This window comes from Aptenodytes patagonicus, chromosome W (assembly GCF_965638725.1).
Source record: "Aptenodytes patagonicus chromosome W, bAptPat1.pri.cur, whole genome shotgun sequence".
In the NCBI taxonomy this organism is placed as follows: Eukaryota; Metazoa; Chordata; class Aves; order Sphenisciformes; family Spheniscidae; genus Aptenodytes; species Aptenodytes patagonicus.
Window position 1 is genome coordinate 48,032,860 of NC_134981.1, and position 144,179 is coordinate 48,177,038.

At 45.3% G+C, this 144,179-nt stretch overlaps 1 protein-coding gene across 1 annotated transcript; it reads right to left on the reverse strand.

Annotated features, from left to right (window-relative positions):
* Nucleotides 1-13,801: 13,801 nt before the first annotated feature.
* On the reverse strand, nucleotides 13,802-119,009 carry LOC143172029 (UV excision repair protein RAD23 homolog B-like). Its single transcript, XM_076361249.1, has 10 exons — nucleotides 118,830-119,009; nucleotides 89,447-89,528; nucleotides 87,750-87,829; nucleotides 78,795-79,054; nucleotides 53,567-53,622; nucleotides 37,919-38,046; nucleotides 27,644-27,764; nucleotides 22,341-22,468; nucleotides 21,742-21,933; nucleotides 13,802-16,839 (listed from the first exon to the last, which is right to left on the reverse strand). The coding sequence occupies exons 1-10, from the start codon at nucleotides 118,893-118,895 to the stop codon at nucleotides 16,726-16,728; spliced, it is 1,227 nt and encodes a 408-aa protein (XP_076217364.1). The 5' UTR covers nucleotides 118,896-119,009; the 3' UTR covers nucleotides 13,802-16,725.
* Nucleotides 119,010-144,179: the final 25,170 nt, after the last annotated feature.

Sequence of the window (144,179 nt, forward strand, 5' to 3'; positions counted from 1 at the left end):
AAACCCACCAGTGGGGCAGCAAGAATGAAGGTATCCACCTGACCATGCACACCAACCTTACCTTTTGCTTAAGTGTTAGTAGTCCGTATTCAGGAATCTGGACTTGGGTTGGAGAGACTAAAACTTGCGTTATAGATGGGGACATTGCCCTACAATATGATCATGATACCACTGAAGGACCTATTAAGTTTGTCCTTTTACACAATTGCACACATGTAACAATATCAGAGAAACCCAAAAAGGGATGGCAATGCCTGCTGGAAATGAAGCTGTTGGGATTTATTATGGGAGTTTGTGTGCCAATTAACCGTTGAGGTCATGGTTCATGTGCCACAGTGGGCAGTATGCAATTTGACATTTCCCTGATTCCCACTACCACTACTACACCACCAGTAATAGTTGCCCAAGGATTTCCTGAAAGATTTGCAGTTTTTACTTCTGAAGTATGTGAATTTTACTTCAAGATTCGCTGGGACAATGTTAATATTAGTAAAGTTTACCCAAATTGCTCACAATGGACAATACCTATATATAATCAATGGCTTAAGTCTCACTGGAAAATCCGCACAGCTAGAGATCTTTCAACAGGATTGGGAACTGCTGGCTTGGGCACAGGAGTGTTAAATTCTATGGACTTGGAGATGGTTAATAATAAAATGTCCAGGCTAGGACAATTAGTACAAAAAAGTACAGTGCTGTGTTTTGGATTTAGGATGAGAACAAAGTTGATAACACACCGATGTTTCAGTTGTTGCTAGGTAATGCTTACACTAGCCAAGGACTTCTTGGTTTCCCATGCTCTACCGACTGAGAAGGCTGGAGGTGCACAAGAAGCTGGGAGGGGGCACAGCCAAACTGGCCAAAGGGACATTCCATACCATGTGACGTCATGCTCAGTACATAAACTGGGGAAAGCTGGCCGGGGGGGCCGCTGCTCGGGGACTGGCTGGGCCTCGGTCAGCGGGTGGTGAGCAATTGTACTGTGCATCACTTGCTTTGTGTATTGTTATTATTATCATATTATTATTATCATTTTATTTCAATTATTAAACTGTCTTTATCTCAGCCCACGAGTTTTTCTCACTTGTGCTCTTCTAATTCTCTCCCCCATCCCACTGGGGTCAGAGGGGAGTGAGCGAGCAGCTGTGTGGTGCTCAGTTGCCAACTGAGGTTAAACCACGACACTTATGAAAATGGTATAGACCCAATCTCCAAGCTGGAGGGTATAAAACATCAGCTTACCCCAAAAAGCTTTTAAAGCTGATCCAACAGCAGCTGGACTGCTGAGGCTTTCATGCTTCACGGTGTGATACAGGGGACGCCTGCACCGTGACGGAGGAGGAAGGATGAGCACTCTCACCGTCAGCTAGGTAACTGATTCTTTTCTTTTGCTCATAGGTGCACGATATTAAGAGTTACGGGTTATAAGTTATGAAACCTTATGACTTGAGTGGTGAATAAGTGAATTCACGTGATGGACTAGTCTGGGCAAAAGGGGATTGAGCCCCTGTTTGTCATGTTTGTTTATTATATTTCTTAACGAGCTCATGAAATAAAGTTTAAATCACAGAGTACGTTGTCCTGTAAATTTGAGAGATCCGAATGGACCTTGACACACCCCAGTGATTGGAAGTTAAAGACTCCCCACTCGTTCCAGTAGCTGGCACCGCAAGCCAAATGCACCCACACCCTCAGTCAGACTCCAGTAGCTGGCATCAATTTTCACCCACACACATACAGGTCTCACCAGTACCTGCCACTTAGTCCTTGCAGCAAACATACACACGGGATAGAGAGTGAGAATACACAAAGAGAGAGTTAAGAAAAGATTTAATAAGAAGATATAAGAAGACAGGACAGACTGTGGTGATCAGGTGCAGGGCTCAGGCAAGTGTATTGACTGGCCTTGTTTTACATGCGACTGGCCCCTTTTATACCCCTTTCTGTCTATTCTCCTCTTTGTTCCTTCCTGCTCCCCTTTTCCCCTGCGTGTCCCTTCATGGGTTTGTATAGTTCTATGGATTCCCTCACCCCTCCCAGTCCGGGATGCCCCCTGGTTTGCAATCTTATCAGTTGCAAAGTCCAGGTTGATCTTCCTGGAAGTGGCACCTGTGGTTTCTTGGTAGACCATCAATGTGTGACTGGTGAGGTTTGTTTCTTGTCATTGTCTCCATGTTTGTTTTGACAGGTCTGTGTCTCTGTGTATTTTGTTTCTGGTTTCCCCCCTTTTCCCTTGGTTTCCTAATTGACAAGGTCCTTGATCAGATAACCTTGCTGGAATAAACATTCTCACACTCGCACACCTTCATCAATTATTGTGACTGACCAGGTTTGGTTCTCATCACTGCCTCCCTTATCATTTTTCGGCCAGGTTTGTGTCCCTGGATGTTCTTGTTTATGGCTTCCTGCTTTTCTTATTTTCCCTTGCTGCATTGAAAAAGATCCTTGACCAGATACCCTTAAAGGAACAGACACTCTCCTTCCACGTACCCTTACAACCTCGTGTGTCAGGATCAGAGGAGAGGCCAGGAGAGGTGACATTGTGGTGGGGGTTTGTTACAGACCAGTCAAGCAGGGTGAAGAAGTGGATGAAGCCTTCTTTATGCTGAAGCCTTCTTTATGTTAATGAAAATGTTTAACATCATCATTAATGATCTGGATGATGGGCAGAGTGCACCCTCAGCAAGCTTACTGATGGCACAAAACTGAGAGGAATGGCTGATACGTCAGAGGGTTGCACTGTCATTCAGAGGGACCTCGACAGGCTGGAGAAATGGGCAAAGAGGAACCTCATGCAGTTCAACAAAGGGAAATGCCATGTCCTGCACCTGGGAAGGTCTAACCCCATGAAGCAGTACATGCTGGGGCCCGACAGTCTAGAAATCAGCTTCGCAGCAAAGGACGTGGGGGTCCTGGTGGACACCAAGATGAACAATGCACACTCGTAGCAAATAAGGCAAATGGTATCCTGGGCTGCATTAGGAAGAGTGTTGCCAGCAGGTTGAGGGAGGTAATCCTTCTCCTCTACTCAGCACTGGTGAGGCCACACCTGGAGTACCATATCCAGTTCTGGGCTCCCCAGTACAAGAGAGAGGGACATACTGGAGAGAGTCCAATGAAGGGCCACAAAGATGATTAAGGTACTGGAGCATCTCTCATATGAGGAAAGGCTGAGAGAGCTGGGACTGTTTAGCCTGGAGAAGAGAAAGCTCAGGGGGATCTTATCAATTAGTATAAATACATGATGGGAGGGAATGAAAAAGAGGGATCCAGACTCTTCAGTGGTGTTCAGTGACAGGACAAGAGGCAATGGGCACAAATTGAAACACAGGGAGTTCCATCTGAACATAAGAAAACATTTTTTTATTGTGGGGGTTGTTGAACACTGGAACAGGTTGCCCAGAAAGGCTGTGGAGTGTCCATCCATGAAGATATTCAAAACATGTCTGACACAGTCCTGGGAAACCTGCTCTAGCTGACCCTGCTTGACTGTTGGGGTTGGGCTACGTGATCTCAAGGGGCCCCTTGCAATCTCAACCTCCATGATTCTGTGATTCTTTGAATAAAATCAGGGAAGTGTAAGGGTTTTTGTCGTGGCTTAACCTCAGTTGTCAACTGAGCACCACACAGCCGCTCGCTCACTCTCCCCCTGCCCCGGTGGGATGGGGGAAAGAATCGGAAGAGTAAAAGTAAGAAAACTCATGGGTTGAGATAAAAACAGTTTAATAATTGAAATAAAGTAAAATAAAATAAAATACTACTACTACTACTAATAGTAATAATAATAAGAAGAATAGACAAAGCAAGTGATGCACAATGCAATTGCTCACCACCCGCCGACTGATGCCCAGCCAGTCCCCGAGCAGCGGTCCCCCCGGCCAGCTTTCCCCCAGTTTATGTACTGAGCATGACATCACATGGTATGGAATGTCCCTTTGGCCAGTTTGGGTCAGCTGTCCTGGCTATGCCCCCTCCCAGCTTCTTGTGCACCTCCAGCCTTCTCAGTCGGTAGAGCATGGGAAGCTGAAAAGTCCTTGACTAGTGTAAGCACTATTTAGCAACAACTGAAACATCGGTGTGTTATCAACATTGTTCTCCTCCTAAATCCAAAACACAGCCCTGTACCAGCTCCTAGGAAGGAAATTAACTCTATCCCAGCTGAAACCAGGACAGTTTTAGACCCTGGTTCTTACTGGGGACTTTAACCTCCCTGACGTGTTGGAAGGGCAACATGGCAGGATACAAGCAGTCAAGAAGATATATGGAGGGTGTTGGGGAAAACTTCTTGATACAAGGACTGGATAGGCCAACTAGGAATGGCATACAGCTGGATCTGCTATTAACAAAAACAGAACTGGCTGCGGATGTGGTAATTAATGGAAGCTTTGGCTGTAGTGACCATGAAAAAGTGGAATTCAAGATGTTGACAGGAGTGAGGAAGGAAAGGAGCAGAGTACAGACTGGATTTCAGGTGAGGAGATTTCAGGTACTCAATGCATCTACCTCAGTAGCAGAAGCCCTGACCCTACTGGGGTCACATGTCCCAGTTGCCTTGGAAGTCCCTCCCCTCTTCTTGTCATGTGATTTCTTTATTTCACCATTTTCCACTGGTGGGACGGGTGTCACCACTTTCTAAAACGTCATACCCCGTGTGTTCACAGACTGCACTGTGTTTGGCTAGCTTGACTAGCTGTTCCTTACAGCTACATTACCTGGAAAATGGCAGAACAAGAAGTCCTTTCCCATTACATACACAAGGGCTGCCATTTTGTTTCAGCTGTGTATTGGGTTTATATGGCAAGGTTTTGGTAGTGGGCAAGCTGTGGGGGGGGTGTGTCAGTGAGAAGATACCAGAAGCTGACCCAAGATGGACACAGCCACTTCGAGTCGACTCAGCAACCAACCCACTGCAAGCCACAGCTAAGCCAATCAGTGAAGCTGGTGGTGCCTCTGTGAAAACATATTTAAGAAAGGGCAAAATCATAGAATCATAGAAAGGTTTGGGTTGGAAGGGACCTTTAAAGACCATCTAGTCCAACCCCCCTGCAATGAGCAGGGACATCTTTCACAAGATCAGGTTGCTCAGAGTCCCATCCAACCTGACCTTGAACACTTCCAATGATGGGGCATCCAAAACTTCTCTGGGCAACCTGTTCCAGTGTCTCACCACCCTCACTGTAAAAATTTCTTCCTTATGTCCAATCTAAACCTACCCTCTTTCACTTTAAAACCATTAACCCTTGTCCTGTCATTACAGGCCTTGGTAAAAAGTCCCTCTCCATCTTTCTTAGTCCCTTTATATAATGAAAGGCCGCAATAAGGTCTCCCTAGAGACTTCTCTTCTCCAGGCTGAACAACCCCAACTCTCTCAGCCTTTCTTCATAGGAGAGGTGTTCCATCCCCCTGATCATTTTTGTGGCCCTCCTCTGGACCCGCTCCAACAGGTCCGTGTCTTTCTTGTACTACTGGGCCCCAGAGCTGGACGTAGTACTCCAGATGGGGTCTCACCAGAGCGGAGTAGAGAGGCAGAATCACCTCCCTCGACCTGCTGGCCACGCTTCTTTTGATGCAGCCCAGGATACGATTGGCCTTCTGGGCTGCGAGCGCACATTGCCGGGTCATGTTGAGCTTCTCATCAACCAACACCCCCAAGTCCTCTGCAGGGCTGCTCTCAATCCATTCATCGCCCAGTCTGTACTGATATTGAGGATTGCCCCGACCCAGGTGCAGGACCTTGCACTTGGCCTTGTTGAACATTATGAGGTTTGCACGGGCCCATTCCTGTGACCAGTACCCCCTACTCCCAACCTCTGGTAATGTGGTTAGCATAACTAACGCCATTTTATGAGGCAAGCAGCCATTCTCTCTGACCGAGCAGGTCACGTATTCGTTCCCCTTCCCTCATTATCAGGCCCTGAAGGTCCTGTGAACCAAGTAGACAAACCAAACAGATTTCTTCTTCCCCTCCCTACCAGCCTCAAGATTCCTGGGCGTCAGGCCGATTACTCCCCTCCTTACCAGCCTTGAAGGTCCCAGGCACCCGGCCAACCAGGTGTTGTTGATGACCCTGTCACAGAACAGGGAAGCGTAACGGCACACAGAGCACTGTCTATAAAATCAAGCAGTTACAAGTCCTAAGGGGGGAACTTGGACTGGAACTGCTGCTGGACAGCGAGACCTGTGACCCCCTAGTGGCCAGGGACACCTCCACCGTCGTCTGCTTCCTCCGAGGACTGAGTGACTTGTATTCTTTTATATGGTTTTCGAGTCTAGATTATGATTGTTATATTGATACAGAAAACCATGTATTAAGATCCGACCTGATTTGCAGAGGGTCCAGGTGATTAGAAATCATAAGTTAAGTTGTATTATAAATTCTGTATTATGCTACTTATAAACTGTACTATGTTGATTCTGCTTGTAGAAATCCTGTGCCATTCTAATCTTAAATTCTGTGCTATACTAATCATAAAATCCTGTTAAGAAAATAAAGCTTTAATTGTAACTATGATTTAGTGCCATCATCATTCTGCCAAGGATCCCTAAAAGAACCTGTGTGTCCCCTTAGTGTCAGGTGACAATTCCTCAACCTTGTCAAGGTCCCTTTGGATAGCATCCCTTCCCTCTAGCGAATCAACTGCACCACTCAGCTTGGTGTCATCTGCAAACTTGCTGAGGGTGCGCTCAGTCCCACTATGTCACTGAAGAAGACATTAAATAGTATTGGTCCCAGTATGGACCCTTGAGGGACACCACTCATTAGTGGTTTCTACTTAGACATTGAGCCATTGACTGTAACTCTTTGGACATGGCCATCCAGCCAGTTCTTTATCCATCTAACAGTCCATTCCTCAAACCCATATCTCTCCAATTTAGAGGTAAGAACCTATTACCTCTTATGGGAGACCATATCAAATGCCTTACAGAAGACCAGGTGGATGACATTCATAGCCCTTCCCATGTCCACTGATGCAGTCACTCCATCACAGAAGGCCACTAGGTTGATCAGGCAAGACTTGCCCTTGGTGAAGCCATGCTGGCTGTCTCGAATCACCACCCTGTCTTCCGTATGTTTCAACATGTCTTCCAGGAGGATCTCCTCCATGATCTTACCCATCACGAAGGTGAGGCTGACTTGTTGGTAGTTCCCAGGGTCCTCCTTTTTACCCTTTTAAAAAATGGGTGTGATGTTTCCCTTTTCTCCAGTCACTGCGGACTTTGCCTGATTGCCATGACTTTTCAAATATGATGGGGAGAGGCTTGGCAACTACAAAATGCTGCATAGGCAGTGAGGATTGAGGAAAAAAGTGTGAAAAACAAGCCCACGAACACCAAGGTCAGTAAAGAAGGAGGGGGAGGTACTCCAGGCACCGGAGCAGAGATTCCCCTGCAGCCTGTGGAAGAGACCACGGTGGAGCAGGTAATTCCTTGCAGCCCGTGGAAAGAACCACACTGGACCAAGTTCATATTGCCGCCGCTGCACCGTTGTGGTAGTGATTGGCACCTCTTGGTCTTTGACCTTCAGCAACCCCACAACAGAGGGGTCCTCCGAGAGACCAGGCAAGGTGGACAGCTGTTTAATTTCTTCCGTCTCCAAGGCAGCTATACCAAAAGCCCACCGGTACCCTTTTGGGTCCTTGAAATACCCTCTCCTGAGGTAGTCTATGCCAAGGATGCACGGAGCCTCTGGGCCAGTCACAATGGGGTGCTTTTGCCCCTCATTCCCAGTTAGGCTTACCTCAGCCTCCAACACAGACAGCAGATGGGTTCTGCCCCTATATATCTTGATGGCATTAGGGTACACTGTTGTTTTTCCAGTTTCTAATTTGTTTCAGTGAGCAGAACTACCAGACATCTGAGCTAAGAAACCTATGCCTCCACCCAATTAAGACAACTGCATAGGGATAAGAGACATTTGTTACTGTTACTACTAAGGAAAAAAGTTGCAGCCTGACTTCAACCACTTTTTGGGCAGTGGAACTTCTATATAAGAAAATAATGGTACAAGTATTCCATCACTAAAGATTAGAATATACAGAAAACCTGTTTTCATCTTTCCCAGCACTCTGAGCTACTTGTTTTGTGGTTTTTTTTTTTTTCCTCTCAATAAACCAAGACACCCAAGGAGAAACTACGTAAGACCAGGAACAACAACAATCTTTTGGACATTTGTAAAATTCACTTTCCTTGTCCCATGTGGTCTGTGAATACAATGTGACAGCCAAGCACAGAGCATTGCTTTCAGTTGGAAGGAACAATATGACAAGCTTCCACCTTCTTCACCTACAAGCCATAATCATGCAGATGACATCTTACCACCAGGCTATCTCATTTACATAAATCCAATAGACTCAAATGCTTGGATTCTTATAAGGCATTTTAAAGACACCACAGTGAATCTTCAGCAGTGCAACAATCAATGGGAAACACTCACAGCACTGGAGTGTCTTAAATTTAAGTATAAACATACAAAAGATGCTAGATCCCTTACTATGCACTATAAGAGGTCCTACTAATCCTATTTTTCTTACCACACTGGCCTCCACCAAGACATTTGTCTCCCATATTTCTCTTTCCTTCTAGGTGTCATGAAAAATGACTTTCAGTTGGTGGTCCATGAGGAGACAGTGGGCAGAAGTTAATAATTCAACTAACCTCTACTAATTCATGTCCATGAGAAATTCATGTCATGAGAAAAATAAGATGGGAGATATCTTGATCCTTTTTTTGTACATTTTTGACCACAAGGAACTTGCTCTTATTGACTTTGATTAAGGAAGATCCATCAGCACTGATTTGGAAACACTTTCCCTTTTCTTCCCTCATATTATATTTCATAAACTCATTAAAAATGCCACTTTCCTTCTCTGCTGTCTGATGCAATGAAAACAGGATTCCAGCCTCACTTTGCATTACTGTGCTCAGAAATCTGCCTCCTCCCAGAAAAGGCTACAGTCATATCATAGAATCATAGAATCATACAATAGTTTGGGTTGGAAGGGACCTCTAAAGGTCATCTAGTCCAACCCCCCTGCCGTGGGCAGGGACATCTTCAACTAAATCAGGTTGCTCAGAGCCCCCTCCAACCTGACCTGGAATGTTTCCAGGGATGGGGCATCCACCACCTCTCTGGGCAACCTGTGCCAGTGTTTCACCACCCTCAGCGTAAAGAAATTTCTTCCTTATATCTGGTCTAAATCTACCCCCCTTTAGTTTAAAGCCATTCCCCCTTGTCCTGTCGCAACAGGCCCTGCTAAAAAGTCTGCCGCCATCTTTTTTATAAGCCCCCTTTAAGTACTGATAGGCTGCAATAAGGTCTCCCCAGAGCCTCTCTTCTCCAGGCTGAACAACCCCAACTCTCTCAGCCTTTCTTCATAGGAGAGGTGTTCCATCCCCCTGATCATTTTCGTGGCCCTCTTCTGGACCCGCTCCAACAGGTCCGTGTCTTTCTTATGCTGAGGGCCCCAGAGCTGGACACATTACTCCAGGTGGGGTCTCACCCAGGGAAGGAGCCAGTGACTGTTCCTTCTCGCACATATACCTGTCTTTCAACTAGCTTCCCCTTTAAGCAGTGTGGGACAGAAAAAGTTGTCTCTTCAACCAAGTTTGTAAAGAAACATGTTTTCCAACCACTGATTGACTGAACTGAGCTGAAAATGTACTTCTGAACTGAACCCAGGAACACAATGCAACCCAGACTGCTAGCAGCAGCAGCATACAAAGTTACCATTAAAAGGCATTTGCCATCTTCTCCCACAGATGGAGATGTCAAACATATATCCACAACAGTAACATCTCTCCACTCTGCTATCTTGCAAGTGAGCAAAATCATTATTCTGGTTCAACGTACAGTGAGGGTGTTTCAGGAATGATGATTTATCTTTGATACAGTGACCTAGGTATGAACACCACGCATTTAGTTCAACTACATTGTACTGGGCATAATTGGCAGGGTTTTGGTAGTGGGTGGGGCTGCAGGAGTGATCTGTGTAGGAGGAGGTCATTTTGCATTATTAATCCCACATTGCCACAGGGAAAATCAACGTTACGCCTAATTAGTAAACTGGTACAAATAAAATAGCAGTAGTATAACTATAAAATGCACTGTCTAGGTGAATCACTCATTCCCCTTACCTCAAACAAAGGAGGTAAATTCACAGAGGCCCAAAGAGCAGTTCAGGTCATAACAAGGTGATTTGCAGTTGGGAAAAAACCCAAACATTTGGCTTTATTTCAACTCACTTTTTAAGCAGGACCATCTTGGTAGAGTTAAGTCACCTAGACTATATCTTGGCATAGATCAGGAGAGAACAGGCAGCAACTCTGGTTTGTCCTTGTGACTTCTTTGTAGCCTCCTTGTCAATGACAGCTTCAGAAGCAATATGATGAAGATCCTGATAGATGAAGAGCTAACGGGTGAAAAAGAAACCCACTCCTTGGCCTTTTAAGGGGCTTCCTTAATCTAAATGCCAATTCTGTTCCCAGCTTCTTTCAGTTTAATGCATACATGCAGAGTTTCCCCTAAACTCTCACTCACTAGCTGACTCCCCATTCAGAGCAATTAATCCAACCCGAGAGGGCAAACAGAACTGTCTGCCTGGTGACATAAACATTTGCTTACCTCTAGTCTATTATATCTAAAATCCTTCACAGACAAAACAAATTCTAAGGCTGTTGCTGCCTGCCCTTAGGTGCACTCAGTATTTGCATTAATGCTCCTAGCCATACTATAACAGGATATGAGGACACCTCCTATTTTGCAAGCTAAAGATGATTTGCATACCAGTTCTCCAGTCAGAGCTGCATAGGCAGATAAAACACAAAGCCTTCATAACCTATAGTGGTTGTAAAACTAGGTTTTCAAGCAACAAAAATATATCGCAGATATTGTTTTGTAAGTGTATGTTGAGAAATACAGAATGATTAGTGGAGGTAACAAGACTTCAGGTTTAATTGCTGACTTACTCTGGCAAGAATCAAGACAGTAAAAGCTTATTTTCCTTGCAAATCATGTATTCTATTGCTGTGGTTTAACCTCAGTCAGCAACTGAGTACAGCCCCACATATCCCCTCGCTCACTCCTTCCCCCCCCACCTCCCTGGTGGGATGGGGGAGAGAATTGGAAGAGCACAAGTGAGAAAAACTCGTGGGTTGAGATAAAAAACAGTTTAATAATTGAAATAAAATAATAATAGCAATAATAATAATGTAATAATAATAATAATAAATACACAAAGCAAGTGATGCACAGTGCAATTGCTCACCACCCGCCGACCGATGCCCAGCCAGTCCCCGAGCAGCGGCCCCCCCGGCCAGCTTTCCCCAGTTTATGTACTGAGCATGACGTCACATGGTATGGAATGTCCCTTTGGCCAGTTTGGCTGTGCCCCCTCCCAGCTTCTTGTGCACCTCCAGCCTTCTCAGTCGGTAGAGCATGGGAAGCTGAAAAGTCCTTGGCTAGTGTAAGCATTACCTAGCAACAACTAAAACATCGGTGTGTTATCAACTTTGTTCTCATCCTAAATCCAAAACACAGCATTGTACCAGCTACTAGGAAGGAAATTAACTCTATCCCTGCTGAAACCAGGACATCTATGAGCATTTTTTCCCAAGAGACAAATAAATATTGCACTGTCACTTGACAAATAGGAGCAAGGCAGCATCAGCTGCAGCCTACAATAGCTTCCAAATGTCAGCATTGGCATCTGATTGTGTTACCATGTGGTAACTTCACAGGTAAATCATTTATGCATGTCTTTGATCAAGAATGGAAGAAGCCTACTTCTGTCAATATTTTAGTAAGGACAGAACATTTTCTATATTGTTATGAAACCATAAAATAGATTTTACTTAAAAAAATGTTTTCTAAAAGTTAATGTGATTAACTTAGAGTTGAACACCTTATCAGCTTCCCAAACAAAAAGAAAAGAGAAAAACCATAACTGAACACAAAGATGAATTTTCCTTTCCCAGCTTATCATTTACATTGAATTACAAGCAATTTTCAGATGCAGAAACTCCATAGTTGGCTTGTTTTTTGCACATAGACAGAGTCAGGCTTGAGGGAAACCAGTAGAAAATTTTAAAACACTAACACACCTGTCCCCAAAATCTCAGCTAGAATAAGTCAAGACTTCCACTGAAACCAATGTTATAGACCAGCTTACATGAGTTGAATAAAATTGAGAGGCACAAAACCAAGTTCTCAGTAGGGCATATTCTTGAAGTAAGCATTCAGGTTGGTGCTTCAAAATTATAGTTAATATTTTGGCTTGGTATGCTGTTACCCCACATTCCTAAAAACATACTCTCTTGTGGGTAGTAAGGGTACAGTATATCAATCCAATCTCTTGGGTTTTGGCTAGATTCATGAGAGGATTTTGGATTAGGGATAAGGTTAAACTACAGTGTTTAAAATAAAACAACATAAAGGACCTAGGAATAAACAAAGCATAGAATTGATGCAACTTTCAGAATAGGATGTTTTACCCACTGAAAAGGTCATAATGAATAGCATGAGAGAAGAAAGAAGAATTTTAAGTAGTTTTCATCTATTTCAATATGAAGACACCTGAAGGTTTTCCAACATAAGTGATAATCCTAATATAACAAAATTTAAGAGAAAAAAGCACTTGCTTTTCTTAGCTACTGTTCACAGATTCTTTAGCAAGTAGCGCCCAAGCCCCTGAAGAGCTGTTGCAAACAAGTTGAAGAACAATTACCTATTCAGACACTTCCTGTTCCTAGGGCAATAGCTGGTAAGGAACAGGGAGCATCATACCTAAGTGTGGTGGGTTGACCTTGGCCAGCAGCCAGTCCCTCACCCAGCCGCTTTTGACTCCACCTCCTCACCAGAACGGGGGGGGGGAGGGGAATAAGATGAAAAAACTTGTGGGTCAAGATAAAGACAGGGAGATATCTTACCAATTACCGTCAGGGGCAAAACAGACCCGAGTTTGGGAAAATTAATTTAATTTATTGCCAATCAAAATAGATTTGGATAGTGGGAAAAAAAGACAAAAAGATTAAAACAACACATTCCGCACAATCCCCTTTTTTTCCCAGGCTCAACTTCACTCTTTCATTCCTGACTCCTCTACCTTCCCAGCCCCTACCTGCCCCAAGCGGTGCAGGGAGGGATGGGGGATTGTGGTCAGTTCAGAAGTTTTTCTCTGCCGCTCCTTCCTCCTCACACTTTTCCCCTGCTCCAGCGTGGGTCCTCTCCACAGGCTGCAGTTCCTGTCAGGAAAATCTGCTCCAGCGTGGGTTCTCCGTGGGCTGCAATTCCTTCAGGAAATATCAAACTGCTCTGGCATGGTGTCTTCCACGGGCTGCAGGGGAATACCTGCTCCACGAAGCACCTCCTTCCCATTCTTCTTCTCTGACCTTAGTGTTTGCACTGCTGTTTCTTCAGTCTTTCCGCCCCCCCCCCCCGTTTGTCTAGCATTTTCTGCCCTTTTTAAAATACGTTTTCACAGAGGCACCACAAACTTCATGGATTGGCTCAGTTTTGGCCTGTGATGGAACTATTGCCGAGCCATCTGGAAACGGCTGTGTCCAGCAGAGGGCATCCCCTGATGTCTTCTCAGAGAGTCCACCCCTGCATCACCACCCCGCCCACTACCAAAACCTTGCCACATACACCCAATACACTAAGCAACTTGTTTAGGTCATGCTAAAGCTACTTGTGCTTTTTTCCCCCCCAAAAAAATTCTGCAAAGATAAAATTAGGTAGTGTTCAATCAAAAAGTATTTATAATGAGAAAAACACTTTAGGATCACAACTGAAGGAATCACAATATTCACAGCCATTCTTGCTTTATTCTCCATCCTTTCAAGGGAGGATTGATTACTTTTAAGAGCAAACAATTTGATTTGTACAGAGGATTCCCACAAACCAAAAGCTTTTCTTTCAGTTAGGTACGAGCAATGTAGTAAAGGACGCTCAGATCAAATTAGCATTTTTCAATTATCTGGAAGATATTCTTTTTACAGTTAATTATTAGCCCCTTTTTGCCTGCAGAATGTTACATCATTAATCTATATCTTGCAATACCATAAATATATCAAATTCCTGCTTAGTTGTTAATCTAAAATGTATTGTCTGGCAATTTTTAATATAACTTCTGTAGAATGCAAGAATCGTGAAAGTGTTACTTTGTTTTTAGCAGCATCATATAGCTTGTACTGATAAACATTTAGATATTTTGCACCTATGAATTTTTTAAGAATACCATTTAATGATTAAAATACAAAATATCTAAAGACCATCACAGATGCTTAAGGCTACAGAGGAACCATCAAAGGCTCTATTATGTCTGTTACTTTATTCATTTTTTTAAAAAATTAAGGCCAGCCAATGAAAAAATGAAATACGGAGAAAGATGTTTCACTCTTTCTCCATCCCTACCCTGTTTTCTGAGCTACATGACTTGTTCTTTGAGCATAAGTAGCAGGTAAATCTACTTCTACATATTCCATGCAGAAAATCATTCTACGGTTCACGATTGTACAACTATGAATATTAATAATTTTCTTAATTATTCTAGAGCTAAGTCAAAGTTGTTTTTACAGACAAAAAATAATGGCTTCATTTACATGGACAAGACAAGGAAGTTCACTGGAATATGACAGCATAAGCTCAAAACATTCCCAAGCTGCGTTCAGGAAGCATTGTACAAAAGACTCTTAGGAGAGACTGGAATTTGTTTTTGTCCCCCACACTACAGAGACAATTTTGTCAATCAGTATAAAGTCAAAATATACCAAAAGAAACAATAGCTAAATTATCTGTTCATTATACAAAATAAATAACAGCAAGGCACCAAGAAGTAATGCTCAGAGCTCTACAGTTAGAGATTATTTTTAATAGAAAGAAAAGTAGGTGTGCATAATCCTCTGGGATGCAGTAACTTCTCTCCCTTACAATGTAATTTAACCACATAATGTCCTTATTGAAGATAACTCTCTGGAACATTACCATCTATTCAAGAATAATATAATGCCAAGAGCTTCAGAGTGGGCCTGTGTTCCCAACAATGAAAAAAATTAAAGTTTAAGGTATTACAAATATTAGACACCTGGGTTCTGAGATGCTTCCAGCTGTATTTGTTGGACTAAGTTTAACAGAAAAGTAGGAAAGTAAAATTTGACTTGATAATAGAGTCTCACTAGAAGTTAAAAAGAAAACTTACATTTCCTTTACTGACAATAAAAATCAGTTCACATGAGTGAATGCATTAAAGCCAAACATGCAATAGTTGTTTTCAGAAAAATCTTTGCTGGAAAAGAACATTCAAATAAAAACTAATTAGATAGCTATCATTTTTCCCAAAAATAAGAGATGCAAAGAAAATAAGTTTTCCTTTATGTATGCAGCTTCTAAAACCATGCTAGAAGGGGGTCTCACTTAATGTTTGAGAAATTTTTAAACAGTAATGGACTTTCATTTGAAGGAATTTAGCTTTTTAACCCAGTATTAAAGATGAAATAGTGGGTTTGTTGCACTAATTTTATATATCTGAAGCAGCAAAAGTACCACCTATATTATAACATTTACTTGCTCAGATTTTGCCCAGGTGGCCAAGGCGGCCAATGGCATCCTGGCCTGTATCAGAAATAGTGTGGCCAGCAGGAGTAGGGAAGTGATCGTGCCCCTCTACTCGGCACTGGTGAGGCCCCACCTCGAATACTGTGTTCAGTTTTGGGCCCCTCGCTACAAGAAAGACATTGAGTTGCTGGAGCGTGTCCAGAGAAGGGCAACGAAGCTGGTGGAGGGTCTGGAGAACAAGTCTCATGAGGAGCGGCTGAGGGAACTAGGGTTGTTTAGTCTGGAGAAAAGGAGGCTGAGGGGAGACCTCATCGCTCTCTACAACTACCTGAAAGGAGGTTGTAGCGAGGTGGGTGTCAGTCTCTTCTCCCAAGTAACTAGTGATAGGACGAGAGGAAACGGCCTCAAGTTGCGCCAGGGGAGGTTTAGATTGGATATTAGGAAGAATTTCTTCACCGAAAGGGTTGTCAAGCATTGGAACAGGCTGCCCAGGGAAGTGGTTGAGTCACCATCCCTGGAGGTATTTAAAAGACGTGTAGACGTGGCACTTAGGGACATGGTTTAGTGGTGGACTTGGCAGTGTTAGGTTTACGGTTGGACTCGATGATCTTAGAGGTCGTTTCCAACCTTAATGATTCTATGATTCTATGATTTTTTAAATTTCACAAAGCCATTATCCATTGTTGCCATGAAACACAGACTGTAGACTGTAGGTACCAAAAGTTATCTTCAATACCAATGTTAAGTAAAAATAAACAGAAACAAAAACAAAACCTCCCCCTCTCTAAGCAAATGCCCCCCCCAAGCAATAAAACAACAAAAAAACACAACAAACCCCACGCCATCTCAACCATGAAGCAGAGCGTTACACTAATTTTCTGAAACTAGTACAGCAAGAGTGAAAACCCAGAAAACAGTTAACCTACAGTTTACAGAAGGAACTAAATATCTGCAGAAGCTGATTTTTTACTGTATGTTATTTTAAACTGTGTGATTTGCAGTATTTGCCAAGTTAAAGCAGACATGCTTGTATTTTTCCTTGCTTCATTTCTTATAACCCCCCTCCCAACCATACAACAAATACTGTGGATAGGAGCCCAACTATCCCAGACAATCCAGCAAACAACATTATTGTAATGCAGTGGCAGAAAATATGAGATTAAAGTCTCTCCTTGTCAATCTTCATCAAAGTTCTGTTGTAGAAGAAAGTTGGCAGCCAAGTTTTCATTCTTCTCACAAGCAAAATATGCTTGTATGACAAGTCCTTCAGGAAACCCTAAAGCCTTTAGCTGAAGAAGAGAAACACATTTAGAAAATACAGTTCATATATTAAGATTCCTTGTGTGTTTAATATCCCAGGCTACCACTTGAGATAAAATGTTTGTTTCTACAAATTAAAACAAAATCAGTCTTCAGCAAATAAAGAATAACAAGAAGGAATAGCCTAGTAACCACAGCAAAGTTTTCATTTGAAAAAGTGACTTGAATTAGTGTAGCAAAGCATTTAACAGCACTTTGCTTTCACTGTTGCACTAAATTAGTAAAACAGACCTGTATCACAGCAACATTACAAAATAAACGCTTTGCACTGCTGCAGATAAAGTTAACCTGAAACAAAGCACATTTTGAACTATGGAACTATGTAATAGTTCAGTATCTTTAAGAGAAGGGGCCTAGAGCAGCAACTTCCAATCTCCCATTTGCAAATCACTGGAAGGTAGCCAGAACACCACATTAAGCCATACTTTTAACTGCTCCAAAGGGTTTTCATTTTCAGAAGTTTGACAACAAAGGCACAGCCATGAGAAATAAACTGATAATAGCCCAGTGTTCAGAAGTGTGGAGCCGACAGTGTGCCCAGGTGGCCAAGAAGGCCAACAGCATCCTGGCTTGTACCAGAAATAGTGTGGCCAGCAGGAGTAGGGAAGTGATCGTGCCCCTGTACTCGGCACTGGTGAGGCTGCACCTTGAATACTGTGTTCAGTTTTGGGCCCCTCACTACAAGCAAGACATTGAGGTGCTGGAGCGTGTCCAGAGAAGGGCAACGAAGCTGGTGAAGGGTCTGGAGAACAAGTCTTATGAGGAGCGGCTGAGGGAACTGGGCTTGTTTAGCCTGGAGAAAAGGAGGCTGAGGGGAGACCTCATCGCTCTCTACAACTACCTGAAAGGAGGTTTTAGTGAGGTGGGTGTCGGTCTCTTCTCCCAGGTAACAAGTGATAGGATGAGAGGAAATGGCCTCAAGTTGCGCCAGGGGAGGTTTAGATTGGATATTAGGAAGAATTTCTTCACTGAAAGGGTTATGAAGCACTGGAACAGGCTGCCCAGGGAAGTGGTTGAGTCACCATCCCTGGAGGTATTTAAAAGATGTGTAGACGTGGCACTTAGGGACATGGTTTAGTGGTGGACTTGGCAGTGTTAGGTTAACGTTTGGACGTGATGATCTTAAGGATCTTTTCCAGTCTAAATGATTCTATGATTCTATGATTCTGTGACTAATGTCCTCTGGCATTATAACAATGGAAAAGTCAGAGTATCAGAAAAGGGCTTGTTACTGTGCCAAGTGCACACTAAACCCATTTCACTAAACTCATTTTCATCTTTGTTTTAGCCAAATGAAAGCCAGTAAAGTGTCTTTTTCTCAAGATTTCCTTAGAAAAGCTCAGAGCACCTGCAAAGTACTATGTATATACCAGATCAACTCTGTGAGAGACTAGATCTGACTATCCCTTATCAACCATTATGAGATTTAGTCTCACACTTCCAAACAGCACATGCATATCAGTAGTAGCATCATGTAGAGCACTCAAGTTTTGAGATGGACTTCTGAGGAAGGGGTAAGCATACTGTACTCCTTGTGGGGCTTTGGAACAGATTAATCCTATAGCAGCTGTCAAATATTATACCATAAACCTAAAAATTATTAACAAGCTATCTGTGCTAGGTTATGTGATAAGAGCTCCTCTGCACACCCACAAAGGAGCTCAGAGAGACAAAGGCAGGAGGGAGAGCCCAAATAATACCCTTCCCAGCTCCATCACAGGAGCCATCAGCCCATCTGCACAAGCCCAGAGGAGCACAGGGGCCCACAATGGCAGGTGGGAATGTAAATTACAGACACCAGAGGAAGAAACACCTTGTCCTTGCCCCTCACAGGGCTGTCCCAGCAGAGCCATCAGCCCCAGTGTCCAGATGTGAAACACATCAAAATAACCCATCAGGAGAATCACCTTTCGGACTAAGGGGGTTGCTGCCTAGAGGTGTGGGACACATTATGTGTGTAAGGGTATGTGGAAGGAGAGAGTCTGCTCCTTTAAGGGTATTTGGTCAAGGGCCTTCTTCAACACAAAAAAGAATAATAAGAAAAGGAGGAAGCCATAAACAAGAACATCCAGGGACACAAACCTGGCTGACAAATGATAAGGGAGGCAGTGATGAGAACCAAACCTGGTCAGTCACAATAATTGATGAAGATGTGTGAGTGTGAGAATGTTTATTCCAGCAAGGTTATCTGATCAAGGACCTTGTCAATTAGGAAACCAAGGGAAAAGGGGGGAAACCAGAAACAAAATACACAGAGACACAGACCTGTCAAAACAAACATGGAGACAATGACAAGAAACAAACCTCTCCAGTCACACTAATTGATGGGCTACCAAGAAACCACAGGTGCCACTTCCAGGAAGATCAACCTGGACTTTGCAACTAATAAGATTGTAAACCAGGGGCAATCCTGGACTGGGAGGGATGAGGGAATCCATAGAACTATAGAAATTCATGAAGGGACGTGTAGGGAAAAGGGAGAGCAGGGAGGAACAAAGGGGGGGGTAGACAGAAAGGGGTATAAAAGGGGCTGGTCATGTGTAAAACGGGGCCAGTCAATACACTTGCCTGAGCCCTGCACCTGATCACCACAGTCTGTCCTGTCTTCTTATATCTTCTTATTAATTCTTTTCTTAACTCTCTTTGTGTATTCTCACTCTCTATCCCATGTGTATGTGTGCTGCAAGGACTAAGTGGCAGGTACTGGTGAGACCTATATGTGTGTGAGTGGAATCTGGTGCCAGCTACTGGAGTCACACCGGGGGTGTGGGCACCCTGCAGCCTGTGGTGTCAGCTACTGGAGCAAGCGAGGGTCCTAGCATCAGTAGTTGGAAGGATCATAGCTCTCTGGACCTAGGGATGGTCCTACAGACTTTGTACCCGGAGTATCAGGTACTGGGGGGACCGGAGTGAGTGGACTGAATGCCAGCTACAGGAGTCAGACCAGGGGTATAGGCACCCCTGGACTGTGGTGCCAGCTACTGGAGCGAGTGGGGGTCTTTAACCTCCAGCCGTTAGGGCAGGAATGGCATGTGTCCTGAAAACTAGCTACTGGGAGGGACTGGCGTGAATGAGGCAAGTGAGGGGCTCAGTGCCAGCAGCTGGAGCAGGACCATGGGTCACAGCCTGTGTGCCTGGTGCCGGCTGCTTATGGGGTATGAGTGTCTGTATCTTCCCCAAACCATGGGGGAGGGGGTGTATTCACTAGCAAACTTTAAGCTGGAGTAGCTGGTGAGTAGAGGGACCTCAGGTTTGGGCCGGGATATCAGGCGGGCAAGGGTCCATGTTGATATCTGGGGGAACTGATGAATGTGGGGTGCCTGTGGGATGAGAGAGAGAGAGAGTTTGCTAGCAACCATCAAGCTGGACTAGCCAGCAAGTTGGGGACCAGTGAAGTGGGTAAGAGGGCCTGAGTTCTGGGCAGGGGTACCAGATAGACAGAGGGGGCCATTTTGGTACTCGGGGGATCCATGAATGTGCATGTGCTTATGAATCTAGTGTCATGTGTGTGCTTTCACTAGTGAACTTCTATCTCTACCAGCCGAAGAGGAGGAAGGGGACTTGGCTGTCTGTGCTTATGTTTCATGAGAGTCCTATATGTAAGTGCTGTTGAAGGCAGCACCTCGTCTGTGGCAGTCTGTGTGACTGGCCATGTCAGTGTCCTCTGTGTGTGTCTGTGTCTCTGGGATATGTGCTCAGCTTTGCTACTGGTTGAACCTACAAATGGGAAAGCGGCAGCTGCATCCCTCAGCCTAGGCAGAGACCCTGGGTCCCCAGGCACATGTAGCTGGGCTCCAGCGGCCAGGCAGGAGGTAGTCCTGGGCCAGAGCTGCTGGAGGAGGCAGCCACGCTCTTAACATCCCTTAACAATGTGATGCAGGGGTAACGCAGTATGGGACTGCACAGGATTTATTATGGGATGTGTAGGGGAGGAACCAAATGAGGGAAAAGGGAGGGGTTTAGGTGATTTAGGAGGTACAAGACTGAGAAAATAGAGGGGTAAGGGGATAAAAAGGGTCAGTTGGGTGTAAATAGTTTGCTGGTCAGTACACTTGTCTGGCTATGCACTGCACCTGATCAGTGCAGTCTGTCCTATCTTCTTATTAAATTCCTTTCTAATTCTTTCCTGGGTGAGGGCTCTCTATTCTCTGTGTGTGAGTGTGTAGGGGGTGTGTGTGAGTGTCAGCACCTAGAGTCAGACCATGAGTTGGAGAGCCCATGTGTCTGTGGTGCCAGAAACGGGCGAGTGCGGGTGTGCAAATGAGTGTGTGATTGCTAGCAAAGATCAAGCCAGACTAGTCAGTGACTAGGTGAAGTGGCCTGGGAGCAAGGGGGTAAGTGGGTCTCTAAGGGACAACTCTGGGTGTGAGAGTGCCTGTGTATCTCTAAGGGAGAAGCACAGGAAGGGGTCAGCTATTGGGACTTGGGAAGTCCTGGCCAGCCCAGTTGCTGGAAGGATCCACCTTGTACATATGTGTATGTATGTATATATATATATATTCTCACTAGTGGACCTCTATCATGCTCAGCCAGAGAGGGGAGCAAGATGAGGCCATTGGTGCTGTCTGTGTTTGTGTGAGTGCTCTGAGCATCTGTCTGTGATCTGTGTGGCTGGCCATGTATAGATGTGGTGTATATGTGTGCTCTGTGTGTGTGTGCCTACTGGGAATACATCTTCAGCCTCGCTACTTACTGATTGGACCTGGGGGCACGAAGCGGCAGCAGCCTCGCCTCTCAGGCTGTTAGTTCTGGCATGATATATTTTCCTCTAACAATCTGAACATAGCTTTATACATGGTATGTCTTAATCATGCGCAAACCTTGGAGTCAAGGGTAGCAGCCATATAACATTTCAAAGGAGAAAGGCTCACCCTTTCTATAGCTTCTTTTTCCTGAGGTGTTACTTGAATGTAGTTCATGTGACCATTTCCAGCTTCTGATACTCCTTCAGTATCACTGCCACCACCACCACCGCCACTGCCTCCTCCTTCTCCACCTTGACTGGACTCTTGAACTGGCTCATTCAACATTTGAATAAAATGCTCCTGGTGTTGGCTGATTTGCTGTGGTGCATGGGAGAACAAAAGTAAGTAATGCACTGAAGTAATGTTTAGTTCCAACAATAGACAACTAACAGTTTTAATGTTTGGTAAATTCAGTAGTCAAGAAAACAAGTTAAAAGCATTTAGAGAAGAGTGATTAAATCTAGCTAACTAGAAGAAATACAGTTTCACAGTTAAGTCCAGTTGCAGTGACTGTCCCTCTTCCTGATGCCTTCTACACCTGTCATAAAGGCATTCAGACATCATTTTTAATGTAATAGAAACCATATTCTGTACAGTGGCAGCTACTGAAAAGACAATAGCATGCTGCAAACTGCTGCTAACGTTATCTTAGTTAACATCAACATCTCCTTTTTTTCTGAAGTCACACCAATGTTAACATTATTCTATGCTACTTAAAAAGTCACCTGCAATAGCTGAGGGTTTTCCCGTCCTATCTGTTGTAGCAATGCTGGCAACAGGGAAGGATTTTGCTGAATAATTTGTCTCATCTGCTGAAACTGAGGCTGATTTCGTAAAAAATCAAGTGGATGTCCTGAAAAGCAGAGATGTATATTTTTAAAAAACAAGTTAACAATTTTTTTATGAAATAAACTACTATATATATAAAAGTAAAGTACAGCATTTCTAGTATCAAGTTATAATGCAAAGATACATGATTTCATTTGAAGAAGTTTAAATTCTCATTTAAATGTATTGCAAAATTCCTTTCAAACTAACTTAGATTTTCCAAATACTGTCAAAACAACCTCCTCATTGACAAACTAAGAAGTGGATTTCATGTCAGGGCCCTATGTGCATCAATTGATCTTAATGGCCCTGACCAGCCTCACCTGGGACCCACACCCCTTGCCTAAAGCCTAGTAGGTCCATTTATGTTCAGACTTGAGCTGTCAGTCCTTGTCTGAGCTATGCTGTAAATAGATGTCCTGGTTTCGGCAGGGATAGAGTTAATTTCCTTCCTAGTAGCTGGTACAGTGCTGTGTTTTGGATTTAGGATGAGAACAAAGTTGATAACGCACCCATGTTTCAGTTGTTGCTAGGTAGTGCTTACACTAGCCAAGGACGACTTAGTTTCCCATGCTCTACCGAGTGAGAAGGCTGGAGGTGCACAAGAAGCTGGGAGGGGGCACAGCCAAACTGGCCAAAGGGACATTCCATACCATGGGACGTCATGCTCAGTACATAAACTGGGGAAAGCTGGCCGGGGGGGCCGCTGCTCGGGGACTGGCTGGGCATCGGTCGGCGGGTGGTGAGCAATTGCACTGTGCATCACTTGCTTTGTGTATTATTATTATTATCATCATATTATTATTATCATTTTATTTCAATTATTAAACTGTTTTTATCTCAACCCACGAGTTTTTCTCACTTGTGCTCTTCCAATTCTCTCCCCCATCCCACCAGGGGTGGGGGGAGTGAGCGAGCGGCTGTGTGGTGCTCAGTTGCCGACTGAGGTTAAACCACGACAATAGGCCTGCCTCATGCTGTAAATAGGCCTGCCTCTAAGTAACCCTGACTTCCTGGCTAGACCCTCCATAGGAATGGGTAGACTATAACCACCCCAATATCTGCTGGAAGGGCAATATGGCTGGGAAGAAGCAATACAGGAAGTTTTTTTTAATGTATTGAAGACGATTTCTTGATGCAGATGACTGATGAACAGACTAGGGGATATGCTCTGCTGGACCTTCTATTCACGAACAAGGAAGAACTGGTGGATGAGATGAAGGTCAAGGGTGGTTCTGGCTGCAGTGACCATGAGACTATCTAGTTTTAGATCCTAAGAGGAGTGAGCAAGATAAACAGCAAAATTATAATCCTGGACTTCAGGAGCTAAATGCTGGCATCTTCAGGGACCTGCTTTGTAGAATCCCATGGGGAAACTGCACTAGAGGGCAAAGGAACACAGGACAGCTGGCTGATTGTCGTGGTTTAACCTTAGTCGGCAACTGAGCACCACCCAGCCGCTCGCTCACTCCCCCCACCCGGTGGGATGGGGGAGAGAATTGGAAGAGCACAAGTGAGAAAAACTCGTGGGTTGAGATAAAAAGAGTTTAATAATTGAAATAAAATGATAATAATAATAATAATAATAATAATATGATAATAAAAATAATATGATGATAATAATAATACATAAAGCAAGTGATGCACAGTACAATTGCTCACCACCCGCCGACCGATGCCCAGCCAGTCCCCGAGCAGCGGCCCCCCCGGCCAGCTTTCCCCAGTTTATGTACTGAGCATGACGTCCCATGGTATGGAATGTCCCTTTGGCCAGTTTGGCTGTGCCCCCTCCCAGCTTCTTGTGCACCTCCAGCCTGCTCAGTCGGTAGAGCATGGGAAACTAAAAAAGTCCTTGGCTAGTGTAAGCACTACCTAGCAACAACTAAAACATCGGTGCGTTATCAACTTTGTTCTGGTCCTAAATCCAAAACACAGCACTGTACCAGCTACTAGGAAGGAAATTAACTCTATCCCTGCCAAAACCAGGACACTGATCTTCAAGGACAGTCTCCTCAGAGCATAAGAACGGTCCATTCCAATGTGCAGACAGTTGAACAAGTGAGGCAGGACACCATGGATGAACATAGAGTTCCTGACTGAGCTCAAACACAAAAAGGATACACACAAAAGGTGGAAGCAGGGACAGGCTACTTGGGAGGAATACAAAGATATTGTCCACACATGTATGAATGGAGTCAGGAAAGCCAAAGCTCAGCTGGAGTTGAAACCAGCAAGGGAGGTGAAGGGCAACAAGAAAGGTTTCTACAAAGACATTGGCAGCAAAAGGAAGGCTAAAGAGAGTGTATGCCCATCGCTCAGTGGGGCAGGGGACCTAGTGACAAAGAAAATGGAAAAGGCTGAGGTACTCAATGCCGCCTTTGCCTCAGTTTTCACTGAGAAGGCTTGTCCTCAGGCCTCCCAGGTCCCTGAGCCTCCTAGCAGAGTCTAGGGGAGTGAAGCGTTACCCACAGTAGAGGAAGAAAGAGTTAAGGATTGCTTAACCCACTTAGACATGCACAAGACCATGCGACCAGATGGGATGCATCTGAGAGTGTTAAAGGAGCTGGCTGATATCATTGCAAGGCTGCAATCATCTTTGAAAGGTCATGGCAATCAGGAGAGGATCCTGATGACTGGAAGAAGGCAAATGTCACACCCATCTTCCAGAAGGGCAAGAAATAGGATCTAGGGAACTGCAGGCTGGTCAGCCTCACTTCAGTCCCTGGGAAGGTTATGGAGCAAATCCTCTTAGGAGCCCTTTTTAAACACACGAAGGAAAAGAAGGTGACTGGGAACAGCCAACATGGGTTTCACAAGGGCAAATCATGCCTGACCAACCTCATTGTTTTCTATGATGAGGTGACTGGTGCTGTGGACAGGGGGAGGGCAGTGAATATTGCATACCTTGACTTTAGCAAGTCCTTTGACACAGTCCCCCATAGTCTTCTAATCACCAACTTGGTGGGATATGGGATGGACAAATGGACAATAGGGTGGGTGGACTGCTGGACTCACAAGACTTGTGATGCAAAATCCAGCTGGGGGCCAGCGGCATCCCTCAGGGATTGATACTGAGACCAATACTGTTTAATATCTTCATTACTGACCTGGATGATAGGACATAATGCACTCTCAGCAAGTTTGCAGATGACATCAAATGGGGGGGGGGGGTTTGCAATCAGTATGCTGGAAGGCAGGGCTGCTGTTCAGAGGCAACTGGAGAACTGGGCTGGCAGGAACCTCATCCAGTTCAACAAGAGCAAGTGCAATATCTTGCATCTGGGATGAATAACATCATGCAAAAGGGCAGGCCAGAGGCCAACTGGCTAAGAAGCAGCTATGCAGAAAAGGATCTGAGGGTCCTTGTGTACAGGTTGAACAGGAGTTGGCAGCACACCCTTGCATCAAAGGCGGCCAACTGCATCCTGGGCTGTATTAGCAAGAGTGTAGCCAGCAGGTCCAGGGAAGTGATCCTTCATCCCTATTCAGCACTTGTGAGACTGCATCTGGAGTAACGTGACCAGTTTTGGGGCTCCTCAGTACAAGAAGGATATTGACATACTGGGGTGAGCCCAACCACCAAGCTGGTCAGGGGCCTGGAGCACATGATATATGAGGAGAGGCTGAAAGAACTGGGCCTGTTTAGCCTGGAAAAGAGAAGGCTCAAGGGAAACCTTGTTGCTCTCTAGAACTACCTGATTAGAGAACACAAAGAAGATGGAGCCAGACTCTTCTTGGAGGTGCACAGTGATAGGATGAGAGGCAACAGGCACAAGTTGGAACTATCCAATTAGATGGGGGGGGGGATTACCATGAGGATGGTCAAATATTGGAAGAGGTTGCCCAGAGAGGTTGTGGAATATCCACCCTTGGAGGTGTTCAATACTTGACTGGACATGGCCCTGAGCAACCTGATCTAATTAGACCTGTTTTGAGCAGGGGGTTGGGACTAGATGACCTCTGAAGGTTCCTTCCAACCTAAATTATGATTCTATGACCTTAGACCTGACTCACTACCTTCCATTTGTCTGATGATCACTGGACTGTCAAGAGAACCTTTGACTACCACCAAGCCAGCTCTGCTCAGCTACTGTGGGACTGTGCTATGCTAGTGAAGGCACTGTCTGCCTGTGCTGGGGTCATCCTCAGCCTCCCATCTTGCCTTCCCTCATGGAGCAGCCCCCATCTTACTACTCTAACATTTGATAGCTTAAGTAGTCTCACATGGAAGTGGTCAAAACACCTGCACTGGTGAAAAAAGAGCTTTCTTCCTCACACTGACTCAAAGAATACTTTATAACAAAGTTAGTGTTGTTTCTTCTTCTCACCCAGCTTTCTCAGAAGATCTCATAGGGCTCTGTCCTTGATTCCCTGCACTTTACCCAGAGATGAGGAATGAATAGTAATGTCATCTGGAAACATACATCCATCTTTAGAACTCTGTTGTTGGTATATCTTCTGCGTTAGATCAATATGTCTCTCTCAATTCAGTCTTGGCCCCTAACATTTCTTAGTTGATTTGAAAACATCTTAAATTAAGGGCATTTTCTGCTGTGTTGAAATACCCCATACACTACTTAGGGAATACATCAAACACTCTAGTCTCTGTCAGGCTTTAAGTCTTGGCAATTCTTTCCGATGTACATTCAGTAAGGTTTTTCCTAACTATGCATCATTCTTCATGTATTACTTTTTTCTTTCTTAAACTAAATTCTCTGGGGGCAGGCACTATTCCCCTCTGAGATGCACTGCAGAGTGGTGTCTGAATGGATCCCTCAGGCACTATACCTGATTGTATTTATCACATACTTTCCCCATCCCCCCAAATGATCACTGCATTAGTATAGTCACACTCAGCAAGTCACACACTGAGCCATAACAGTAAGAAACCAGGGCTCAGGGGGGAGCCGGCCCAGAGGTATTAACCAAAACCATCCTTGTGTGGTTCTAAGTTTAACCTGATATACTGGATCACAGAAGCAGTGCAGGATCACAGCAACATTAGGAATTCGATGTAGCATTAAAGATACACCCACAAAAGTAATTTCTTCAGACAAGACAACACTTTTTATTTTACTGCTCTTATCTGATTCACTTAAATCAGTTCACAACCATTGGGTGAACCAATTTAAAGTCACTGAAGCACAGAATCCTTAGGTGCATATGTTTATCAGCTCCTCTCAAACACAAAGTCTCTTACCTCCTGAAGAACTAGCAGTCATTGTAGATGCTGCTGCTGTCACCACTGCTGAAGACTGAGAAATACCAGTGCTTCCTGCGTGAGGAGGATCAGCCAAAGCCTGATTAGCTCCAGGGATACCCTAGAGCAACAAATCACATCATTACTTACAGTATGCTCAAAAATATTTATTTTACTGCGCATACTGTTTAATTCACAGAATAAAACTTAATGCTTTCACTGTGGATATAAAGCACACAGCCTAGGAAACAAGCAGAAAAAATTAGAACTCCTCGTACAGTCACAAAACTACAACATTGTTGAAATAAGTGAGACATGGTGGAACAGCTCACACTACTGGAGTGCTGGGATGGATACAAGCTCTTCAAGAAAGACAGGAAGGAAAGGGGGACGGTCCCTCTATGTGAAGGAGGATTGAATTTATGGAGCTCTTGTATGGGGCAGATGAGAGCCTAGTTGAGAGCATGCGGCTCAGGATCAGAGAACAAGCTAGTGTTGTGGTTTAACCCAGCAGGCAGCTAAACACCACACAGCTGTTCGCTCACTCCCCCCACACCCCAGTGGGATGGGGGAGAGAATTGGAAAAAAAAAAAAAAAAGTAAAATTCGTGGGTTGAGATAAAGACAGTTTAATAGGACAGAAAAGGAAGGGAAAATAATAAGAATAATAAAAGAATATACAAAATAAGTGATGCACAATGCAATTGCTCACCATCCGCCGACCGATGCCCAGCCAGTCCCCGAGCAGCGGTCACCCCTCCCCCAGCCAACTCCCCCCAGTTTATATACTGAGCATGATGTCATATGGTATGGAATACCGCTTTGGCCAGTTTGGGTCAGCTGTCCTGGCTGTGCCCCCCTCCCAACTTCTTGCTGGCAGGGCATAAGAGGCTGAAAAGTCCTTGACTAGTGTAAGCACTACTTAGCAACAACTAAAACATTGGTGTGTTATCAACATTATTCTCATCCTAAATCCAAAACACAGCACTGTACCAGCTACTAGGAAGAAAATTAACTCTATCCCAGCCAAAACCAGGACAACTAGTAAGGGTTAACATCATGGTGAGAGTTTGTTACAGACCACCCCATAAAGGTGAGGAAGTGGATGAAGCACAAACCCTAGTTCTCATGGAGGACTTCAACCTCCCTAACATCTGCTAGAAGGGCAACATGGTAGGACATGACCAGTCAAGATTTCTGTCAGGAATAACTTCTTGGTAGAAGTACTGGATGGGCCAGTCAGCAGTGATGCACAGTGGAATCTGCTGTTTGTGAACAAGGAGGAACTGGTTGGGGATGCAATAATCACTGGCAGTCTTGGCTGTAGTGATGATGAAACAGTGGAATTCAAGACCCCAAGGGAAATGAGGGAAGCAGGTAGCAAGAGTACAGACCCTGGTCTTCAGGAGAGCAGACTTCAGCTTATTCAGGAAACTGGTAGGTGGGATCCCATGGGGTGCAGCTCTGAAAGGTAAAGGAGCTCAGAAAAGTTGACAGGCCTTTAAGGACAGCATCCTCCAAGTGCAAGGACAGTTCATCCTGATACTCAGAGGAAAAAATAAAATGTAGATCTATCAAGAGATGGGCTTGGCTAAGCAGGGAAATCATGGCAAAGCTCCAATGCAAGATGGCAGTACACAGGAGGTAGAAGCAGGGACAGGCTACAAAGGACAAATTTAGAAACATTGCCCAGGGATGTAGGGATGGCATTAGGAAAGCCAAAGCTCAACTGGAGTTGACGCTTGCAAGGAACACCAAAGGCAACAAGGCTTTTACTGCTACATTACTAGTAAAAGGCTGAACAAGGAAAACGTGGGCCTATGAGCAGGTGATTTAGTGACAGCGGACACAGTTAAGGCTGAGGTACTCGATGCCTTCTTTGCTTCATGCTTCACCAACAAGCTCTCCCAGGCCTCTGTACTTAGTGAAAGGGTTCAAGGATGTCAACTGCCAGCAGTGGATGAGGATCGAGTCAGAGATTACTTGTGAGGACTCAACCTATACAAGTCCATGGGACCCAAAAGGCTGCATCCAAGGGTGCTGAGAAAACTGGCTGATGTCCTTGCAAGGCCACTCTCCATCATCTTTGAAAAGTCAGGGAGATCTCCAATAACTGGACAAAGGCAAATGTTGCACCATCTTCAAAAAAGGCCAAAAGAACAATCCAGGCAATAATAGGTCAGTGAGCATCACTTTGGTCCCTGGGAAAATCATGGAGATAGTCCCTTTGGAAGCCATTTCTGGGCAGATGAAGGAGGTGGTGATTTGGAACAGTCAGCATTGATTTACCAAGGGTAAATCATACCTGACTAACCCGATTGCCTTCTATGATAAAATAACTGGATTTGTGGACAAGGGAAGAGGAGTGGATGTCATTTACCTTGACTTCAACAAGGTTTTCAACACTGTCTCCCACAGTATTCTTGTATCCAAGTCAGGACATTATGATCTGGATGGGTGGACAACCAGATAGTTTAAAAAAATCTGCTTGTATGGCTGGGTTCAAAGGGTAGTGGTTAATGGGTCATACTCTACCTGGAGGCCAGTAACAAGCGGAGTACCACAGGGGTCTATCCTGGGACCTGTCCTGATTAACATTGTTATTAACGACCTGAAAGAGGCAACAGAGTGCACTCTCATCAAGTTTGCACAAATTTGGGGGTTGCAGTTAATGTGCTCAAGGGCAGAGCTGCTATCCTAAAGGGATCCAGGCAGGCTGAAGGAACGGGCCAACAGGAACCACATGAAATTCAGTAAAGACAACTGCCAAGGAAGGAAGAGCCCCTTGTAACGATACAGGCTGGGGACTGACTGGCTGGGGAGCAGCTCCGCTAAAAAGGCCCTGGGGGTCCTGGTAGACAGAAAGCTGACCATGAGCCAGCAGTGTGCCCTGGCACAAAGGTGGCTAACAGCATCCTGGCCTGTATTAACAGGAGCATAACCAGCAAATCAAGGGAAGTGATTATCCCCTTAACTCCGCACTTGTTAGACCACATCTAGAATACTGCGTATAGTGTTGGCTCCCCCAGGACAAGACAGACTCAAGCTCTCAATTAGCTTTGAAAGGTCATGGCAATCGGGGGAAGTTCCTGAGGACTGGAAGAAAGCAAATGTCACTTCTGTCTTCAAGAAGGGCAAGAAGGAGGAGCCAGGGAACTACAAGCCGGTCAGCCTCACCTCGATCCCTGGGAAGGTGATGGAGCAGCTAATCCTGGAAACCATTTCCAGGCACATGAAGAAAATCATCAGGAGTAGTCAGCATGGTTTCACCAAAGGAAAATTGTGCTCAGCTAACCTGATAGCCTTCTACAATGAGGCAAATGGCTTAGTGGATGAGGGGAAGAACAGTAGATGTTGTTTACCTTGACTTTAGTAAGGCTTTTGATGCTATTCCTGATAACATTTTCATAGACAAGCTGACTAGATAAGTGAGGTGGATTGGAACCTGGCTGAACTGCTGGCCTCAAAGGGTTGTGATCAGTGGCAAGAGGTCTAGCTGGAGGCCAGTCACTAGTAGTGTACCCCAGGGGTCAATACTGGGGACATTCCAATACTGGGGACCCAGATGATGGGACAGAATGCACCATCAGCAAGTTTGCTGATGATCCAAAATTGGGAGGAGTGGTTGATACACCAGACGGGTGTGCTGCTATTCGGAGCTCAACAGGCTGCAGAAATGGGCTGACAGGAAACTCATTAAGTTCAACAAAGGGAAGTGCCAAGTCCTGCATCTAGAGAGGAATAACCCCATGCACCAGTACATGCTGGAGGCTGACCAACTGTAAAGCAGCTTTGCAGAGAAGGACCTGGGGGCCCTGGAAGACACCAAGTTGTACATGAGCCAGCGACATGCCCTGGCTGCAAAGACAGCCAACAGTATCCTGGGCTGCATTAGGAAGAGCATTGCCAGCAGGTTGAGAGAGGTGATCCTTCCCCTCTACTCAGCACATCTGGAGTGCTGTCTCCAGTTCTGGGCTCTGCAGGACAAGAGAGACATAGACTTACTGGAGCAAGTTCAGCAAAGGGTCACAAAGATGATGAAGGGACTGGAGCATCTCTCCTATGAGGAAAGGCTGAGAGAGCTGGGATTTTTTAGCCTGGAGAAGAGAAGGCTCAGGGAGGATCTTATCAATGTGTATAAATACCTGAAGGGAGAGTGCAAAGAGGACAGAGCCAGGCTTTTTTCAGTGGTGTCCACTGACAGGACAAGAGGCAATAGGCGCAAATTGAAACACAGAAAATTCCACCTGAATAGAAGAAAAAACTTTTTCACTGTGAGGGTTGTCAAACACTGGAACAGGTTGATCAGAGATATTGTGTCTCTATCCTTGGAGATACTCAAAACCCAAGTGGACAGAGTCCTGGGCAACCTGCTCTAGTTGACTCTGCTTTGAGCAGGAGGGCTTGGACTACACAATCTCCAGAGGTACCTTCCAACCTCAACTATTCTGTGATATCTAGTTTGTACTAGCTAGGTAGCATCTCCCAATGTGTGAGTTTGCATTGAAGTACATTTTACTACACAGAAAAAGAAAAACTTACTTTGACTCATGTACTAATGTATTTGACATGAGAATGTTCAAATAAATACAACATTATAATTTTGTTATAGTGAGGTAAATGCAAATGAAGTTATATTAAGCCAACGGAAGCACAGTACATAGAGCTTATGGTGAGGTTATGGACACCATATGGCTGATTGAAGAATACATAAGTTAGCTGGCTGGAAGATAAAGAGATGTAAGAAAATGGCTCTTTGAATCTTCTTCCTCTAGATAGGGTGTGATGCCCATCATTCAGCATGTTTCTTCCATATCAGGGTTGAAAATATGAAAAAGCCTCTGTTTTCAGGATTTGGATAATTTTAAAAATACATAAAAATGATGTAAAAACTTAATTTTGTTTAGTTTTCCTTGTGCAAACTTCTCTGTATCTCACTTTGTGCCCTGCCCCCCCCCCCAGCAAGTAGGCTAGAGCTGGCAAGAGGCTGGGAGGGGACACAGCTGGGACAGCTGACCCCAACTGACCAAGTGTCCTGGGATATTCCATACCATATGATGTCATGCTCAGGAATAAAAAAAAGGGGGGGGAGGCATTTGTCTTCCAAGGTAGCCATTGCTCATAAACTGGCTGGGCATCAGTCTGCTTGTGAGAGGCAGTGAGTGATTTCCTTTGCATCATTTGTGGTTGTTTTTTTTTTTCCCCTCCTTCCTTCGCTTATTAAACTGTCTTTATTTCAACCCATGAGTTTTCTCTCTTTTGCTCTTCTTATTCTCTCCCCCCATCCTACTGTGGGGGAAGCGAGCAAGTGACTGTGTGGGTGTATAGCTTAGTTGCTGGCCAGGGTCAACCCACCACAGGGAACTACTTAATCACTGGGGGAAGAGGGGAGAAAAGGGAACCAGATAGTTTTAACATAACTAAACAATGAAGACCTTTGATAAATTCAGTATAGAATTTACTGGCAGTTAATACAGATTAGAACTGCTGCTATAGTATGTTCTACACATGATACATATATTACTGTAACCTAACAGAAAAGACAAATACAAAGCTACTGTATCGAGATTACATCTAAACAGGGAAAACTGTATAATGCTCCAGGCAAGACTTATCTCAGAGTTTAGAAGCATACCAGGATATAACACACCTAAAACTTTAAGCCCATATTTAGGTCAGAGATACAAGTGCACGTTTTCCCTGTCACTCTCCCTGTTAGCATTTTATCTGGCTTGATCCACCTACTAAACTTCCCTCCACCCAAGTTTAAAAAAAAAAAAAAAAAGCGTTGTTAGTGATGTAATCTTGTGGTAGCTCTGTCTTGCTACCAGCTTACAGAACAGCTATATAAACACTTTTTCTCATGAAATCGTATTTTTGGGGGAGTAAGTACAATGTATAGGTTCTGGTTAATCTCATATAACTGCTGGTTGACTTCACTTATTCAGTCTCATTTGTCAGAGCAATCTTCATCCAGACCAGACAACAAAGGTTTGTTAAACCTTAATGCTTTCCTCTTGAACAGGTTCGAGACAATCTAAGGAACCTGACACATGAACCATGCACAAGTCCATGGGACCTGATGAGATGCATCCGAGGGTCCTGAGGGAACTGGCAGATGAAGTTGTTAAGCCACTATCCATCATATTTGAAAAGTCGTGGCAGACTGGTGAAGTTCCCACTGATTGGAAAAGGGGAAACATAACCCCCATTTTTAAAAAGGGAAAAAAGGAAGACCTGGGGAACTACAGGCCAGTCAGTCTCACCTCTGTGCCCGGCAAGATCATGGAGCAGATCCTCCTGGAAACTATGCTAAGGCACATGGAAAATAAGGAGGTGATTGGTGACAGCCAACATGGCTTCACTAAGGGCAAATCGTGCCTGACAAATTTGGTGGCCTTCTACGACGGGGTTACAGCACTGGTGGATAAGGGAAGAGCGACTGACGTCATCTACCTGGTCTTGTGCAAAGCATTTGACACTGTCCCGCACAACATCCTTGTCTCTAAATTGGAGAGACATGGATTTGACGGGTGGACCACTCGGTGGATAAGGAATTGGCTGGATGGTCACACTCAAAGAGTTGTGGTCACCGGCTCGATGTCCGGGTGGAGACCAGTGACAAGTGGTGTCCCTCAGGGGTCCGTATTGAGACCAGTATTATTTAACATCTTTGTCAGGGACATGGACAGTGGGATTGAGTGCACCCTCAGCAAGTTTGCGGATGACACCAAGCTGAGTGGTGTGGTTGATACTCTAGAGGGAAGGGATGCCATCCAGAGGGACCGTGACAGGCTGGAAAGGTGGGCCCGTGCGAACCTCATGAAGTTCAACAAGGCCTGCACCTGGGTCGGGGCAATCCCAAATGTGGATACAGGCTGGGCAATGAGTGGATTGAGAGCAGCCCTGCAGAGAAGGACTTTGGGGTACTGGTGGATGAAAAACTGAGTATGAGCTGGCAATGTGCGCTGAAACTGAAAGAGGGTAGATTTAGATTAGATATTAGGAAGAAATTCTTTACTGTGAGGGTGGTGAGACACTGGAACAGGCTGCCCAGAGAGGTGGTAGATGCCCCATCCCTGGAAGTGTTCAAGGTCAGGTTGGACGGGGCTCTGAGCAACCTGGTCTAGTGGAAGATGTCCCTGCCCATGGCAGGGGGGTTGGAACTAGAGGATCTTTAAGGTCCCTTCCAACCCAAACCATTCTATGATTCTATGAACTAGACTCTTCAAATCTACTTACTGAATACATTTTCCATTGGTTTAAAACCTGCAAGGTTAATGGTCCTGAAAATTTGTATTTTGTAAACAACAAGCACAGTGACTCAACATTGTAACTATTTACAAAAAATTTTACTACTAAAAAGGTAGTTTCATAACTGGAGTTTGAGGTCATGGTTTTCATATCAATCTACTGGAAAGTCAATCTGCATATATCATTAATCTACTCCCCCTGCAAAATAATCACTTTCAAGAATTTAAATCAAGTTCAGATTCGGAAAAAGAAAAAACACATAAAGAAGTGTGTGGGAAAATAACGGAAGATTGGCGAAGAGGATTTTAAACACGCTCAAGTGACTTGCAGCTGGGGTGTAAAAAAATACATATATCATTCTAATTGTTGTCTATCCTTGTGTGTGTGACAAGTAGAACATCTGTGTTCAGATAATGTAGGCCTGTGATAGACTTAGAGGCACCCTATCGAACATGCTTGAGATTCCTGCCCTGCTGCGGGAAAGATCAAAGCACAGTGGTAAACTACGCCTGCGTGAATCCCTGAAAAACAGGTGCAAACAGCAGGTTCAGCGTTCCTCTAGCAAGGACCGAGCTCCGCGGTGCCTGCGTCCTCGCTTGTCTGCCTCTGCCTGGGTGCTGCTTCGGGGATCCCCTGGTTGGAGAGGTAACGAAAATCAATTTACTCTTTGCATTTCAGCAGTGGTTTTGTGGTTGTTCCTGTGCCCTGCCTGTGCTGACTCACACAAAGTGGTATACTAGAATTAACTTGAGCATAACCAAAACTAGACACACTGGAAAAACTGATTAAACAACAAGCATCTGTGCATTTGAATTCCTAGATCTATTCTCCCAAGGTTACAATTAGCTTAGCAGATTAAGAAATACAATGCAGGAATATAATGCAGGAGAGAAAAAAAGGCAAAGTTTTAGATACAAAACCAACTAACAAGATTCCTACTGATCTGCAGCTGTTGAAGATTATCTTAAGTTTTACTGAATCTTTCTATATTTTGTGTTTGTTTGTGAAATAAGCAACTATAAGAACATCTTGATTTAAGAAGTTAGCCTCTATGTTAACGTTATGTATGGGTTGCTGTGCTACTTGTTATCTGAGGCTGTGTTGCTTGAAATCCCTATTCTCTGGACCATGTTAGCCTTAGTCCTTATTCTCTGGACCATAACCAGAGCCCCTAGGTTCTATTGTATATAGGATGAGTCATTTGACAACCTGGCAAGGTAGATATCTAGCTGGCCAACTTGGCAACAAAACCTACTTTTAAGGTATCCTGAAGTGAACTGTCTTCATTATAATATTAAAAGACATACCCACAGGTCAAGAAGACCCTTGCCCAGGTGAAGACCCTTCCCCCGCGCAAGCGTAGTAACAGAAGAGAATGACACATCTGATATTATAATTATATGTAAATCACTAACCAATCATTGTAACTGGGAGTGTACTACCTTATAATTTTTGTGTATAAATGTAACAGTGATCTAGCCATAGGTGTGCTTAATTTGTGGAAATTCCACCTTGCACCCGGTGCCGCAATAAAGAATGCCTGCTTTCTAAAACTCCAAATTGAGTCTTAGAGAGTTCATCATCTGCCGACTTATGGTAACATAGCCATTCTTCGTTTCCTTTCAAGCAAAGAAAGTTCATTTTAGGCTTAAGAATATACTTTCCAATGAGAAGTTGTTTCTTGCCCAGATGACTTAATTAAAAACAATATTTAAATTAACAGCAATAAAAAAAAAACCCTCAAATCTTGCTGTCCAAAGAGTATATTAATGAGAACACTGAAAATGATCAGTAATAAAGATTAACTATAAGGTTAAAAATGCCCTTACAGATACTACTATAAAAATGCAGTGACTACTGTCACAAAGGTCACAAATTTTAATTAAGAATCATTCTTTGAGCTGTCTATAGACAGTTACAGCATATTATTCAGACTGGTCATACTTTCTTTGTTGACTTGTACGATTATGTATATAACCAAAGCAAAAAAAAGTGATAGAAGCAGCTAAGGATGAATTTAGTATTTCCTCTAATAAAACATTAGGATCCTCAAAAATCCCTACCCCAGGTCTTCCAGGTGCCCTGCTTATAGCTACTGTTCCCTTGTGAACTTCTCTTCCTCTTACAGATCATAGAATCATAGAATCATTGAGGTTGGAAAAGACCTCTAAGATCATCGAGTCCAACCGTCAACCCAACACCACCATGCCCACTAAACCATGTCCCTAAGCGCCTCATCTACACGTCTTTTAAATACCTCCAGGGATGGGGACTCAACCACTTCCCTGGGCAGCCTGTTCCAATGTTTCACCACTCTTTCAGTAAAGAAATTTTTCCTCACGTCCAATCTAAACCTCCCCTGGTGCAACTTGAGGCCGTTTCCTCTCGTCCTATCACTAGTTACTTGGGAGAAGAGACCAACACCCACCTCGCTACAACCTCCTTTCAGGTAGTTGTAGAGAGCGATGAGGTCTCCCCTCAGCCTCCTTTTCTCCAGGCTAAACAGTCCCAGTTCCCTCAGCCGCTCCTCATAAGACTTCTTCTCCAGACCCTTCACCAGCCTCGTTGCCCTTCTCTGGACACGCTCCAGCACCTCAACGTCCTTCTTGTAGTGAGGGGCCCAAAACTGAACACAGTAGTCGAGGTGGGGCCTCACCAGTGCCGAGTACAGGGGCACGATCACTTCCCTACTCCTGCTGGCCACACTATTTCTGATACAGGCCAGGATGCCATTGGCCTTCTTGGGCACACTGCCGGCACACTGTTGGCTCATGTTCAGCCGGCTGTCGACCAGCACCCCCAGGTCCTTTTCCGCTGGGCAGCTTTCCAGCCACTCTTCCCCAAGCCTGTAGCGCTGCATGGGGTTGTTGTGGCCAAAGTGCAGGACCTGGCACTTGGCCTTGTTGAACCTCATACAGTTGGCCTCGGCATAATGTTCAAAATATCAACTAATTCAAAGTCAAAATTCCTCTTATATTAGGAAAAAAGTGAAAGAAAAGTGTAGATAAAACAAGCTGCTCACCATTAAGAGGTATTCCACTGCTCTGTCAGGATTGTTGAAGCTGGCTCTCAGTGCTGCAATTACTTGCTCATGTTCATAACCCATTGACATGATCTCACTCACCATATTCTCATAGGACTGACCTGTCACTAGAAGATCACCATTTTACAGGAGAGAAAGAACACAAATTTTAATTGACAAATGCCATTTTTACTCTAAATTTGAAGCATTCACTCAAGAGTAAAAGAAAACAGTTCATATTAAACTTGCCATGGTTCTGCTAATTTAGTTTCAAGTTTATTTAGAGCTTTCACTATACATACAATTGGAAGGGTAGAGGTACCAGGGACAGAAGACAATGCAGCCTTCTATCAAAGAAAGAACATTTGTGAAACTCTATATATTAATAATTGAAATAATTTTCATCTAAGATCAAGGGCATACTCACTGCTAATCAATTCCTGACAAAAACAAGCCTCCTGCAGCGTAAAGTTGGACATTAGGCCCTCAAGACAGAAATCTGAGTGTCAAATTGCCATCAGCCATTGTGGTTTTTCAAATAAAGACTTAACACCATAGTTAGAATGATGACCAACGATAAGCGAGAACTGTGGAAGTAGAAATGCTAAGGCCTGAGTAGGCCTCTTGATCGAACTCTCACCCTGCCTCCTGAAACAATAATCACTGTGTAACCTTCATGATAAATTAGTCCCTGTGCTAAAGAAGAGTTCACATCAGCAGAGTCCATTTCTCTGCTGCTCTGTGTTCTCTCCTATAGCTATAGTAATAAACTGCTTCTGTTCTGACCTGATCTAAATTGTATTCTGGTTATTTCTGTGACAGAATTTGGTGCCATGACTCGGATTCACATATCCTGCTTTACCTGGGAGGACCGCAGACTGCTCCCTGCCGAAACCCCTTGGCACCATTCAGAAAGGTACAGGACCTTTTGAAATCCCTACTGGGGCTTCGGCCAAGGGTTGTCTGTAGGCTCCTGTGGCATGCTGAGACTGCTGAATCCGAACTTCTGATAAAGGTTAGTTCAGAATCAAATTGCCAGCTAAAAGAGGAAAGAACAATCACAATTCGGTAAAATTTAGGAGAGGTAGGTCAGGAAAAGTCTGGGTTGGTTTCTGGTATCAATATGGTATGAGTGAACCTGTGCAAATGGTGATTATTGAGAGCTAGGCATTGAGTTCTGCTGCCACTTAGGGGCAGACCCTTGGGGTATCCATCAGCCACCCAGGCTGCCCGCTGGGAAGGGGCAACTAGCCCTAGCAGTTAAAGATGGTGTGAGCTCTCGGTGTGACTGACCCCATTAACCCTTCCCTGTCTCTGGGTCCAGTATGAGCCTCCTTTGGTTCTGTTGTTGACGACCCTGACCTCAACCAGTATAGTGGACTCAGGCTAGGCTTTGTGACCAGGAGGACCCCTTGGGTGTCTTGTCTCCTTCCATTTGGTCTCTGGTTCTAGATAGTCACCTTGGGGGTGAAAACCTCAGCTGATCACTTTCAGAGGATTAAGTCAAAGCTCTGTCTTCTCAGGGACGCCTGAACCTCTTTGCTTATCCCTCTTTGCCGTGAATTTGCCTTACTGCCTCACTGAGGATCCAGGCGACACAGGCTCCCTTTCACTTTCCTTTGTTTCCCCTGAATGAGTGAAAATGGGAACCAAACAATCAAAGGAAGTTCCGCTGCCCCCAAAGGGAACTCCAGCATATTATAGGTATACACAGTACTCTCCTAAAGCCTGAAGGTACTTAGACAAATGGAATTTCTGGACGAAAAATGATCCCTCAAAACAATTCCCTCTAGAAGGTACCTTAACTTAGATAAAATAGTGCACTTAAGGTGCGATGCATTTTTAAATTGGTATGAGGAGGCCTCTAAAGGAAAACAGAATCCCAAACCTGAAGTTTGAGAGACTTACAGGAAAAAAATAATTGAAAGATCAAGTAAAGCATCTTAAGGGACAGTTAAAAAAAAGCTCTTGGTGGTTGCCAAAACAGAATGTGGCTTACCTTGTGCCTGAAAAGGTGAAATCTTACAAATGCACATTGAAGTGGAGTATGACATGAATGTGGAGTGCCTGTGAGACAAGTGTGTGCATGTTTGGTGCATCAAGCTGCACCAGCCAACAAATAAGACCTGTGAAGCAGGTAAGAGGGTCTGGAATCCAGGCAGGGGTACTGAAAGGACAGAAGAGTCTGTGCTGGTACTCAAAGGGATCCACGAATATGTGTGTGCTTGTGAATCTAGAGAGTGTCTTGTGTGTGCTTTCACTAGTAAACTTCTATCTCTACCAGCTGAAGAGGAGGGGACTTGGCTGTCTGTGTTTCTGTTTTATGTGGGTCCCATATGTGGGTGCTGTTGAAGGCAGCACCTTGTCTGTAGCAGTCTGTGACTGGCCATGTCAGTGTCCTGTGTGTGTGTCTCTGGAATACGTGCTCAGCTTTGCTACTGGTTGAACCTGCAAACGGGAAAGCAGCAGCTGCATCCCTCAGACTAGGCAAAGACCCTGGCACCAAGCTGGGCTCCAGCAGCTGGGCAGGAGGAGTCCTGGGCTGGAGCTGCTGGAAGAGGCAGCCACTCCTAACATCCTTTAACAGTTTCGTAGCCAGCAGGATCTGATTGAGTTGTGAGTATTCCCGAGGTTACCTGTGTATAATCCTTATGTGAGGGAGACTGATCCTTCGCTAATGTGCCTACAGCGTTAAATTTGTAACCAACCTTCTAGAGTGTTATGCAGGCACTCAACCGGGACCTGTGCTAGTAAATTCTTGGGTTGATTGGAAGATTTGGATTGGGAAAAAAGATGTTTACAGAACATCAGAAGGTGTAAATGGCTCAACTGCAGGCCTAGTGACCCGAATTTTGGGGGATGAAAAGAGAGGCTTATCAGAGTATGTACAAGACCTCCTGTAAGTAACAGATCACTTCCACCTATTAAATAGATAACGATATTGGCTATAGAGCAGGAGGAAACCTGAGAGAATCAGACTAAGGCTGAGCTCTCTATAATTCGAACTTTCAAATTTGTGAAGAATCAGGTAGAAAAGGGAAATGCACAGTTGCAAAGGAAGAGCCTCAGCTTACAGAAATTTAAACCTGATGCAGCCGAGTAGTAGAACTGAGTGTTACAGAGAAAACTGGTGAATTATAGGGGAACAATCATCACTTAACTCTGCAAATAACGTACCTAGTGGAAACATAAATCTCTTGTAGCTCCTGTCATTAGACAAACGCATACCTTACTGCTTGTAAACAAGTGGTGGCTGGACAGGACAACCCAGGGTCAGCCAGTATGACTGTCAGTGGCAAAAGAGGTCCTTGTGTCCAAGGATGCTTGGATAAGTCCCTGATCCAAGGAGATATATGATTTTTTACTTTTTCCTCCCCTAAGGAGCTGGATTCTGCCCTTAAGAATGACAACAATTCAGGCATGGGGGGGACGGGTCAGGTTACAGTTTCAGTGCCATCCTGCATGCTTCCCCCCACCATAGAATTTAAGCGCTAAGGCAGCAGCAGTAGCAGCAGTCTGGTGAAGGAGCTGAGATAACATTCAGACCCTCTCCGCCCCGCCAGGGAGCCAGAGATATCAGATTCATTAACCAAGGAGCAAACATTTTTGCTTAAAATGTTTCAGTTCATACTGCATATGCTCTAAATTAACTACTCAACCACTACTGACTGAGATTGGATATTTAAGGATGAAGAAGGTGGGGTCAATCAACTGAAACTGAGACACCTCCTAACCCCATACAGCTGCTGAGGAGATGGGGTTGTTCAAGCTCCTCTGATGTGCCCTGGGATTTCTCCCTAGGAGATATTCGAGAAGATATTAAAGGAGAGATAGGCAGACTCCTATTGATCAAAATGCTTCTCTCCCACCCCGGTTTCAGGCTATTGTTCACTTGATCACTTCGCACTAATTGTACTACAATTAGTAGTACTACCCAAGAGGCAGGAAATACCCTGCAGTGAACCTCCCTGGAGTGATTTACAGCTCCCTGCAAATTGCAGACAAAATGGCTCTGGGGTTTTGCATTGAGTTTATATTACTAATCATATACTAACTTATAAGAATTACTATATATGTATTGGGTCTGGCTGGGATGGAGTTAACTTTTCCCATAGCAGCCCATATAGTGCTGTGCTTTGCATTTGTATTTATAGCTAGTGATAACATCAGTGCTCAGAAGTATAGCTCCAGATCCTCAAAAGAATAGGAGGGAATGATAGCATCAGTGCTCAGAAGTATATGTAACACCCTGTAACAGTAATAGGAGAGAACAAGGGCAAACCATACATCAGTAGTTAACCTTTAAAGTTAACCTTTAAGACAGACAAGAATGACTCAGACTGAAGGACGCCAAATTGAAGAGGTGAGCAAAAGGACACAGTGAGGAAGACTATTGACGACCACCAATGAACATAAGAGCACATGCGTTAAAGACTTTTACATATGTTGATGAGTTCCAGGAAGTAACATGAATATGTTAATCATTACCAGGAAATCTAATGAATATGTATATTCTAATTGTATATAACTTCTGGAGTTGAACAACTCGGCGCGCACATTAGGTTGGAATGATCCCCTGTGCACCCGGCACCGCAATAAAGAATGCCTGCTTTCTAAAACTCCAAATTGAGTCTTAGAGAGTTTTTCATCTGCCGACTTACGGTAACACTAGGACAGTGTTGATAACACACCAATGTTTTGGCTGCTGCTGAGCAGTGCTCCACAGCATCAAGGCTGTCTCTCCAACCACCCACAAAGGCCAGCAGGCTGGGGGTGGGCAAGAGGTTGGGAGGGGACATAGCTGGGAGAGCTGACTCAAACTCATCAAACTGATATTCCGTACCATATGTCATGCTCAGCAATAAAAGCTAAGAGAAAGGAGGGGGGGAAAGACGGACACATTTGTTATTAAGGCGTTTGTCTTCCAAAGCAACCGCTACGCGTACTGCGGCCCTACTTCCCAGGAAGTGGCTGGACATTGCCTGCTGATGGGAAGTAGAGAATAAATCTTTTTTTTTTTTCTTTGCTTCCACATGTGACCTTTGCTTTTTTTCATTAAACTACCTTTATCTCGACCCACAAATTTTTCATCTTATTTTCTTCCCTGTCCTATTGAGGAGGAGGAATGAGAGAGCAGCTGGGTGGACACTTGGCAGCCAGCCAAGGTCAATCAACCAAGACCTTAGAGAATGACTGATACTAACCCGTGGGCAATAATAGAGAACTATTGGGACTTAGAAGCTCCTCAAGGGATTAACATATTTCTTATTGTTTGCATTCTGTTTTGTTTGGGGGGGGGTGGGGGTGGCACCCTAAAATTTAATCATGCAGTGGAAAATATTTTGTTTTCTCCTTGCACTAGTACAAGTTGATAGTTGGAAAAACAATACAGCTATTCAATGGATGCAGGCTATCGCCACTGCTGGTAACAAGTCCAACTGCTGGTACTGCAATTCATGGTCCCCAGCAGGCAGAAAGTAGCTATAATTGGAAAGCTTTTTCCCTCAATGCTATATTACTGCAAAAGAATACTACTGTCATTCAAGGCCAATTTAACATACCTGCCTATCAGGCACAAGCTATCCCTGTTCACCAACAAACCACAGCTGGACTATGTACCTATAAAATACCAGATCCAAATTCTAATTGTGGCTCTTGGTTTATAGGGAATCAAGCTAGCTGTAATGCAGCTATATATTACAATTGTACTACAGAACAATATTTTTTCCTCGATCAAAGTTGCACAGATCAACATAACAGCACTCGTAAAGGATATGGAAAAAAATTTGCACCCAATCTAATGATACTCAGTGTCTGAATTATTGGGAACTAGACATTGAAAATAAAAAGGTAAAAATAGACGTCCAAGGACAAATCACCCTGTTAAACTCTAGCAAAGCAGTACCCAGGCAACCTTTATGGGAAATAAGAGAAGCCAACCAATGTCAATACTTCTGGAATCACAGTTCCAGTGATTCTAGCAATCTATACCATAAGACTGAAAGCGCTCTTGCACTCACTTGCCGAAATCAATCAAAACCAAACCCTTTAATCCCCACCCTCTTTATCCCTGGATACCATTGGTTAAGTGGCCCTAATACTTATAAGGCTTTACTCCCTAAATGGTGTGATACCTGTGTTCTGGGAATTTTATCCCCTGAAACCTTTGGAATTAAAAATCTATCAACTTATACCATGCATAACCATTGGCCAAAGTGAAACAAAATAAAAAACATTCTGTACTGAATCCATTTGTTATCCGACAATCTGGCTTTCACCAGTTTGCATGAGCTTTCCTTCCCTGGTTAGGAGTATCAGAGTTGGAAAAAGGTAATATAAATATTTCAGCTTCTCTTGAGAAAGTTGAAAATGCTACAGTAGATGCAATCCAAGCCATGCAAATAGAAATCACGTCTTTATCCCGAGTAACATTACAAACTCACATGGCCCTAGATTACTTATTAGCAGTGCAAGGAGGTGTATGCACTTTACTTAATGATACCTGTTGCTTTTATGTCAATCAGAGTATGGAAGTAGAAAAAGATGTAAATCAAAATACAAAACCAATTACAAATTTTACATAAGGTAGCGGAAGAAAAACCTTTTTACTGGTAGGGTTGGTTACCAAACACTGAAGGATGGTTTGGAAATATTTTATTCTTTTCTTATTAGTTATGGTAGTTGTCTATGTAATAGTACAATTGGCTTTTTGTTGTTTAAAATTAAGTTGTAAACAATTGGAAACTGGAATTGAAGGAATAATTCACAATGAAGTAAAACAAATGTTCTTAGAATTGGAATTAGGGGAAAAGAGACACGATGAAGAGTTCAAGAGGCTTGCTATGATAATTAATTAATTACTGTTCAGTTGCTGAAGCCCATAAAGAATTACTGAAACATGTAAAAATCATGATCAACTAAAACACTAGAGGCAAGAATGGATGATGGGACAGCATGGCCCACGCAGTGATCGATCCTGGGCATCTGCAGCCCTTCTACTGTACTCTAGGTATTCAAGAAAATGATGGTGTGAAACAAAGTCTGAGAGTATTCTCTTTTTTCCAAGACAGAATCAAGTTGCGATTCTATATTGTTCAATCAACTTTAAATGAATCAACTCAAGATAAGCAGAAGACTTCAAGCTGTCTAGCAAAGTCACTGAAGACTTCAATGAGAACTAGGGAGAACATTTACCTCATGCCACTCTGACTGCAGATACCCATTCCATTAAGCACTGCTGCCACCACCACCCTCCCCCACTCTGCCCTTTCATGGCCCAAGTAGGCTAAAATTGGCCCATACTTGCAGATGCTGTAGAGGACTCAAAGCAAACATTCCACTGCAGATGGAATGATTTAAGGACAACACACAGTCGCTTCTATTAGTAATGGTCTAAGTGACCAATTAGATATTAATAGCATCAAGTGAAAAGAGAGAATTGGCCATTTCACTTAAACTATTTTGATTCCTTTTAAGTCTGGCAGTACTGATCTCGGTGGAATCACACTACTGATGCTATAACATTAGAAGGTTAGTAGCAGGACATTAAACAGCTTAGAACTACCTTTAAAAAAACCCACAGCAGATTACAGATAAATAAAGGAAATATTGCTAACTCTGCTCAGAGAACGAATAAATAAGTCACAACTAAAATAAAATCTCACATTTTACAACCTTAAGGAGAGGGCATATCTCTCAAAACTAACACTGATTCAATAACATAGCATGCTATAAGTTAAATTGCTTTCTTAAGGATGCTCATAAATAATCACTATGTTGTAAATAATAAATACAATTGAAATATACTCAAGAGCTAGTGGCAAAATAGCTCTATAAGTAGAGGATGCATGTACATTTACCCATAAAAATAAATTAGTTAACTAATATAATTTCAGTATTTGTGTGTTTACTATTTTAACTGTAAAATAATAACTCAGAAGTGAGTTTAAAAAATGGTATGCACACAGACACAAACAACAGATCAACCACTTCACATGAATCTTTGCAGGGTTTTTCTGGGGAAAAAATTGTGCTCTAAAGGTAAATATTCTATACTTCTCTTTAGAAAAACAGAAAACAAGAACTATTGTGCAAATAGACCAATCTTTAATCAACTTACTGCTCACATACTTCCTTACACACTAATAGTTTATCCTTACTATAGCTACAAAGCTAATCAAGTTAAATAGCCAAAGGAATAACTTCCGATTTGATTGGTTACTTCTTACACTTTTCTTTGATACGCTACTAATATAATTCAAATGCAAACTAGAACACTATAAGAGGTAGGGAAAAGCATAGTGAAAGGGAATATGGAAAAGAGAAGGTCAAGTTACTCTATACAGGCTGCTGTATTAAGGAAATCCTGTCAATTTAGGCACCTGTAGCCTATACACAATCTACCTGCATAAGTAGCATTAAAGCAAGACTAAGAGGAATAACTTAAGAACTATACAATAATGGTGTTATGATATGGAGTCCTATTTGGCTCTACATATTCATAAGCAATAGCCTAAAAAGCATTTTGTTTATTGCAACATTAACTAAAGCATACCCTCATCTCCCCTTATTCCTTGTCTTTGCATCATGCTGTTAGAATTGTTTGTGGGGCTGCTGATTAACTGATCCTGTTCCTGTTTTGGTTTCTTTGTTTTGCTTCCCCCCCCCCCCTTTTAACAAGTATTGTAAAACTCAATTAATTCTCCAATCCAGTTCATCATGCTGTCAGACAACAATACTTGTCCCATCAAGACATAGCCTAAGGGGAATTTAGGCTGCTCTAGTGAAAGAGAGAATAACTATACAATTAGAAATTGCCAAACATGCTGATCTTCCTATAACACACACAGCAGATTCACTAGACCACTATCACCACCAGCAGCCCCCCCCCCAAAAAAAAAAACAAACCAACAAATTTTTTTTTTTTTTAATAAAACTGTCCTCATACAATATAGCCCAGAGCCCAGTGTAAGAATGTAATTTGATCAGGATACCCGGGATTCTAGTTATAGCTGCACCAATTTATACAAGTAAATTCCTTTTTAAACCAGTTTGTAAACAATAAGAACCATAGTTTATGCCTATTACCTTAGAAAGTTTTCTCAGTTACAATCATCACAATAATTTTATCCAGAAAATTACACTCTATGCCTATTTCCAAACTGTTCTAGCTTTACTACAGCTGACTAGAAGTAGAAACTGATAGGTTATGTGATAAAAAGCTTGTCTCCACAACCACAAAAGAGCACAGAGGCACAACAACAGCTGAGGGAACCCTAATAACCCAGGCAAAGAAATAAGCTCTCTGCTCTGGCCCCTCCCAGGAAGGCCTCAGCCCCATAGGCCAGGATGGTAACTCATCCCAATGAGTCAACAGGAACAGCTCTTCAGAGCACCTCACAGACTGGGAGGGGGTTACTACCTAGCACTATGGGACACATTATAAGATGCAGGGGGAAGAGCATTACAGGATGTTTAGGGGAGGAACCAAAGGCAGGGAAAGGGATGGATCTAGGTGATTTGGGGAGGCGTAAGTGTAGGAAAATAGAGGAGTTAGGGAATAAGAAGAGCTGGTCATGTGTAAACAGTCAGTATGCTTGTCGGGCCATGCTCTGTGCCTGATCAATGCAGTTTCTCCCATCTTATTATTAAATTCCATTTCTAACTCTTTTCCTGGGTGAAGCACTCCCTGTTCTGTGTGCATGTGTGTGCCAGCAACTGGAGTGAGTGTGGGGGTGTGAGTGACTGCATGATTGCTAGTGAAAATCAAGCCAGACTAGCCAGCAAGTAGGTTAAGTGGCTTGGGAGGTGATGGTGGTGATGGGGTGCGTGTGCATGTCCATCCGTCCCTGAGGATGAGGCATCTGGAGGAGTTTGCTACTGGAGGGACAAGAGGGTCCAGGCCAGCTACCAGAGAGATATCAGGTTTGGGGGTAAACTGACAGACTGACCCATATTGCTCTCTCTGTCTGTCTCTGTGGGAGAACAAGGATCCGGGGCCAGCTACTGGATGGAATACATGTCTAAGCCCAACTACTGGAGGGATCCACATTCTGTTTATATAAAATCATAGAACAGCCCAGGTCGGAATGGACCTCAAAAGATTATCTGGTCTAACCTTCTGTGGGAAAGGGAGCCTAGATGAGATTATCTAGCAGCCTGTCCAATTGCATCTTAAAAACCTCCAGCAATGGGGACTCCACCACATCCCTGGGGAGGTTGTTCCTGTGAATGATTGTTCTCACTGTAAAAAATGTCTTTCTTATGTCGAGATGAAACCTCTCCTGGTGCAACTTGTACCTGTTGCCCCTCATCTTCTCCATGTGGCTCCTTGTGAAGAGAGCCTCCGTCCTCTTTGTAGCCGCCCTTTAAGTACTGGAATACTGTGATGAGGTCCCCCCGAGCCTTCCCTTCTCCAGGGAGAAAAGACCTAACTCCTTCAGTCTTTCCTCATAGGGCAGGCTCTCCAGCCCTTTGATCATCTTCATGGCCCTCCTTTGGATCCTCTCCAGTCTGTCCACATCTTTCTTGAATTGTGTGGACAAGAACTGGACACAGTACTCCAGGTGCAGCCTGACAAGTGCTGAGTAAAGTGGGATGATGACGTCTCCATCTCTGCTAGTAATGCCCCTGCAGATGCAGCCCAGAATCTGATTTGCCTTTGTTGCTGCAGCGGCGCACTGCTGACTCATGTTCAGCTTGTTGTCCACCAGGAACCTCAGGTCCCTTTCAGCAAGGCTGCTCCCCAGCCACACAGATCCCAGCCTGTACTGGGCTCTTTGGTTATGTCATCCCAGGTGCAGGACCATGCACTTGTCTTTGTTAAACCTCATACTGTTCTTGCTAGCCCACTCTTCCAGCCTGTCCAGGTCTCTCTGCAAGATGTCTCTCCCTTCTGATGTGTCCACCTCACCACCCAGTTTGGGGTCATCAGCAAACTTGGTGAGGGTGCTTTCAAGCCCATCGTCCAGATCATTTATGAAGATGTTGAACAGCGTGGGGCTCAGTATCAATCCCTGGGGGACCCCACTTGTGACAGGCTGCCAGCCTGAGCAAAAAACATTGATCACCACCCTCTGAGTGCCGCCTGTTAGCCAATTTCCTACCCATCTCGCATACCACCCATCCCGTCTGTATCTTGCCAGTTTGTCTAGGAGAAGGCTGTGGGAAACAGTGTCACACACTTTGCTGAAGTCCAGGTAAACAACATCCAGTGCTCTCCCCATGTCGACAGAAGATGTTATTTTGTTGTAGGTGGTGATCAGGTTAGTCTGGCATGATTTGCCTTTGGTAAATCTGCTGGCTTTTCCCAATCACCTGCTTCATTAGGTTTGTGATAGTTTCTAGGAGGACTCGTTCCATTACTTTCCCAGGGACTGAAGCGAGACTAATGGGCCTGCAGTTTCCTGGGTCCTCTTTAGGAACTTCTTGTAGATGGGTGTGACATTTGCCCTCTTCCAGTCATCAAGGATATCCCCTGATCTCCACGACTTTTCAAAGATTATAGACAGTGGCCTTGCAACAATGTCAGCCACTTCTCTTAACACCCTGGGATGGATTCCGTCCGGGCCCATAGATTTATACAGGTTGAGCCCTTGCAAGAGGCCACAGACCAGCCCTTCCTCCGCTACTGGTGGGTCGACACATGCATTGTCGTAGCTACTTGATCTTGTGATCTGGGGTCCAGTTATACCACTATATTTCCCACTACCGGACCTGTGACCAGTACCCCTTGCTCCTGACCCCTGGTAATATGCTTAGCATAACTAATGCCATTTTATAGGGCAAACAGCCATTCTCTGTGACCTAGCTGATCACATATCAGGCCCTGAAGGTCCTTTGCACCAGACAGATTTCTTCTTCCCCTCCCTATTGGCCTCAAGGTTCTTGGGCACCAGGCGGAAGTCAAGCAAGCGGGGCAGAAGGCTGGCTTGGCTGAGCAGGGATCTTCTTCTAGAGCTTAGGCAGAAAAGGAAAGTGTATGGACATTGGAAGTAAGGACAGGCGACACGGGAGGACTACAGAGATGCTGTTTGCCACTGTAGGGAGAAAATTTGTGAGGCCAAAGCTCGATTAGAGTTCAAGCTGGCCAGCACTGTGAAGGACAACAAAAAGGCTTTTTAAAATATGTTAACAGCAAAAGGAGGATCAGAGATAACATTGGTCCATTACTTGATGAGGTCAGTCACCTCACAAATAGGGACGTAGACAAAGCAGAAACATTTAATGCCTTCTTCACCTCTGTCTTTAACACCGATGATGGGCCCTGGGACCCCCGGAGCCCTGTGTTGGAAGACCGTGACTGGGGGGGATAATAAAATCCCAGCCGACTCTGAACTTGTTTGAGACTTGCTGCTCCAGCTGGATGCACATAAGTCTATGGGGCCGAATGGGATTCATCCCAGGGTACCGAAAGAGCTGGCCGATGTCATCGCAGGACCTCTCTCCATTATTTTTCAACAGTCTTGGGAGTCTGGAAAGGTCCCAGTCAACTGGAAGCTAGCAAATGTTGTCCCAACAAGAAGGGCAAGAAGGAAGACCCTGGTAATTACAGGCCTGTCACTCTCACTTCAGTGCATTATGGAGAAGGTCATTCTGGGAGTTATTGAAAAACACTTGAGAGACAATGCAGCCATTGGTCATAGCCAGCACGGGTTCACGAGGGGAAAGTCCTGCTTAACTAACTTAATTTCCTTTTATGACAAGGTCACCCACCTAGTTGACCAAGGGAAGCCAGTAAACGTGGGGTTTTGGGATTTTAGCAAAGCTTTTGATACTGTCTCTCACAGTATCCTTCCGGACAAAACATCCAGCATACAGCTAGACAAGTCCATAATATGATGGATGAGCAATTGGCTGATGGGTCGGGCTGAAAGAGTTATAGTAAATGGGGTTACATCAGGCTGGCAGCCAGTCACCAGTGGGGTTCCTCAGGGCTCAATTTTAGGGCCAGTTCTCTTCAATGTTTTTATAAATGATCTGGATGCAGGAATCAAATGTACATTAAGTTTTCCAATGATACTAAACTAGGAGGAGCTGTGGCCTCCCTCGAGGGTAGAGAGGCCTTACAGAGAGTTTTGGACAGACTAGAGAGCTGGGCAATCACCAACCCTATGAAATTTAACAAGAGCAAGTGCTGGATTCTCCACCTGGGATGGGGTAATCCTGGGTATACGTACAGAAGCTGGAGAGCAGCCCCGCAGAAAGAAATCTGGGGGTTTGGGTTGATGGCAAGTTGAATATGAGTCAAGAGTGTGCCCTGGCAGCCAAAAGGGCCAACCATGTCCTGGGGTGCATCAAGCCCAGCATAGCTAGCTGGTCGAGGGAGGTGATTGTCCCACTCTATGCTGCACTGGTGTGACCCCACCTCGAGTCCTGTGTGCAGTTTTGGGCGCCTCAATATAAGAAGGACATCAAACTATTAGAGTGTGTCCAGAGGAGAGCGACCAAGATGGTGAAAGGCCTCAAGGGCAAGACTTAGGAGGAGCAGCTGAGGTCACTTGGCTTGTTCAGCTTGGAGAAGAGAAGGCTGAGGGGTGACCTCACTGCAGTCTACAACTTCCTCAAGGGGGGCAGCGGAGGGGGAGGTGCTGATCTCCTCTCTCTGGTGACCAGCGATAGGACACGAGAAAATGGAATGAAGCTGCGTCAGGGGAAGTGCAGATTGGACATTAGGAAAAGGTTCTTTGCTGAGAGGGTGGTCGGTCACTGGAACAGGCTCCCCAGGGAAGTGGTCACAGCACCAAGCCTGTCAGCGTTCAAGGAGCATCTGGATGACGCTCTTAGTCATATGGTTTAGTGTTAGGTAGTCCTGCGAGGAGCAGGGAGTTGGACTCGATGATCCTTATGGGTCCCTTCCAACTTGAGATATTCTATGATTCTACTCCTCTCCTTACAGGCCTTGAAGGTCCCAGGCACCTGGCCAACCAGGTGTTGTTGATGACCCCATCAGAACAGGGAAGCATAGCAGCACACAGAGCACAGTCTATAAAAATCAAGCAGCTACAAGTCCTAGGACTTAGACTGCAGCTGCTGCTGGGCAGCAAAACCTGGTAGCCAGGGACACCTCCACCATCATCTGCTTCCTCTGAGGACTGAGTGAGCCACTTGTATTCTTTTATGTTTTTTTGAGTCTAGATTATGATTGTTATATTGATACAGCAAGCCAAGTATTAAGATTTGACCCAATCTACAGAGGGTCCATGTGATTAGAAACCATAAACTAAGCTGTTCTATAAAATTTTGTCCTTATGCTGATTCTGCTTATAGAAAACCTGTGCTACTCTGATCATAAAATTCTATGCCATGCTAATCATAAAGTTCTGTTAAAAAACAAAAATAAAGCTTTAATTGTAACTACAACTTAGTTCTATCATTCTGCCAAGGATCCCCAAAAGAACCTGTCTATCCCCATAGCGTCAGGTGACAGGACTTTTATCCTGAATAGCCAGAGAGGGGGGAACAGGATGAGGCCATTGGTGCTGTTTGTGTGAGTGCTGAGTGTTTCTGTCTGTGCTGATCTGTGGGGCCAGCCATGTGTATTGTATATACGTGTGTGTGTTTGTATCCCTACTGGGAACATATTCTCAGCTACTGGTTGAACCTGGTGGCATGGAGCTGTGTCAGTCTTGCCTCTATCAGACTGCTGGATTCAGTAACTCCGTAACATCAACAAATCAAAGAACATTCATATTAAATAGGATGAGCCTTTTCTGCTGTACAACAACAAAACAAAGAAATATTTATTTTATTCATCCCTTAATGTAACTATTGAGCTAAGTCCACCAGCTTATTTCAACTTGTTGGTCAGTATTCAAGTTTTCCTCACAAATATTCTCATCTCAACCACTAAGGTTTTACAAATGATTAGTGAAGCCTTTAGCGTGTTTGCACTTGCAGTTACTTATGACTGAAGAGAGGTATCGGCTAAAAAAGGCAGAAAGATGGTTTAAGGGACAAAAAGGCTAAACCAGTATATTTCAAGATCTGTTTATAACTAAATCCAGTGGCTACTGCCAGTCCAGGTTAAGGATTGCTGTTCCCAACTGCTATTTACCATAACACCTGCCTCCAATATATCCCCTACAAACACACATAAGAAGTACAAATCTTTCTTTGAAACAGGTTAGGCATTTGCTCAAATATACAGTTTAATATTTACTTAGAGAGGAAAACACCCCCATATCCCAAAATTCCTGTGCCACAGTTTGCCACCCTCTCAAAACACCCCCAGATCATTTCAGTAATTGGAGCCTAGGGTTTCTTAAGCAATCCCATATACAGCAGAATGACCAAAGGACAGAATTTCAGATTTTTTTTTAAATAAATATTTTTTTTCCAAACAACGAAGTCCATTTACAATTGAATTATACCCCATTGTTTTTACCTGGTTCATTTCCCTGAGAAACAAAGATATTTAAACTGTCAGAACCAAAAGGGAACTGGTTATATACATTTGGAGAGAGTCACTCCTTAAACCAGAGAGCAGTATGTAGGGTGAAGTCATCTAACTGCAGAATAAATCTATCTGTATTATAACTTTAGGAATGACAGATATAGTAGAGAATGTCAACATCTGCTAATCCTTCATTTGTTTCCACTGCACTGAAGTGGCAACTACATTTTTTTTTAAAAAAAAAAGACACTTACCAAGTGCACTTGTAGCATCCTCAAAAAGATTTGATTGAGAAATATCACCTGTTGTACTGCAAGAAAAAAAAAGTGCAATGTTAGTTACAAAACTTCAGAAAACTGTTTTGCTAAACAGAAGCAGCAGCTATAACTCTGTAGGCAGTTCCTTTTGTTTCTGTAAAATCAATATCCCTTTCATAAAAGATCTATCTATGACTTAATATGAGAATGCAACCAACAGAGGCAGTAGTTTCTGAGCTCTGCTTTGAGATCTTCTTGATCTTTCGGAATGGTTTAAGAACTCTTGAAAGAATTTCAGAGTATCTACTACCAGGTGAGAATAGCTCCAGGACATTGTGACTTCTAGCAAGCTCTAAGTTTCTAAGGAGCTCTGTCAGCTGTCCTTGATCAAAGGGTGCTTGAAGCATTGGTTCCAGCTGACCCCTAATTAGGGAGTCAAGCACCTTTTCAGCAGGTACTAGGGAGAGGTCTAGATAACTGCTGGCCCTAGAGTACAGTTAACAGACACAGCAGTTTGTGCACCATGATGCACAGGAGGCCAGGAATGGCCAAGGGCAGTTTACACACGATTAGCAATGTTGGTGATATGCCATAGGGCATGGTCCCCAACACCACCTGGAGCAACCGCCTCAGCACATCAGAGGCCTCAACTCAAACAGAGTTCCTGATGGAGAATGCAGCCCTGCAGGTCTTAGGCTGCAGGGAGTGCTGGGGAGGCCTCTTGCTGAGGCTGGAGCAGGGAGAGATAGTGTCCTTGCCTGCAGTGTTACCATAAGTCAGCAGATGAAAAACTCTCTAAGACTCAATTTGGAGTTTTAGAAAGCAGGCATTCTTTATTGCGGCGCCGGGTGCACAGGGGATCATTCCAACCTAATGTGTGCGCCGAATTGTTCAACTTCAGAAGTTATATACAATTAGAATATACATATTCATTAGATTTCCTGGTAATGATTAACATATTCATGTTACTTCCTGGAACTCATCAACATATGTAAAAGTCTTTAATGCATGCGCTCTTATGTTCATTGGTGGTCGTCAATAGTCTTCCTCACTGTGTCCTTTTGCTCACCTCTTCAATTTGGCATCCTTCAGTCTGAGTCATTCTTGTCTGTCTTAAAGGTTAACTTTAAAGGTTAACTACTGATGTATGGTTTGCCCTTGTTCTCTCCTATTACTGTTACAGGGTGTTATATATACTTCTGAACGCTGATGTTATCGTTCCCTCCTATTGTTTTGAGGACCTGGAGCTATACTTCTGAGTGCTGATGCTATCATTCCCTCCTATTCTTTTGAGGATCTGGAGCTTTTAAAGCTACAATCCTCACTACATTATTGGTTATGAATATATTGTAATTCTTTCAGATATTCTGTCTTAGCTGATAACTGTCGCATTATACACCAGATTCTAAGATATAAAATTAATATCAGTAATAAGCGTAATACAATTAGGATTATCAGAATAACGATTGGATGGAGCATCAAGTTCAGGATTCCTGTTGCAGTTGGTGACCAGCCCAGAAGAGTTTCCCACCAATGATATTCTCCATCCTTCTTCACCCTTTCCAAGATATGTCGTATTTCTTCCGCATCATGATGTACAGTAATTAAGTTCTGTGTCCTTTGTCTCAAACTCGTTCTAGTACTTGGCACAAATCGTTATGTTGTAGCAACTTTTTCACTAATGTGAGATTCCAATGGGGGTAGGTAACAAATCTTCGTTTAGTGTATAATTGGATTGTAGTAACTGATAAGAGGTAACAGGAGCAGTATAGTTAAAATCACATCCCATAATGTTAGTAAAGTTGCAAACACATATATTTGAATGGTTGTTAGTATCTACTTTAACATTATCTATAAATATAAAATCACAAAAGGTTCTCATACAAACACATCCCTTTCCAATATATACAAGCGTAGTTTCGAGCATTTCATCGGGATGCACTTCAAAATGACAGACGTTTTGCTCAGTGTCAAGGCACACGTCTTGGGCTTTAATGGTGTTACTTTCACAAAGAAATCCTTGTTGTTCCCGTACAATACATGTACTAACATCAACAGTCTGCCATTTGTTTCCGTTTCGTTGGGCCCATACCCTATGTTCTAATGGATAGATTATAGCTCCGTTGTGATTTAATCCTAATGCAATGATTGGGTATATGGTGTATACCGCAGCATTATGAACTGTTAAAAGCTGTGGTCTTATTGTTGACGGGACCAAAAGTGAAATTAACTAAGTACCACGAGGATTGGAATTCTTTCTCAAATTTAGTTGCATTATCCCAAATTACCTTTCGAATTTCGGTGGGTAGGGTGCCCTCTTCCCCTTCTCTTATAATTGCCGCTACCGTAGTTTACATCCACAATTGAGCCTGGACACAACTAAGGGCTAGAGAAATGTTCTTTTGGGCTGTAACAAGATTTGAAACGGTCCTTTCCATTTTTCAGAAGTCCAGGATTTGATGTATACTCAATCTCCAGGCTGGAATGGATGCACTGGGGAATCAAGACCTAGAGATTCATTTAAGACTACATACTTATTTAGTTTTCGTAAAACTTTCCCGAGAGCAATCAAGTAATTTCTTGCATCATTCTCCCCTTGTATTCGCATCTCTCCTGGCAGTCCAGGTGTTTGGTACGGTCGTCCATACATCAATTCATACAGGCTGAAATGCTGTCTACCTCGTGGTTGGACTCTAATTCTTAACAAAGCTAGAGGCAAGGCCTGTGTCCAATTCATCGAGGTTTCCTGACATATCTTACTTAACTGAGTCTTGAGGGTATAATTCATTCTTTCTACTTTACCACTAGATTGAGACCTATAAGGGGTATGTAAATCCCAACTAATACCTAACAGTCTGCTTATTTCGGTAACTACTTTGGCTATAAAATGTGGACTTCTATCTGATGACATCCCTAAAGGTACTCCAAATCTTGGAATTATTTCTTTTAATAATATTTTTACTACTTCTTTTGCTTTATTGGTGCGACATGGAAAGGCCTCAGGCCAACCTGTATACGTATCCACGAGGACCAACAAATACTTTAGCCCTCCTTTTCTTGGCAATTCAGTAAAATCTATTTGCCAATATTCCCCAGGTGCCTGTCCCTCAGTAGTTTTTCCAAATTGAATTTTATTCTGCATTTTTGGGTTGTTTTTACAACATAGCTCGCATCTTTGTGTAACTGATCTTATAGTTTCCACCATGTTTCTACTACTAACTGACTTTTGTAGATATTTTAACAAATTTTCAGTTCCCCAATGTACAGCGTTGTGTTCCTCCTTTACTAAATTATTCATGAGCGAATGAGGTATTACTACTAAACCTGTAGGTGTAACCGCCCATCCATCTTCCCGTTTTTCTGCTCATAAAGTTTTGATTAGTTTTAATTCTTGCTTATCATAAACGGGGTTTTTCTGTAGGGGGATTCTTTTCTCTGGCACTATAGCTAGTACTTTCTTCCCTATGCCTTTTTCTGCAGCCCGCTTTGTGGCCAAATCAGCCAGCTTATTTCCTCGCTTCTGAGCGGTTTGTCCCGACTGATGAGCTTTACAATGCATAATAGCTACACCAGCCGGAGCCTTTATGCTCTCCAGTAGGCTCAAGATCTCTTCTTTATGCTTTATCTCCATACCTTGTGAGGATAACAATCCTCTTTCCTTCCAAATTGCTCCATGTGCATGTACTACTCCAAAAGCATATTTAGAATCTGTCCAAATATTCACACACTTATTTGCACTTAACTGTAGAGCTTGGGTGAGAGCTATCAGTTCTGCCTTCTGAGCTGACGTCTTGATGGGCAGCGCTTGTGCTTCCACCACCGTTTCGACGGTGGTGATTGCATATCCTGATACCCGCTTTCCTTCTTTCATAAAGCTGCTACCATCTGTGTATAGCTCCCAATCCGGATTCTGCAAGGGAACCTCCTTTAAATCAGGTCTGCTTGAATAGACTTCCTCAATGGTCTGCAGACAGTCATGTTCCAGTTTGCCGCCGCCTTGTCGAGTTGAGAGAAACATGGCAGGGTTGATCACAGTAGTAGTCTTTAAAGTCACGTCATCTGGTTCTATTAATATCACTTGATATTTTAGCATCCTACTAGGAGACAACCAACGCCCACCCTTCTGGTCCAACACTGTGGTCACCATGTGTGGAACATAAACAGTTATCTTTTGTCCCACAGTAAGTTTTCGAGCCTCCTGTATTAATAACACTGTTGCAGCTACTGCCCTTAGACAACTCGGCCATCCTTGGCTCACCGGATCAAGTTGTTTAGAAAAGTAGGCCACAGCCCTTTTATATTCTCCCAACCGCTGGGTTAAAACTCCAAGGGCCATTGCTTGTCTTTCATGAGTAAACAGTTCAAATGGCTTTTCTAAATTAGGCAGTCCCAGAGCTGGGGCTTTCATAAGTGCTCTTTTGAGTTGAATGTATGCATTTCGATCTTCATTTGTCCATTGCAGGGGACCTTTTGATGACTTCAATAATTCATACAAGGGTTTTACCATCAGTCCATAGTTAACAATCCATAATTGTCTCTGTCCCCTCAGAACTTCAAAGCCCAAATATATTACAGTTTCCTGTGCAATTTGGGCCTTTCCTTTCAACGCTCGGTAACCACTAAGTCCGAGGAAATTTAATAAACTGACTGTCAGTTCCAATCATTCCTCTCGGGAGTTCCCAGCTATTAGTATATCGTCGACATACTGTAGCATTACTCCCTTTCTATTTTCTTGTCTCCATAATATACTGGGTTTTCGTTCCAGTCTCAGGATTTTCCCATTCAATGGCAAACAATTCCTGGCTTCCGGAATCAAGTGGGACGCAGAAAAAGGCATGTTTTAAATCTAAAACTGTAAACCACCCCTGATCCTCAGTGAGTGCAGTTAATAGTGTATACGGATTTACCACTACCGCATGTATATCTATCTTGGACAATTTGATTTACTGCTCTCAAATCCTGGACTAATCTGTAAGATTTTCCATCAGCTTTCTTAACAGGTAAAATCGGAGTATTATACTTAGATTCACATTCTCTTAATAACCCATATTTCAAAAACTTTTGTATAATAGGTACCAATCCAAGTTTAGCTTCTAATTTTAAGGGATACTGTTTCAGTCTTACTGGTGCTGATCCTGGTATAAGGTCTATCCTTACGGGTTCAGCCCTCTTTGATTTTCCGGGTATTTCTCCTGCCCAGGCGACAGGAATCACTGCATTCTCAACTTCAGCCAGGATTTTTCTTTCCACCTGCTCAATTTCCTGCAATAATAATATTGAAGCTTGGACAAATTTAGATTCTGGCATTGACACTTCTACTTCTCCATTTTTGAATTTTATTTCAGCTTCTAATTTTTCTAATAAATCTTGGCCTATTAAAGGTTTTGGTGCACCTGGTAGATACAAAAACTGATGCGTTACCCATTGTTTTCCAATTTTAAATTTTAAGGGTTTAAAGAAAGGTCGTGTCTCTGACTTTCCTGTCGCACCAATAATTCTCACAGTATCATATCCTAACTCATGTCTCTTCGTGTTCAAAGCCGAATAGGTGGCCCCTGTATCGACCAAACATTCTATTTCAGTTTCATCTTCCCCCAGCTTAATTTTAACCAGAGGCTCTGCTGGGGAAGATTCCTCCGGTCTTCTTCAATCCCTTGCCTCTACGGCTAACACGGGAGTGTCTTGTTCCCCAAATTTCTGCAAAAATGGGCACTCTCGTTTCCAGTGCCCCTTTCTTTTACAATAAACACAGTGTCTCTCCTATTGGGAACCTTGGGAATCCTCTACCACGTCCTCTTCCTCGATAAACACCTCTAAATCCTCCCCTGGGTCCTTCTCGAGGTCCATAAGTTCTTCCTAGTACCGCAATCAGTCTAGCATTTCCCTTTTCTTTCTGCTGATCTCTGTTCCTATAAACCACCCAAGCCACATCCAACAATTTTCCCAGGTTCCTGGCATCTGCTCCTTGTAATTTCTGCAGCTTTCTTCGGATATCATCAGCAGACTGCCCGATAAACAAAGTTGCTAACTGATTCTTTCCTTCCTCTGATTCAGGATCCAGAGTGGTATATTTCCAAGTAGCTTCTTTCAATTTCTTTAGGAAATCAGTGGGAGACTCCTTTCTATCCTGCTTAACCTTGTATAGTTTTGACCAATTTATCGCTTTTGGTATAGCATTTTTATACCAAACAGAACCCACTTCTGATATTGCATTAATAACAATTTCTGCCCATTATCATTAGGATCCCAGCCAGGATAATGTCCCTGCCGCTATTTGGGCTTCAACCTGAGTCCTTGACGTCTTACGAATCATCTCCCTCTCTGTACTATCAAACAATACTTGCATAATAACTTCAATATCTTTCCAATCTGGATCCTGAGTTTTTATTATCATTTCAAAAGCACTAGCCACTCGATCCGAATCGTCCCTATAACTACCGGCAGCTATTTTCCAATTATTTAAATCTGTAATCGAAAAAGGCACTTTCACTACAACCGAACCTTCATTCCCTACTGCTTGTCTTAACGGAGCTTGCAACGCGGTTCCCTGTCGATTCCGAGTTCTCCTTGCCACCGGCATGGCCCCTGCAGTGTCTCTCTTGGACTCATCGTTCAATCCACCCTCTGCCCCAAAGGGCTCACGTTCATGATTCTGAGGTCTTTGCCTCAACCCTGGAGCCACTAACATCTCTAAATCCTCTTCCTGCTCATTCTGGGTCAACTTCAAACATCTCTGTCCAATACTACATGCCGAACAACACCTTTTTAACACTTTCCCTTTTTCTCTCTCTCGCTTATCCTTTTCCAATGCCAATACCAAAGGATCAGTTGGGGCCAAATTGATTCCACACTTCTTTTGCCACTCGGGATGCTGCCTTAATGTAAAGAACATATCAGCATACAATACCTCATCCCATTTTCCTTCTCTCCTTAGAAACAACATTAGTTTTAACAGAGTATTATAATTCAAAGTACCATTCCTTGGCCACTTTTCTCCATCTTCTAGTTTATATAGTGGCCACCATTGATTACAATACTTAATTAGATCATCCCTTTTTGCGACCCCACCAGGGGATCCTGCAATTTGTTTCCAATGTATTAAAATACAACCCAAAGGTGATTTCTTTAAAATTCCCCCACCCGTGGATGATCCGGCGCCCATTTTATACATGGGGAATCACACACACACAAACAAGTCTTTCATACAACACCACAAATAACCGGTCACTATGACAAACAGACGAACTATAAGAAACAGACAAAATGCTTACAGTAATAGACAAGTTCTTACAGTATTTGTTACCGCGGTTGCTCTTAACATTTACCTTGAGCGGGAATTCCAATCCCTTTTAAACCAAACGGGGATTTTAACCCCTTCCAAACCAAACGGGGACGTTTAACCCCTACCAAATGGGAACCAGCCCCTGCTCAAGTCCCAAATCCAACCCTGTGGAGCTTTCACTGCGTCTGACGGGCAGGTATCCAAATTTCCGAAAGAATGCCTTAATACTCACAAAACAATGTTCTTCGTTCAGGGGCTCTTTGGTCTGGGGATCGGGAAAAATCCTCTCCGAGAATCCCTCGGTGCCGGCTGAGGTTCCGCAATCCCAGGATCTGTTGAGGCTCAAGAGCAGTGTCCCATCTGGGTCGCCAAATCTGTTACCGTAAGTCGGCAGATAAAAAACTCTCTAAGACTCAATTTGGAGTTTTAGAAAGCAGGCATTCTTTATTGCGGCGCCGGGTGCAAAGGGGATCATTCCAACCTAATGTGCGCGCCGAGTTGTTCAACTCCAGAAGTTATATACAATTAGAATATACATATTCATTAGATTTCCTGGTAATGATTAACATATTCATGTTACTTCCTGGAACTCATCAACATATGTAAAAGTCTTTAACGCATGTGCTCTTATGTTCATTGGTGGTCGTCAATAGTCTTCCTCACTGTGTCCTTTTGCTCACCTCTTCAATTTGGCGTCCTTCAGTCTGAGTCATTCTTGTCTTTCTTAAAGGTTAACTATTGATGTATGGTTTGCCCTTGTTCTTTTCCTATTACTGTTACAGGGTGTTACATATACTTCTGAGCACTGATGCTATCATTCTCTCCTACTCTTTTGAGAACCTGGAATTATACTGCTGATGCTATCAGCAGGAGATGTGCACTGGTGGAGGACCTGTGTTGCTAAGTAAAGGAACTGTAGTAGGAGATCAGACAACTGCACAGCATCAGAGATAATGAGAAAAAGATTAAGAGAATCTTCTCGGAGATCCTGCAGAGACAAGAGCCCAAACTCCCAACTGTACTGAAGGAGGGGCAGCCAGAGTCTGTGCTTATCAAGTTGGGAAATGGAGACTCCCAAGATGGCAAAGGCTGGAAGCTTGTGACTTCTGGCACCAGGAGGACAACTCCTGCTCCACCAGCAGATTTGCAATTATAGAAGAGGTTCAGTGTTCTGGTTGACCAGTAGATGAGGGGCTGGGAGCTCTGTCCAATAAAGCATCATTTGGTGTAGCTCCTGTGGATACAGAGAAGATTAAACAGCTATCTACCTTGCCCGACTTCTCAGAGAATCCTTCTGTTGTGGGGTTGCTGAGGGTCGAAGAATGGCAGGTGCCGATTCCTACCAGGACGGTGCACCGGCGACAATATCGCACCAACCGAGACTCCCTGATTCCCATCCATAAGCTGATTCGGTAAATGGAGAGCCAAGGAGTAATCAGCAAGACTTGCTCACCCTTTCATACTTCCATATGGCCAGTGCAAAAGTCAGATGGAGGGTGAAGGCTAACAGCGGACTCCTGTGGCCTGAACGAAGTCACACCACCATTGAATGCTGCCATACCAGACATGCTAGAGCTCCAATACGAACTGGAGTCCAAGTCACCAAAGTGGTATGCCACAACTGATATCGCTAATGCATTTTTTCTCAATCCCTTTGGCAGCAGAGTGCAGGCCACAGTTTGCTTTCACTTGGAGGGGCGTCCAGTACACCTGGAACCGACTGCCCCAGGGGTGGAAACACAGCCCCACCATTTGCCATGGACTGATTCAGACTGCACTGGAACAGGGTGAAGCTCCGGAACACCTGCAATATGTTGATGACATCATTGTGTGGGGCAACACAGCAGAGGAAGTGTTTGAGAAAGGGAAAAGAATAATCCAGATTCTTCTGAAAGTTGGTTTTGCCATAAAAAGAAGCATGGTCAAAGGACCTGCACAGGAGATCCAGTTTTTAGGAATAAAATGGCAAGATGGGTGTCATCAGATCCCAATGGATGTGATCAGTAAAATAACAGCCATGTCTCCACCAACTAGCAAAATAGGAACACAATCTTTCTTAGGCATTGTGGGTTTTTGGAGAATGCATATTCCAAGTTATAGTCTGATCGTAAGCTTTCTCTATTTAGTGACCCAGAAGAAGAACAGTTTCGAATGGAGCCCCGAGCAGCAACAAGCCTTTGAACAAATTAACCAGGAGATAGTTCGTGCAGTAGCCCTTCAGCCAGACCAGACAGGACAAGATGCGAGAAACATACTTTACACTGCAGCCAGGGACCATGTCCCCACCTGGAGCCTCTGGCAGAAAGCACCTGGAGAGGCTTGAGGTCGACCTCTAGGGTTTTGGAGCTGGGGATACAGAGGATCTGAGGCCCGCTATACTCCAACTGAAAGAGATACTAGCAGCACATGAGGCGGTTTGACATGCTTCAGAAGTAGTTGGTACTGAAGCACAGCTCCTCTTGGCACCTCAATTGCACTGTTCACACAATGGGCTCAAAAACAGAAACTCCGACTGCCCAAGAATCCTGGAAGGGATCATGGACTGGCCAGAAAGACGAAACCTGGGAGTGTCGCCAGAGGAGGTGACTCATGCTGAAGAGGCCCCACTGTATAATAAATTACCAGAAAATGAGAAGCAAAATGCCCTGTTTACAGAATGGATCCTGTCGTACTGTGGGAAAACATTGGCGGTGGAAAGCAGCTGTGTGGAGTCCTACACGACAAGTCGCAGGAACTGCTGAAGGAAAAGGTGAATCGAGCCAGTCTGCAGAAGTGAAAGCCATCCAGCTGGCTTTAGCTATTGCAAAACAAGAAAAATTGCCAGTGCTCTATCAAAGCACTGACTCATTGTCGTGGTTTAACGTGGCAGGCAGCTAAACACCACACAACCGTTCGCTCCCTCCCTCCCAGTGGGATGGGGGAGAGAATCAGAAAGACAATTTAATAGGACGGAAAAGGAAGGGAAAATAATAATAATGATAAAAGAATATTCAAAACAAGTGATGCACAATGCAATTGTTCACCACCTGCCAAACGATGCCCAGCCAGTTCCTGAGCAGCGGCCACGCCCCCCTGGCCAACTCCCCCCAGTTTATATACTGAGCATGATGTCATATGGTATGGAATACCCCTTTGGCCAGTTTGGGTCAGCTGTCCTGATTGTGCACCTCCAGCCTTCTCACTCGGTAGAGCATGGGAAGCTGAAAAGTCCTTGGCTAGTGTAAGCATTACCTAGAAACAACTAAAACATCGGTGCGTTATCAACATTGTTCTCATCCCAAATCCAAACCACAGCACTGTACCAGCTACTAGGAAGGAAATTAACTCTATCCCTGCCAAAACCAGGACAGTATCCACCCCTTATTCTATACCGTCTACATCATGTTCAAGTCCCATATTTTTCAGTACATTTCCATTAATCACCACCCCTTTTCCTGCTTTTTTTTTTTATATATATATACACACACAGATATCATTCCCTTAGTCTATGGACCATCCCTCTAAAATGTTCGGTGAGTTCATTTAGTCCATGACTTCAGGCTCCATCTGTCGTAATAATCTTCCAGGATAGGAAAGATGGAGATGGTATGTGGGGTTGGATTGTTTCATGTTGAAGTCAGTTCTGGTACCATCATCACCGTGCTTTGCTTGGTTTCACTGAAGTTATTCTTCATTAGTCTGGGTGATTCTTATTGTAATAACATTAGTATATCTGTGTATTATTAGTATAACTATTATAACTATAATTAGCACTTAACATCACATAATTCAGATCATTGGCTATTCTCACCCAAAATCAAATCCCCTTGAGGTACACATCGGACTTCCCCAGCCTTCCACCTTATATAACAAGTGCACCCAGGTCCTTGAGCAAAAGAAATCCCACGGATGGGTCTGCCTTTGCCCAAGGCAGGAATAACCCAATATCTTGCCACAATGCAGCAGCCCAGATGGGTTTGCCTTTGCGCTACCAGTTGCTCTGCTTCCATTGCTGCAACCACCCCCACAGGGCATTTGCCACCATCCATGAGTCAGTACAGAGAGAGAGCACTGGCCACTTTTCTCAGTCAGCAATGTCTAAAGCCAGCTGGATGGCCTTTACTTCTGCAAATTGGCTCGATTCACCTTCTCCTTCAGCACTTTCTACAACTTGTCGCATAGGACTCCATACAGCAGCTTTCCACCTCCGATGCTTTCCCACAAGACGACAGGACCCATCAGTGAACAGGGCATATTGCTTCTCATTTTCTGGTAGTTTACTATACATTGGAGCCTCCTCAGGACGCGTCACCTCCTCCTCTGGCGATATTCCAAAATCTTTGCCCTCTGGCCAATCCATGATCACTTCCAAGATTCCTGGGCGACTGGGGTTTCCTATTTGAGCCCGTTGTGTGATCAGTGCGACCCACTTACTCCATGTAGCATCAGTTGCATGATGTGTACAGGGGACCCTCCCTCTGAACATCCAGCCCAGCACCAGCAGTCGGGGTGCCAGGAGGAGCTGTGCTTCAGTGCCGATCACTTCTGAAGCAGCTCGAACCCCTTCATATGCTGCCAATATCTCTTTTTCAGTTGGAGTATAGCGGGCCTCCGATCCTCTGTATCCCCGACTCCAAAACCCCAGGGGTCGACCTTGAGTCTCCCCTGGTGCTTTCTGCCAGAGGCTCCAGGTAGGGCCATTCTCCCCGGCTGCGGTGTAGAGCACATTTTTTACATTTTGCCCTGCCCGGACTGGCCCCAGGGCTACTGCATGAACTATCTCCCGTTTAATTTGTTCAAAAGCTTGTCATTGCTCAGGGCCCCATTTGAAATCGTTCTTCTTCCGGGTCACTTGATAGAGAGGGTTTACGATCAGACTGTAATTTGGAATGTGCATTCTCCAAAAACCCACGACGCCTAAGAAAGCTTGTGTTTCCTTTTTGCTAGTTGGTGGAGACATGGCTGTTATTTTGTTGATCACATCCATTGGGATCTGATGACGTCCATCTTGCCATTTTATTCCTAAAAACTGGATCTCCTGTGCAGGTCCCTTGACTTTACATTGTTTTATGGCAAACCCGGCCTTCAGCAGGATTTGGACTATTTCCTTCCCTTTTTCAAAAACTTCTCCTGCTGTGTTGCCCCACACGATGATATCATCAATGTATTGCAGGTGTTCTGGAGCCTCACCCTGTTCCAGCGCACTCTGGATCAGTCCATGGCAAATGGTGGGGCTGTGTTTCCACCCCTGGGGCAGTCGGTTCCAGGTGTACTGGACGCCCCTCCAAGTGAAAGCAAACTGTGGCCTGCACTCTGCTGCCAAAGGGATTGAGAAAAACGCATTAGCAATATCAACTGTGGCATACCACTTGGCTGCCTTTGACTCCAGTTCGTATTGAAGTTCCAGCATGTCTGGCACAGCAGCACTCAGCGGTGGCGTGCCTTCATTTAGGCCACGATAGTCTACTGTTAGTCTCCACTCTCCATCAGACATTTGCACTGGCCATATGGGACTGTTAAAGAGTGAGCGAGTCTTGCTGATCACTCCTTGGCTCTCCAGTCGATGAATCAGCTCATGGATGGGAATCAGGGAGTCTCGGTTGGTGCGATATTGCCGCCGGTGCACTGTGGTGGTAGCGATTGGCACCTGTTGGTCTTCGACCTTCAGCAACCCCACAACAGAGGGGTCCTCCGAGAGACCAGGCAAGGTGGACAGCTGTTTAATTTCCTCTGTCTCCAAGGCAGCTATACCAAAAGCCCACCGGTACCCTTTTGGGTCCTTGAAATACCCTCTCTGGAGGTAGTCTATGCCAAGGATGCATGGAGCATCTGGGCCAGTCACAATGGGGTGCTTCTGCCACCCGTTCCCAGTTAGACTCACTTCGGCTTCCAATACAGTTAGCTGTTGGGATCCCCCCGTCACCCCAGAAATACAGATGGGTTCTGCCCCTATATAGCTTGATGGCATTAGGGTACACTGTGCACCGGTGTCTGCTAGAGCCTTATACTCCTGTGGGTCTGATGTGCCAGGCCACCGAATCCACACAGTCCAGTAAACCCGGTTGTCCCTTTCCTCCCCCTGGCTGGAGGCAGGGCCCCTCTAGTCCTCATCACAGTTCTCATTTCTCATTTCTTGTACGTATGAGTCAGAAGTTTCTTCATTAAGATCAGGAGTAAAATCAGCCCTTCTACTTTGTCCGGGGAACTGCCCGCTGGAAACTGGAGCGGCAATTTTCCTGGAAGAACCTCTTTCTGTGATTGTTTTCCCTTGCAATTTGCGTACCACTGCCCCCAGGGCTGCGGTAGGTTTTCCATCCCACTTCCTCATGTCCTCTCTGTGGTCACGCAGGTAAAACCATAGGGTGCCCCGTGGTGTGTACCCTTTATACTCTCTCTCTCGAGCAAGAGAACGCTGACTCCTAATAACCGAGATACTGGTCCGTACAGGTGGGGAGTAGAACCTATCCTCTTTGAATTTCTGGACCTCCCGGGACAGTTTCTCCACAGCCGAGATGAGGGAAGATGAGAGACTTTCGTCATATTGCCGGAGTTGACCAGCCAATTCATCCACTGTTTGTTCCTCTCCATCTTTCCAGGTCATCACTGCCAATGAATTGGCGTATGACGATGGTGAGCTCCTTATAAACTTCCGCCACATGGGTCGTGTGCACTTGACTTCATCTGGGTCTTCAGATAGCTGTTCATTGCTCAGGTCACCATAAAACATCTCCAGCACAGCTAATTCCCTCAGGAACTGGACACCCTTCTCCATGGTGGTCCACTTCCTTGGGCGACATATGACATCTTCCTTAAAGGGATACCTTTCCTTCCTTCACGCTTGACAAGAGTCGCCTCCAAAGGCTGAGGACTCGTGTCCCTTTTCCAATCGCTTTGTCAATGCCCCCTTCCCTAGAAAGGGATCCCAGCTGCTTGGCTTCCCTACCCTCTAATTCCAGGCTACTGGCCCCATTATCCCAGCATCGGAGCAGCCAGGTGACAATATGCTCACCTGGACGACGGCTGAAATCTTTTTGTATATCTCGCAGCTCACTCAGGGATAGAGATCGGGTGGTTACTGCCTCGTTTATGAGTTCTTCATCTTCTTCCTCCCCGAGCAGCAGCCGGCCCTCCTCCTCCTGTTCTCGTGCTGGCCCTTCTCCAGGGTAGTCTGCCTCGTCCACTTCTTCCTCCAGCCCCCTTTTAGAAGAAGCTTCTTCTTCCCTTACTAAATGAGCCGAATTCCACTTCCAAGATTTCTTCTTCTGTATAGGGGCGACTGATACCGGCACAGGCTGGTTCTTTGGTTCAGCCACAGGGCGTGTTGCCGGGGTCTGAGTGGTCGCAGGGCCTGTCACTGGGGTCGGAGTAGCCGCAGGGCCTGTTGCCGGGGTCTGAGTAGCCGCAGGGCATGTTGCCAGGGTCGGAGTGGCCGCAGGGCGCGTTGCCCGGGTCTGAGTGGCCGCAGTGCGTGTCATTTTACCGTCAGATCCAGAGACCTTCTCTTCCCTTTGAGGGTACTGAATAGTGTTGAACAGGGCTTGGTAGGCATGGGCCAGGCCCCAGCACGTTGCAGTGATCTGTGTCTCTCTGGAGTTGCCAGGGTGACAGCATACTTTGTCCAAATATTCTACTAACTTTTCAGGGTTCTGCACTTGCTTAGGGGTGAAGTTCCAAAACACTGGGGGTGCCCATTGGCCTAGGTACTTGCCCATCTTGTCCCACACACCCTGCCACTCATAACTATCCAGCCTTGGGGCAGATCTCTGGATGATATTCTTAAATTGCTTATTAACCTTAGACAAAACTGAAACAATATTCCAAAGAAGTACTAATAGAAGTATCTTAACTGCCCAAGGATGTTCAAAATACTGAAAAGTTACTGTAATGAAGGAGGGAACATCATAGAAAAACGTAGTGACACTGCCATTCTGTATTTCCTCCGTAAAAAAACTCTCAGAAAAGTTACTGCAATTGCTAGTTGTCTCCATGAAGTGGTATCTGTAGTACAGTAATGGCTTCATTGTGAAACTCACATACCAAATTAAGCCCAAGGTCAATGTTTTAAAAATAAACCTCCCAAGCGGATCATCACCAATCACTGCAGACCACAGCAAACTGCCAAAACCAACACCAATCTTTAACATGTACAGCAAAAAAACGAGCACGATGCAGATTAGACAAATCAATATTGAGAGCAGAGGAACCAACATTGTGACCCACAACCGTTAACAGATATAAGTTCCTTAATACACTCCGGTTAATCTGTTATTATCTCAAACACTTCGTGCCCCACGTTGGGTGCCAAAAAGGACTATTGTGGTTTAACCTCAGTCGGCAACTGAGCACCACCCAACTGCTCGCTCACTCCTCCCCCCCACCCCGGTAGGATGGGGGAGAGAATTGAAAGAGTAGAAGTGAGAAAAACTCGTGGGTTGAGATAAAAACAGTTTAATAATTGAAATAAAATTATAATAATAATATGATGATAATAATAATAATACACAAAGCAAGTGATGCAGTGCAATTGCTCACCACCCACCGACCGATGCCCAGCCAGTCCCCGAGCAGCGGCCCCCCCCGCCAGCTTTCCCCAGTTTATGTACTGAGCATGACGTCACATGGTATGGAATGTCCCTTTGGCCAGTTTGGCTGTGCCCCCTCCCAGCTTCTTGTGCACCTCCAGCCTTCTCACTCGGTAGAGCATGGGAAGCTGAAAAGTCCTTGCCTAGTGTAAGCACTACCTAGCAACAACTAAAACATCGGTGTGTTATCAACATTATTCTCATCCTAAATCCAAAACACAGCATTGTACCAGCTACTAGGAAGGAAATTAACTCTATCCCTGCCGAAACCAGGACACCTAGTTGTGTCCCCTTCCAGCTTCTTTTGCACCTCCAGCCTCCTCGCTGGCAGGGTAGTATGAGAAGCTGAAAAGGCCTTGGACTTAGTGTAAGCACTGCTCAGCAACAACTAAAACATCAGTGTGTCATCAACATTATTCTCATCCTGAATCCAAAACACAGCACTGTACCAGCTACTAGGAAGAAAATTAACTCTATCCCAGCTGAAACCAGGACACTCACGGATGGTGGCAAATGCCCCGTGGGGGTGGTTGCAGCAATGGAAGCAGAGCAATTGGCAGTGCAGAGGTAAACCTATCTGGGCTGCTGTATTGTGGCAAGATATCGCTGCCCAGGTAGAGAACCTGGTTGTAAAAGGCCGTCACTTAGATGCTCATAGACCCAAGAGTCATGTCACTGAAGAACATCAAAACGATGAGCAGGTAGACCAGGCTGCTAGAATTGAAGTGGCTCAGGTGGATCTGGACTGGGAACATAAGGGTGAGCTATTTACAGCTCGATGGGCCCATGACACATCAGGACATTTAGGAAGGGATGCAACATGCAAATGGGCTCGTGATTGAGAGGTGGACTTGACCATTGACGCCATTGCACAAGTTACCCATGAATGCGAAACACGAGCCATAATCAAGCAAGCCAAGCGGCTAAAGCCTCTCTGGTATAGAGGACGATGGCTGAAATATCAATATTGGGAAGCCTGGCAGATTGATTATATCACCCTGCCATGAACACGCCAAGGCAAGCGCCACATGCTTACCATGGTGAAAGTGACTACCGGATGGTTGGAAACATACCCAGTGACCCATGCCACTGCCCAGAATACTGTCTTGGGCCTTGAGAAGCAGGTTTTATGGCAATACAGCACCCCATAAAGAACTGAATCGGACAACGGGACTGATTTCCAAAATGACCTCATAGACACCTGGGCCAAGGAACATGGCACTGATTGGGTGTATCACATTCCCTATCACGCATCAGCCTCCGGGAAAATCAAACGATAGAATGGACTGTTAAAGACTATACTGAGAGCAATGGGTGGTAGGACATTCAAGCACTGGGATACACATTTAGCAGAAGGCACTTGGCTAGTTAACACTAGAGGATCTTCCAGTCAACGTAGCCCTGCCCAATTGAAACCCCTACGTACTGTGGAAGGAGATAAAGTCCCCGTAGTACACATAAGGAGCTGTCTGGGAAAGACAGTCTGGGTTACTCCTTCCTCAGGAAAAGGCAAACCCATTCGTGGGATTGCTTTTGCTCAAGGACCTCGGTGTACTTGGTGGGTAATGCAGAAGAATGGGAAAGTCCCATGTGTATCTGAAGGAGATTTAATCTTGGGTGAAAATAACCCATGATTTGAGTTTTTGATGCCATTTCTGTATGATGCTGTATTTCGCCCCTGCTGTAGCTCCCATATGTCAAAGGTATTATAGCGGGAGTCACCTGAACCAGTGAAGAATGAATCTCGTGAGGAACTGGGCAAGTGCAGTGGTGACACAACCTGAGCTGACTTCAGTGTGCAACAAACCAACACAACACAACACAACACAACACCTCTCCTGTCCTGAGTGACCACCATCACAGATGGAGCCCAAAGTCATAGACTAAATTAACTCAATGGACATTTTACAGGGGTGGCCCATAGACTAAGGGAATGATATCTGTGCCTATATCAAAGGAGAGGAAGGGAGGTGGTGGTTAATGATGGACTGGATATTGTGGAACCTGAGCATGACATAAATGGTATGGAATAAGGGGTGGAGATTGTACTGGTTTTGGCTGGGACAGAGTTTATTTTCTTCATAGTAGCTAGTATGGTGCTATATTTTGGATTTGTGATGAAAACAGTTTTGATAACACAGGGTTGTTTTAGCTATTTCTGAGCAGTGCTTACACAGCGTCAATGCCTTTCTGCTCCTCAGACTGCCCTGCCAGCGAGTAGGCTGGGGGCGCACAAGACATTGGGAGGGGACACAGCCAGGACAGCTGACCCCAACTGACCAAAGGAATATTCCATACCATATGATGTTGTGCCCAGCAATTTAAAAAAAAAAATGGATGAGAAGTTTGCCAGGGCTGCCGTTGCTCAGGGACTAGCTGGGCATCAGTTGGCTAGTGGTGAGCAATTGTTCATTTTTTTGCATCACCTTTTTCTTCATTTTGTTTTTCTTTGCTTTGTTTTTCTTTGGGTTTTTTGTGAGTGTGTGTGTGTTTGGAGTTTTTTCTTACTTATTAAACTGTCTTTATCTCACCCCACGAGTTTTCTCACTTTTACCCTTCTGATTGTTTCTCTGATCCCACTTGTCCTGGTTTCGGCAGGGATAGAGTTAATTTCCTTTCTAGTAGCTGGTACAGTGTTTTGGATTTAGGATGAGAACAAAGTTGATAACACACCGATGTTTTAGTTGTTGCTAGGTAATGCTTACACTAGCCAAGGACTTTTCAGCTTCCCATGCTCTACCGACTGAGAAGGCTGGAGGTGCACAAGAAGCTGGGAGGGGGCACAGCCAAACTGGCCAAAGGGACATTCCATACCATGTGATGTCATGCTCAGTACATAAACTGGGGAAAGCTGGCCGGGGGGGCCGCTGCTCGGGGACTGGCTCGGCATCGGTCGGCGGGTGGTGAGCAATTGTACTGTGCATCACTTGCTTTGTGTATTATTATTATCATCATATTATTATTATAATTTTATTTCAATTATTAAACTGTTTTTATCTCAACCCACGAGTTTTTCTCACTTGTGCTCTTCCAATTCTCTCCCCCATCCCACCGGGTGGGGGGGAGTGAGAGAGCGGCTGCGTGGTGCTTAGTTGCCGACTGAAATTAAACCACGACACCACTGCAGGGGGAGTGAGCGAGCAGCTGTTTGGAGCTTAGCTGCCTACCGGGATTAAACCATAACAATTAGGAAGGGTGTTGCCAGCAGGCAGAGGGAGGAGATCATTCCCCTCTTCTCAGCAATGGTGAGACCATATCTGGAGTACTGTATCCAGTTCTGGGCTCCCCAGTACAAAAAGACATGGGGATACTAGAGTGATTCCAGTGAAGGACCACAAAAATGGTTAATCATAGAATCATAGAATCATTTAGACTGGAAAAGACCTTTAAGATCATCGAGTCCAACCATAAACCTTACACTGCCAAGTCCACCACTAAACCATGTCCCTAAGTGCCACGTCTACACATCTTTTAAATACCTCCAGGGATGGTGACTCAACCACTTCCCTGGGCAGCCTGTTCCAGTGCTTGACAACCCTTTTGGCGAAGAAATTTTTCCTAATATCCAATCTAAACCTCCCCTGGCGCAACTTGAGGCCGTTTCCTCTCGTCCTATCACTTGCTACTTGGGAGAAGAGACCGACACCCACCTCGCTACAACCTCCTTTCAGGTAGTTGTAGAGAGCGATGAGGTCTCCCCTCAGCCTCCTTTTCTCCGGGCTAAACAACCCCAGTTCCCTCAGCCACTCCTCATAAGACTTGTTCTCCAGACCCCTCACCAGCTTCGTTGCTCTCCTTTGGACGCGCTCCAGCACCTCAATGTCTTTCTTGTAGCAAGGGGCCCAAAACTGAACACTGAACACAGTATTCAAGGTGCTGTCTCACCAGTGCCAAGTACAGGGGCACGATCACTTCCCTACTCCTGCTGGCCACACTATTTCTGGTACAAGCCAGGATGCTGTTGGCCTTCTTGGCCACCTGGGCACACTGCTGGCTCATATTCAGCTGGCTGTCGACCAACACCCCCAGGTCCTTTTCCGCTGGGCAGCTTTCCAGCCACTCTTCCCCAAGCCTGTAGCGCTGCATGGGGTTGTTGTGGCCAAAGTGCAGGACCCGGCACTTGGCCTTGTTGAATCTCACACAATTGCCCTCGGCCCATCAATCCAGCCTGTCCAGATCCCTCTGTAGAGCCTTTTTACCCTCAAGCACGTCAACGCTCCCGCCCAACTTGGTGTCGTCTGCAAACTTACTGAGGGTGCACTCAATCCCCTCGTCCAGATCATTGATAAAGATATTAAACAGAACTGGCCTCAATACTGAGCCCTGGGGAACACCACTTGTGACCAGCCGCCAACTGGATTTAACTCCATTCACCACAACTCTTTGGGCTCAGCCATCCAACCAGTTTTTTACCCAGCGAAGAATTGGACTCCTTTGCCCTTCAGGACTGCCTCCCAAGGGACTCTGTCAACCAGGCTCCTAAACAGGCCAAAGTCTGCCCTCCGGAAGTCCAAGGTAGCAGTTCTGCTGACCCCCCTCCTTACTTCTCTGAGAATCGAAAACTCTATCATTTCATGATCGCTGTGCCCAAGACGGCCTCCAACCATCACATCACCCACAAGTCCTTCTCTGTTCGCAAACAACAGGTCCAGCGGGGCGCCTTCCCTAGTTGGCTCCCTCACCAGCTGTGTCAGGAAGTTATCTTCCACACACTCCAGGAACCTCCTAGACTGCTTCCTCTCTGCTGTATTGTATTTCCAGCAGACATCTGGGAAGTCGAAGTCCCCCACGAGAACAAGGGCTAGCGATCGTGAGACTTCTCCCAGCTGCTTATAGAATATTTCGTCTGCCTCTTCATCCTGGTTGGGTGGTCTATAATAGACTCCCACCATGATATCTGCCTTGTTGGCCTTCCCCCTGATTCTTACCCATAAACACTCAACCTTATCGTCACCATCGTCAAGCTCTAGACAGTCCAAACACTCCCTAATATACAGGGCTACCCCACTGCCTCCTCTTCCTTGCCTATCCCTTCTGAAGAGTTTATAGCCATCCATTGCAGCACTCCAGTTGTGCGAGTCATCCCACCATGTTTCCATGATGGCAACTATATCATAGTTTTCCCGCTGCACAATGGCTTCCAGCTCCTCCTGTTTGTTGCCCATGCTGCGTGCATTGGTGTAGATGCACTTCAGTTGGGCTATTGATCCCGCCACCTTTTTGGGGGAAGAAGCCAATTCCTACATGACCATTCTCAGGCGCTTCCATGGTTTCTAACATATTAATAACCCTTGCGTCTTTGCTGCCACATGGATCTCCATCCCCTACCTCCACTGAGACAGCAGACCCAAGGACCTCGCTAGTACACCGTCCCTCAAACATTGGCATGCCGCCCCCAGGCTTATCTCTAGCAAGCCTGGTTTTATCCCTTTCCCCCTTCAAATCTAGGTTAAAGCTCTTTCAATGAGCCCTGCTAAGTCCTGCGCAAAGATCCTTTTCCCCCTTTGAGACAGGTGTACCCCGTCTGTCGCCAGCAGGCCTGGTGTCATGTAGACTGACCCATGATCAAAATACCCAAAATTCTGCTGGTGACACCAGGCTCAGAGTCAGGTATTGATCTGCTGGCTCTTCCTGTTTCTTCCCTCATCATTCCCTGCAACTGGAAGGATAGAGGAGAACACTACTTGTGCTCCTGATCCCTTAACCAGTCGTCCCAAGGCCCTGAAGTCTCTCTTGATTGCCCTTGGACTTCTTGTTGCAACTTCATTGCTGCCTACCTGAAAAATCAATAATGGATAATAATCCGAGGGCCGTACCAGGGTAGGAAACTTTCTCTTCACATCTTTAACCCTGGCCCCAGGGAGGCAGCAGACTTCCCTAAGAAGTGGGTCTGGTCTGCATATCGGGCCTTCTGTTCCCCTCAGGAGAAAGTCTCCTATGACAATGACTCATCTTTTCTTCTTTATGGAAGCAGTTTTGATGCAGGGTGTAGGCCAATTTAACCTCAGCAACACCTCCAAGCTAGATGAACCATCATCCTCGTCATTGTTTGGTTCCACTTGCAGAGCCTCATACCTATTATGCAAGGGCACCTGGGAATGTGGGGTAGTCACAGAGGAGACGCGCCTGCTGTGCCAGGCAGGAACTTGTCGCCATTGCCCCCTATCCCTTAAGTCACTGTGTTCAGCCAGGCAGAGAGCGGATAGGGAATCCTCCGTATCATGCGTCCTGTCTGCCTGTTGGGCCTGTCCCGGGGAAGGTAGGGTGCGATTCCAGTAGTCTATCTCTCTCTCGGACTCCCTGATACTCCTCAACCTACTCACCTCCTCCCGGAGCTCTGTCACTAAGCAGAGTTCCTCTATCTGGGTGCACGTCCCACAGGTCTGCTCACTACTGTCGTCCGATACTGGCGTAAGAGTAGGGCACACCCTGCAGCCTGACACCTGGGTGGCAGCATGTTCCCACTGGCGCTCTGTCTGGGAAGCTGCATCAATCGGGGCAGGTGCAGAGCTTAGAGAGGCCATGGCCTTCTGCCAGGTGGATACCATTGCTCCCTGGTCGAGCCGGCAGAGCTTCAGCGTCCTTCCTGCACATGCTTCCACGCAAACTGCCACGCCACGCCCTTGCTGATGCACCACGCCCTGTTTGCCCCCCCTGTTCGCAGCGTTCCTGGTCGCTAGCACTCCCCAGGGGCTTCTTTTATACGTGGCGGGGGCTTGGCCGCAGTTGCTCCTGGCCCCGCCCAGGTCACATCAGCCACTGTCGCGCGAGCTGCAGGCTCCTGGCGGCTCTCTCGGCTCCCCCTGAGGTCTCCCCGGTTCAGGAAACCCCCCTGTGCACCACGCTAGAGCGCTCCGCTGCGGATCGTGCTGACACCAGAGCTGCTCGTCTCGGCGAATTGAAGCATCTCTCATATGAAGAGAGGCTGAGGTAGCTGGGATTGTTTAATCTCAAGAAGAGGCGGCTTGGGGGATATTATCAATGTGTATAAATACCTGATTGGGGGGGTGGGGTATGGAGCCAGACTCTTCTCAGTGGTGCCCAGTGACAGGACAAAAAGCAACAGGCACAAAGTGAAATACAGGAAATTACATTTAAACATAAGAAAATACTTTTACACTTTTTTTTACTGTGAGGATGGTTGAACAGGTTGCCCAGAGAGGTTGTGGAGTCTCCATCCTTGGAGATGGTCAAAACTGGACACAGTCCTGGATAACCTCATGGTACCTCCTTTGGCTTGGAGTGCCTTCCTCCAAGACTGTGTCCCAGAAGCATGTCTCTAAAAGCATCTCTTCTGCATGTCTCCTGACCCTAGCAGCTACTGTTCTTTCTTAAATATCTTTGAGCAGAGGTGCCATGCGTGCTCTTCTGGCTGAAGTTTTGGAACACAATTGATTTTTTATATCTGTTTCAGAGCTGACTGGAACCAGCTGTGACTGGCACAGGGCAGTTCATGGCCTTCTCCCACAACAGTCACCACTGCAGCCCCCCCCGCTACTTAAACCCTGCTGTTTATGCCCAATACACATATATATAATACTAGTTTTTAATGCTTAAGGTTGAAAATTTTTGGTTTCATCTGCTTGCTTGAATGTTTAAGGCTGGAAGAACAAGATGAATTTCCAGAAGCAGAATTCTGTCCCTAACTGCTTCCCCAAAGACAGTGATGTAACTCAGACTGACCTCAACGAGAACCAAAGTAGGCCAGTGCCAAGCACTTTTTAAAATCTCAATATCTTACTTTCCTAGTAAGATAAATTAAAACTTACAAATATTCCCTTTCAAATTACAAGTGAAAGGCCCTAATTTCTCTGGATCAACTTTCAAAAGAAGCTATTAAAAACCCAGCAATACCTTTACATGCATGCAATTTTAAGGAAAGAAAAAAATAGCTCTAGCAAGAATACGAATATTTAATCACTGTCAATATTTACTAGAACTACAAAAAAAGCAAAGGCTTGAAAAGAAGGAATAAGACATCAGCTTTCACGGTCAAGGCCAGAAAACTCTATCCAGTCTTCAAACAGTAGTTATTTAACTGATCAAGCAAATCGGAAACAAACAGCATCTGCTACACTCAAAGAAGGTATCAAATGGTATTTTTCAGTTCACTCCTTTGGTTCCTACTAGAAGTAATATTTACATCAAGACTCCTTTTACTGCAAGTTTACAACTTCACAAGCCATGCATACAAGAAACAGAAAACACTATTTAAAAATCTAAGATTTCATCTATTCTTTAAACCTATTGAACAAACTGAGCAGCACAAAATACTAAGTTTAAAAACACTGCAAATTATTTTGTTGATAAGCTTTATTTGTATTCTATACTTTGCTAGTTTGAAATAGATGTTAATTTTCTAGAAAAGCAAGGTTACATCTATAATTAAGGGTGTTTATTGCAAGAAATTAGTGCCAACATTTTCAACAAGTTAGCCAGTTCCAAGCTTTGTTTCCTCATTCCAAAATAAATCAATATTGGATGATATTTAAATACTACCTCTTCAAAAATCAATCTTGTGCAACAGCATTCACATAAATAGCACACAAATAATTATAAGCCTGTATTTGAAGAATTAAGAACTTAAGTTATGGAGCATACTAAGGGCCATGAATTTATAGCCATCTATTTTGTATTTTTAATCCCATACAATATGTAAGCAACTTTATATGAACAGAGTATTAACCAGAGATGCGACTGCAAACTTGCACTTGATTTTCTTGAATGCTGAGAGCTGAAATCACAAGCCATCGTAACCAACAGCACTCCTTACAGAAGGACCAAAGATTGTTTATGATGAATAATCTCATAGCTTTAAGATACTAACTACATGATTAAAAGCAATACTGTATCCTACCTTTTGGTTCAAAGTTGATTCGTCAGAATTCCATCAAAAAAGTGTATACACTGTAGATCCTTTAATTTTCTCTCTTTTCAGAAGTTAAGGGATTCTTACTGGAATAAGAGCTTACTATGTCATGTGTATCAAATCTGACCGGCATGATTCAAAACAGAATTAGTTTTTAAAAAAAAAAAAAAAGTCTTGAATGGCTTCATAAACATCAGTTTATCATGCAGACATAGAAAAATAACCTCAGTTTAAAAGAAAAACAGGGAGTCACAATAACTCCAGAGTAGAATAGATCCTGTATCACTTGACTCCCAGCTCCATAAGTTTAATCACAAGACCACAGTTCCCAGGGGAAGGCAGGGGGAAAGAGCTTATTACCTGCAATAACTTATATTACATGGGGGGGGGGGGGGGAAGGTAAAATGGAAAAAAATTACTGGATTAATATTGCAATTGAAAGCTTATTTTAAAACCAAGACTAGAAACAAGAGGTAATAAACACAGAAACCATTCTGTGATGCTCATTCATACCTGCCAGTTGATGATGGACTAAGAACAGTTGGTGTTTCAGGTGGTTTCTCTTCTTTAGGGACACTTACAGGTGCAGGTGCACAAGCAACTGCAGCTGGTGTTGGAGTGATAGAGACAGGAGCTGGCACAGGGGCAGCAGCAGGGATTGGAGAAAGGACTGGTGTGGGAGCTGCAGCTGCCTTTGTAGAGCTGACAGTGGTGATAGCATTTGATTGCTCAGTTGTTGTCAGCGATTGTGTTGGCGCAGCTGCTCGTTTTAGCTGCAGGAGAACAAGACAATTCAGAGCACAAAGTTCCTAAACCAATACTTTAAAGTCAATGCATTGACTGTAAAGACCATATATGCTTAAAACAGTGACCTCAACATCTAGCAAATTCTAGAAAAATCATGAAGGCATAAAATCTACATCTTCAATGTCTTATTCTTCAATAGGCATTTTATACTGCCACTCAGATATTTAGACACCTGAGCATTCAGAACTATTCAAATATGAAGTAAAACATAAAGGTCTAAATATTTATAGAATATAATGCTCTAAATGCGAATACCGTCTTGTGTTTTATAAAAGCAGAGGAAACCCTGAAATAGTTGTCAAAAAGACATTTGACAAGCATAATTTTTTTTAAAAATGGGACGTTTTTTCCTGAACCTGAAAATCCTGAAAAAAGGGAGAAGTCCCATTTCATTCTGAATGCTATTTTCTGGAAGACGAGATACTAAGAATTTAAGGGGAAAAAAAACCAAAACACCTTAACCCACAGGTTACTCATGTACTCTTTAAATTATTTTGTAAGTAGTGTCAAACATACTTGAATTATGTAGCGATCATCAAAATCCAGCAGAATCAGGGATTAAATATCAAGTTGACAGTAACAAGTCTAGAGTTACTAATATAAGCATATAATTTTAATTTCATCTTCACATATATTAGAAACATGAAATCTGCTTGAATACAATATTAAACCTATTACACAGAAACTATGCTTTTCAGAATGCATATAACTTCTGATTCAGGGTATAGAATTGACTATTTGAAAGTTGTAGTTGTGGGCCTCTACTACATGCACTAGGGGCTGACAAGGCTGTCACATCTCTGCCTGAACAAGCACAGTATTTGTGCTTGTTTTGATAAAATTTGATACTGTCCCTCACAGCATCCTTCTGGACAAATTGTCCAACTGTGAGATGAGCAGTTACATGGTGAGCTGGGTGAAGAACTGGCTGAAGGGCAGGGCTCAAAGGGTTGTAGTGAAAGGGGCTACATCTGGCTGGCAACCGGTCACCAGCGGTGTTCCTCAGGGCTCAATCCTAGGGCCAGTTCTGTTCAATATTTTTATCAATGATCTGGATGCAGCAGCTGAGTGCACCATTAGCAAGTTTGCTGACGATACCAAACTGGGAGGTGCTGTTGACTGTCTCGAGGGACAGGAGGCCTTGCAGAGGGATCTAGATAGATTGGAGCATTGGGCAAAGATTAATGGGATGAAATTGAACAAGTCGAAATGCCGGATTCTGCACCTGGGACGGAGTAATGACGGGCACAAGTACAGACTGGGAGAGGAGTGGCTGGAAAGGGATCTGGGGGTGCTGGTCGACAGCAGGCTCAATAGGAGTCAGCAGTGTGCCCTGGCAGCCAAGAGGGCAAACTGCATCCTGGGGGGCATCAAACACAGTATAACCAGCCGGTCAAAAGAGATTATTATCCTGCTGTATACAGCGTTGGTGCGGCCTCACCTTGAGTACTGTGTGCAGTTCTGGGCCCCACAATTTAAGAAGGATGTGAAGGTCCTTGAATGCATCCAGAGAAGGGCAACAAAGCTGGTGACAGGGCTGGAAGGCATGTCCTCTGAGGAGCGGCTGAGGACTCTGGGTTTGTCTAGTTTGGAGAGAAGGAGGCTGAGGCGACCTCATTGCTCTCTACAGCTTCCTGAGGAGGGGAAGTGGAGAGGGAGGTGCTGAGCTCTTCTCCCTGGGATCCAGGGACACAACACGTGGGAATGGTTCAAAGCTGCGCCAGGGGAGGTTTAGACTGGACATTGGGAAGCATTTCTTTACCAAGAGGGTGGTCAAACACTGGAACAGGCTTCCTTGAGAGGTGGTCGATGCCCCAAGCCTGTCAGTGTTTAAGAGGCATTTGGACAATGCCCTTAATAACATGCTTTAACTTTTGGTAAGCCCTGAAGTGGTCAGGCAGTTGGACTAGATGATCGTTGTAGGTCCCTTCTAACTGAAATAGTCTATTCTATTCTATTCTAATAGTTGACTTTTAGCTACACACAACTGATTATTTTAGGTGAATCATTTTGGTACAATGCATTTGCTTGAATTAGAAAAAGAGTATTTCCTCCTTTTTGTCTAAAAGGAAGACAAAGTGGCTGAGAATAGCAAATTTCCAACAATGAGACAGATGTAACAAAGATGATTTTAAGAAGCATTCACAAAAAAGCTTCAGACACATAAGTAGTTCTGAGCACAGGAAAGACTTGGTGAGTATATATTGTGGCAGGGGATGACTCAAGAAAAGGGAAACCGAGCTTAAAAACTTAGCAAACATTCAGTTGTTTAAGGAATTAGTGGATGGAAAACTGCCCTCAAGGATAAAGGAGCAGAAGAGAGCTGGCAGCTCTTTAAGGACATTTTTCTTAGAGCACAAGAACTCTTGATTCCCATGTGCAAGAAATCAGGCAAGGAAGGCAGGAGACCAGCACGGCTCAGTAAGGACCTCCAGGTCAAACTAAAGTGCAAGAAGGAAATGCACAGGCAGTATACTGAACCAGAGACATTTATTCTGGGAAGAATATAGGGACGCTGCCCAGATGCATAGAGATGGGATCAGGAAAGCTAAGGCACAGCTGGAGCTGAATTTTGCAAGGGATGCAAAAAATAATAAGAAGGGCTTCTACATGTACGTTGGCCAGAAAAGGAAGATTAAAGAAAATGTACCCCACCCCCCAATAAATGAGACAGGGGATCTGGTGACAACTGACATGGAGAAGGCTGGGGTACTCAACAACTTTTTTGCGTCAGTTTTCACTGGCAATCACTCTTCCCTTCACATCTTTCAAGTTCCTGAACCTTAAGGCAGGGACTAAGGGAATGAAGTCCCTCCCATCGTAGGAGAAGATCAGGTTCAAGACCACCTGAGGAACCTGGACATACACAAGCCCACGGTGCCCGATGAGATGCATCCCAGGGTCCTGAGGGAATTGGCTGAGGTAGTTGCCAAACCACTCTCCATGATATTTGAAAAGTCATGGCAGTCAGGTGAAGTCCCCAGTGACTAGAAAAAGGGAAACAACACGCCCATTTGTAGAAAGGGTAAAAAGGAGGACCCTGGGAACTACTGACCAGTCAGCCTCATCTCCGTGCCTCGTGAGATCATGGAACAGATCCTCCTGACATGTCAAGGCATATGGAAGACTGGGAGGTGATTAGAGACAGCCAGCATGGCTTCACCAAGGGCAAATTGTGCCTGACTAATCTGGTAGCCTTCTACAATGGTGTGAATGCATCAGTGGACAAAGAAAGAGCTACGGATGTCATTTACCTTGAGTTCTGTAAGGCCTTTGATAAGGTTCCCCCACAACATCCTTGCCACTAAATTGCAGAGATATGGGTTTCATGGATGGACTGTTAAATGGATAAGGAATTGGCTGGATGGCTGCGTCCAAACACTTACAGTCAACGGCTCAATGTCCAAATGGACACCAGTAACAAGTGGTGTCCCTCAAGGGTCTGTACTGGGACCAGTATTATTTAACATCTTCATCAATGACATAGACATTGGGATTGAATGCACCCTCAGCAAGTTTTCAGATGACACCAAGCTGAGTGGTACAGTTGACACGCATGAGGGAAGGGATGCCATCCAGGCAGACCTTGACAGGCTTGAGGAGTGGGCCCATGTGAACCTCACGAAGTTCCACAAGGCCAAGTGTAAGATCCTACAGCTGGGTGGGCGCAGTCCCCAATATAGAATCATAGAATCATAGAATCATTAAGGTTGGAAAAGACCTTTAAGATCATCGAGTCCAACCACAAACCTTACACTGCCAAGTCCACCACTAAACCATGTCCCTAAGCGCCACATCTACACGTCTTTTAAATACCTCCAGGGATGGTGACTCAACCACTTCCCTGGGCAGCCTGTTCCAATGCTTGACAACCCTTTTGGCGAAGAAATTTTTCCTAATATCCAATCTAAACCTCCCCTGGCGCAACTTGAGGCCGTTTCCTCTTGTCCTATCACTTGCTACTTGGGAGAAGAGACCGACACCCACCTCACTACAACCTCCTTTCAGGTAGTTGTAGAGAGCGATGAGGTCTCCCCTCAGCCTCCTTTTTTCCGGGCTAAACAACCCCAGTTCCCTCAGCCGCTCCTCATAAGACTTGTTCTCCAGACCCTCCACCAGCTTCGTTGCTCTTCTTTGGACGCGCTCCAGCACCTCAATGTCTTTCTTGTAGCGAGGGGCCCAAAACTGAACACAGTATTCGAGGTGGGGCCTCACCAGGGCCGAGTACAGGGGCACGATCACTTCCCTACTCCTGCTGGCCACACTATTTCTGATACAGGCCAGGATGTCATTGGTCTTCTTGGCCACCTGGGCACACTGCCGGCTCATATTCAGCCGGCTGTCGACCAACACCCCCAGGTCCTTTTCCGCTGGGCAGCTTTCCAGCCACTCTTCCCCAAGCCTGTAGCGCTGCATGGGGTTGTTGTGACCCAAGTGCAGGACCTGGCACTTGGCCTTGTTGAATCTCAATTGCCCTCGGCCCATCGATCCAGCCTGTCCAGATCCCTCTGTAAAGCCTTCCTACCCTCAAGCACGTCAACGCTCCCGCCCAACTTGGTGTCGTCTGCAAACTTACTGAGGGTGCACTCGATCCCCTCGTCCAGATCATCGATAAAGATATTAAACAGAACTGGCCTCAATACTGAGCCCTGGGGAACACCACTTGTGACCAGCCGCCAACTGGATTGAACTCCATTCACCACAACTCTTTGGGCCCAGCCATCCAACCAGTTTTTTACCCAGCAAAGAATACACCCATCCAAGCCATGAGCAGCCAGTTTCTCCAGGAGAATGCTGTGGGAAACGGTGTCAAAGGCTTTACTAAAGTCCAGGTAAACAACATCCACAGCCTTTCCCTTGTCCACTAAGTGGGTCACCTTGTCATAGAAGGAGATCAGGTTAGTCAAGCAGGACCTGCCTTTCATAAACCCATGCTGACTGGGCCCGATCACCTGGGTGTCCTGTACGTGCCGTGTGATGGCACTCAAGATGATCTGCTCCATAACCTTCCCCGGCACCGAGGTCAGACTGACAGGCCTGCAGTTCCCCGGATCCTCCTTCCAGCCCTTCTTGTAGATGGGCGTCACATTTGCTAACCTCCAGTCAACTGGGACCTCCCCGGTTAGCCAGGACTGCTGATAAAGGATTGAAAGTGGCTTGGTGAGCGCTTCCGCCAGCTCCCTCAGCACCCTTGGGTGGATCCCATCCGGCCCCATAGACTTGTGTGTGTGTCTAAGTGGCGTAGCAGGTCGTTAACTGCTTCCTCTTGGATTATGGGGGCTTCATTCTGCTCCTTGTCCCTATCTTCAAGCCTAAGGGGCTGGGTACCCCGAGAACCACTGGTCTTACTATTAAAGACTGAGGCAAAGAAGGCATTAAGTACCTCAGCCTTTTCCTCATCCTTTGTCACTGTGTTTTCCCCCCGCATCCAGTAAAGGATGGAGATTCTCCTTAGCCCTCCTTTTGTTGCTAATGGATTTAGAGAAACATTTTTTATTGTCTTTTACTGCACTAGCCAGATTAAGTTCTAGTTGGGCTTTGGCCCTTCTAATTTTCTCCCTGCATAACCCCACGACATCCTTGTAGTCCTCCTGAGTTGCCTGCCCCTTCTTCCAAAGGTCACAAACTCCCTTTTTTTTCCTGAGTTCCAGCCAAAGCTCTCTGTTCAGCCAGGCTGGTATTCTTCCCCGCCGGCTCGTCTTTCAGCACATGGGGACAGCCTGCTCCTGCGCCTTTAAGATTTCCTTCTTGAAGAATGTCCAGCCTTCCTGGACTCCTTTGCCCTTCAGGACTGCCTCCCAAGGGACTCTGTCAACCAGGCTCCTAAACAGGCCAAAGTCTGCCCTCCGGAAGTCCAAGGTAGCAGTTCTGCTGACCCCCCTCCTTACTTCTCTGAGAATTGAAAACTCTATCATTTCATGATCGCTGTGCCCAAGACGGCCTCCAACCACCACATCACCCACAAGTCCTTCTCTGTTCGCAAACAACAGGTCCAGCGGGGCGCCTTCCCTAGTTGGCTCCCTCACCAGCTGTGTCAGGAAGTTGTCTTCCACACACTCCAGGAACCTCCTAGACTGTTTCCTCTCTGCTGTATTGTATTTCCAGCAGACATCTGGGAAGTCGAAGTCCCCCACGAAAACAAGGGCTAGCGATCGTGAGACTTCTCCCAGCTGCTTATACAATATTTCGTCTGCCTCTTCATCCTGGTTGGGTGGTCTATAATAGACTCCCACCATGATATCTGCCTTAGAATCATAGAATCATAGAATCATTAAGGTTGGAAAAGACCTCTAAGATCATCGAGTCCAACCATCAACCCAACACCACCATGCCCACTAAACCATGTCGCTAAGCGCCTCATCTACACGTCTTTTAAATACCTCCAGGGATGGGGACTCAACCACTTCCCTGGGCAGCCTGTTCCAATGTTTCACCACTCTTTCAGTAAAGAAATTTTTCCTCATGTCCAATCTAAACCTCCCCTGGCGCAACTTGAGGCCATTTCCTCTCGTCCTATCACTAGTTACATGGGATTAGAGACCAACACCCACCTCGCTACAGCCTCCTTTCAGGTAGTTGTAGAGAGCGATGAGGTCTCCCCTGAGCCTCCTTTTCTCCAGGCTAAACAACCCCAGTTCCCTCAGCCGCTCCTCATAAGACTTGTTCTCCTTGTTGGCCTTCCCCCTGATTCTTACCCATAAACACTCGGCCCTTTCATCACCATCGTCAAGCTCTAGACAGTACAAACACTCCCTAACATACAGGGCTACCCCACCGCCTCCCCTTCCTTGCCTATCCCTTCTGAAGGCTTTATAGCCATCCATTGCAGCACTCCAGCTCTGCGAGTCATCCCACCATGTTTCATAGTTTTCCCACTGCACAATGGCTTCCAACTCCAGTACAGAATGGGGGATGAATGGATTTTGAGAGCAACCCTGCAGAGAAGGGCTTAGGGGTACAGGTGGATGAAAAACTGGACACGAGCCAGCAATGTGCGCTCGCAGCCCAGAAGGCCAATCGTATCCTGGGCTGCATCAAAAGAAGCGTGGCCAGCAGGTCGAGGGAGGTGATTCTGCCCCTCTACTCTGCTCTGGTGAGACCCCACCTGGAGTACTGCGTCCAGCTCTGGGGTCCTCAGCATAAGAAAGACACGGACCTGTTGGAGCGGGTCCAGAGGAGGGCCACAAAAATGATCAGGGGGATGGAACACCTCTCCTATGAAGAAAGGCTGAGAGAGTTGGGGTTGTTCAGCCTGGAGAAGAGAAGGCTCTGGGGAGACCTTATTGCAGCCTATCAGTACTTAAAGGGGGCTTATAAGAAAGATGGGGACAGACTTTTTACCAAGGCCTGTAGCAACAGGACAAGGGGCAAAGGTTTTAAACTGAAAGAGGGTAGATTTATATTGGACATAAGGAAGAGATTTTTTATGATGAGGGTGGTGAGATACTGGAACAGGTTGCCCAGAGAAGTTTTGGATGCCCCATCATTGGAAGTGTTCAAGGTCAGGTTGGAGGGGGCTTTGAGCAACCTAATCTAGTGAAAGATGTCCCTGCCCATGGCGGGGGGTCAGACTAGATGATCTTCAAAGGTCCCTTCCAACCCAAAACATTCTATGATTCTATGATTCTAACTTGCACAAGATGTGTTCTGTAGAGGGCCTGACCTTAACACAAGGAGTACCCCAGTTTCTCCATTTCACACACAGGACCATGACACAGAAAAACTGCCTCCTAAACACAGGTCTTCTATAAGATAAGAAGGTAGTGTGTTTAGCAAGTTTCCAAGCAGTCCGTATTTCTTATGCTATAAGAAAAAAAAAAGTGCTCTGAAGTCCAGTCTATATGTTTGCTTCCACTGGGGGGCAAACCATAGACCAGAACACCAATTTCTTCAGTAAGAGTTTGATAATGGGTGTACGTAAAATGAGTGTGGAGAATCTAATCAGCCAATATTGAACTGAACTGAGGGGCAGTTGAACTACAGGTTCCCTTCATTAAGAAATTTGACAGTTACAGAGCTTGTAAATCTATGGTCCCATGGCCTCAAGATGAAGACAGAGCCAGAATTTTATTCAGATCCCATGGTCAGTCACCAGATTATTGGCAGCATGTCCCCTCTGGCAGTGTCACAGTCACTTTGTAATTTGCCAAAGCTGTCATTCAAAACTCATAGGTCTGTTGCTTAGCACACATTTCTTTCCTCTTTTGGTTTAGGCTGTTGAGGTTAGCACAAGAAACAGAGCCATGAGTTTTGAAAAGCATAAGTGGGAGACTATGGGAAGTTCTGTAGAAGACAATTTAGTAACAAACTATCTACGTTCTCTTCTTCCTTTTAAGAAAAATCACAGAAAGAACATAATACAGAAGGACTGTAAGTCAAAGGAAGGAAAGACAACAAAATCCAAGTCATCTACTGCCCAACAAAAACTGATGTGGATATTTTCTCTGCTAACATCCAGTGCAGAACAGCAGTGATCTACTTAAGGAGAACAGGATGGCTATGCAATATTTCAAATCAATTTCCACATGCATATCGTTAACCACAACTTTCAGATAATCAATTTCCATTTGTTTTAAGGGTATATATTCATATACAACCATTCATCACAATTAAAAAAATATGAAATGAATGCAATTTCCTTTTCAAAAAAGAACTACTCACTTTTGTTACCATAACCACCACAAAGTTCTTCTCATCTATTTTATATTCTTTAAGAGGAGTATCATCATTAAGAATTTTACCTAGCAAATTAGAAAAATACAAGTCATTTGTCAAATCATTAGATGATCCTGGAATTCATTCATGCAAACAGTTCCAAAATAGCTAAGAACTGGATTTATGCAGGCATGAATATTCATTAACTAAAGAAAAAAGTTTTAGGTATTGAGCTCCGGCAGTAGAGTTCCAAATAACCTTCCTCCTGTAACTTTCCATGATACTAATTACTTGAAGCCAACTCTCTTTATTTCAATAGATTACTTGACACCTTGCCAAGTATTAAATAGGCTTCAGATTACTTAAAATACAATTGTCAATTCTAAGGAAAAGATTTGCTGGACCTTTAACATAGAGGTTCAAGTAATGTAGAGGGGGAAAAAAATTCAGAACAGAGTAGGGTACCTCGAATAATTTAAGTCCGTTTAAACACTTAAGACAGAGAGGAAAAAACTCAGTATCTTGCCTGTTTCATATCTCTTCTGACTTATTCTCTTCTGTTAGCTTTTCAAATTCAGGAAACGATCTAGAGTTCCCTGTATCAGCATGAATTCAACTACTTGAGACAAGCTTGTGACTCTGCAGTTTTGTCAATTTAGTTAACAGAAGGCTAAAACATTAGCTGAATGTGTAATAAGCCATTTACCTATAACTAGTAGAACACATCTTTGTCCTACTGGTTGCAAGGAGATGAAGCAATATAGGGGATTTTTACATTCCTGTTCTTGATGTGTGTTCCCTTCACTCCAAAATAAGGGAGACAAAAATGATTAAGAATCCTAGTTTTGAGGAACCCATGAAAAAAAAAGGACTGACTTCCAACTTGTTATGATAAAGTCTCTTTATCTTACTGAAAACTGGAAAAGGAACAGTGTTTACAGAGGAGCTAAGAGAGAATCACAACTTCTTTCAAGTATGACTTGAGAGAAAAAAAGCAATAGGGGTACTGTTGGTCTTCTGAGTTCAGCAATTAAGCAAGAAGAAAAAAAAACTGTATCTGTATGCTAATGCCGGAATGGACTGATCACATAGAAAATTATCATAAATACTCTCTAAGATTTCACCAAAGTGCTTCAGCACAAATAAAATAATGTTAAGTCTATGTTTTGTTTGAGATAGCCTGCATTTCACTAGTACATGATACGTTTCTAGCAGATTGTTAATGACAGCTTAGAAATATTACAAGTCTTTCTGTCTAGCAGCATTCCCCCCATCAGCTGACTGAATAGAGCAAGTCCAAAAGAAATCAGCTGATTTTTAATTCTGAGGTAAGTAGAAGTTTTGTTTGATTTCTCTTGTATATGTCCAAAAGATAAAAGTTTACCAAAAACATGAAATTTGATCTGATTAAGACTTAGCTTCCTGTAATGATGGCTATTCCCACTTCACATAGCATATGCTGTGCAGAAAGAGCTGATGAAAGGTCATGTAGAAATCAAAAATAACAAAGAAAACACACTCATTGGAGCTTGAAAAAAAGTCTGATGCACTATTTAGAGCGTCCCTTGTCAAGAAGTTTTGTTTGTTTGTTTGCATTTTAGTACTTAAAACTCAGAGTAATACTGATCTTGAGGTCAATGGGAAAGAAAACAGAGAAAAATATATGGTAGATTCAGTTACAGTATCTTTAGATGATCCATTACCTGCATAAATTAGTTTTTGGCCAGCTACTGGAAAAGCATCTCTCCCCTTTTCTGATTCAATCTTCTCTTTCAATGCCTTCACCTAAAGCATAGAAGTGGTCTTAATAAAAATAGCTTCACAATTCAAACCTAAGCAAAGATTTGTTTTAATTAAGTAGCATTTGTTTTAATTAAGTAGCAACTATAAATCGTAGTCACTTATAAGATATAAGAACATAAAAGAATTAAGAATACTGCTTATAAGAATAAGCAGTATTTCAGGCACACATCTGAATTACATCAAGTAAACCAGATTGCCAAAGTTCTTTCCAACTTATTCCCAGAGCAGTATTTTTTCTCCCCAAATAGTTGTTTCTCTTCTGCCTAATCAAATTACTGCTACAGTACTTCACATTGCAACTACTCCATGACAAACATTAAGTACAGGTTTATGATTCAGTGAGTAGAGAGGCAGAAAAATGCTTCTACCTACTGATCCATTTCCCTAATGTTGTTCTGAATACAATACAAAGGGTACACATGCAATATATAGCTGACAGCTTGCTTCTTCACAGTGCTTATCCATAGAATGTCTGTGTTTTCTGTAAGGTCACCACTAAAATTTCACTTCACTCACTGCAGTCACTAGAAGCCTTGATGTGCTGACAAAAGGTAAATTATTCAGTTCATTTTAGATTGGTGGTTTTCAACTCTTCCTCCTCCCTAATTTGTGGAGCCTTGCATAGGAAGTTTAAACCTACACATGGGAACATTTTGCTTTACTTAATTGCCTATCACAATTTAGAAGTAGCCCATGCTTCCAGAGGACTGCCAACAATAGTTCAAATGTCACTGTATTAGTTGCCATGAATCTATATTCTCAAGTAACACTGCATAACAATATTCTGAGCAGACAAAGGATATCACTGTATAAGTGTTTTTATACTGATGTATTTGAAATCACATTTTAAGAAAAACTGTGACAAAAAACGTGACAAAACATTTCACATATATTCTTCTTACTCCTTGACAATTCACACACTCCCAATATATTTCAAAAATAGGCAACCAACCCAGAAGTCACTCATGCATCCAAACTAACTCCATTGTCTAGAGATTTTTTTCAGACAAGGCTTGAAAATTCATGAGCTTACTTTGTGAAACCTACCTATTTTGTTTGAAAAGCACATACCTATTAAACCAGCTAAGCATATAAAAATATTTTTATCTTGACAGCCTAATTGGACTGACAACTACTTATGTCACATGCAGCCATAGTAATGTCATTTTAGTTAATTTTAAAAGCAGCAGCTCACTATTAGGGCTGCTCAAATAGTAAGTGTACTGCAATAATACTTCCAGATGCTAAATGGTAAATGTTCACTGCATACTATAAAGTCCAGCATTTCAACCCAAGTAAAAGCTGTCATCCATTTGCAAAATAAGTCATGTTTCCTGATTTCACTTCATTCTTCAGCTGACCTCTTTTACCTTGGTTTTCAGTGTCTTTGCTCTTTCTCTCCAATTTAGTCTATTGCCCTCTGTCTTCCTCCCCCGTCCCTCTCAAGTTTTAAATTAAATACTTTTAAGTTACTTCATCAGTCTCTCCCAGGCTAACCCTTTGCACAGAATTTCGAAATTTTAAGAAAAGTAGATCTGTGACATTCATGAAAGAGCAGCAAAGTGTTCCGTTTTTGCTACAATGACATGAAATGGAGTGCTTGTTGCACCAGGTTGCCACTACCTAGCAAAAGAAAGCCTACAGAATCAAGCCTCCTCTGTAAGCTTACATTGGGTTTAGGTAATTAAACTACTAGCCACACATGGATACAGAATACTGAGCTTTAGTGCCTATGATAAAACATTCAAATCAGGAGCCAATCCTTTCTTAGAAGCTGGAGAAAGGGACAGTGAGAGAGCAGCTGGGTGGGCACCTGGCGGCCAGCCAAGGTCAACTCACCACAAAGAAAAAAAGAAAGAGAAGAGGAGAGGAGAGGAGAGGAGAGGAGAGGAGAATATTTTCAGTTGGAAGGGACCTACAACAGTCATCTAGTCCAACTGCATGACCACTTCAGGGCTTACCAAAAGTTAAAGCATGTTATTAAGGGCATTGTCCAAATGCCTCTTAAACACTGACAGGCTTGGGGCATCGACCACCTCTCAAGGAAGCCTGTTCCAGTGTTTGACCACCCTCTTGGTAAAGAAATGCTTCCCAATGTCCAGTCTAAACCTCCCCTGGCGCAGCTTTGAACCATTCCCACACGTCCTATCACTGGATACCAGGGTGTTGTGGTTTAACCCGGCAGGCAGCTAAACACCACACAGCTGTTCGCTCACTCCCCCCACACCCCAGTGGGATGGGGGAGAGAATTGGAAAAAAAAAAAGTGAAATTCGTGGGTTGAGATAAAGACAGTTTGATAGGACAAAAAAGGAAGGGAAAATAAAAATAATAATAATAATAAAAGAATATACAAAATAAGTGATGCACAATGCAATTGCTCACCATCCGCCGACCGATGCCCAGCCAGTCCCCGAGCAGCGGTCCCCACCCCCCGGCCAACTCCCCCCAGTTTATATACTGAGCATGATGTCATATGGTATGGAATAGCCCTTTGGCCAGTTTGGGTCAGCTGTCCTAGCTGTGCCCCCTCCCAGCTTCTTGTGCACCTCCAGCCTTCTCAGTGGGTAGAGCATGGGAAGCTGAAAAGTCCTTGACTAGTGTAAGCACTACCTAGCAACAACTAAAACATGGGTGTGTTATCAACATTGTTCTCATCCTAAATCCAAAACACAGCACTGTACCAGCTACTAGGAAGGAAATTAACTCTATCCCTGCCGAAACCAGGACACCAACCCTTGGCTTACCTACTGCAATCCTGTTGGTATCCCTTTCCCCCATCTAAAGGATTAGATACATGAGGCAGACCCTGAAAATTTCCTACTTATATTTTTAGAGACAAGAACAGTATAGTTTCTGATACTGGTCTTCTGCATTTTCAGAAATTACAATACACGTCAACCAGTTTAAGAACAGACTATACACTACATTTAAACAAATTCAGTCCTCAAATTTGCACAACTGGCAATGGAGTTACATATTTCTAAATCAAACTTAAGGCTCTGGCACGAGACTGAGTCATCAAGCTTAAAATGGCTCAGCTAATTTATAGTAACTTGTTAACTGGCTATGTTAGCACCATCATATCCCTCTCTCAGCCTGTTTTGCTAGGCTAAGCTAGCCAGACCCCTTTACTTCACTTTTCAGCCTCTGTATCTTAATGGTCCTCTCTGTACCTGTTCCAGTGGAGAATCATTCATCTTGAAGATGGATAGTTAGCATGCATGCAGGACAGTAGCATCACTATTCTTTTGCCCCACTGGAAATCCCTGCTCTAGTACATCCCAAAATTGGCCAGCTACTGCACAGCTTCACATTTTGGTGAATGCAATTAACTAGTGCATCTATGTTTTTCACTTGACACTAGTTTCAACAGATGGCCTCACAATTAGACATGCAGGTGCAAAACTATACATTTTTTTATTGTTTTATTTCATCACATATCTATTGCTTTAGTACTCAAAATCAAGTTCTTGCTGTAAGATATTCCAAAGCTCCATATTAACATTGACACAAAGTTGGGAAACATTTACATGGTATTTATTGCCATACAGATAGTGTTCAAAATTAGCCCAGGACAGTGCAGTTAGCTGGCAATAAACCAGCCAGAAGTAACAAACTGACCAGTACAACAGATTTTACTATCCTTAATCAACCTCCATGTTTAGTAATATTCCAACGATGTATATTTTGCAAAGTACTGAAGTGTCCAGAGTATAGCTGTGGTGGGTTGACCCCGGCTGGCAGCTAAGTCCCTATCCAGCTGCTCGCTCGCTCCCCTGCAGCAGGATGGGGGAAGAGAACTGGAAGGGCAAAAGCAAGAAAAACTCATGGGTCAAGATAAAGGTAGTTTAGTAAGTTTAATAAGGGGGGAAAAAAAAACAAGTGATGCAAAGGCAATCACTTACCACCTCCCACCAGCAGACCCATGCCCAGCCAAGTCTCTGAGCAACGGCTACCTTGGAAAAACTCTCCCCACACCCCAGTTTTATTGCTGAGCATGACATTATATTGTATGGAATATCTCTTTAGTCAATTTGGATCAGCTGTCCCAGCTGTGTCCCCTCCCAGCCTCTTGCCCACCCCCAGCCTACTTGCTGGGGGGGGGTGGCAGAATGAGAAACAAAGGTGGCTTTGACGCTGTGCAAGCACTGTTAAGCAATAGCTAAAACATTAGTGTGTTATCAACACTGTTGACAAATCTAAAACACAGCACTATATGGGCTGCTATGAAGGAAGTTAACTCCATCCCAACCAGACCCAGTACAATAACACACACTTTATTTCATATAAGTGCTTTATAGTATCTTCATTGCTAAGGAAACACATTTGGTTCTAGCTAAGTCTATATACAAAGATGGAGGTAGCACAACCTAGTAGATAACTATAGAATTTATGAGGTATAAGCCTAAATTTGCCTCTTATATTTACTTCCTAAGCAATCGACCTGACCTTTCTAGTTTCCTCTCCAAAATTGGGTTCACCTATTTAGGCTAAGTTTATCAATGCAATAATTATCGTTATGCATTGGCCAGAGACCAAGACAACAGGTTTTTGACCTCAAAGATGGTCAGTTCTATCCCACGCTTCAGAAATTTATCTCAACGTTGTTTGCTTAAACAAACATGAAGACATTAGGGGTAGCTTTCTGAAACTAAATGGTGTCTGAATGGGCTGTACGTATGAAGTTCTGTAGTAACCTGAACGGATAAATAGATTTCTATAACGAAAGTAGAGCTCTGAGCAGTAGAAAACACTAAACCACTTGCATATTTCAAGAACAGCAGACAGATAGATTGGCTTTGGATTGTTCTTAAGATGAGCCCTTTTAGTTTCTAATGGAGCATTAAAGGAGAAAGCTTGCATTCTGTAAGCAATGACTCTTGTACAATAAATTTTACTAGCCTAGCTAAAATCTTTCAATATTGTTAAGGAGACTTTTCACTTCAAGGATACTCCCCAAAGGAGAACTGCTTCAAAGACAGAGTAAAAGCAATATTGTAGTTTAAAATATGAACAGAATCAAGATACTTTTTCTAAATAGTTCTAATACTGAGCATCAGCATAGAAGTTTGAGGGGTAAACCAAAGATACTTTAGATGCCCACTAGCAGAAGTTGAGGGGGGGGAGGCACCACACCACGACACACAAATGTGCATTTCAGCTCCAATTCTTATTGAGTTACGCCTCAGATTGAAACACAGATGGAATCACAGAAACAGGGAGAACTGTAATGAGTCAATCTTAACATTTTTATACCACACTCCTACCCAATGTGTCTATAGCAGCCAACAGTCCCCTCTTCTCCATGTTCTTTTGTTGTTCCCTGCAGTGACAAACAAAAAAACAGGAGAGCCTGGAAGGCTTCTTGGCTGATCCTCATATGTTCTAGTTGAAGAGACTTGCTGTATTTCACCCTCCTCCACCCAGAGGAGGGAGCAAGGCAAAAAGCAGGATCACAACCCTGGACTTCAGGAGAACAGACTTTGGCCTCTTCAGGAATCTGCTTGGAAGAATCCCATGGGATACAGCCCTGGAGAGAAAAGGGGTCCAGGAGAGCTGGTTCATTTTCAAGGATCACCTCCTCCAAAGTCAAGATTGGTTCATACCAACGAGTAGGAAATCAAGTAAAGGCGGCAGGAGGCCTAAATGAATGAACAAGGAGCTCCTGACTAAATTCAGGCATAAAAAAGAAGTGTAAAAGAAGTGGAAGTATGGATAGGTGACCCAGGAGGAACATAGAGACACTGTCCAAGTGTGCATGGATGCAGTTATAAAAGCTAAAGCCTATATGGATTTGAATCTGGTGAGGGATGTGAAGGGCTTGTTGAATGGCTTCTACAAGTTGTCTATTCCTACTGAGCTGACATCAGTCAAGTAATTAGGCCAATGTCAGAGGCCTACAGTTTGACCTTTGGTATATTGCTTTTTAGTTGTTAGAGATGTAACTTTTGTTAGATAAAGCACAATTAGACAGGTGTTATAAAAAAATGCATAATTGGCAGAAATAGGAAAATTAAACTTATACAAGAATATTTGCCCAACAACTCGTTACACCAATCAACGAGTGACAGCTCGTAGTGTCCCACCAACCAATAAAAATCAGACAATCTGGAAGATGCTGTCCACCTCATAAAACTCATCCACCTCAGCCTGAAGGGGAGCAGCACAACTTTACCTTTGGAGATGCCTGACTGCAGAGGACCTCCAGGGATACCTGGAACCAAGCTCATGCAACCAGAACCAGCACACTCAGCATCCTTCGCCTGGCTACTGACAACTGCTGCTCCAGTCAGCAAGGAAAGGGGAAGTAGAGATAATCACTTTTCTGTAGCTCTGAAGTGTTCTTTGCATTATTAATCACTTCTATGCAGAGACAATAAATATTCAAACTCCTTCACACAGATCCAATTATTGCACAGTAATTAATGCATGCATTTAGTCTGTCCTGACCTAATCCATGACAAAAGCACATCAGGAACAAAAGGAAGACTAGGGAAAATATGGGCCTGCTGCTGAACGGGGCAGGGGACCTGGTGACAAAGGACATGGAAAAGGTCAAGAGTAGTCAGTGACTTCTTGCCTCGGTCTTTACTGGGAAGATTTGCCCTGAGGAATCCCAGGCCCCTGAGACCAGAGGAGAAGTCTGGAGCAAGGAAAACTTACCCTTCGTGGAGGAGGACTGGGTTAGGGAATATGTAAACAAACTGGACATACACAAGTCCATGGGACATGAAAAGATGCACCCACGAGTGCTGAGGGAGCTGACTGATGTCATTGCAAGGCCACTCTCAATAATCTTTGATCAATCATGAGATTGGGGAACGTTCCTGAGGACTGGAAGAAAGTGTCACTCATATCTTCAAGAAGGAGGGTCTAGGGAACTAAAGGCTGATCAACATTACGTCAATCCCTAGGAAGGTGATGGAGCAAATCATCCTGGAAACCATTTCTAAATGAACAGAGGATAAGACGACAATTTGGAGTAGTCAGCAGGGATTTATGAAGCAGAAATCATGCTTAACCATCGTGATATCTGTGGTGGGTTGACCTTGGCTGGCTGCCAGACCCCCACCCAGCCGCTCTGTCACTCCCCCTCCTCAACAGGACAGGGGGAGAAAATAAGATGGAAAAGCTCATGGGTCCAGATAAGGACAGGGAGTTCACTTACCAATTACTATCACAGGCAAAACAGACTTGACTTGCAGAAAATTAATTTTATTGTCAATTAAAATAGATTTGGATGGTAAGAAACAAAGACAAAAATTAAAACATCTTCCCCCCACCCCACCCTTGTTTTTCCTAGGCTCAATTTCACTCCTTCATTCCTGACTCTTCTACCTCCCCCCACCCCCGCAAGTGACACAGGGGGTATACGGGGGTTGTGGTCAGTTCATAACAGTTCTTCTCTGACCCTCTTTCCTCCTCACACTTTTCCCCTTGTCCTGGTTTCGGCAGGGATAGAGTTAATTTCTTTTCTAGTAGCTGGTACAGTGTTTTGGATTTAGGATGAGAACAAAGTTGATAACACACCCATGTTTTAGTTGTTGCTAGGTAATGCTTACACCAGCCAAGGACTTTTCAGCTTCCCATGCTCTACCCACTGAGAAGGCTGGAGGTGCACAAGAAGCTGGGAGGGGGCACAGCCAAACTGGCCAAAGGGACATTCCATACCATGTGACGTCATGCTCAGTACATAAACTGGGGAAAGCTGGCCGGGGGGGCCGCTGCTCGGGGACTGGCTGGGCATCGGTCGGCGGGTGGTGAGCAATTGCACTGTGCATCACTTGCTTTGTGTATTATTATTATTATCATATTATTATTATCATTTTATTTCAATTATTAAACTGTTTTTATCTCAACCCACGAGTTTTTCTAACTTGTGCTCTTCCAATTCTCTCCCCCATCCCACCGGGGTCGGGGGGGAGTGAGCGAGCGGCTGCGTGATGCTTAGTTGCCGACTGAAATTAAACCACGACAGTCCTTTTTGGCACCCAACGTGGGGCACGAAGGGTTTGAGATAATAACAGGTTAACCGGAGTGTATTAAAGAACTTATATCTGTTAGTAGTTGTGGGTCACAATGTTGGTTTCTCTGTTCTCGATATTGATTTGTATAATCTGCATCGCGCTCTTTTTCCTGCTGTACATGTTAAAGATTGGTGTTGGGTTTTGCAGTTTGCTGTGGTCTGCAGTGATTAGTGATGTCTCGCTTGTGAGGATTGTTTTTAGAACATTGACCTTGACGTTAGTGTGGTATGTAAGTTTCGCAATGAAGCCGTTACTGTACCACGGAGACCATTTCATGGAGACAACTAGCAATTGCAGTAACTTTTCTGAGAGTTTTTTTATGGAGGAAATACAGAATGGCAGGGTCACTACCTTCTTCTATAATGTTTCCTCCTTCATTACAGTAATTTTTCAGTATTTTGAACATCCTTGGGCAGTTAAGATACTTCTATTAATACTTCTTGGGAATATTGTTTCGGTTTTGTCTAAAGTTGGTAAGCAATTTAAGAATATCATCCAGAGATCTGCCCCAAGGCTGGATAGTCATGAGTGGCAGGGTGTGTGGGACAAGATGGGCAAGTACCTAGGCCAATGGGCACCCCCAGTGTTTTGGAACTTCACCCCTGAGCAAGTGCGGAATCCTGAAAAGTTAGGAGAATATTTGGACAAAGTATGCTGTCACCCTGGCAACTCCAGAGAGATGCAGCTCATTGCAACGTGCTGGGGCCTGGCCCATGCCTACCGAGCCCTGTTCAACACCATTCAGTGCCCTCAAAGGGAAGAGAAGGTCTCTGGCTCTGACAGTAAAATGACACGCACTGCGGCCACTCAGACCCGGGCAACGCGCCCTGCAGCCACTCCGACCCCAGCGACATGCCGTGCAGCCACTCAGACCCCGGCAACAGGCCCTGCGGCCACTCCGACCCCAGCAACATGCACTGCAGCTACTCAGACACCGGCAACAGGCCCTGCGGCCACTCAAACCCGGGCAACACGCCCTACGGCCACTCCAACCCCGGCGACAGGCTCTGCGGCCACTCAGACCCCGGCGACATGCACTGCAGACACTCCAATCCTGGCGACAGGCCCTGCGGCCACTCAGACTCTGGTGACATGCACTTGCACTGCAGCCACTCCAACCCCGGCAACACGCCCTGTGGCTGAACCAAAGAACCAGCCTGTGCTGGTATCAGTCGCCCCTGTACACAAGAAGAAATTTTGGAAGCGGAAGTTGGCTCGTTTAGTAAGGGAGGAAGAAGCTTCTTCTGAAAGGGAACCGGAGGAAGAACTGTACGACTACCCTGGAGAAGGGCCATCACGAGAACGGGAGGAGGAGAGCCGGCCGCTGATCGGGGAGGAGGAAGAGGAAGAACTCATAAACGAGGCAGTGACCACCCGATCTCTATCCCTGAGTGAGCTGCGAGATATACAAAAAGATTTCAGCCATCGTCCAGGTGAGCATATTGTCACCTGGCTGCTCCGATGCTGGGATAATGGGGCCAGTAGCCTGGAATTAGAGGGTAGGGAAGCCAAGCAGCTGGGATCCCTTTCTAGGGAAGGGGGCATTGACAAAGCGATTGGAAAAGGGACACGAGTCCTCAGCCTTTGGAGGCGACTCTTGTCAAGCGTGAAGGAAGGAAAGGTATCCCTTTAAGGAAGATGTCATATGTCGCCCAAGGAAGTGGACCACCATGGAGAAGGGTGTCCAGTTCCTGAGGGAATTAGCTGTGCTGGAGATGTTTTATGGTGACCTGAGCAATGAACAGCTATCTGAAGACCCAGATGAAGTCAAGTGCACACGACCCATGTGGCGGAAGTTTATAAGGAGCTCACCATCGTCATACGCCAATTCATTGGCAGTGATGACCTGGAAAGATGGAGAGGAACAAACGGTGGATGAATTGGCTGGTCAACTCCGGCAATATGACGAAAGTCTCTCATCTTCCCTCATCTCGGCTGTGGAGAAACTGTCCCGGGAGGTCCAGAAATTCAAAGAGGATAGGTTCTACTCCCCACCTGTACGGACCAGTATCTCGGTTATTAGGACCCAAAAGGGTACCGGTGGGCTTTTGGTATAGCTGCCTTGGAGACGGAGGAAATTAAACAGCTGTCCACCTTGCCTGGTCTCTCGGAGGACCCCTCTGTTGTGGGGTTGCTGAAGGTCGAAGACCAACAAGTGCCAATCGCTACCACCACAGTGCACCGGCAGCAGTATCGCACCAACCGAGATTCCCTGATTCCCATTCATGAGCTGATTCGTCGACTGGAGAGCCAAGGAGTGATCAGCAAGACCCGCTCACCCTTTAACAGTCCCATATGGCCAGTGCAAATGTCTAATGGAGAGTGGAGACTAACAGTAGACTATCGTGGCCTAAATGAAGTCACGTCACCGCTGAGTGCTGCTGTGCCAGACATGCTAGAACTTCAATACGAACTGGAATCAAAGGCAGCCAAGTGGTATGCCACAGTTGATATTGCTAATGCGTTTTTCTCAATCCCTTTGGCAGCGGAGTGCAGGCCACAATTTGCTTTCACTTGGAGGAGCGTCTAGTACACCTGGAACCGACTGCCCCAGGGGTGGAAACACAGCCCTACCATTTGCCATGGACTGATCCAGACTGCACTAGAACAGGGTGGAGCTCCAGAACACCTGCAATACATTGATGACATCATCGTGTGGGGCAACACAGCAGGAGAAGTTTTTGAGAAAGGGAAGGAAATAGTCCAAATCCTGCTGAAGGCCGGTTTTGCCATAAAACAAAGTAAGGTCAAGGGACCTGCACAGGAGATCCAATTTTTAGGAATAAAATGGCAAGATGGACGTCGTCAGATCCCAATGGATGTGATCAACAAAATAACAGCCATGTCTCCACCAACTAGCAAAAAGGAAACACAAGCTTTCTTAGGCGTCGTGGGTTTTTGGAGAATGCACATTCCAAATTACAGTCTGATTGTAAACCCTCTCTATCAAGTGACCCGGAAGAAGAACGATTTCAAATGGGGCCCTGAGCAACGACAAGCTTTTGAACAAATTAAACGGGAGATAGTTCATGCAGTAGCCCTGGGGCCAGTCCGGGCAGGGCAAGAGGTAAAAAATGTACTCTATACCGCAGCTGGGGAGAACGGCCCTACCTGGAGCCTCTGGCAGAAAGCACCAGGGGAGACTCGAGGTCGACCCCTAGGGTTTTGGAGTCGGGGATACAGAGGATCGGAGGCCCGCTATACTCCAACTGAAAAAGAGATATTAGCAGCATATGAAGGGGTTCGAGCTGCTTCGGAAGTGATCGGCACTGAAGCACAGCTCCTCCTGGCACCCTGACTGCCGGTGCTGGGCTGGATGTTCAGAGGGAGGGTCCCCTGTACACATCATGCAACTGATGCTACATGGAGTAAGTGGGTCGCACTGATCACACAACGGGCTCAAATAGGAAACCCCAGTTGCCCAGGAATCCTGGAAGTGATCATGGATTGGCCAGAAGCCAAAGATTTTGGAATATTGCCAGAGGAGGAGGTAACGCGTGCTGAAGAGGCCCCAATGTATAATGAACTACCAGAAAATGAGAAGCAATATGCCCTGTTCACTGATGGGTCCTGTCGTCTTGTGGGAAAGCGTCGGAGGTGGAAAGCTGCTGTATGGAGTCCTATGCGACAAGTTGCAGAAACTGCTGAAGGAGAAGGTGAATCGAGCCAATTTGCAGAAGTAAAGGCCATCCAGCTGGCTTTAGACATTGCTGACCGAGAAAAGTGGCCAGTGCTCTATCTCTATACTGACTCATGGATGGTGGCAAATGCCCTGTGGGGGTGGTTGCAGCAATGGAAGCAGAGCAACTGGCAGCGCAGAGGCAAACCCATCTGGGCTGCCGCATTGTGGCAAGATATTGCTGCCCGGGTGGAGAACCTGGTTGTAAAAGTCCGTCACGTAGATGCTCACGTACCCAAGAGTCGGGCCACTGAAGAACATCAAAACAACCAGCAGGTGGATCAGGCTGCTAAGATGGAAGTGGCTCAGGGGGATCTGGACTGGCAACATAAGGGTGAGTTATTTCTAGCTCGGTGGGCCCATGACACCTCAGGTCACCAAGGAAGAGATGCAACATATAGATGGGCTCGTGATCGAGGGGTGGACTTGACCATGGACACTATAGCCCAGGTTATCCATGAATGCGAAACATGCGCTGCAATCAAGCAAGCCAAGCGGTTAAAGCCTCTCTGGTATGGAGGACGATGGCTGAAATATAAATATGGGGAGGCCTGGCAGATCGATTATATCACACTCCCACAAACCCGCCAAGGCAAGCGCCACGTGCTTACAATGGTGGAGGCAACCACCGGACGGCTGGAAACATATCCCGTGCCCCATGCCACTGCCCGGAACACTATCCTGGGCCTTGAAAAGCAAGTCCTATGGCGACATGGCACCCCAGAAAGAATTGAGACAGACAACGGGACTCATTTCCGAAACAACCTCATAGACACCTGGGCCAAAGAGCACGGCATTGAGTGGGTGTATCACATCCCCTGTCATGCACCAGCCTCTGGGAAAATTGAACGATACAATGGACTGTTAAAGACTACACTGAGAGCAATGGGTGGCGGGACGTTCAAACATTGGGATACGCATTTAGCAAAGGCCACCTGGTTAGTCAACACGAGGGGATCTGCCAATCGAGCAGGCCCTGCCCAGTCAGAACTTTTACGTACTGTAGATGGGAATAAAGTCCCTGCAGTTCACATAAAAAATATGCTGGGGAAGACAGTCTGGGTTATTCCTGCCTCGGGCAGAGGCAGACCCATCCGTGGGATTGCTTTTGCTCAAGGACCCGGGTGCACTTGGTGGATAATGCGGAAGGATGGGGAAGTCCGATGTGTACCTCAGGGGGATTTGATTTTGGGTGAGAATAGCCAATGATCTGAATTATGTGATGTTAAGTACTAATTATAGTTATAATAGTTATACTAATAATATTATATGCCATACTAATGTTATTACAATAAGAATCACCCAGACTAATGAAGAATAACTTCAGTGAAACCAAGCAAAGCACAGTGATGATGGTACCAGAACTGACTTCAACATGAAACAATCCAACACCACATACCATCTCCATTTTTCCTGCCCTGAAAGATTATTATGACAGATGGAGCCCGAAGTCATGGACTAAATGAACTCACCGAACATTTTAGAGGGATGGCCCACAGACGAAGGGAATGATATCTCTGTGTGTGTGTGTGTATATATATATATATATAAAAAAAGGGGTGGTGATTAATGAAAATGTACTGGAAAATATGAGACTTGAGCATGATGCAGATGGTATAGAATAAGGGGTGGATATTGTCCTGGTTTCGGCAGGGATAGAGTTAATTTCCTTCCTAGTAGCTGGTACAGTGTTTTGGATTTAGGATGAGAACAAAGTTGATAACGCACCGATGTTTTAGTTGTTGCTAGGTAATGCTTACACCAGCCAAGGACTTTTCAGCTTCCCATGCTCTACCCACTGAGAAGGCTGAAGGTGCACAAGAAGCTGGGAGGGGGCACAGCCAAACTGGCCAAAGGGACATTCCATACCATGTGACGTCATGCTCAGTACATAAACTGGGGAAAGCTGGCCGGGGGGGCCGCTGCTCGGGGACTGGCTGGGCATCGGTCGGCGGGTGGTGAGCAATTGTACTGTGCATCACTTGCTTTGTGTATTATTATTATTATCATATTATTATTATCATTTTATTTCAATTATTAAACTGTTTTTATCTCAACCCACGAGTTTTTCTCACTTGTGCTCTTCCAATTCTCTCCCCCATCCCACCGGGTGGGGGGGAGTGAGCGAGCGGCTGCGTGGTGCTTAGTTGCCGATTGAAATTAAACCACGACACCCCTGCTTCAGCATCAGTCTTCTCCCTGGGCTGCAGTCATTCAGGATAAACCTGCTTCAGCATGGGGCCTCCATAGGCTGCAGTTCCTTCAGGAAATATCCACCTGCTCCTCTGTGGTCCTCTCCACAGGCTGCAGAGAATTCCTGGTCCACTGTGGTCTCTTCCAAAACTTCCACGGGCTGCAGGGGAATCTCTGCTCCAGCACCTGGAGCACATCCTCCCCCTCCTTCTTCTCCAACCTTGGTGTTTGCAGGATGGTTTCTCACACTTCCCCCCCCCCCCCCAATCTGTGCAGCGTTTTACCCTTTCTAAAATGTTTTCATAGAAGTGCCACCAGCTTCACTGATTGGCTCAGCTTTGGCCAGTGGTGGAGATGTTACTGAGCCAGTTGGAACCCGCTATTTCTGGCACATGGCAGCCCCTGGCCTCTTCTCACAGAGGCTACCCCTGCAGTCCCCACCCCCCACTACCAAAACGTTGCCACATAAACCCAATACAACAGCCTGCTACAATGAGATGACTGGCTTGGTGGATGAGGGGATGTCCTGGTTTCGGCAGGGACAGAGTTAATTTCCTTCCTAGTAGCTGGTACAATGCTGTGTTTTGGATTTAGGATGAGAACAAAGTTGATAACACACCGATGTTTCAGTTGTTGCTAAGTAGTGCTTACACTAGCCAAGGACTTTTCAGCTTCCCATGCTCTACCGACTGAGAAGGCTGGAGGTGCACAAGAAGCTGGGAGGGGGCACAGCCAAACTGGCCAAAGGGACATTCCATACCATGTGACGTCATGCTCAGTACATAAACTGGGGAAAGCTGGCCGGGGGGGCCGCTGCTCGGGGACTGGCTGGGCATCGGTGGGTGGGTGGTGAGCAATTGCACTGTGCATCACTTGCTTTGTGTATTATTATTATTATCATATTATTATTATTATAATTTTATTTCAATTATTAAACTGTTTTTATCTCAACCCACGAGTTTTTCTCACTTGTGCTCTTCCAATTCTCTCCCCCATCCCACCGGGGAGGTGGGGGGGAGGAGTGGGTGAGCGGCTGTGTGGTACTCAGTTGCTGACTGAGGTTAAACCACAACAGGGGAGAACAGTGGATAATGTTCATCTTGACTTCAGCAAGACTTTCAGTGCTGTCTCCCACAACATCCTCATAGACAAACTGATGAAGTATATACTAGAGCATTGGACAGTGAGGTGAATTAGAAACTGGCTGAACTGCTGACCTCAAAGGGTTGTGATCAATGGCACAACATCCAGATGGAGGCTAGTCACTAGTGGTATATCCCAAGGGTCAATACTGAGTCTGATCCCATTTAACCTCTTCATTAATGACCTGGACAATGGGACAGAATGCACCCTCAGCAAGTTTGCTGATGATCCAAAATTGGGAGTGTTGATACACCAGACAGGTGTGCTGCCATCCAGAGGCACCTCGAGAGGCTGGAGAAATGGGCTGACAGGAAACTCATGCAGTTCAACAAAGGGAAGTGCCAAGTCCTGCATCTAGAGAGGAATAACCCCATGCACCAATATATGCTGGGGGCTGACCAACTGTAAAGCAGTTTTGCAGAGAAGGACCCAGGGGTCCTGGCAAACACCAAGTTGTACATGAGCTAGCAACACACCCTGGCTGCAAAGGCAGCCAACAGTATCCTGGGCTGCATTAGGCAGCAGAATGAGGGAGGTGATACTTCCCTTCTACTCAGCATTGGTGAGACCAGTTCTGGGCTCCACAGTACAAGAGACATGGACATACCGGAGAGAGTCCGACAGAGGGCCACAAAGATGATAAAGGGACTAGAGCATCCCTCCTATGAGGAAAGGCTGAGAGAGCTGGGACTGTTCAGCCTGGAGAAGAGAAGGCTCGAGGGGGGATCTCATTAATGTATATAAATATCTGAAGGGAGGGTCTGAAGAAGATGGAGCCAGGATCTTTTCAGTGGTGTCCAGTGACAGGACAAGAGGCAGTGGGCACAAATTGAAATAAGGAAATTCCATTTAAACAGAAGAAAAAACTTTTTTACTGTGAGGGTTGTCAAGCACTAGAACAGGTTGCCCAGAGAAGTTGTGGAGTCTCCATCTTTGGAGATGGTCAAAACCCAAATGAACACAGTCCTGGGCATCCTGCTCTGGATGACCCTGCCTTTGGGGGGGGTGTGGACGGGTGTGGACTAGACAATCTCCATAGGTCCCTTCCAACCTCAACGATTCTGTGATCCTGTAAAGCAGAATGTAATTTCTTTGACTGCGCCCACTTAAAATAAGCAACTATCCTGTGAGGAATAGTGACCAAAGAAACAATCTTCCTTGATGGGAAAAGACATTGGCAGATGCTTCTTGTAGTCCCATAAGTTTATGTAGCTGTATAAGTATTAATTTAAAAATATTTGAGATACTTTAGAAATATAGTGAAATTGCATGCAAAACAATTGCTAATAAATTATGTGCTTGTATGCAGGAGGGCAGAAATGAGGTTGTAAAAGGTAATATACTCTGGTTTAGGACACAGTAATCCTTAAATACCATTTACTTCCCCCCCCCCCCCCCCAAATTCCAAAGGTAGCTTCTTCTAGTATGTTTGATTATCTGTACAAAGGACAGACTTCTTTGGATACTGACTATAACTGTAAATTAACTTTAAATAAGACACAATTACGTACAGAACAATCTGTTATCACACACAGCCCATATATTTATCTTCATGGTTGTATTGGGTTTACATGGCAAAGTATGCTGGTTTTGGCTGGGATAGACTTAATTTTCTTCATAGTAGCTTGTATGGGGCTCTGTTTTGGATTTGTGCTGGAAACAGTGTTGATAACACAGGGATGTTTTAGTTACTGCTGAGCAGTGCTTACACACAGTCAAGGCCTTTTCTGCTCCTCACCCCACCCTACCAGTGAGTAGGCTGGGGGTGCACAAGAAGTTGGGAGGGGACACAGCTGGGACAGCTGACCCCAACTGACCAAAGGGCTATTCCATACCATATGATGTCATGCTCAGCAATAAAAGCTGGGGAAAGAAGGAGGAAGGGGGGGACGTTGGGAGTGATGGCGTTTTGTCTTCCCAAGTAACCGTTACATGTGATGGAGCCCTGCTTTCCTGGAGATGGCTGAACACCTGCCTGCCGATGGGAAGCAGTGAATGAATTCCTTGTTTTGCTTTGCTTGCATGCGCAGCTTTTGCTTTACCTATTAAACTGTCTTTATCTCAACCCATGAGTTTCCTCACTTTTACTCTTCCGATTCTCTCCCCCATCCCATTGGGGCTGGGGGAGTGAGCGAGCGGCTGTGTGGTGCTTAGTTGCTGGCTGGGGTTAAACCACGACACAAGGTTTTGGTAGCTGGGGGGCTATAGGGGTGGCTTCTGTGAGATGACAGAAGCTGCCCCCATGTCTGACAGAGCCAGTTCCAGCCAGCTCCAAGATGGACCCACCACTGCCCAAAGCTGAGCCAATCAGCGACGGTGGTAGCGCCTCTGTGATAACATATTTAAGAAGGGGTAAAAACTGCTGCACAACAGCAGCCGGGAGAGAGGAGTGAGAATATGTGAGAGGAACAACTCTGCAGACACCAAGGTCAATGAAGAAGGAGGGGGAGGAGGTGCTCCAGGCACTGGAGCAGAGATTCCCCTGCAGCCCGTGGTGAAGACCATGGTGAGGCAGGCTGTCCCCCTGCAGCCCATGGAGGTCCACAGTGGAGCAGATATCCACCTGCAGTCCATGGAGGACCCCATGCCGGAGCAGGTGGATGTGCCCTGAAGGAAGCTGTGACCTCGTGGAGAGCCCGCGCTGGAGCAGGCTCCTGGCAGGACCTGTGACCCTGTGGAGAGGAGCCCACACTGGAGCAGGTTTGCTGGCAGGACTTGTGACCCTGTGGGGGACCCATGCTGGAGCAGTCCCTTCCTGAAAGACTGCAGCCTGTGGAAAGGACCCATGCTGGAGCAGTTCATGGAGGACTGCCTCCTGTCGGTGGGACCCCGCACTGGAGCAACCCCCATTCCCCATCCCCCTGTGCCGCTTGGGGGAAGAGGTAGAGAAATTGGGAGTGAAGTTGAGCCCGGGAAGAAGGGAGGGGTGGGGGTAGAGGTGTTTTAAGATTTGGCTTTATTTCTCATTACCCTACTCTGATTTGATTGGTAATAAATTAAATTAATTTCCCCAAGTTGAGTCTGTTTTGCCCGTGATGGTAATTGCCGAGTGATCTCCCTGTCCTTATTTCGATCCACGAGCCTTTCATCCTATTTTCTCTTCCCCTGTCCAGCTGAGGAGGGGGAGTGATAGAGCAGCTTGATGGGCACCTGACGGCTAGCCAAGGTCAACCCACCACAATGGTTTATTGTCCCATCTGTGCACAAGGAAAGGTTGGATTGTAGAAAAATATTACATGTAATATTGGCAGATTATTAAAGCACATCAAATGTAAACTGTTCTTTATAACAGCTAAGTTGGGTAAGAACAACGAAAGAAGTTCTTAACTTCTTTATTGGTCACAGAACTACTATATTTGAAAAAATGTTAAACATAAAAACATTCTACTATTAATAAAATTAGTTGCATGCACATTTTAGGCTCTCTCAACTTTTCCTTCAGTAAGTTTTATATTCCATAAAACAGAATAAACATCATCCTCTTCAAGGTTCTTTGGCAACTAATATTGAGCATACTCACTGGAACTTAATGTAAGGGAAACATTCTTTAAGATGAGAAAGTCTAGATCTGCAGCCAAGTAGTAAGAAAACCTGAAAACTCCAACTTGAGCCAGAAGAGTGGTCAAGACTGAAGGGGGGTGGGGAAAGAGAGATTATCTCCAGAAGGAAAGCACAGTTGCTTGGAAAAAAAGATAATTTAATAACAAACTATTCCTCCAATTAACCACTGAGAATATTAGTTCTCAGGGAAATACAAAAAATAATTCTCTTATCAGAGACTGCTGCTACTGAAATTAATACTGAAGCACACTTAGGAAGGAGATGGCCACAAAGGTATTTAAGAAGAGGAAAAGAATAAATTAATAGTTCCTCAGAAATTAGAAGCTTCATAAGGTCAAATCTGTCCATTTCTGAACAAAGTGATACTCTGGCTATCACAGAACTGTTTCAAAAGTCAACTCTTCTGACAGACGTAGGAAGTCAGCACAAATCCTAAAACGTTTTTTTGTTTATATCTTTTTAGAGACTGAGTTCGACAGTTATGAAAAAGGATTTTCACTTTCTTCTAGGCTACATAAACCATGAGGCTATATGTAGAATCATGTTAACCTTTATGCTTCAGTTAAGTGCTGCTAGGTCAGTAGGTGTGTTTGAAACAGAAGCCTACAGTTTATATTTCTAAAAGCTCCCTAGGTATCACTAGGCAGATCTTACTACAAATCATCATTTGTTTCCATAAATCTCTTTCCTTGCCCCAAATAAATGAGAAAGGATGCAAAGTATGTCTTAAAATTGCATGGATTTTAAACATTTTTTATTAAATTAGGTGCTTTAGCAAAGCTCAAAAGTACCGAAGAGATACAAACCAGTGAAACTAAACTTTCACATGGGTTCATAATACTCCAGCCACCCAAACGATAGCTTCAGTTTAACCTTCTTTGACTTACAAGTTTATCACTAATTTTTTCAGATTCTTTTATATAAGTAACTTGTTACTTTAGGATATTCCTCCCCCATACATATTAATAACTCCATCCCTAAGAAGCACCTCTCTAGTTTATTGGATTTTAATTGGATTCTATGCACCTTTATCCCCCCATTGAAATGGTGCTTACATCCCCTACACATCAAGTAATACGTGCTCTCTGCTACAGCAGTTTCTTCTCAAAAAATATCCCTAAAAGCTGTATCATTTCTTTCCTTTTTTTGCTACAAAACCCAAACATGTGCCACTCCTTATTTTTTCCTTATTACAGCCTCTTTGGACCCTGCTCCATTTGCAAAATTCCTTTTGGCTGGAACCCGCTCCCCAGCCATTTAGTTCAGCTTAGGTTAGTACCTAAACTAAATTTCTCAACTTAAAATGCAGCATTCTCCAACACCAGAAAGATATTATATATACATTCAAAAAGTCCCAGTACACATTTAACAATAAAACAAGGATGCACTAGATCATCTAGAAGTTAGTTTCAAATTTCCATAACCAAGTTTCCTGTTGACAACTGTCTTAAGTAAGCAAGCATTTCCTAGGTGTTTAAACACTAATGGCAGAATGGTGAAATATGAGAACCCATATTACATTAACTAGAAATTGTCAGAGGACTACGGACACCCTGCATATTCCTCGCACCTCTCTGGACAATCAAAATGTTTAGGTTAACAGCACAGTGAAACTGAAAATGAAATAACATACTTATTTTCAAGTAGTAAACTTGATAAGGAAGTTCAGAATATTTGCTGAGATTATGGCTTTTTAAAAGCATATTTATCATAGAATCATAGAATAGTTTGGGTTGGAAGGGACCTCTAAAGGTCATCTAGTCCAACCCCCCTGCCGTGGGCAGAGATACCTTTCACTAGATCAGGTTGCTCAGAGCCCCGTCCAACCTGACCTTGAATGTTTCCAGGGATGGGGCATCCACCACCTCTCTGGGCAACCTGTGCCAGTGTCTCACCACCCTCACAGTAAAGAATTTCTTCCTAATATCTAATCTAAATCTACCCCCCTTTAGTTTAAAGCCATTCCCCTTTGTCCTGTCGCAACAGGCCCTGCTAAAAAGTCTGCCGCCATCTTTTTTATAAGCCCCCTTTAAGTACTGACAGGCTGCAATAAGGTCTCCCCAGAGACTTCTCTTCTCCAGGCTGAACAACCCCAACTCTCTCAGCCTTTCTTCATAGGAGAGGTGTTCCATCCCCCTGATCATTTTCGTGGCCCTCCTCTGGACCCGCTCCAACAGGTCCATGTCTTTCTTATGCTGAGAGCTCCAGAGCTGGACACAGTACTCCAGGTGGGGTCTCACCAGAGCAGAGTAGAGGGGCAGAATCACCTCCCTCGACCTGCTGGCCACGCTTCTTTTGATGCAGCCCAGGATACGATTGGCCTTCTGGGCTGCAAGCGTACATTGCTGGCTCATATCCAGCTTTTCATCCACCAGTACCCCCAAGTCCTTCTCGGCAGGGCTGCTCTCAATCCCTTCATCCCCCAGCCTGTATTGATACTGGGGGTTGCCCCGACCCAGGAGCAGGACCTTGCACTTGGCCTTGTTAAACCTCATGAGGTTCACACGGGCCCACTTCTTGAGCTTGTCCAGGTCCCTCTGGATGGCATCCTGTCCCTCTGGCGTGTCGACCGCACCACTCAGCTTGGTGTCATCTGCAAACTTGCTGAGGGTGCACTCGATCCCACTATGTCACTGATGAAGATATTAAACAGTACCGGTCCCAATATGGACCCCTGCGGGACGCCACTCGTCACCAACCTCCATCTGGACATTGAGCCGTTGACCACTACCCTCTGGATGCGACCATCTAACCAATTCCTCACCCTCCGGACAGTCCACCCATCAAATCCATACCTCTCCAGTTTAGAGAGAAGGATGTTGTGGGGGACCGTGTCAAAGGCCTTACAGAGGTCCAGACAGACGACATCTGTAGCCCTTCCCGTGTCCACTGATGTAGTCACTCCATCATAGAAGGCCACTAGGTTAGTCAGGCAGGACTTGCCCTTGGTGAAGCCATGCTGGCTGTCTACATTTCATGCCTACATAATGGTAATTGCAGTTCCAAAAAGGCATTCCCAGCAGCACTAGGCTTAGAAGCCCACAATGAGAAACAATGTCAACACTGCCACCTCAGTCAAGAGATGTAACTACATAAGTCCACATCAGTTTCAGAGTGTATTTTTTTTTTTTTTTTAAACACACAGCCTAATGCACACGCTGTTTCATAATCAGTGGTCTCCAAAGTGGGGTGTGCGCACTCCAGGGAGTGTGCAAGATGATCCATTGGGGTGTGGGAAGAAAATATTAGAACTTCTATTTATATTTTAAAAAACAAATTAAGCTTTACTAATATTTAATATACAGATTGACACTGGTGCCCTCACTCCATCCGTATGTCAGACAGTCACGTGTCACATACAGTAAGCAAGGTATCTGGAGGGAAGAGCAGGTGTTCCACAATGCAGAGGGGTTGACAGTGGCGCCCTCACTTATCTTTGTTTTCAGCATGGTGCAATGTATTACAGTTTACGTGTGCCCTGTTAAGTGGATTTATGGATTATATTATCTAGTTTTAACTAAACTAACTGAAGATTTGGAGAAACAAGTATTAGAACAAATTACGCATTGTGTGGGCTATACAGTTGGATAAAAGGATAGATGTTTCTAACATGTCTCAGCTTATGGTATTTGCTAGATTCTGTTTCAATAATAAAATACACAAACTACTACTTTTTTTGTGAGCCACTAAAGGAAAGATGTACCAGAGAAGATATATTCTGAACAGTAAATTACTTCTTTAATAAAAACAATGTTTTATGGAAAAACTCTGCGAGTGTAACTACTGATGGAGCAGCTGCTTTGACTGGAATAAAAAAAGGATTCTGGGGTAAGGTTACAGAGATAGCACCACATGTGGAATTCATAGGCAAGTTATTGCAGCAAAGAAATTGGAGCCAGAAGTGCACAAAGTGCTACAGGATGTCATCAATGTGATTGCTTTTATAAAAACAAGACCTTTAAATAGCAGAATCTTTACAATACTTTGTAATGAGATGGGGAGTGACCATGAAAATCTTCTGTACCACACAGAAGTTCACTGGTTATCTCCTGGCAAAGAGCTTAAAAGAGTTGTTAGACACGTGTTCCAAATTTGCTGACCTTTTCTGTGATGAAAGGTGGCTGTCAGTAATATGCTACCTAGCAGATATTTTTGAAAAGAAAAAAAACCAAAAATCACAATCACAATGAGTGAGAAAGTAACTGCTTTTTGAAAGAAACTTGTGCTATGCAGAGGGCATTTTGAAAAAGGCTGTTTGGAAATGTTTCCATTCATATGCGATTTTGATGCTGAAAACGATGTGTGTCACCTATAAAAACTATCATATCTGTACACTTAAAAAACTTGGAAATGGAATTTTCTAACCTGTTTAAAAATCTTCCAAATGGAGAGTTTCAGCAGCTTTTGAACCCATTTGTTAAAAATATGAAAAAAACAATACCTCCGATTAGTTTGCAAGAATAACTGATTGATGTCAGGGAAGATGGAATTTTACTAGCTGAATTTCAAAAAAACCTTTGCATAATTGGTGGGTGGGACTGAAAAATGAGTATCATGATTTAGTAAGCACAGCCAATGATGCACTTCTCCCATTTGGATCTACGGAGCTGAAAAAGATACCTCACAAAGATATGACAGACATTAAAACCAAGTATCAAAATAAACTGAACTTAGAACCAAACCTTCGAATCGCTGTATCACAAAGTGTTAAACCAAGATTTTAAAAAAAATAAAAATTAAGCATATTCATTCACACTGCTCCCACTAAAAAACATTATTTATTTAGTGTGAGCAATAAGGGGTTTGTACTGTTAATATAAAAAAAAATTAAAACTTGATTATTTCATCTTTACCTCATTTTTTTTATTTCTATTTTTTGCTAAGTTTTATAACATACATAATATACTAGTACAGTGGTACATGTATATATATAAAAATAAATAGACATCCGTGGTCCTGAGGGAACTGGCAGGTGAAGTTGCTAAGCCACTATCCATCATATCTGAGAAGTTGTGGCAGTCTGGTGAAGTTCCCACTGATTGGAAAAGGGGAAACATAACCCCCATTTTTAAAAAGGGAAAAAAGGAAGACCTGGGGAACTACAGGCCAGTCAGTCTCACCTCTGTGCCCGGCAAGATCATGGAGCAGATCCTCCTGGAAACTATGCTAAGGCACATGGAAAATAAGGAGGTGATTGGTGACAGCCAACATGGCTTCACTAAGGGCAAATCGTGCCTGACAAATTTGGTGGCCTTCTACGACGGGGTTACAGCACTGGTGGATAAGGGAAGAGCGACTGACGTCATCTACCTGGTCTTGTGCAAAGCATTTGACACTGTCCCGCACAACATCCTTGTCTCTAAATTGGAGAGACATGGATTTGATGGGTGGACCACTCGGTGGATAAGGAATTGGCTGGATGGTCGCACTCAAAGAGTTGCAGTCAACGGCTCGATGTCCGGGTGGAGACCCGTGACGAGTGGCATTCCTCAGGGGTCAGTATTGGGACCAGCGCTGTTTAACATCTTTGTCGGCGACATGGACAGTGGGATTGAGTGCACCCTCAGCAAGTTTGTGGATGACACCAAGCTGTGTGGTGCGGTCGACACGCTGGAGGGAAGGGATGCCATCCAGAGGGACCTTGACAGGCTTGAGAGGTGGGCCCGTGCGAACCTCATGAAGTTCAACAGGCCAAGTGCAAGGTCCTGCCCTTGAGTCGGGGCAATCCCAAGCACAAATACAGGCTGGGTGGAGAATGGATTGAGAGCAGCCCTGAGGAGAAGGACTTAGGGGTGTTGGTTGATGAGAAGCTCAACATGACCTGGGCAATGTGCGCTTGCAGCCCAGAAAGCCAACCGTATCCTGGGTTGCATCAAAAGAAGCGTGGCCAGCTCGTGAGACCCCACCTTGAGTACTGCGTTCAGCTCTAGGGCCCCCAATGTAAGAAGGACATGGACCTGTTGGAGCGAGTCCAGAGGAGGGCCACGAAGATGATCAGAGGGCTGGAGCACCCTCTCCTATGAAGAAAGGCTGAGAGTTGGGGTTGTTCAGCCTGGAGAAGAGAAGGCTCCAGGGAGACCTTATAGCAGCCTTCCAGTACCTGAAGGGGGCCTACAAGAAAGCTGGAGAGGGACTTTTTACAAGGGCATGTAGTGATAGGACAAGGGGTAATGGCTTTAAACTGAAAGAGGGTAGATTTAGATTAGATATTAGGAAGAGATTCTTCACTATGAGGGTGGTGAGGCACTGGAACAGGTTGCCCAGAGAAGTTGTGGATGCCCCATCCCTGGAAGTGTTCAAGGCCAGGTTGGATGAGGCTTTGAGCAACCTGGTCTAGTGGAAGGTGTCCCTGCCCATGGCAGGGGGGTTGGAACTAGAGGATCTTTAAGGTCCCTTCCAACCCAAACCATTCTATGATTCTATGATATAGGATGCATGCTCAAAAATTTTTTACTGATAGGAGTGTGAGATCAAAAACATTTTATTGACTGTCTATGACAGTGGTCTCTAAACAAGAGAAACCACATAAATAAAGGCTTTAATTTATCCTGGCCAAGTCTGAAAGCATTATGCTCAACTAATCTGTTCAAATCCAAACTGGCAACTGTCAAAATTATGTGGTAAAAAGCTCATCTGCACACCCACAAAGGAGCTCAGAGAGACAATGGCTAGAGAGAGAGCCCAAATAATACCCTGCCAGGCTACTCCCAGGCCCATCACAGGGGCCATCAGCCCATCAAAGGCCCACCTCCACATAATAGCAGAGGCAGGATGGCAGGCAGGGAACCCAGATTATGGTCTCAGAGGGAGGCCCATCCCAGGCTGTCCTAGCAGAGCCATCAGCCCTTGTCCAGGGGTGAAACCCATCAAGATGAGTCAATGCCCGAGCACCTTTCTGACTGACAGGGGGGTTGCTGCCTAGGAGTACGGGACACATGGGATGCAGGGGAAGAATATTTTGGGATTGCACAGGTCTTGTTATGGGATGTTTAGAGGAGGAACCCCACAAGTGTGGGGAAAATAGAGGGGTAAGGGGATAAAAAGGGCCAGTCACATGTAAATAGTTGGCTAGTCTGTAAACTTGTCTGGCACAGTCTGTCCTGTCTTCTCCTTAAACTCTATTTCTAACTCTATTTCTTTTCCTGGGTGAGAGACTCTCTATTCTGTGTGCACGTGTGTGTATGGGGGTCCAAGTGCCAGCGACTGGAGTCAGTCCATGGGTCAGAGGGCCAGTGTGTCTGTGGTGCCAGCAACTGGAGAGACCAGAGTGAGTAAATTAAGTGCCAACAACTGGAGTGGAACCTCAGGTCACAGGGGCCCGTGTGTCCATAGTGCCTGGAAGCAGGAACCTGGGAGCCAGGTGTCTCTCTAAGAGTGAGATCACAGGGAGGTATGCTACTAGGGGACCAGAGGAGTCCTAGCCAGCTCTGTGTATGCCTCTGTGTGTGTAAGGAGGTCTGTACCAGCAACTGGAGTGGGGCTGTGGCCTTGGGGGCTTGTATGTCCAAGTGCCAGCAACTGGGGAGATTGGGATCCTGGGGCCAGCTACTGAGCAGACTGAGTGTCTGAGCCCAGCTAATGGAGAGATCTAAATTGTACGTACACACACACGCTTTTATTTATATATAAACATACTATTATAAAATAATAAAATTATTATAAAATAATATATTTTTACACACACATATATATATTCCCACTAGCGGGCCATCATCCTGATCAGCCAGAGAGGGGAACAGGATGAGGTCATTGGTGCTGTTAGCGTGAGTGTTGAGTGTTTCTGTCTGTTATCTGTGTGGCTGACTGTGTATGTGTTGTATACGTGTATTGGGGGGGGCTACTGGGAATACATGCTCAGCCTTGCTACTGGTTGGACCTGGGGGCATGGAGCTGTGGCAGCCTTGCCTCTATCGGGCTGCAAGATTTGACCCTATTCCCTAACAGTAACTGCATCTCCCATACAGAGCATGAGTACAATGTTGATTCCCACACATTTGTTTCATAAGTTTCCTCAAAAATTTAGAAACCAGGACACATCTGACACATTTTCTCCGTTCCATAGTTAATGAGGCTTGCTTCTCAAATAACGGGGCCTTTGGCTAGTATTCTCTTAAACCACATTCTATAACAGTTCAGGTATTCTACAGTCTTCATCTAGCACACTCACAAACAGAACAGTTCATGCTTCAAGTCCAGTATTAAGTGCAAATGCTCAGCAAACCAATACTTTAAAACAAAAGTAAACAAAAACTGAAGTCACGCTAACATTAAGTGCAGGTTCTGAATTAAAAAGTCCAGCCACTTGATAAAACAGAAGAGATCAGTTACTTGTGTAAAAGCCACGACAAGAATTATGGCTACTTAATTATATTCTCAGTGGAAGGTACATTTAAATACGAAGCAACATACTTCAATATTTTCCTTACCACCAATAAGAGTTTTGAGCAATGAGCCTGAACTGCTGGATCAGCAAGATATTACTTTGCACTACAACATCAAGTCTGTTTAAATTAAATTTATAGTAAGAATAAGGACAGAAAATGCTAGAAACAGAAGCCAATTTTAGAGCAACAAGTTTCCCGGGCCTATCACAACTAAATCGGATTTGACCATGTTACAGTATAAGGCAGAGCTCGTAAACAAGCCTTTGTGTAGCAGTGAAGTACACAAGTACAGTACAACAATTAGATAAAACATTTCCTGAACTCCCAGAAGCTAACATATTCAACAGAAGTCACAAATTTAATCGAGGGCACTAAGCTATAAAGAGCCTTTTTCAAAATCAGACTAAAAGGGAACATTCAAGCAAATAGTTTTGAAAGAGTTAACAAGGGCCATTTTAAAAGGATCCAGCAATTTAAACAGATTTAGTTCTTAAAAGAGGACTCAAAAACATGCTTTCCTTTTATTAAGCTGTACTACTTCTAGTATTTTCCACATTTTCCTCAAAAAAAGTTCATCCTTAATTTTCTAAGTACCTCAAGGAAATTTAAACACACTTTTTACCCCCACAGCTCTAGAATTAGTAAGATCAAGACTTCATCACAAAACACTCCTGGATCCTACCTGTATTCCCTACTGTCATTAGGATTCCAAGCCAAGCCCTGAATTTACTAGAGAATATTCTTTGTTTAGTTACTGAACAACTGTAGAAATTATATTTATACTCTGCAGAATGCTTCTCTATTTTCCCCATAGTCTAGCTTCTACCTAATACATTTTGCTGTTTCAAACTAGAAAGCTTGTTTGATTGGTAAACATTCCTTCAGTCCTGTCCTTGCTCATATTTCCCAGGACCTTACTAAATATCGGGAGCAGAAGAAAAAAAATATTTTTTAAAAAAAATCTTTCTTAGTAGAAAATAAAGACTGGTGTTTTAAATCCCCGAAGGACTCTAACACATACTTCAATTAGACATTCACAATCTCCCTCAGTTACGCTGTCCAGATTCAAGAAACTCTGTAACCTGACTTTAACTGCTCTCCTTTATTATGTTTTTGAGAGAAAGTAATCAATCTTCAGAACAGCAGTAGGAAAAGTTAAGGCCTTTCATAGTTTCATGGCCCAGATGTAATATAAGACTGTTTCAAACACACCCCCAAAAGTCACACTCACCAAATCTCTTAAAGGAAGACAGCAGTGACATCCAGACTTTGCTGTAAGAGATAAGTATCCATATTCCTCAGGGGGAGTCGTAAGGAACTTTCCAACCTTGAAAACACACTGAAGACCCTTCTTCCCATTTCAGTACGACTGTATTTGCCTAAGGACTTTTCAAAAAAACTCCAAGCACCAGCAGAGAAACATCCACCCACAAATAAATTCTCTCTTCTCTCCTCTCCCCCTCTCCTTACAGAATTGCATAGTCACGGTAACTTACCAAGGAGAGAAACTGATTCTATTACAAATCATAACACATATCCAAACACCTGCTGAGCAGGAACCACCAATACACACCCCAAAAGTGGCTATCAGAATCTCAAATGCACCTGCTCACCCCACAGGGACAGAGTAATCATTATAGTCCGCATTGTAGGCTAAACAAGAAAGCCTCCCTACAGTCACCCTCCTTCCTCAGACACAGGCATCCTGCTCCCAGTACACACTAACCTCATCCAGCAGGAAAGCACAAGCACATCTAAGAGCAAACAACCACCAGCTCCTCTTCAACGTATACTTCTGCAGAAAGAACCCTACAACTTCCCCCGCTTCCTGCCCTCCCCTATACCCGCTCTCCAAAAGGCCATGACTCACTGCCAGTACTCCTTATACAAACCAGCAGAGGTTAATTTATGCCCATTACTCACCCATATGCACACAGACATGCTACTGGGAAAAAAAGGTTATAACGCCGTACAGTTCTCTTTGCCAACTTCCTCCAAAGAAAAAGGTACAAATCACGCTATCCTCCTCTACCTGCCACACAGGCTTACTCCAACCAAACGAGAAAGGGCAGTATTGAGAGGGGTTATGGAGAACTGGACACACACACTGCTCCCCCCTTCACTTCTTGCCCCTGCCCGCCAACCCCTAACAAGAAAGGGGTAGGGTGTTCGCCCGCCTCCCCCCCTTCCCCAAGAAAGGAAGGTGCAGCGCCTACAGCAGAAGTGAACCGATGCAAGTTAAAAGAACAGAGCGCGAGAGAGCTACCCCACCCTCCCCCACCCTGGGGCCCGCACCGTCTCTTCAGGGTCTATGTCGATCTTGAAAGTCTGTTGCTGCAGCGTTTTCAGCGTGATCTGCATGGCGGTAGCAAAGCAGCCTTCGCGCTCACTGCTCCCGCACGTCCCAGGAGTGAGAGAAAGAAAAAGAATAAAGATAGAGAAGCGCCCGTCGCCGCCACCTCCGCCGCCGCTCGCTCCTGGGCCCGGAATCGCATTCACCGCCCCGGAAAGGAGGGAGGAGGGGAAGAGGGAGAAAGGACACGCGCACAGGTTCCGCGTATGAAGACGAGGGGGAAGGAACAGCAGGCAATAGACGCTGTTCGGGGACTATAGAGAAGGGGAAAGTGAATAATAAGGAAGGACGCGTGCGCAAGCAACAAAGGAAGAAGATGGATGACAGTATGGAAAGAAGGGTATGAGAGGAGCATGCACATAGGTACAAACATGTGCAAGCAAACACATACCTTCTCTGAAGCTAAGGTTAGGAGCCACTTCATGTCTTGTCCATTTTTGCTGTTGTCACAGAATCATTCAGGTTGGAAGACGCCTCAGGAGGACTCTAGTCCAACCTCCTGCTCAAAGCAGGGGCAGCTGAGGTCAGAACAGGTTGCTCAGGGACTTTATCCAGTCTGGTCTTGAAAACATCCAAGGACAGAGACTGCACAACCTCTCTGGGCCCCTGTTCCACTGCTTGATTGTCCCCATGGTGAAAAACTTTCCTTATATTCAGTCAGACCCCCTTCCCCCCATTTCAACTTATGTCCATTGTCTCTCATCCTCCTGCTGTGCACTGCTGTGAAGAGCATGGTTCCATCTTCTTGACAACCTCCTCATAGGTATTGGGGGGGCTGCTATTAGTTCCCCCTGAAGCCTTCTCCAGGCTCAACAAGCCTAGTTCCCTTAGCATCAACTCATAGGGCAAGTGCTCCACCTCCCTGACCAGCTTGGGAACTTCCACTGAACTTGCTCCAATTTAGCAACATCTTCCTTGTGTTGGGGGGGCCCAAAACTGGATGCAGTCTAACAAGTGCTGAGTAGAGGGGAATAATCACTTCCCTCAGTCTACTGGCTACGCTCCTCTTGATACAGACCAGGATACTGTTAGCCTTCATCACTGCCAGGGTATACTGCTGACCCATGTTTAGCTTACTGTCTTCCAGGTCCTCTTCAGCAGAGCTGCTCCCCAGCCACTCACTCAGTCCCCAGCCTGTATCATTGCAAGGGGCTCTTCCTTCCCAGGTGCAGGACTTGGCAGTTGTCCTTGTTAAATTTCATGAGGTTCCTGTTAGCCCATTCCTCCAGTCTGTCTAGGTCCCTCTGACTGGCAGCCCTACCCTTGAGCATATCGACTGCAACCCCTGAGTTTGGTGTCATTGATTGAGGTGCACATTTGATGAGGTGCATTCTGTCACCTCCACCAGATCACCGATAGAGGCATTACACAGGCCAGGTCCTAGGATAGACCCCTGCAGTACTCCACCTATAACTGGCCTCCAGGTAGAGTATGACCCATTAAACAATACTCTTTGAGCCTGATCATCCACTCAATTTTTCATCCATTATTAGTCCACCCATCTAGACCATAACATCCCAACATGGATACAAGGATGCTATGGGAGACAATATCAAAAGCCTTCCTAAAGTCAAGGTATACAACATAGAATCATAGAATCATAGAATCATTAAGGTTGGAAGAGACCTCTAAGATCATCGAGTCCAACCGTCGACCCAACACCACCATGCCCACTAAACCATGTCCCTAAGCGCCTCATCTACACGTCTTAAATACCTCCAGGGATGGTGACTCAACCACTTCCCTGGGCAGCCTGTTCCAATGTTTCACCACTCTTTCAGTAAAGAAATTTTTCCTCATGTCCAATCTAAACCTCCCCTGGCGCAACTTGAGGCCATTTCCTCTCGTCCTATCACTAGTTACTTGGGAGACGAGACCGACACCCACCTCGCTACAACCTCCTTTCAGGTAGTTGTAGAGAGCGATAAGGTCTCCCCTCAGCCTCCTTTTCTCCAGGCTAAACAGTCCCAGTTCCCTCAGCCGCTCCTCATAAGACTTGTTCTCCAGACCCTTCACCAGCCTCGTTGCCCTTCTCCGGACACGCTCCAGCACCTCAACGTCCTTCTTGTAGTGAGGGGCCCAAAACTGAACACAGTATTCGAGGTGGGGCCTCACCAGTGCCGAGTACAGGGGCACGATCACTTCCCTACTCCTGCTGGCCACACTATTTCTGATACAGGCCAGGATGCCATTGGCCTTCTTGGCCGCCTGGGCACACTGCCGGCTCATGTTCAGCCGGCTGTCGACCAGCACCCCCAGGTCCTTTTCCGCTGGGCAGCTTTCCAGCCACTCTTCCCCAAGCCTGTAGCGCTGCATGGGGTTGTTGTGGCCGAAGTGCAGGACCCGGCACTTGGCCTTGTTGAATCTCATACAGTTGGCCTCGGCCCATCCATCCAGCCTGTCCAGGTCCCTCTGCAGAGCCTTCCTACCCTCGAGCAGATCAACGCTCCCGCCCAACTTGGTGTCGCCTGCAAACTTACTGAGGGTGCACTCGATCCCCTCGTCCAGATCATTGATAAAGATATTGAACAAGACCGGCCCCAAAACTGAGCCCTGGGGAACACCGCTCGTGACCGGCCGCCAACTGGATTGAACTCCATTCACCACAACTCTCTGGGCCCGGCCGTCCAGCCAGTTTTTGACCCAGCGCAGAGTACACCTGTCTAAGCCGTGAGCCGCCAGCTTCTCTAGGAGAATGCTGTGGGAGGCAGTGTCAAAGGCCTTACTGAAGTCCAGGTAGACCACATCCACAGCCTTTCCCTCATCCACAAACATCCATTGCTCTCTCCTCATGCACAGATCTATAGTTTCCACAATAAAATGACATTGGGTTGGTCAAGTATGGATGACTATTCTGATTCACCTTCTCCTTCATGTGCCCAGGAATAGCTTCCCAGAGGACTTGCTCCGTGATTTTCTCCAGGGCCCAAAGTGAGGCTGTCTGGCCTATAGTTCCCCAGATCCTCCTTCCTGCCCTTTATGAAGATGGGTGCAACATTTGCCTTTCTCCAGTCACCAGGGACCTCCCCTGATCTCCACAACCTTTCAAAGATGATAGGGAGTGGCCTTATAATAATATCAGCCAATTTTCTTAGCACCCTGAGATGCAGCTCATCTCATCCCATGGACTTGTATGGCTTGCGTTCTCTCAAGAGATCCCTGAATTGATCTTTCACCACTACTGGTAGTTCCTCTCCTCCTTGAACCCTGTCTCTAAGCACAGGGGCCTGGGAGAACTTGTGGCTGAAGACCAAGGCAAAGGCGGCATTGATTACTTCAGCATTATCTGCACCCCCTGTCACTAAATCGCCTGCCCCAATCAGGAGTGGGCCCACATTTTCCTTGTTTATTCTTTTATTGCTGACCTAGTGGTAGAAGCTCTTCTTGTTGCCCTTTATATCCCTTGCCAGCTTCAACTCTAGTTGGGCTTTGGATTTCCTAACATCATCCCTTCATGCCTGGACAATGTTTCTATAATCCTCCTTTGTAGCTTGTCCTCACTTCCACCTCCTGTATACATTCTTTTTGCACTGGAGCTCAGCCATGTGTCCCCTGTTTAGTCAAGCCCATCTCCTGATATATCTACTCATTTTGCTGAGTATTGGGATGGACCATTCTTATGCTTTGGAGGAGGTTATCCTTAAAGACCTGCCAGCTTTCTTGAGCTCCTTTGCCCTTCAGAGCTGACTCCCACACAATCCCACCTACCAACTTCCTGAATAAGCTGAAGTATGCTCTCTTGAAGTCCAAGGTTTGTACTCTGCTACTCACTTTGTTCATTCTACCTGGGATCTTCAACTCCACTGTTTTGTGGTTGCTATAGCCAAGGTTGCCATTGATTATCACATCCCCAACCAGTTCTTCCTTGTTCATGGGTAGCAAACCCAGGAGAGCATCACTGCAATCGGCCCATCCATCAAGTGTGTTAACAAGTTCTCTGACACCCTCCAAATATCTGGCTTGCTAACTCCAGTGATGTCATAGTTCTGCAACTGCTCTCTCCTCCTGTTTCCTACCTAGGCTGCCCACATTTGTGTGCAGGCACTGGAAGTTGCTCCCCCATCACCCTGTTTTATCCTTCCTGAGGGCTCCCTTGCTCACATCACCCTGCCCCATATACTTTCCATCCCATCTTCCATTTCCTCACTTAAGTACAGGCTGTGATCTCCAACCCCCTGACATACCTAATTTAAAGCCCTCCTCACTAGGTTAGCAAGCCTGTGTCTAAACCCAGTTACTGGAGGGAAACCGGGGGGGGAGAGAGAGAGAGAGACGGTCTGAGTACCAACAGCTGGAGTGAGGTGGCAGGCCTTGGGGGCTCATATGTCCAGATGCCAGCAACTTGGGAGACCAAGGGATCTAGGGGCCAGCTACTGGAGAGATCCATATTACATATGTGTATATTTTACACTAATGGGCTTTCATCCCGATCAACTAGAGAGGGGAACAGGATCAGGCCGTTTGTGCTCTTTGTGTTTGTGTGGGTGCTGTGTTTTCTGTCTGTGTTGATCTGTTTGGCCGGCCGTGTACCTACATACACACACACACACATATATATGTATATAGTGTGTATGTGTGCATGTGTGCCTATTGGGAATACATGCTCAGCTTCACTACTGGCTAGACCTGGGAAGATGGAGCTGCAGCAGCCTTGCCTCTATCGGGCTACTGGATTTGGCAATTCCTAACATAGACCCTGACCTGTGGACTGACTTACTGGCCTGACCTCGGACCTGCCTTGTCACTATGGCTTTGCCTGGCCTTCATTGGACTGTGGCTGACCCTAGTCACTGTCACCAGACCTGCTTTGCTCTCCTTGTTTGGGTACTATGGGTTTGGGCCCTGTCAGTGAGGTCACTGCCCCCCTGCATGCTTTGCTGTCACCCTCGGCTCCTGGCTCACCTGCTGTTGTGGAACAGCCGGCCCTTGCTGCTCCCAGATAACAAGATCCTGATTCTCTGAGCACAAGAAGGATGCTTCTGGATTTGGGCTTCTATTATTACCTTCTCTCTGAGCTACCTGGTCTTTCTGCTGTTTCTCTTGCAAACATAGAGGCAAACACTTGTATCAGTGTCATGGTTTAACCCCAGTCGGCAACCGAGCACCACACAGCCGCTCGCTCACCCTCCCCGCCCCCCCGGTGGGATGGGGGACAGAATCGGAAGAGCAAAAGTAAGAAAACTCGTGGGTTGAGATAAGAACAGTTTAATACTTGAAATAAATATTAAATAATAATAATAAATTGTAATTAAAAGGAAAACAACAAGAGAGAGAGGAACAAAACCCAGGAAAAACAAGTGATGCAACTGCTCACCACCCACCGACCGACGCCTAGCCAGTCCCTGAGCAGCAATCACCGCCCCCCGGCCAACTCCCCCCAGCTTATATACCGAGCATGACGTCATATGGTATGGAATAGCCCTTTGGCCAGTTTGGGTCAGCTGTCCTGGCTGTGCTCCCTCCCAGCTTCTTGTGCACCTCCTTGCTTGCAGAGTATGGGAAGCTGAAAAGTCCTTGACTTAGTATAAACACTGCTTAGCAACAACTAAAACATCAGTGTGTTATCACATTATTCTCATCCTAAATCCAAAACACAGCACTATACTAGCTACTAGGAAGAAAATTAACTTTATCCCAGCCAAAACCAGGACAATCAGTCAGTGCCCCAGTACTTGCTATGTTGGTCTATTCGAGCTCTGCCATAACTTGCAATAAATATCCATGCCTTGTGTTTGGGTGGTCACATTATTTCAGGTACCTGTATACTATTATGGCTTTTAATCATTATTAGTGTTACCATAAATTCTAGAAGTTCTAGAAGTTCTATCCAGAGACTAGAACCAGTGATAGATACAGAATATAAAGGTGGTTCTTGCTCCCTCGGAACCAACAACCTAAGGATACAAGAAATGAAATAGAAAGGAAAGTGATTTTTAGAATTGTAAGCGTATGTGGAAGGAGAGTGTCTGTTCCTTTAAGGGTATTTGGTCAAGGGCCTTTTCAATGCAAAAAGGGATAATAAGAAAAGGAGGAAGCTGTAAACAAGAACATACAGGGACACAAACCTGGCTGACAAATGATAATTACCCCTCTACCTTACATTCCCTGAGTGGTGCAGGGGGGTGTGGGGAATGGGAGTTGCAGTCATTTCATAACATTGGGGGTGGTCTTTTTTGAAAGTAGCCATCTTTTGAAAGAGCAAAAGTTTCTTGGGAAGGTCCCAAGTGTCCCCTGTATCACACTAGGAAGCACAAAAGCCTCAGCAGTCCAGCTACTGTTGGATCCACTTCAAAAGCTTTTGAGGTAAGCTGATGTATTTATAACTTCCAGCCTGGAAGTTTGGTCTGTACGATTTTGTATAGACCCTCCTCACACTTTTCCCCTGCTCCAGCATGGGTCCTCTCCACAGGCTGCAGTCCTTCAGGAAAAAGTCTTCTCCAGCATGGGCTTTCCACAGGCTGCAGTCCTTCAAGAACTGCTCCAGCGTGAGTCCTCCATGTGCGCAGTTCCTGTCAGGAAAACCTGCTCCTGAGTGGGCTTGTCTCTATGGGCTGTAGTTCATTCAGGGAATATCCACCTGGGAATAATCCAATGCACATTTCCATTAGTTAGTGGATTCTGAAGAAATTGCCAGACAGTTACTATGCAAAGATGCAGGAGATGATGGCTGCAGGAGACAGCAAGCTACAAGTGATAATGGCTACAGAATGGCCCTTATCTCTTCCTGTCCATTGTATCCTGCAAAGTGTTTTTCTTTAACCTAATGGCACTGCTCCCAGCATACATCAGGCCTTAGCATCAGCTGTGTGTTAGGCCAAAACCTGAGCAGGAGTTGAGTGAACAGTCACACACACCAACTGCATTTACTCCGCAAACTTACAGGGCTGCCTTAGGGTGCTTAACAGCACTAAATGCACCTCTTTGAACATGTTTTGGAGTGGGAGAATGTTTGATAACTTTGATAACCCTACAGTTATCAAAGGTGCCATATTTTCGAACAGTATCAGGGGATCCAATTTTCATCTAAATGCCATGCAAAATGTACCCAGCTATGCCAAGAGAAGACAATATACAAATACCCAAGTGCAAACATTCAGCTGAGGTTGTTCCCCATATAGAGCAGATAAAGAAAGATGAACAAAATCTTTGGATCTTAAATTTAAGCAAGTGGATGCTTTTCTGAAGCATGTTCCTTATCAACATGATCATTCAAAAACCCTTCATTTCCCTGCTCCTTCTTAGTTTCTCTCCTATATAACAAGGAACTGCTCCCTATAAATATTGTTCATTATAATTCTCCCTCTTCCAGTCCTCTGGTCCTACGCCCAACTTCAGGAAACTCTGAGGAAAGAGAGCCTTCTTGTCTTTTACTACTTTATTACAAAGTTGGAGATACCATTTTTCTAAGCCTAGGGCTTTCATTAATTTCCTTAATTTTGATGCTGCCTTATTTGCTCAGATGCAACAATGAATCTTGTCTAAATATCACATTCTTCCAGAATAGGAAACATTCTCTGGGATGTTACCATTAATTTCTTCAACCATGAGAGCAAAGAAATTATTTAAGCCTTGAAGAATAGAAGCCTTTTCACTCCCATTCTTCACAAGGAAGATTAAAAAGACTGTTGGGTTTTGAAAACAAGACTGCACAGTGGCAATATAACGTTTTAAACCAATTTACTACCCTTGATGCTATCTGAATCATGAAGGAAGTAGCAAGGATATTTTGTTTAAAAACAGAAATCTGTGCTTTATCTACTTACTGATGAATTCCAAAGCTAAGAGATCTAACTTCTTGGCACCAGATTCTTGGTACCTGTCCTGGTTTCGGCAGGGATAGAGTTAATTTCTTTTCTAGTAGCTGGTACAGTGTTTTGGATTTAGGATGAGAACAAAGTTGATAACGCACCGATGTTTTAGTTGTTGCTAGGTAATGCTTACACTAGCCAAGGACTTTTTAGTTTTCCATGCTCTACTGACTGAGAAGGCTGGAGGTGCACAAGAAGCTGGGAGGGGGCACAGCCAAACTGGCCAAAGGGACATTCCATACCATGTGACGTCATGCTCAGTACATAAACTGGGGAAAGCTGGCCGGGGGGGCTGCTGCTCAGGGACTGGCTGGGCATCGGTCGGCGGGTGGTGAGCAATTGTACTGTGCATCACTTGCTTTGTGTATTATTATTATTATCATATTATTATTATCATTTTATTTCAATTATTAAACTGTTTTTATCTCAACCCACGACTTTTTCTAACTTGTGCTCTTCCAATTCTCTCCCCCATCCCACCGGGGTCGGGGGAGTGAGCGAGCGGCTGTGTGGTGCTTAGTTGCCGACTGAGATTAAACCACGACAGTATCTCACCAAAGTATTTGTGAGCAACTGAAATGGCAGGTCCAAAGAAAAGATATGCACATTCAGTACTCAGCTTCTGAACATGTTCCCACCCTATAAAACACAAATATTGAATGAAGCTGAGATAAAATGGGAGAGAAATAACACAGGTCTCCATTCAGTGCAAGAAAGACAGTGTAATATAACACAGCAAATGCAAACTAGATAAATAAATAATAACAGAAAAACAGAAACAAAAGAAAGAAACCTCCCAGCTCACCTAGTATTCTCCGGGGAGTCATCCCATACATTCCAACACAATGCTGTCAATTAGGCAATCAGATTGAATAGCATGTAGGTTTAAACTGAGGTTGTGGGGAGAACAATAGATTTCAAGCTTGATGTGCTGGGAAGTAGGTCAGGTTGTACCTTGCTTTCATATATACACAGTGTGAGTTTAGCAATATCATTGATTCTGCTCTTCCAGGTGAGTGGGAAGGGGTGGTTCCACCCACCCAGTGAAATCATCTCTGTCTGAAGGGTTCATTCACTCTGCATCCTATCAAAAGATGGCAAAGGGGATCCTGTGCGCTGTGCATTCACGTAGCAACAAATGTCCAGATCTGCCTGTCTATTAAGGGAATATTATTTTTTTTTAAGCATTTCCTCCTATCTTGAACTTTCAGTGAAACTTCAATTTTGTCCATATCACCCCAAGAGGATATTGGCATTTCCCAGACTCCTGCCTAGGAAATGAGTGCAAGCTTGACAAAGGTCTTGTACTAACCTGCTTACCCACTGTGCTGGTTTTGGCTGGGATAGAGTTAATTTTCTTCATAGTAGCTAGTATGGGGCTATGTTTTGGATTTGTGCTGGAACAGTGTTGATAACACAGGGAAGTTTTAGTTACTGCTGAGCAGTGCTTACACACAGTCAAGGCCTTTTCTGCTTCTCACCCCATCCCACCAGTGAGTAGGCTGGGGGTGCACAAGAAGTTGGGAGGGGACACAGCCAGGACAGCTGACCCCAACTGACCAAAGGGATATTCCATACCATATGATGTCATGCTCAGCAATTAAAAGCTTAATTTGTTCAAAGGCTTGCTGCTGCTCAGGGCCCCATTCAAAGTCATTCTTCTTCCGGGTCACTCGATAGAGAGGGCTTACAATCAGACTATAACCTGGAATATGCATTCTCCAAAAACCCACGACACCTAAGAAAGCTTGTGTTTCCTTTTTGTTAGTTGATGGAGACATGGCTGTTATTTTGTTGATCACATCCCTTCAGATATGATGATGCCCATCTTGCCATTTTATTCCTAAAAACTGGATCTCCTGTGCAGGTCCTTTGACCTTACTCTGTTTTATAGCAAAACCAACTTTCAAAAGAATCTGGATTATTCTTCTCCCCTTCTCAAACACTTACTCCGCTGTGTTGCCCCACACAATGATGTCATCAATATACTGCAGGTGTTCAGGAGCTTCACCTTGTTCCAGTGCAGTCTGTATCAATCCATGACGAATAGTAGGACTGTGTTTCCACCCCAGGGCAGTCGGTTCCAGGTGTACTGGACGCCCCTCCACAGAAAAGCAAACTGTGGCCTGCACTCTGCTGCCAAAGGGATCGAGATCCGGGGAACTACAAGCCTGTCAGCCTGACCTCGGTGCCGGGGAAGATTATGGAGCGGTTCATCTTGAGGGCGCTCACAAGGCATGAGCGGGACAACCAGGGGATCAAGCTTAGCCAGCAGGGGTTCATGAGGCAGGTCCTGCCTGACCAACCTGATCTCCTTCTATGACCAGGTGACCCGCCTAGTGGATGAGGGAAAGGCTGTGGATGTGGTCTACCTGGACTTCAGTAAGGCCTTTGACACCGTCTCCCACAGCATTCTCCTAGAGAAGCTGGCGGCTCACGGCTTAGACAGGTGTACTCTGCGCTGGGTCAAAAACTGGCTGGACGGCCGGGCCCAGAGAGTTGTGGTGAATGGAGTTCAATCCAGTTGGCGGCCGGTCACGAGCGGTGTTCCCCAGGGCTCAGTTTTGGGGCCGGTCTTGTTCAATATCTTTATCAATGATCTGGACGAGGGGATCGAGTGCACCCTCAGTAAGTTTGCAGGCGACACCAAGTTGGGCGGGAGCGTTGATCTGCTCGAGGGTAGGAAGGCTCTGCAGAGGGACCTGGACAGGCTGGATGGATGGGCCGAGGCCAACTGTATGAGATTCAACAAGGCCAAGTGCCGGGTCCTGCACTTCGGCCACAACAACCCCATGCAGCGCTACAGGCTTGGGGAAGAGTGGCTGGAAAGCTGCCTGTCGGAAAAGGACCTGGGGGTGCTGGTTGACAGCCGGCTGAACATGAGCCGGCAGTGTGCCCAGGCGGCCAAGAAGGCCAATGGCATCCTGGCCTGTATCAGAAATAGTGTGGCCAGCAGGAGTAGGGAAGTGATTGTGCCCCTGTACTCGGCACTGGTGAGGCCCCACCTCGAATACTGTGTTCAGTTTTGGGCCCCTCACTACAAGAAGGACATTGAGGTGCTGGAGCGTGTTCAGAGAAGGGCAACGAGGCTGGTGAGGGGTCTGGAGAACAAGTCTTATGAGGAGCAGCTGAGGGAACTGGGACTGTTTAGCCTGGAGAAAAGGAGGCTGAGGGGAGACCTTATCGCTCTCTACAACTACCTGAAAGGAGGTTTTAGTGAGGTGGGTGTCGGTCTCTTCTCCCAAGTAACTAGCGATAGGACAAGAGGAAATGGCCTCAAGTTGCGCCAGGGGAGGTTTAGATTGGACATGAGGAAAAATTTCTTTACTGAAAGAGTGGTGAAACATTGGAACAGGCTGCCCAGGGAAGTGGTTGAGTCACCATCCCTGGAGGTATTTAAAAGACGTGTAGATGAGGCGCTTAGGGACATGGTTTAGTGGGCATGGTGGTGTTGGGTCGACGGTTGGACTCGATGATCTTAGATGTCTTTTCCAACCTTAATGATTCTATGATTCTATGATTCTATGAGAAAAACACATTAACGATATTAAATGTTGCATACCATTTGGCGGCCTTTGACTCCAGTTCATATTGGAGTTCTTGCATGTCTGGTACAGCAACGCTCAGCGGCAGTGTGACTTCATTCAGGCCTCGATAGTCCACTGTTAGCCTCCACTCTCTGTTAGATTTTTGCACTGGCCATATGGGACTACTAAAGAGTGAATGAGTCTTACTGATCACTCCTTGGCTCTCCTGTCACTGAATCAGCTTATGGATGGGAACCAGGGAGTCTCGGTTGGTGCGATATTGTCACCAGTGCACTGTCATGGTAGCAATTGGCACCTGCTGTTCTTTAACCCGCAGCAACCCCGCCACAGACGGATCCTCTGAGAGACCAGGCAAGCTAGACAGCTGTTTAATCTTCTCCGTACTCAAGGCAGCTATACCAAAAGCCCACCGGTACCCTTTTGGGTCCTGGAAATACCTTCTCCTGAGGTAGTCTATGCCAAGGATACATGGAGCCTCCGGACCAGTCACAATGGGGTGCTTTTGCCCCTCATTCCCAGTTAGGCTTACCTCAGCCTCCAACACAGACAGTTCTTGGGATCCCCCCGTCACTCCAGAAATCCAGATGGGTTCTGCCCCTTTGTAACCTGATGGCATTCGGGTACGCTGTGCACCGTTGTCCACCAGAGCCTTATACTCCCGTGGGGCTGATGTGTCAGGCCACCGAATCCACACAGTCTGGTAAACCCGGTTGTCCCTTTCCTCCACCTGGCCGAAGGCAGGGCCCCTCTATTCCTGGTTGGAGTCTTCATTACTTGATTTTTGTAACTGCAAAACAGAAGTCACTTCATCAGGGTCAAAAGTACAATCAGCCCTTCTCCTCTGCCCAACAGGCACTGGAGCAGTAATTTTCCTGGATGGATGCTTTTTGGCTGTTGTTTTTCCTTGCAGTTCCTGTACCTGAGCTTCTAGTCTCCAGGTAGGTTCACCATCCCACTTCCTCATGTCCTCCCCCTGGTCATGCAGGAAGAACCACAGGGTTGCACGTGGTGTGCGCCACCGGTACCCTCTCCCTTGAGCATAAAAAGGCTGACTCTTAATAGCTGAGACCTTGGTTGGTGTGGGTGAGGAAGACCTATCCTTCTCGGCTTGCTCGGACAATTTTTGGGTCAGTTTCTCTGCAGGCCTATAGGGAGGAAGCAAGATTATCTTTGTATTCTCGGAGTTGTCTAGCCAATCCATCTATAGTTGGTACCTCCGTGTCTGTCCAGCTCATTATTGCCAGGGTGTTGGTGTATGACGTCGGTGCATTTTGTATAAACTTTCGCCACATGGGCCACGTGCACCGGATGTCTTCTGGGTCTTTGGATACCTGGTCATCATCCAGGTTGTTATAGATCACCTCCACCACAGCTAATTCCCTCAGATACTGGATACCTCCTTCAATGGTGGTCCACTTGCTTCAGGAATTTGCAAGATCTTCCTTGAAGGGATACCCGTCCTTCACGCTTGACAGGAGCCGACGCCAAAGACTGAGGACTCCTGCCCTTTTTCCAATCCCTTTGTCAATGGCCTTATCCTTAGCAAGGGATCCCAGCTGCCGGGCTTCCTTACCCTCTAATTCCTGACTACTGGTCCCAATATCCCAGCATCGGAGTAACCAGCTGAGAATTAGCTCGCCTGGTTGATGGCTAAAATCTTTTCGCGTATCTCGCAGCTCACTTAGGGATAGGGATCGGGTGGTTTCTGTCTCATTTATGATTTCAGTCTCTTCCTCCTCCTGTTCTTGTGACTGCTCTGCTGCAGAACAGGCTGTCTCTTCTGATTCTCCCTCCTGCTCCCTCTTAGGAGAAGCTTCTTCATCCCTTACTAAACGAGTTGACTTCCGTTTCCATTGTTTCTTTTTAGTTATAGGGGTGACTGATATAGTGTCTGGTTTAGCCATAGTGTCTGTTGGTATGTTTTCAGATCCAGAGACCCTCTCTTTTCCTTGAGGGTGCTGCATAATATTGAGCAGTGTTTGGTATATGCTGGCCAGGGCCCAGCACAGTGCGGTAAGTTGTGCCTCTTTGGAATCACCAAGGCATCTTTTTTTCAAACATTCTATCACTTCATTAGGATCCTGCAGTTGTTCGGGAGTGAAGTCCCAGACCATTGGAGGTGGGAAGTTTTCTAGATACCTGCCCATATTCTCCCACATGCCTCGCCACCCATGACCATACTGTCGTGGAGCCTGGGTCATATTTGTAAATTGCTTGTTAACCTTAGACAAAACCGAAGCAATATTCCTAAGAAATACCAATAGAAATATTTTAACTACCCAAGGATGTTCAAGATACTGAAGGGTTATTGTAACGAGGGAGAAAACATCACAGAAGAAGGTGGTGAAGGTGCCATTCTGTATTTCCTCCACAAAAAACCTCTCAGAGGTAGAAGTATCATTGTTAATTGTCTCCATGAGATGGTTCCCGAAGTACACTAATGGCTTCAGTACAGAGCCCAAACACCAGATTAAGCTCAAGGCCAGTGTTTTAATAATAAATCTCCCAGGCAAAACATCACTAATCACTACAGAGCACAGCAAACTGCAAAAGCCAACACCAGTCTTTAACATGTACAGCAAAAAAAAAAGAGCATGGCATAGATCAGATAAACTAATATTGAGAACAGATGAATCAATATCATGACCTGCAACTGTTAACAGATATAAATCCCTTCTAATACGCTCAGGTCAATCTGTTATTATCTGAAACCCTTCTAGCCCCACGTTGGGCACCAAAAAGGGCTGTCGTGGTTTAACCCCAGCCAGCAACTAAGCACCACACAGCCGCTCGCTCACTCCCCCAGCCCCGGTGGGATGGGGGAGAGAATCGGAAGGGTAAAAGTGAGAAAACTTGTGGGTTGAGATAAAGACAGTTTAATAGGCAAAGCAAAAGCTGCACACGCAAGCAAAGCAAAACAGGGAATTCATTCACTGCTTCCCATCGGCAGGCAGGTGTTCAGCCATCTCCAGGAAAGCAGGGCTCCATCACATGTAACGGTTACTTGGGAAGACAAAACGCCATCACTCCCAACGTCCCCCCCTTCCTTCTTCTTCCCCCAGCTTTTATTACTGAGCATGACGTCATATGGTATGGAATATCCCTTTGGTCAGTTGGGGTCAGCTGTCCCAGCTGTGTCCCCTCCCAACTTCTTGTGCACCCCCAGCCTACATGCTGGCAGGGCAGCGTGAGAAGCAGAGAAGGCCTTGACTGTGTGTAAGCACTGCTCAGCAGTAACTAAAACATCCCTGTGTTATCAACACTGTTTCCAGCACAAATCCAAAACATAGCCCCATACTAGCTACTATGAAGAAAATTAACTCTATCCCAGCCAAAACCAGCACACCCACCAAGACAAAGTTATGGGAGCTAACAACTCAAGCCATTGTCAAGGCCCTGAGCGCACTAATAGGCCTAAATGGCCCTGACCAGCCTCTCCTGAGGCCTCTGCCCACACCCTCTGCCCATGGGCCCAGGAGCCCCATTTAAGCTCAGGCCTGGAACTTTGGTCCCTGCTTGACGTACTTTATAGGTGTACCTCTGTACTGCACCATTACAGCTATGCTTGTGTGCAGCTTTGGATCTCGTTGATCTGGACCCTGACCTTAGATCTGCCTTGTCACTATGCATTTGCACATTTGAAATCCTTAAAGATATGAAACTTCCCATTTGTAGCTTCACAGTAATTCCTTGAGGCATCACTGGCACAAAAGTCCACTCACAAAAATGGTATGTACATGAAAAATGCTAGACACCTATAGTGTGCTCACTTATTTTTGCCACTGTAAGTTTGTGAAGTGTACTAGTCTAGAGAGATTCCTCTGCCATTTCTCTTTTCCATCTTGCTCTAACACCTGCCCAAACTGCAAAGTGTGCCCGCGCACAGCCTACTCACTACAGAAAACAAAATTCACAGGGAAATGGGCCTGGGTTTCCTACATCACCAATGACCAAGACAACATCCTCACATCCTTAAAGACAACCTTACCAACCTGATCTCCTTCTATGACCAGGTGACCCGCCTAGTGGATGAGGGAAAGGCTGTGGATGTGGTCTACCTGGACTTCAGTAAGGCCTTTGACACTGTCTCCCACAGCATTCTCCTAGAGAAGCTGGCGGCTCATGGCTTAGACAGGTGTACTCTGCGCTGGGTCAAAAACTGGCTGGACGGCCGGGCCCAGAGAGTTGTGGTGAATGGAGTTCAATCCAGTTGGCGGCTGGTCACGAGCGGTGTTCCCCAGGGCTCAGTTTTGGGGCCGGTCTTGTTTAATATCTTTATCGATGATCTGGACGAGGGGATTGAGTGCACCCTCAGTAAGTTTGCAGGCGACACCAAGTTGGGCGGGAGTGTTGATCTGCTCGAGGGTAGGAAGGCTCTGCAGAGGGACCTGGACAGGCTGGATGGATGGGCCAAGGCCAATTGTATGAGATTCAACAAGGCCAAGTGCCGGGTCCTGCACTTCGGCCACAACAACCCCATGCAGCGCTACAGGCTTGGGGAAGAGTGGCTGGAAAGCTGCCCAGCGGAAAAGGACCTGGGGGTGCTGGTTGACAGCCGGCTGAACATGAGCCGGCAGTGTGCCCAGGCGGCCAAGAAGGCCAATGGCATCCTGGCCTGTATCAGAAATAGTGTGGCCAGCAGGAGTAGGGAAGTGATTGTGCCCCTGTACTCGGCACTGGTGAGGCCCCACCTCGACTACTGTGTTTAGTTTTGGGCCCCTCACTACAAGCAAGACATTGAGGTGCTGGAGCGTGTCCGGAGAAGGGCAACGAGGCTGGTGAGGGGTCTGGAGAACAAGTCTTATGAGGAGCGGCTGAGGGAACTAGGGTTGTTTAGCCTGGAGAAAAGGAGGCTCAGGGGAGACCTCATCGCTCTCTACAACTACCTGAAAGGAGGTTGTAGCGAGGTGGGTGTCGGTCTCTTCTCCCAAGTAACTAGCGATAGGATGAGAGGAAATGGCCTCAAGTTGCGGCAGGGGAGGTTTAGATTGGATGTAAGGAAAAATTTCTTTACTGAAAGAGTGGTGAAACATTGGAACAGGCTGCCCAGGGAAGCGGTGGAGTCCCCATCCCTGGAGGTATTTAAAAGACGAGTAGATGAGGCACTTAGGGACATGGTTTAGTGGGTGGTGGTGTTGGGTTGCTGGTTGGACTTGATGATCTTAGAGGTCTTTTCCAACCTCTATGATTTTATGACAAAAGCACAATACCCATTAGCTTCAATGTGGACAGAGTTTTGGTTTTGGTTATCATCAGGAGCAACCCGCATAAACAGAGGTAGAAAAGTGTTTTTTCCAGAAGTGGCTAGGCATGGGGAGAGGCAAAAATTTCTTCCTTTTCTTTCTGCCTCCCAGCAGGAGACTCCTATATGGAAAAAGCTACCACAGCTGAGATTTGCAAGTTTCAGAAATGACTAGGGGATCAAGACTTCTCAGTTAAAGAGGTCCAGTGTTCCAAGGTGAGGGTTCAAGCACTTCCTAAAGGTTGAGATTCCTGGTGGATGGAAACAGCTTGTACTGGGTTTGGCTGAGATGGAGTTAACTTTCTTCATAGCAGCCTGTATGGTGCTGTGTTTTGGATTTGTGACCAAAACAGTGTTGATAATACAGGGATGTTTTCATTATTGCTGAGCAGTGCTTACACAGCGTCAAGGCCTTCTCTGTTTCTCACACCGCCCCGCCAGCAAGTAGGCTGGGGGTGCACAAGAAGTTGGGAGGGGACACAGCTGGGACAGCTGACCCCAACTGACCAAAGGGATATTCCATACCATATGACATCACGCTCAGCAATAAATCGGGGGGGCGGGGGGAGTTTTTCCAAAGTACCATTGCTTGGGGACTGGCTTGGCATTGGGCTTATGGTGGGAGGTGGTGGGTGATTGCCTGTAGAGCACTTGTGTTGTTTGGGTTTTTTTTTTTTTTCCCTTCACTTATTAGACTGCCTTTATCTCAGCCCATGAGTTTTCTCACTTTTGCCCTTCGGATTGTCTCCCTCATCTTGCTGGTGGATGGAGTGAGAGAGCAACTGGATGAGGGCTTATCTGCTAGCCAGGGTTAACCCATCACAAACCTTCAAATGTCTGAAAATCAGTGCCATGTTAAGGGTGGGCAAAAGGCTGCTATGTACAGCTCAATAACAGTCTGGGAGTGCCAAGATCATCCCTCCTGAAAAAATATTTTACCTGTAAGATCTCATCACTAAAACCAAGAATTCAGTAAAATTCAAAACGGAATTGGTAGCAATAATACTGTAACTTAAGAGTTATGTTAATATAATGTGTGAAAGAGATAGGACCGCTTATGCTTCTGAGTTTAAGGCAATCTTCAAAAGAGATTAAGATGAGCTTTTCATAAGGGACAGATAATTCCCTTCCTGCTTACCACAGGGTTTCTTGTTTCTTCCTTTAAGAGTCAAGACACTTAACTACACAGAGAACAGGTCTGATCTGACCAACTCCAAATCAAAGTTACCAATACAGAATCTTAGTGCACTATAATACAAGGTTATGCACGATATTGGTCATTTACCAAAGATCTGCAGTTGGTAAGAGGTCTCTCTGCCTCAAGGAGCAATCTTGAGAGGTGTTCCAGCTCAAGGGGAGATCACTGCCGTGCAGCCAGCTGCTTAGCAGGGAGAGCTCAAAGAAGGCTCACCTAGGCTGTCATATTTATGGAATAAAGTGGTTTGCTTGTAGTCAAATTATATGCAATGGAAAAGATATGCATGACTCCTTGTACCCACAACTTACTTTGTTCCTTGACAAATGAGTCTTGGAAAAGCTACCTGCTATTCATGTGTTAATTGCATGATCGGTGTTCCAGTTTCCAAGCTCATATACATCGATGCTCACCATGTCACTTTGTTCCTTTGTGGGTTTTCAGGGAACAGATTGGAACTAAAGTTCTTGGCCCAGTTACAGACTAGGCCTTTACTTCCTTTGGAGCCTGAACCAAACTACCACTAGTTTGGTCAAAGAGTCGAGTGCATCCGTCACAACTTGCCTGATGTTCTAGACTTTCAGCTGAACCTAGCTACTGTTTCTTGGTCTGGCATAGTTGCCTTGCTCAGGTATTGTGGGACTAGGCCCTGGCTGGCAAGGCCCTGGAAAGATAATGGAGTAAACTCCTTTAGAAGCCATTTCCAAACTTAATAACAAAAAGGTGATTGAGAGGAGTCAACATGGATTTACAAAGGACAAATCATGTATGACCAAACGGATATCATTCTATAATGAAATTACCGGCTTGGTGGCTGAGGGGAGAGCAGTGGATGTTGTTTATCTTGACTTTAGCAAGGCTTATGATGCAAAACTGGGAGGAGTGGCTGATGCACCAGACAGTCATGCTGCCATTCAGAGGGACCTCCACAGGCTGGAGAAATGCCAGACAGGAACCTCATGAAGTTCAATGAAGGGTAATGCCAAGTCCTGCTCCTGGGGAGGAATAACCCCATGCACCAGTACATGCTGGGGGCTGACCGACTGGAAAGCAGCTCTGCAGAGAAGCACCTGGGGGTCCTGGTGGACAAAGAGTTGAACATGATCAAGCAATGGGCCCTTGCTGGTTGGCTACTGGGGGACTAGGGAAGTCCCAGCCAGCTCTGTGTGTGTGTGTGTGTGTGTTGGTCTGTACCAGCAACTGGGAGTGGGGCTGCAGCCTCAGGGGCTCATATGTGCAGGTGCCAGAAACTGGGGAGACTGGGATCCAGGGATCCAGGGGCCAGCTACTGGGCAGACTGAGTGTCTGAGCCCAGCTGCTGGAGGGATTCACATTGTACTTAGGTATATATATTTCCCACTAACAGAAGTTCAGGCTGCTCAGCCTGAGAAGGGAACAGGGGAGGCCGTTGGTGCTGTCTGTGTTCATGCGAGTACTCTGTGTGGCTGTGCTCTGTGTGGCTGGCTGTGTATATATGTGTGTGTATATATAGTATATAGCATAAGCTGCTTATGAGAAATATGTGCTCAGCCTTGCTACTGGAGAGACTGGGTGACCAAGTCAAACTAGGAGGAACCTGAGCCCCAGAGATTGCCGCAGGAGGTCTAGATGACGTGGGTGGGAGGAGGAATCCTCTAGGATCCCAAGCTTATCAGATCAAGTAACTTTAACATCCTTGTTAAGAGATGTTAGGAACAGCCACTGACTCCAGCAGGACTTCCTCCTGCCCAGCTGCTGGAGCTCAGCCCAATGCACCTGGGGACCTGGGAGTCTCTGCCCCAGGCTGAAGGATGCCACTGCTGGTTTCCTGTTTGCAGGCTCAACCTGTAGCGAAGCTGAGCATGTATCCCAGAGACACACACAGGACACTGACACATCCGGCTACACAGACAAAGTGCTGCCTTCAACAGTACCTACATAAAACATAGACAATCAAGTCCCCTTCCTCCTCTTCGGCTCATAGAGATAGAAGGTCACTAGTGAAAGCACACACATAACACTCTCTAGAGTCACAAACATATTCACAGGTCCCCCAAGTACTGGCATGCCAACCTCTGTCTGTTCGGTATCCCTGCCTGGATCCCAGGCCCTCTTGCTTGCTTCACAGGTCTCCTACTCACCAGCTAGTTGCTGACACCACAGGCCAGAGGCACCTACACCCCTGGTCTGACTCCAGTTGCTAGCACCAAGTCCACTCACACCAGTCCCCCCAGTAGCTGGCACTCTGGACACAACAAGATGATCCAGAGAGTTATTGCCCATACAGCTACTGATGCTGAGACCTCCATTCTCTCCAGCTGCAGGCACCACAGGCCCAGGGTGCCTATACGCCCAGTCTGACTCCAGTACTTGGCCCTGTATCTATTCACGCCTGTCTCACCAGTAGCTGGCACCTAGTCCTTGCAGTGTACACACATATGCACAAGGGATAGAGAGTGAGCTTATGCAGATAGTTAAGAAAAGATTTAATAAGAAGATAGGACAGACTGCAGTGATCAGGCGCAGGGCTCGGTCAGACAAGCGTACTGACCGACCCCATTTTACATGGGCCTGGCCCCTTTTATAGCCCTTTCTGTCTATTCCTCCTTTGTTCCTCCCCAGTTCCCTTCCCCTGCACATTGCCTCATGAGCTGGCACAGTTCCACCGACCTCCCAACACCCTGGACCCTCAGGTTTGCATCCTTATCAGTTCCAAAGACTGGTTTTGCCTGTAGTTTCTTGAGAGCCCATCAATTAGTGTGAGTGGAGAGGTTTATTTGTTGTCTTTGTCTCCATTATGTTTGCCTGTCAGGTTTGTGTCTGTATGTTTTGTTTATGGCTTCCTCCTTTACCCTAGTATCCCATTTGACAAGGTTCTTGATCAGATAATCTTACTGAAATAAACATTCCACATACCCTCATCAATTAGTGTGACTGACCAGGTTTGCTTCTCATCACTGCCTCCCTTATCATTTGTCAGCCAGGTTTGTGTCCCTGTATGTTCTTGTTTACAGCTTCCTCCTTTTCTTATTATCCCTTTTTGCATTGAAAAGGCCCTTGACCAAATACCCTTAAAGGAACAGACACTCTCCTTCCACATACGCTTACAATTCTAAAAATCACTTTCCTTTCTATTTCATTTCTTGTATCCTTAGGTTGTTGGTTCCGAGGGAGCAAGAACCACCTTTATATTCTGTATCTATCACTGGTTCTAGTCTCTGGATAGAACTTCTAGAACTTCTAGAATTTATGGTAACACTAATAATGATTAAAAGCCATAATAGTATACAGGTACCTGAAATAATGTGACCACCCAAACACAAGGCATGGATATTTATTGCAAGTTATGGCAGAGCTCGAATAGACCAACATAGCAAGTACTGGGGCACTGACTGATTGTCCTGGTTTTGGCTGGGATAAAGTTAATTTTCTTCCTAGTAGCTAGTATAGTGCTGTGTTTTGGATTTAGGATGAGAATAATGTGATAACACACTGATGTTTTAGTTGTTGCTAAGCAGTGTTTATACTAAGTCAAGGACTTTTCAGCTTCCCATACTCTGCAAGCAAGGAGGTGCACAAGAAGCTGGGAGGGAGCACAGCCAGGACAGCTGACCCAAACTGGCCAAAGGGCTATTCCATACCATATGACGTCATGCTCGGTATATAAGCTGGGGGGAGTTGGCCGGGGGGCGGTGATTGCTGCTCAGGGACTGGCTAGGCGTCGGTCGGTGGGTGGTGAGCAGTTGCATCACTTGTTTTTCCTGGGTTTTGTTCCTCTCTCTCTTGTTGTTTTCCTTTTAATTACAATTTATTATTATTATTTAATATTTATTTCAAGTATTAAACTGTTCTTATCTCAACCCACGAGTTTTCTTACTTTTGCTCTTCCGATTCTGTCCCCCATCCCACCGGGGGGGCGGGGAGGGTGAGCGAGCGGCTGTGTGGTGCTCGGTTGCCGACTGGGGTTAAACCATGACACTGATACAAGTGTTTGCCTCTATGTTTGCAAGAGAAACAGCAGAAAGACCAGGTAGCTCAGAGAGAAGGTAATAATAGAAGCCCAAATCCAGAAGCATCCTTCTTGTGCTCAGAGAATCAGGATCTTGTTATCTGGGAGCAGCAAGGGCCGGCTGTTCCACAACAGCAGGTGAGCCAGGAGCCGAGGGTGACAGCAAAGCATGCAGGGGGGCAGTGACCTCACTGACAGGGCCCAAACCCATAGTACCCAAACAAGGAGAGCAAAGCAGGTCTGGTGACAGTGACTAGGGTCAGCCACAGTCCAATGAAGGCCAGGCAAAGCCATAGTGACAAGGCAGGTCCGAGGTCAGGCCAGTAAGTCAGTCCACAGGTCAGGGTCTATGTTAGGAATTGCCAAATCCAGTAGCCCGATAGAGGCAAGGCTGCTGCAGCTCCATCTTCCCAGGTCTAGCCAGTAGTGAAGCTGAGCATGTATTCCCAATAGGCACACATGCACACATACACACTATATACATATATATGTGTGTGTGTGTGTATGTAGGTACACGGCCGGCCAAACAGATCAACACAGACAGAAAACACAGCACCCACACAAACACAAAGAGCACAAACGGCCTGATCCTGTTCCCCTCTCTAGTTGATCGGGATGAAAGCCCATTAGTGTAAAATATACACATATGTAATATGGATCTCTCCAGTAGCTGGCCCCTAGATCCCTTGGTCTCCCAAGTTGCTGGCATCTGGACATATGAGCCCCCAAGGCCTGCCACCTCACTCCAGCTGTTGGTACTCAGACCGTCTCTCTCTCTCTCTCCCCCCCCGGTTTCCCTCCAGTAACTGGGTTTAGACACAGGCTTGCTAACCTAGTGAGGAGGGCTTTAAATTAGGTATGTCAGGGGGTTGGAGATCACAGCCTGTACTTAAGTGAGGAAATGGAAGATGGGATGGAAAGTATATGGGGCAGGGTGATGTGAGCAAGGGAGCCCTCAGGAAGGATAAAACAGGGTGATGGGGGAGCAACTTCCAGTGCCTGCACACAAATGTGGGCAGCCTAGGTAGGAAACAGGAGGAGAGAGCAGTTGCAGAACTATGACATCACTGGAGTTAGCAAGCCAGATATTTGGAGGGTGTCAGAGAACTTGTTAACACACTTGATGGATGGGCCGATTGCAGTGATGCTCTCCTGGGTTTGCTACCCATGAACAAGGAAGAACTGGTTGGGGATGTGATAATCAATGGCAACCTTGGCTATAGCAACCACAAAACAGTGGAGTTGAAGATCCCAGGTAGAATGAACAAAGTGAGTAGCAGAGTACAAACCTTGGACTTCAAGAGAGCATACTTCAGCTTATTCAGGAAGTTGGTAGGTGGGATTGTGTGGGAGTCAGCTCTGAAGGGCAAAGGAGCTCAAGAAAGCTGGCAGGTCTTTAAGGATAACCTCCTCCAAAGCATAAGAATGGTCCATCCCAATACTCAGCAAAATGAGTAGATATATCAGGAGATGGGCTTGACTAAACAGGGGACACATGGCTGAGCTCCAGTGCAAAAAGAATGTATACAGGAGGTGGAAGTGAGGACAAGCTACAAAGGAGGATTATAGAAACATTGTCCAGGCATGAAGGGATGATGTTAGGAAATCCAAAGCCCAACTAGAGTTGAAGCTGGCAAGGGATATAAAGGGCAACAAGAAGAGCTTCTACCACTAGGTCAGCAATAAAAGAATAAACAAGGAAAATGTGGGCCCACTCCTGATTGGGGCAGGCGATTTAGTGACAGGGGGTGCAGATAATGCTGAAGTAATCAATGCCGCCTTTGCCTTGGTCTTCAGCCACAAGTTCTCCCAGGCCCCTGTGCTTAGAGACAGGGTTCAAGGAGGAGAGGAACTACCAGTAGTGGTGAAAGATCAATTCAGGGATCTCTTGAGAGAACGCAAGCCATACAAGTCCATGGGATGAGATGAGCTGCATCTCAGGGTGCTAAGAAAATTGGCTGATATTATTATAAGGCCACTCCCTATCATCTTTGAAAGGTTGTGGAGATCAGGGGAGGTCCCTGGTGACTGGAGAAAGGCAAATGTTGCACCCATCTTCATAAAGGGCAGGAAGGAGGATCTGGGGAACTATAGGCCAGACAGCCTCACTTTGGGCCCTGGAGAAAATCACGGAGCAAGTCCTCTGGGAAGCTATTCCTGGGCACATGAAGGAGAAGGTGAATCAGAATAGTCATCCATACTTGACCAACCCAATGTCATTTTATTGTGGAAACTATAGATCTGTGCATGAGGAGAGAGCAATGGATGTTTGTGGATGAGGGAAAGGCTGTGGATGTGGTCTACCTGGACTTCAGTAAGGCCTTTGACACTGCCTCCCACAGCATTCTCCTAGAGAAGCTGGCGGCTCACGGCTTAGACAGGTGTACTCTGCGCTGGGTCAAAAACTGGCTGGACGGCCGGGCCCAGAGAGTTGTGGTGAATGGAGTTCAATCCAGTTGGCGGCCGGTCACGAGCGGTGTTCCCCAGGGCTCAGTTTTGGGGCCGGTCTTGTTCAATATCTTTATCAATGATCTGGACGAGGGGATCGAGTGCACCCTCAGTAAGTTTGCAGGCGACACCAAGTTGGGCGGGAGCGTTGATCTGCTCGAGGGTAGGAAGGCTCTGCAGAGGGACCTGGACAGGCTGGATGGATGGGCCGAGGCCAACTGTATGAGATTCAACAAGGCCAAGTGCCGGGTCCTGCACTTCGGCCACAACAACCCCATGCAGCGCTACAGGCTTGGGGAAGAGTGGCTGGAAAGCTGCCCAGCGGAAAAGGACCTGGGGGTGCTGGTCGACAGCCGGCTGAACATGAGCCGGCAGTGTGCCCAGGCGGCCAAGAAGGCCAATGGCATCCTGGCCTGTATCAGAAATAGTGTGGCCAGCAGGAGTAGGGAAGTGATCGTGCCCCTGTACTCGGCACTGGTGAGGCCCCACCTCGAATACTGTGTTCAGTTTTGGGCCCCTCACTACAAGAAGGACGTTGAGGTGCTGGAGCGTGTCCGGAGAAGGGCAACGAGGCTGGTGAAGGGTCTGGAGAACAAGTCTTATGAGGAGCGGCTGAGGGAACTGGGACTGTTTAGCCTGGAGAAAAGGAGGCTGAGGGGAGACCTTATCGCTCTCTACAACTACCTGAAAGGAGGTTGTAGCGAGGTGGGTGTCGGTCTCGTCTCCCAAGTAACTAGTGATAGGACGAGAGGAAATGGCCTCAAGTTGCGCCAGGGGAGGTTTAGATTGGACATGAGGAAAAATTTCTTTACTGAAAGAGTGGTGAAACATTGGAACAGGCTGCCCAGGGAAGTGGTTGAGTCACCATCCCTGGAGGTATTTAAGACGTGTAGATGAGGCGCTTAGGGACATGGTTTAGTGGGCATGGTGGTGTTGGGTCGACGGTTGGACTCGATGATCTTAGAGGTCTCTTCCAACCTTAATGATTCTATGATTCTATGATTCTATGTTGTATACCTTGACTTTAGGAAGGCTTTTGATATTGTCTCCCATAGCATCCTTG

Bases quoted from the DNA above. Each gene is read 5' to 3' on its own strand.
- LOC143172029 (XM_076361249.1), bottom strand. From the start codon at position 118,895: ATGCAGATCACGCTGAAAACGCTGCAGCAACAGACTTTCAAGATCGAC. The intron at 38,047-53,566 runs GTAAGTGTCTTT...GTGATCTTCTAG, and splicing joins GGATGCTACAAGTGCACTTG to TGACAGGTCAGTCCTATGAG. The intron at 27,765-37,918 runs GTGAGCAGCTTG...TTGTTGCTCTAG, and splicing joins CAGTGGAATACCTCTTAATG to GGTATCCCTGGAGCTAATCA.